Below are 121,896 nucleotides of genomic sequence, written 5' to 3'. Positions count from 1 at the left end.
TCGTTCTTTCTGTCGGCCATTTCCGAGTTGCTTTGAACCTCAATTTGAAAGCGAGACTAAGTGCAAATTTTTTTACCATGAAAATTAGTTTTCATTCATATGAGCATACAAAACTAATTTCTCATGAAAAGCTTTGTTCTTGGCCTTGCTTTCATAACGAGGTTTACAACAACTCGGAAAAGGCCTATTCTGACTCATCTGTGGTGGCCTGATAAAGGAAGAAAGATACATTCTTGGGCGTTCACGGTCTGTACCATGAAACTTAAAAACTATTCAATTCTCGTTGTTTTGTAGATAATGGCAAAGAAATGTACCAGACTTTGTGACAAATGTACGGAGGCTTTGTTTTGATCCATTCTTGTTTTCATCGTCGTTGTAGCTGGTTTGAGGGGTTTACACGGTTAAAAACCGATATTGGTCATTAACATCACACATTTTAGTATAACAGTATTTATTCAGTTTTATTTAAGAATGTCTTTGAAAAGGTATGGTATTTCTTTTTACATGTATAAAACTGTACACATAAATAGTGTTGGCTCTCGCTCCGTTTTTCCTGATAAATCCAAACAACTTGGGTCAGGGAGAACCCTAATAAATATTAAATATATTATTATTATTTACATCTAAGTTCAAATAAGTCGCGATTAATTGGGGAAATTATTTTCACTGCGAGAAAAATCGTTTCTAGAACGTATTTCCACAAAGTTTTCAACCTTTCAGCTATCTCAGGTAAGGTCAGTCCTTTGAGCCTCAAGATTAAAAAATATGTACCTACAGTTTTCCGTCCTTTTAAACATCAGTAAATAAATAAGTGTACAGCTTCCAGAACGAAGAAAATTATCTTCTTTTTCGCACTGACTACATAAGTTAATCTACTGACACAACCACCATTTATATCGGGTTTAACAGCTCCACTAGTTTCCAGGGTTTTACCAAGCTAAACCCTGTAAAACAAAATAAACCTTCAGTATTAATTCTCAGAGAGGAAAGGATCACTTTTGGGGTTTTAATTCAAGAACTCTACTAGAACTCATTTCGAATCACTTGAAATGTTGACTGTCTAATTACATTCACGAACGCGAAGGCACATACATCCCCTAATAAGGTCATTAACTTCTGCGCACGCCCGCAGCCTGTTTTGTCGGTCGCACAGCCACACCGCTCACTGAGAGTTCGTCCACAGACTTGGTACCAGTCCTTGGCGGGTTTTTTCGTGGCTTGAGCCTCGGAGTAGACTGGGCGGAATCGGAACCGCTGATTTCAGGTGGCCCGCGGTATCTCTTTTGAATGGTGTGTCCCTTGCCGTAATTAACTCCGTATTGATGGACGGTCGAGGGTGGAGTCACGTTTGTCCAAAAAGTTTGCAGTTCTCCTGAAAAAAAGTAAGAAAAAGATGCTTGTTGTAATGATAGATATAATAATGTCTAGTTATGAGTTACCGTAATTCCTTTAATTAACGCAGGATTTAGAATTCACCAAAATCGCACCAATATTGGCCGGTTAAAATTTTCGCGAGTACACGGCAAGCCCCTCAACGAGTATACCCTTCCCTCAAATCTAACACGCAGAAATCCCTCTCACCACCTCACTCCGTTTGAATGTAAGACGTACGGGTTAGCCGTTAGCTGTTTGAAAATGTTCCATTAGTGTGTAACGCAATCAATGTTGAAACGCAAAATTCCCGCGTCCAACAACAAATTTTATCAAGTCGTCGCTAAACAGCTACCATAGCCTGCAAGCAAGCTCTCCAATTGAGGTCTCACGCGAGACATGTATTTGAGGCGCGGGTTGCGAGCAACGCAAACCACGAGAGGATTCTCCCGCCTTCGTCCCAATCCTCTTGCGGCTCGCTTCGCTCGCCGCTCGCACTATGTCCTTTCACGATAAGCTACCATAATACTGACCTCCCAGGGAATTACTTGCTGCAGACGACCCTGTTTTCACAGCAGCTTTCTTCCCGTCCTGCTCAGCGCCTTGTGTGGCTATGGGTTTACTGAGGCTTGTTCCTCTCGATCGCCGAGGTACGAACGGTTTTCGTCCTTCCGTGTTTTGTCCTCCATAAAGCCTCTTTCTCTGTGCCAATGCGGCAGCTGCCTTTTGTCTGGCTGCCTCTTGTAGTTCTTCCTTGCGCGTGCGTCGAGGTTTTACTGAGGAGACAGAGTCAGGATCCTTAAGATCTATACGGCGTGTGACAATTTACACGATGATGATATTCTTTCTTTATTCGCATTGTAAGGAAATGAAATGACTTGCCAGGATATATTGTACATGCCGAATCATTATCTGTTTTTAAGAGTAGACTTAAAATTTACTTGAATATTTATTGAATCAGTAGCCATCGATTTTATCTAGTTCTAGAAATTTTAAAATATTTTTGTAAGTTTTTAGTTAGGGAAATTGTTTTTATACAGGGTTAACCTCACGATTTTCCTAAACAGGATGTTTTTGTATTCGTGTTGAATGTTATGTTATGTTATGTTATGTCATGTCATGTCATGTCATGTCATGTCATGTTATGTTTATGGCAATTTTTAAATTGTTCTTCTTTCATTGGGTATTTAAACTGTGGGCGTTCCAAATGTCTCCTCAGACCCGTTCTAACTATATAAATATACTCGGAAAACGGTTGACTCCTACGCTTAGCATGAGATTTAGAGGCTCCGGGTCTGGAGTCTGTCCCTGGGTTACATTCTCAGGCATAAAAAAAGACTCACCTCTCAAGACCTTTCCCTCGTCAAGAGAAGCAGACCGTAATCTTTTAGGCGTCCTTTGAGGCGCCTTTTTCACCTTACTCCTCACAACCCCTTTCCTTTTGTCCACTGGTGCCGAGTCCTCCGAAGACACGTCTCCACCTCTCTTGTCAATCATTGACAAATCACTCAGACTCCGAGAAGCCTTCGTCGACAGGCTCTTGTCAGCTTCGACTTTCTGACCTGCGACTGTTTGTTCATGTCCACGCATGTCTGTCACAGAGTTGGACTTCGCAGGAAACTCGTCACCAGGATCCAAGCTACTTCTGCTAAGACTCTTTTCCAGGCCGACTCGACGGCGAGCGGCAATTTCGGCAATTTTTCTCGTCCTGGCGAATACAGGGCTGGCTGGAGAGGCGGGCTTCACTTCTTCGTGTACTTCTTCAGTCACGGATGACACCGTTGGTGTGCTGCGTTCACTTTCACCATCGTCGGTTAAACTGTTAAGCTTTTTTGTTTTCTTCGGCGTAGGAAGCGGCGCCGGGGAACTAAAAATTTAAAAAAATACAGATTTCAGTTTGGATAAAGTAACATCAAGTCGTGTCAAACTCTTCTACACTTTGCATTGCACTCGCAATAGCTTCAAAGTTCAAAACCAAAGAAAAATTCTTAAACAGTCGAGAACGAAGAGTACCTTAAGGAATTGAATGGTTAAACGTAGGGATTTCACTCAGAACCACTTTGTACAACATGTTTTTCTCATGAAAAAAGACGATTCTGATTCACATTTCCTCAAGGAAACTTGTACGAAACACAAGAAATGTAATTCAGAGAATTTACAGCCTAATCCGTTACACGAGAATCTCACCTGGAATCCGCAATGAATACGTCATCTGACATGTGCGCCGAAGGTGTGGCACGTGACATCTTCACTGGTGAGTTCTGAAGTGACACCAGACGAGAGGGAGTCTCTTCACTCAAAGGGGACAGCTTGCTAAAGGTGACTAAAGCATAGAAGAAGAGAGAGAACAAATTAACCCAAGTTCTCAGGAATTCTGCAAAATGGTCTTGCACCGAGAGCAATTACCTCTCTTACGCTCTTTTCGACAGATTATAACCTTTATTCTCATGACCTATATTTTTGAAAAAGTACAAAACTGTAATGAGAAATTCGACGCTGGTCACCATTGGGGTTCCAAGGGTTAGTTGATCCAATGCTACTCCATAAACTGATTCCCTTAATAATTAGATGCTGGTTACGAAGGTTGAAGCGAATGGCAAACTGAATTGATCGAAAAATTATCGGTATATTTAACTGTTGGCCATCTAGGTTCTAAAACTGTTAAAAATGTCAGCCGCGGACAACAAAGCAAGCTTACATAATCTCTCTCGTGCCGTGGGCATCATCCGTCGATTTAATCCTGCTAGAAGTGAGGCCTGGAATAGAAATAAACTTTATTAGCACGATCGGGGACATAGTTGAAAGTCACTTGAATTTCCAGGATCCTATAGTTTCAATTCTATGAAAATGAGAAGTGATCATCGCAGTGAATTTTCCAATTTATGCAATTGGAGATTAGAAGCCTGAAAAAAAAAATTTCAGGCTTCAACGGGATCCCGTTGAAGCCTGAATTTTTTTTTTTTTCAGGCTTCTAATTTCCAATTGCATAAATTGGAAAATTCACTGCGATGATCACTTCTCACTTTCATCTACATCCGCAGTTCATATATGAATCATTTCATATACTTTACATAGTTTCAATTCTAGTTGCGTCGCCGAAAATTAGCCGCTCGGTAACTTCAGGAGTTTACATGTACTGGTGGCTGTGGCTTCTTTGCTAACAACTCGGCCCGTGAATAACAGGAAGTTAACGTGTACTTTGAAGACCCTGCCCTGGGGACCAAAGAGAACTCACTTTATAGTGCCAATAGGTGCAAAGGACCAGCAAGTTACGAGAACTTAAATAAATAGGGCTAAGGGCACCCCTTAACTAATGACAGCTTCCAGTGGTGATTTTTGTGAATTTTTCTTGGCATCGCACTTCGGGAATATGCAAAATAAGTGTCGTGCTTTGAAGTTTTCTGATTCAGTGAATTCCTCTGTATTAACCCCCTTTTCACTTCCAAAAAGGCTCAACCTCAAAAAAGCGGTCGAAATTTTTCTGAAATCATTTTTTTTTCTAAATATTGTACAGTCGAACCTGTACATAACGGCCCTGTATTAAGCGGCTACCCCCTATTAAGCCGCCAGTTTTTAAAGTCCCGATTGTTTGCTCATACAAACGCTGTATTTGTTACCTGTATTAGGCGGCCACTTCTATTAAGCGGCCGCGGCCACCCTGTAGCAGTCCTATGTTTGTCTTTCTTTGTTATTTTTACCTGTATTAAGCGGCCACCCTTGAATGGAAACTAAGCCATATGTTATTTTATGCGGTGTTTTATTGTGTTTAAAATGCGATCCAGCATCACTATATAAAAGAAATAACATGAACAAAGCTACTGTAAGCTGATACTCGGCCGTTTAATATAGTTAACGCTTTTCAGATGTCCGCAATGTGCTGAAGTATAGTACCATATCACGAACGCTGAAAAAAAGTTTGTTTTGAATATGCTTCACTCTTTAGCAAGAAATTCCTCTTTAATTAACTTGTTCTGCTGCCATGTGACATTGAACATTGAGCGTAACAACTATGAAATGACGGAATGAGATATTTTGTTGTGAACTGTAAGTCATAGAAACAGAGCACTGTATACTGTAGGAGATTAGAGGACAATTTATTGTATAGTACTTTTATACAATGTTACGTATATTCTACCGTTAAGTTTCAAGTTGGCACTGAACTTTGTTTAAAGTATTGATCACGTGAAAGACTGATGATTGTCCTATTGTTTCCTTGCATGAAGTGTTTTTGTATGATACGCCATTAAAATTGACATTAGACCACGCCCAGTGAGTATTTTTAGTGATCCTGTATTAAGCGGCCAGTTACTCAAGTCCCGAGGGTGGCCGTTATATACAGGTTCGACTGTAGCTTCATTTGAATGGTCACACTTCAAAAGTTTGTCCACAGCCTCCAAAGTTAGCAAAACTTGCTCCATTAAGGGATAAAGTGAACGCTGACGACAGAAAACTTTAGCTTGAAGGAAGTGACAAAATTTCTTATTAAAATAAAACGTGACGTTTCACCTTTTGGAGATTGCTGAGAGAAGCCTGTTTGTTTTCTTCTGAACCCACGGTGTTCTCACGCTGATCGAAGTCAGCTGACTGCTCCATGTAAACTTCATAAAGCGCGTCAAGTTCAGCGGAACACTGAACTCCTGAATCTAAAAAGGAAACCATTGAAATGTTTGTAAAAAAAATAAAAATCTTTCTTCCTCGCTCCTTCCAAAAAATAGAAAAACAATGCATTCTATTTATTCTCCAATATCATGGTTTGATTTAAGTAAACACATGTTACAAGAAAGATAAAAACAATAAAGCGTGCGAATTTAACCTGCAAGGGAATAATAATCGATTGGAGAAAAACTGCTCTCGCTGTTATATGTCTCAAGTTTATACTGTAGTTTCTCACGTATTCACAAGGTTCTGTGAAGACTGCTAGAGGAATTTTTATAGTCTTAAAAGGCAGCATACATTTGAACAGGGATTCAACAGTTCTCTATGAGTTCAGGCTTTCACAACATGCCAAAAAAAAAAAATAAATAAACGCAGATTAGACGCCACCATCTCTAGCGTCATCGTGTTTAACGAAACAAGGTGTGATTTGACATTTCCCGCGCTTTCCAATGAAGCAGGCCGAAAGAAAGACAAGCTCCATAGCTATCAAATTTAGTACCTTACCAGCTGCAATGACAGCAATAAGCTTGTACTTAATTTTACAACAATCGTCCTTTTTTTTTTAAGAGCGGTCTCAAATGCTCAGTATTGAGTGACAGACCAATACACGGTAAATAAATATATAAATAAATAAAAACTTGCAGACATACCGTTAATCACCGTTCGTTGCATTTGAATTATTTCATCGCACAATCTCTGCCTGGACTCAAACTTATTCATCTCCAAGTCCTTCTGCCGCAGCAAGTTCTCTCTGAGTAGAGAGTTTGACTGCAACTCCGCATTCGTAATTTCCAACTCGTGAACCTTGCACAGCAATCCCAAAATTTCTCGATTTTCCTCGCTGCTTATTTTCTTAGGTAAAAGTTCCTCCAAAGCTTCCACTTCCTTTCTTGTCTGTTGCAACTTTCCCTGCAGGTCAGCTTTGAGGTCTGAGGTGCGTTTCTCTTCTGCAATTAGTGTGCTAATTTCCTCGCGCGCAAAAACGACTTCCTCGGGTTCTACAATCCCTGCACTTTCATCGTTGCTTGATTCCGACTCTTTGTTCTTCTCAGTGTCCAAGTCTTTGCTTTCAACATCTTCTAAGCTATCCGATTTTGACAATGATGTGCTTTCTCGGTCATTTTTGCCGAGTTCATTTTCTTCTTGTGTCGCCGATAAATCATTAGTTTTCTCTTTTTCTTCGCCATCAGAATCTTCGGTCTTCTCAGAGCAGCTTTTGGTGGCTTTGCGTACACCTCTCCTGGCTTTTTCTTGTTCCCACCTTAAATAACAGAATTACATAGAGCAGTGTTGCAAAACCAAATCCAAACTAATCAATCTAACCAATCAGAACAGAGTTAAACAGCGCAATGAACCAATCAGAACTCCGAAGCACGTACATGTAACCGGCGCCAAGCGCGGGAAAATGAATGGAGCAAGTCAGGATTGATCTTGCTTTTGTTTCTCATTGGTTGAGAAAGTGGCGCAAGTTTTGACTAACCAATCACAGAGCATACAAAAGAAAACCGCTCTAAAATGAATAAAATAGTTACAAAGACAAAGTTTAACATCGCAAAAACGTTTTTTTGAGTAGACCGTCATAAACTTACTCATCAATCACTAGCATGTATCTATTCATATCCAGCGAAATCTGCATGGCTGTGTCCTCCAGTTCAATGAGTTTGCGCCTGAAACAAAAATAGTTTCATGTTAAGAATTCTTTCCGGTACCCGCGAGTCATCCATGAAAGGGGCGCCCGTTTAAAAGCAGCAGGGGTGAGCTTTGTACCTTTCAGAAGGGTTAACATGCGTGGTATGGTTCAGTACCACTAGGGTGCTTTAATGCAAGATATATCCTTACAAGGTTTTGAGTGTTCTGCTACAAGGAGAATACAATGTAGACGTACGACACAAAGAAACCTCTTTTCAGAAGGAATTGCTATCTCCAAGTGGTGAAAAAATGAATTCTAGCCACATCTATAAAATCATAGTCGGTTCCATTTTAAAAGTTCTTTACAAAGCTACAATGACTCCATGTACGTGTTATTTTATAAGCGGCGCTTCCCCGCCGGCCTCTCCAACCATCACTTTAATTTCGATACCAAATTTGAATCACTGAACAAGTCAGTGCAAAGAAAACCTTGACGATCGTAGGCTTTTTCACAAGGCCTCTTAGTAAAGTATCGCTTCTTAATTTAAGGGCGAGATGCTTTCCACCAATTCTTGCTCATCCTGTTGTAAACAGAGTTTTAAAAACTGATATCTTGGTCACTCACGCTAACTCAAAATTTAACCTTCGATAGCACAAACGTTTTGCTAACGCAAACAGTTTTGCGCTTTGCGTTTTGCATTTACCATCAAGTATGGTGTCACCAAAAAGAGTGTCTCATCCATCACTTTCGCACACATTTGAAAACGCAATTCTACTAAATCCGTATAAGTCCGCGTGGAGGCAAGTTGAAACGGAAAGAAAGCAGGACAATCTCCCGAGCGGCGCGTGCAGCGCGCGCGCGATTCTCCTCCTCCCTTCTTGTTGAATCCGTATTAGAATAGCAAGGGTGCGTGCAGCGCGCGCACGATTCCCCTTCTCCCTTCTCCATTCTAGCGCCTGTCACAGGCTAAATCCGTGTTAGAATAGCAAGCGCGCGTGTAGCGAGCGCGATTCCCCTCCTCCCTTCTCGCGACTGCCACAGGTCAAAATCTGTATCAGAATAGCGAGGGCGCGTGTAGCGCGCGCGATTCCCCTCCTCCCTTCTCGTTTCTAGCGCCTACTCACCTGATGTCCATCTGCTCTTTGAATGTGCCAACAAGCTGGTCTCGTAGTCTGTTCATTTCCTCTGGATTCTTATCTTTGTGCTTCTCTTTCGCTGGTGAGAGATCATGTGCAAACATTAAGTACTGCAACTTTACAACACAATCAATTACTTGGTTATAATTACTAGGGTATTCTTTATGAAAAGATGTGAGTAATTTTGAAATCTATCTCTGATTCCTCTGACTCAGCAAGTTTGTCTCAAGCATTTCTAGTTATTACAACACGTCATAGATATTGTCAGAACTTACTTGAGTTGCCATCAGAATCTGTGTCATGCTCAGAAATTTTCAGCTTTAAACGAAAGATTTCCTTTCTTAAATCAGCAATGATGTTGGTGTACTGTGCGATGTGGTACGACACACTAAACTGATTGGGCTTGATCTGGAGAGACAAAATAAAATAATCAATATAAATTTATGTAGTTACAATGTAAAAAGTAAGAGCAGAAAGACACCTTGGTGCAAGAATCCATTTAAATAAGTTCAAAAATAAAACGAATTGATTTCTTTGAAAACTTTCCGTCCAAATGCTCACGGTAAGGTGATCTTTGATCACTAACTTTTTATTAAGGGCAGTTCCCTTTTAACAGCGAAAATAAGTTCTTCACACTGGCTCTGGAAACTCACACACGGTCCCAAAAGTTTTGTGGTCTGATCGGTCCGAAAAACTTCGCGCGTTTTATAGTTATGTGGGAAAAGCAGATCTTAGCATTTTCCTTGGCTACTGAAATCCTAAAAGAAAATTGGAGGGAGCCATGCATTTTTCAGAGTTTCAATTTGAGGGGAAATGTCACCCACTTCTTTGTATTTTAATTCCTTTTTTTTTTTTTAATTTCGTTGCTTAATTATCAGTGAAAAATGTGTGGTTACCCTCTAATTTCCTTTCAAATGTCTCATGAAATTAGTTGAGAAATTGCGGAAATGTTTGGCAACCATTGGCCCAACATTAACAAAGTAGTCATTGAAATGATTAGCAATATCGTATTGGTCAGCTTGGTAGGCCTTTTCAGCGTTTTTGAATAGCCCTTGTTAAGATACACTGTAGCAGTAGTCCTTGTTAAGATTTGCTTTTCCTGCATAGCCTTTAACCTTCGCATTTGGAGGTACCATCCTTAAGGTATCACTTAGTGATCGTTCTTTCACATGTGCTCTTCCATTACAAATCTTAAATAACAAGACCTTCTCTTTTAGTGACCCTTTATTCATGATGTCAATTTTTATTTTCTACTAAACGTTTCTCCAAGGTAACTTTTCTCCTGGCATAATTTTGACTAATAACTTTTAAGTAATTAAAAAAAGGATGTCTCATCGCACTTTAATAGTAGGGTGGGTTGAAAGAGAAAACGGTTTCCAATACATTATTTTAAATGGAGAAATCATTCAAACAACTATTATTCAAAGACAGCGGTCACTTACATTAGTTTTGATATTCTTGGCTCTGTCAGCATACAAAAGAGTGTTGCGAGTTTCCTCAAATGAGCCACTTGCAGGGCTTGCATGGGCAATCATTACTGTTTTGCAGTTACCACCCAAAGAGTCCTATGCAACAACAAAAGCTGATATAAGAATACATGTTGAAAAAATCGTAAAAGCTCTATACCCCACTTGGGAGCCTGTTCACAGGCTAATAGATTACTAAAAACAAGAGCAACTGGCGGTATCAACATTTTGGATTTAACGATCCTGTGGACCTCAAGGTACACACATCCTTACCTTCAACAGTCTGGTCAGTTTGCTGTCCCTGTAATTAATATAATGGCCACGATTTTCACCTGAAACACAATAAAAAAGGTGACAAATTATTAGCTTTACTGCTACGAAAACAGGCAGTTGGCAGTGACAGTCATGTCCCATTAATTTTTCTTCCCACACCCCGGTGGGTGAGAAGGCTGCTGCTCATAAACAAGTAATTCCACACTTTCAGCCCCCACCCCCCCCCCCCCCTCACACACACATGCATCCACCCTTGTGGTTGCAGGAAATATTCAAAACAATCCAATGGGGTATATGGAAGTTCCAAGCAGGGGTGGGGGGGGGGGTACAAAATTTAAAAATTTTCAAGGAAAGTATGAAGCTAAACTGAAATTCCCTGAGGAATGCCTCTGTGGGGGGGTATGGATATCTTCATTGTAAAATTCACTCACTCAATGCATTGATGCAGTTTCCAAGTGCAAGCAAGGATCTGTTGATGTGGGCTCCTTCTATCATTCTTTTCCCGCGATTCTAGAGATAAAAAAAGTTTCAGCTGTGGTAAACTGTCTTGGTTCAACATTTACTTTGCTCGTTATTAGCTGCTTTCAGTTTAACAAAGTAATTAAAAAAAAAAAAAGAAACTGGCCAATAAAATCTGATACATGTAACAGCAGGAGATACCAGAACACAGTGTACAGGTGTGAAAACAGCACAACAATCCGGAGTAAGGGGGAGGAGCAATATCCCTGCCTTACACAGTTCTCGCATTATTGCAGAATCTAAAGGGGAGTTTCACGAAAGTTATAAAAATGGTGTAAAAAAGTTGCCAAAATTAAAAAGATTCCAGAACTTTTGTCAAGTGGCACAGCACTGTCAGAGGGAACAATGTTTGTATTAAGGTACTGCTGATAAGATTTACCATCTTGTTAACTGATCAGCATCTAACGTCACAATGCTCTCACCAATACAGAAAACAAAAGAACAAGGGAAGCCACCAGACTTGACAGTATCTTACATGTAACTGGTATTTTAGGAATAAATAGACATTAGTGGGGAGAATTTGCATGTTGATAACAGGCGAAATGACCTGAACAGAAGACCCCAGTCACATACCTTAGTCTGTGCAGCTCTCTCTGATCCAGCCAAATCAATCATGAAGAGCTTTCCAACTCTGAATTCCTCAATTGTGTTTTTCACACGACTCTTCTGAGTAACTGTCACCTATTGTAAAGATTAATTTTGTTGATTACTCTCACAAATAAAACAATAAATACTGGTCAATAAATAATGGCAACATGCTTGCAATCAAAATATATGTTAGAAGTGAACACTTTGGCACCCTGTGTGTAGTGAGTCATGGAAAATATACACAATTTTGTAAAATTATGTTATGAAAGGAACATTGCTTGATGATGACCATTTCTATTTATTTCTACCTTTTTCTAGGTACACTGTAATAATTGTTTTCTATAAGTTCCATCAATAACACCAACAATGTCTCAAATCTCTTTGCCTTTGTTAAAAGGTGCATCCCACGAAAGCACTAACTTAGTAACAATATAGTATACAGTTATCACCGAATTCACAGTTGTTATTGCCAGTGAAACTTCAATGAATTAACCATTCCTGAGATCACTAGTTAAACTTTCATAGACCTGATCTGAGGAAGGACATTAGATTTCTAAACGCTGGAACAGTCTCCACTTGCAGAATGCAGCTCACTGGCAGTTTATCAAAGCCAGACTTAAACTTCTCACCTGGAGAATGGCATGAGATCTTGAAGATGTTTTGTTGGCAGCTGTTGGTTCAGAGGTTCTTTGTTTATTTCCCATCACAAGCAAATCCATCACCTACACACAACAAGTTTCAAAAGAACAGTGTGATACAAAAGATTCAAAAGTAAGGAAAGGAATAATGGTAAATGAAAATAAGAAAAAAATATTATTATAAAAGGTTCCAGCCTACATGTAGTGTTCAGTGTTTAGCAGTAAGTTTGGTGTGTTCAGAGAGGGACAAAATACAGGGCTGACAGCACAACCACCTTATGTCAAATTTTAGGCCAATTTTTCATTTTGCTCAAAAGTATCTGAATTTTTTAATGTGGCCTTCAATTACAGTGTAGGTCTGAGAACATTGCTCTGTGTTGCTTTTCACCGATTTATGCTTAGTTTTTGAGAAAAACAAGGCTTAAAAATTGAGCCAGCAAAACAAACGCAAAGAAAGCAGCTTATAAAACAACAGATGTTTTGGAGTGAAAAACAAAAAAACCACAGAGCTATGTTTTTCTTGGGCTCTACCCAGAAATCCAAACCCTTACCCTTTTATAGGAACAGAAAAGATAACCCTTTCAAATACCTTCCACAGAAAATGATACCCTTTTTAATATCTTTAGTTGGTCTGTTTAAGATATGTTGATACCTAAATGGCAGTTTCCCTACTCTTTTCTATACTTCTGCTTGTGAAATCCCTCCCCTTTTATATAACTCCAGCCTGAATAAGGTATCCCTTCTGGGCAAATTGTCCCTGTACAGTTCATTAGAAGGAGTACCTTCTATCCCCCCCCCCCTCCCCACCCAGTTACCTGTAGATGTTAGACACATGACAAGAAAGATGGTACTCAAACTTCACAATGAACAATGATTAACTTTAGTCAATGCAGAGGTAAATTCAATACAGAATACGCAATGTCCTACCTCGCTAGTTTTCTTGGCTTGCACTTCAGAGATTCCAGAAACAACCACGCCTTTGCTGTCTTCTCGCAACTCAAGGAATCCAGAGGAAGGGTTTAACAAGTCACGAATCATTTCATTGTAGATCTGTCACAAGAAAACAAACATCAACAAACATTAAAATGATTTAAGGTACGCATGAAACATTTTCATAATTCACCCATAAATATCAGCCACTGTGATTGCAGAATAGTCAGTCCTCTGTCAGTCTGCAACTATTCTAACTCTTACTTTACTTTAACCAACTTGATTCAGCAAGTGTAGCAATTTCCCCTCGAGACCCTTTCCATTACATTCCAATGACAAAAAAAGTTGTTACTAAGACCTTTGGAGTGTTAGCTTATTTACCTACATATATGAGCTACATGTACATACGGTAGGTATGTGAAGCACTAACAAAAGGTATGGTTGCCCTATTTTGGTCTGAAATAGGGTATGGATTTTTAACCATTTTGGTCTAAAAGTCTGAAAAAGGGTATGAACTTTAGAGACCAGGTTTGGAAAAGCAGTACTGAAAATTAAATATTTTGCTCTGAAATAGGTCAGGTTTGGAGAACCAAGCTGCACACCCCACCAAAAACTCTGAGGAGTGCCACCTCCAGATGGAAGTTAAACCATGTGGCCTTTGCCGGTATGTTATGACTGTTTACTTACCTCTAAGTAAGACATTGACACTTTGTATTTCACGTCTTCCTTGGTTTTGTCCATCTCATAGAACAGATCATTCAAGGTGCGTGCCATTATACCAGGTTCTCTGTCTGTACCCAGCATGGTGAATGTCTTCCCAGCTCCTAAAAATGCAAACAGCATATTAGGGCCATAGAATGGTAAAATCCCAAGAATCGCACATGGATTTGAGACGAATCTATATGCAAAAACTCTCCAATTTGTTCCTCCCAAGATTTTGCCTTTCTTCCAAAAAAAAATTTATCACAAAGACCATTCTTCCATCCAGCTATTCAGTTGTATATTATGGTCATAAGAGAGATGTACATACCTCTTCATAACCAAGTTTGAGGTCTGTGCTGTAAGTTACCGACCGATCGAGCTTTTGCCCGTTCATGCTTGGGCCATAAATCAACAGTAAAAACGAGGATCTGTAACTTACATGACTTTTGTACAGTACGGACCGAGAAAATGAGGTTAGTAAGATATTTATTATATCTTTGAGGTTAAACTTTCAAATAGAGCTGGCCATAGTGTGAAATACGGCCTGCAAAATTGACCAATCATACCGCATGTACTAACTGAGAGAGATTATAATAACGTGTGTTATTACCAGTAGCACCATAAGCAAACACTGTCGCATTGTATCCAGTAATGACATTTTCTATCAGAGGTTTTGTCACTTTTGTGTATACATCAGCCTATGGAAATAAATAACAATTTGAGAGTTCTATCTCCAACCTCCGGAGAAATTGCCCCCTGCAACCAGGGAAGTTCTTAAGCCTGAAAGGCCCAAATACCAGAACAACCTCCCGCCCCCACCCCCAAGAGAGCTTGCTCGCAGGCTACCTGGAACAGACTTGGTTTTAGAGCAAAACTGATGAACAATTCATGTCTGGATTCGCTCTGACAAAGGGCTTATACTCGAAACGTCATCAGTCAGATCTCTTTACGATGGACAAATATTTACCTTTAGTTATCAACTCTGTTGATAAAACGAGATATTCATTTTTACTCCCCACCAATGCAGCCTGCCTAACTAAATCCTAACTGTTCACCACCTTAACTACCACATTATCTTTTTAACACACCCTCTCCCTATAAGTCCTCTTCAAGAAAGACATTATTCAATGGAAAGTTGTATGTGATATTATGACTTGGGCTTTATTTTTCTGAGCCTTTTAAATACAAATTTAAAACTGACGAGTACAAAAATATTGTTAAAAGTATGATATTTTTCTGTCTTAATTTTTGTACTCCTTTCAGTTCGTATTTCAGCTGCCAGGAAGTAAACTTGAATCTGCCTTTAAAATGAATTTAAAATCAGCAATTAACAGTTTTTACGCTCTAACTATCTAACTGACCTGGTTGGAGTTGGGACCAAATGCACAATCAAAGATGTACTGTTTTTCTCTGGATCTGTTTGCCCTTAGAACGTCATCTTGGTCTTCATTGGGATCCTTCAAAACTACCAGCTGAAATTTAGAAAACAGAAGTCAACATTAAACGAGAGGTTCTGCTCTAAAACGTTTAGTTCTTCCTTCATTTCACCGAGCTGAGCCAACTGTTACACCTCAGTGTTGATGGAGCACTGCAAGGTCATGGATTTGAATCCCATTCAAGACAATTTTTTCAGGCCTTTCTTTCTTAACTGCAGAATTTGCTTTAAATACACAACTGCAATGATCATTCACTCATTAATTCTATCACCTGCAGGTTCAGTGATAAATTTTTTATATATTTCATGATCACTTTCATTGTGGTAACTGTTCATTACTTCAACGCAAGTGAAATAGAATTGGGCAGTAATGTACAGGTCTGATGATCTGTAATGTGTGAAACTGGATACTGAGTACAGTTTCAAACATGCTTCTTCAAAGATGAAAATGTACATAACTTTTACGTGGTAAAGCTGTAAAAAGAGGTTATTTATACAATGTACATGTATTCATGGACATTGGGATAATTTTATGAGTCAGGTGGCTTTTTCCAACCCTTCAACCCTTTAAAGTGAGAAAAATTTCCATGACTTTCCAGGTTTTCCATTACTCGTTAACGAACCCTGTAACTATCCTCGTTGGCCACACTGCATCTCTATCAATTTTCGATATTAGTGGTCCCATACACTGCATAGCCACTTCAGCCAAATTCTATTCCGACTTTGCAGTTTTACTGTGTAACCGCAAAACACTTCAATCAAACCTTGAAATATCACAGGGGGAGGGGTTGTCCCATTCATTGCAAAGCGGCATACCCACTTCAGCCAAACCTTGGAATATCATGAGGGGGGTGGGGGGGTGGCGGGTGTCCTGAGCAACTGTGTGTCAATGTATCCATCTTTTTCAGGTGTATACTTTGATCTGGTGGGGTATTCTGCATTTTACTCTCATATATGTACTATTTTATAGCCATGCATCTGTCGACCAATGAAACTCTAAACATAAGCTTAACTCAAACGTAGTTTACTCAGGGTTTGCCTACAAGTAGCTATTGTATCAGTATGCATTTGGTCCCCTGGATGAAAATACTCCTTAAAAGACTGAAGACGAAGTCCTCGCAATTTAGCATCTACATGCAGATATTTTAATAGCTTACTCACATTCTCGTCCAGCACATGCACGATTTCTGTGCAGTTTTTGTCATCGACTTCTGCAGCATTCAACGGCCTCACTCGAACAGCAACCTTTGACAAAAAAGCATACAGAAATGGATGAACGATCAACAGCTTTGAATATTTACACAAAGCTCAAAAGGGCACAATAGAAACTGAAATGAAAAGACGTGTAAATACAAGAATCGACACCAGCCAAGTCTTACAATTACAGATCCATTTCAGAGGCCGGCTTTTTGCTCGATATTAACGTTTAAGCTTACTTACCATCAAGTTTTGAGTGTTGTCTTTTTCCTTGTCCTTATCTGGCATGATGACTTCGCAGTTTACTCAGCAGATACTTGTCCTGAATACTAAGAAACGGTTGCGATACGCTGGCATATTCGCCAGCTCAAAACTCCCGCTAAGTCTGCTCGAAGCAAAGCCTTCGCTCATCATTTTCGAATTGGAATACTCGTGTCTGCGCGCGAAATAAACGCACATTGTCCGAACTACGTAAAATTTCTACATTTTGAGAGAAGAAAGGAGCAACAAACGCAAATATTACACTAGAATACGACCTTCTGTTTTCCTCTGTAGATATTGTCTTCTCTTCCGATTTCTATAAAAACTCTTCACACATTCCACTCAACCAATCACAGGCCAGATATGTTTATTTTCACACCTTGTGTGACATCACACAGTATTGACTCGTAGTCAAGGCGACAAGCCAATAATATAGTAATCAATCGGTGCAGCTGAAACTTGCTACGTGTCAACAACGACCTGTCGTCGATTAACGAGTTAGTTTCGCGGATTGTAGCTGTGCGTGCACTAGATTGTTATTTTTTAATCATGAAACCGAAGCGACAGATAAAAAGCAAGACAATTAGTCATTTTAATTACCTCCTTTTAGCTGTGGCTTGGCGCATTTATGATTAATTAATTAGCTAAACTAGTAGTAATCGAAGATTATAGTGCGTCGACTTAGGCCCTTAGGCACCATACTGGGTTGCATTAATCATGTTACAGATGTTAAGATTACAGGAACCTGTAAGTATAGTTGCAAAACATTAGGTTATTGTCTGGGAACAATTGTCAACAGCCGTTAGAAACGTTTTATGCTACCAGTCCCAGGTGTTTATAGGGCATCCTACCAAGGATGCGGCGGATATTTCAGAAAGAAAAGGATCTTACCTTGTCTTGTACTTTTCGTTTTGTAATTTTCGCAGCGAAACCACGAGGAACAGTACGAAACGCGCGCGGGACGTCAAGATGCTATTGTGACGTTTTTATAATGAACGGTGAAAGAAAAGTTCCTCGGAGATGCATGACATGACCACACTGACCATTTTTGACACCTTTTGATATTTATTTTTTTAACAATCACATCCGATACACAACCTCTTTTCTCGATTTCTCGCGCTTAACAACATGCATGTGCACAGAGGTAGGTTCTAAGTACGAAAAGCGGTTTTCTCCACACTGAGAAAGGGTTATATACCCGAAACGCGCGCGCGCGTGTGTTTTTTTTTTTTTTCAAAACATAAGTCGGCCTAAGTCGACGCACTAAAATCTTCGATTACTACTAGTCTACGAAATATTTCGCGTGTGTGTGTGTGAATGTGTGTTTTTTCAAAACATTATTAACATTATTTACCGCTGAACATTTACAGCGTTAGGCACTGGGTACGAAACGCGCTGGGCATGATGGACTGTCATATTCATTATGCTATTGTGACGGTGAGATTTTGCACAGACATATTTTCTCGTTTTTTTGCGCTGAGGAACACGCGCGCTGGGCATGATGGACAGTATTGGGACGACTCGATTAGGAAGCGTCTCCTTCGTCGACGCAACAAGTTTGTTCTCAGTTCTTTGAGGTAATACTCCAGACGGATGTTCAGCTCGTCAGGCATATCATTCACTGTCCTGGTGTGTATAAATTATTTGCAATTATGTAACTCTGCCGTTTCCAGTTAACACCAATGTTCGTCCAGTTTCTCGCCTGTTGCGAACTTCCAGCTGAAGTCGTAACATGAAAAACCCAGAAGGGGGTCCAAAATGGACCACCTCTTATTGAAATATAATAAAACGTGTTGTTTTTTGTTTTGCTGCCTGTGTGTGTTTGATTGTGTACTTGCTTTTTAACCTAAATGTATTAATAAATTGAATAAGATACGCCTAAAATCCTGATTTCAAAGTTGTAATTTTTTGAGGAACCTGTAGCTCGTATAGCCCCAATGGTTTCTTCTACGGGCATCCTTGCCACATGTTTCTCTCCCTTTTGTTATTTATTTATCTTTTATATTTTAATACATATTTATCTTGTAATGATGTGCAAGAAAAATGGCAAAAAAATAAACTGGACTGAACTGAAAACAACTGATAATAAGAAATGGGTCATCGAGAGAAGACCGGAAGAACCAAGAAAAGAAAAAACCCTCAAAGTAGCGGCTCAGAAGAGAGGAGAAGTTCAGATACTTAAATGGAAATTGTACCTGATCTTGTGCCCCCAAAGTTGCAGCTTAAAGACTCCTGTAAATATGTCGTACGTGCCGAATTCCTAATGGTCGCCCACAGGCACCCCAGCTTTACGCTGCGAAGGTTGATCCACTTGATCTTAGTAGTCACGTAATAGCGAAAACAGAACATTTTTTGGAAATGCTACATGTGAAGTCTAGGATCACAGCTGAGAGAACAAAAAATTTTCATAAAATACGTTTGCTAACTTCATTTTGCTAGTTCAGTACGGTGGAGCGAGAACGTGCTTCCAGTCCAAGGCAAAACAGGTGCAGGAACACCGGAACTGTATTCCCTGAGACAACTGGAAACTGAGTGTAATGAAATGTTTTATATCTTGCGATCTAGACTGCAAAACAGTCGTATTTTTTGCGAACACGAGCGACGGTCAATATTCGAACGAAAGGTCTGGAGCGAGGCTCGCGCGCTTCACACGCGAGGATCACGCTTACAGCGGTTCGCGCCTTCCGAAAACGACTGTTTTGAAGTCTAGTTGCGATCGGGCTCTTCTTTCGTTTCACTAACATTCCTCTCTTTTCCTGTTGAGAGGGCGGGAAGGACCTGATCGCAGGCTAAACATGTTCTGGTTAAAATATTTGGAAAATGTAATTTTCGATCAGCGGAGCAACTGTCTTCATTTCACATCCGACTTCACTGCTGTGTGTACGTGTAGACCCAGAATTTCCAAGCACGATTCAACAGGAAGTCACTCGATTATCAAAACTCATTCATTATCAGGGAATGGCACAGCGAAGGAAAACTTCCATTGTAAAATGGCTCCACATCATAAATAATTACTTTGTGAAATATAAACATCTATATACGTGTAGATGTTATTTTAGTGTTCACACACTGGAGGTTTTCGATCACGATTCGCCTGCGATGATTCACCACCCTAACAATATAATTTGCTCGTCATTATTCAAACTCCCTCTCTCGCTCTTTCTTCCTCTAACTCTAATCTCTTTATCTCTCTGCTTTTTTGTTTTTCTCTTTTTTTTCCTTACTTAACTTATATAACTTATATTATGTTACCACTCCTATTTAATTCACTGTATGAACTTCCTTTTAACCATTACATTGTAATAAAGATAAAGATAAAGACCGCTGGTTTCAATTTGCTCCATGCTAAAAAGGCGCACGAAATTAATAGATTCGAAATAGATCCCTTTCTGCATGAATTTTTATTTTACAGTTAGTTAGTATTTATCCCACGGACTCATTTTCGGGTCGAATTTCCTCAGTTCACGGCCATTGCCTGACCATGAACAAATCGTAACGGTTTAATCAAGTACAAAGTATTAACAATGACTGTACGTATAGAACGAACCATCTCAATCCGATTTGAATTTTGCCCTTTGAAAACTGTTGTTCTCGAAGACAAAAGCTTTTCCCTGCTAACAGAGCTCTTTTTCCGTTGTATTCGCCGATCTGCTAGCAGGGAACGAAAGCTCAGACTTTCTTTTTTAACTGTTATCGTCATCACTTAGTAACATACACACACAAAAAAGAAAACTTTGAAACCTATAACGGGCGTTTTAAGTCACTTGGAAGGGGGTTTTGTTGTTGTTGTTGTTTTTTGTGTTTTTTTTTTTTTTGTGTTTTTTTTTTTTTTTTTTGCGAAAGCAATCGAAAGACAAGTTGCAAGACATCTAGTCATCTATAACAAGACCTGACCGACCGTAGTCCGCTTTTTTTGTGTGTGTGCGAACATCGTAGCTTCGCTACTTTTGATTTTTCGGTTGCTGAAATATGCAATAGTATGCATCCCTGAGAACTCCAGAAAACAACGATTACTAAAGCGAGTGAACTATTTTTCACTAAAAAAATTCAACACATCAGTGATAATCAGATGTTACTAAATTGCGATTGAGATCGATCATTCCGGGGCACCCAACAAGAGTATTTGAACCAAATACGTAAAAATTATGTCCATGTATTCCAAGATCGTCATATTCTGTTCTGTTCTGATTCTTAAGATGGTAATCTAACTCGCAGAGAAATTTACGGAAATTTGGGGAACCGCGAATACAACTTTTTAAAGAACAATTATGTGATTACCTTAAAATGTCAGTTATAAACCCCAACCCTCCTCCGCCCCCCCGCCCCCCCTCCCCAAGACCACTCATAGACCCCTCTACCTTTAAACAAAAGAATATTGCGGTTATTCAAAAAATTCGTGTTAATTTAACGTCGCGAACTTAGTAATAAGTGGAAAGTTTATTTCCGCTCCTTAATTTTTATCATTTCTTTCCCAATTTCTTGGGTAGGGGCAATTCAAGCAGCTTGTTTTTTTTACATATTTCAACCTTTGAATACACCGTCTAGTCTGTTTTAGGTTAAACCCTTGTTATCACAATTGTCTTTTTTAGTGTTCGCCGTGTTGATCAGTGTATCAGTGTAGTGGCCGGCTTGGAAATCATCAACATGTTTTACTTGATTCACAAAACACGCGACCACCGAACAATACAATGCAATGCAATGCAATGCATACATACAATACAATACAGTAACTTTATTTAAAGAGGGATGCGTACAAAATAACCTATTACAGTTTTCTGACTTACGGCCCTCCCGTCAGTTCCCTTTATTTGGAAATATAACCTCTTCTTCGAGCTAATTTTCTGAAAGGAGCACCGTCACAAAGATTTTGCTGTCCTTTTTTTGGCAAAACTGCTCTAATATTTGACAAAGAACCTTTTTCTAACATTGACTGAATTGCTCTTCAAAGAACCTTTTCTCTAATTATGACTAAATTGCTCTTAAAACACTAGAACAAAAATGTTAGGTGATTTCTCAGAGGAAGAACGAACTGCAATCGTTTCTTCAGCGATTTCTCCAAAATACAATGGCCAACCCATTTCCATCCTAGCAAACCTCAGCTGAAGGTAAGTGCAGTCGACTCCCGATAACTCGAACCTTCAAGGGAAATTGAAAAAGGTTCGAGTTATCAGGAGTTCGAGTTATCAAGGGTAAAATTATATAGAAAATGACCTGAAGGGAAAGGAAAACTGGTTCGAGTTCGAGTTAGCGAGAGTTCGAGTTATCGGGAGTCGACTGTAATACTATCTTCTGTTTACTAGTAGAAGGTTGTTGTTAACAAAACTTAACAAGACCATTATTTTAACGTTTCCATAGATACAAATATATCTTTTGGCTATTCAAAGTTACATCAAAGTATACAGTTTAAAGGTGCACTGTCACCACGCGATATTGCTGTATTAAGGTCAAAACTGCTCGATTATTTAGCAAAAAACCCGTTTTGTATCAGAAATAGCTCTTACAACACCGGGAGGAAAATATTAAGGTTTTTCTCCCGGGAAGAACAAATCATACTACTTCTCTAAAATACAAAGGAAGAACTTGAAAAAATTGGCCATTTTTTTCAAGTTGCAATCCACTTCCATCCTAGCCATCCGCAGCCAAACATAACTAAAACTAGTTTCTGTACACCAGTAGGGTTAAAGTTAACAAAACTGAACCGTTATTCTAACAATTCCATTGAAACAAATACGCTTTTTGGTTATTCATGGTGACACTAAAATAAAATGAACAGTTGATGGATAGTGTTTTTGTCGCGCTCTGATTGGTTACTCAAACTCTGGATAGTATTTGCTATTCACCCCTGGCAGTAGAGTCGCGTTTACGGCAACCGTGAGATTCGCGATTTTTTTCCTTGAAAAAATTAGTACACAGATGAGAATAGTGCAAATTAATTCTGGCTGTGATGCAAACGCAAAACTACTCAATTTTACTGAGAAACTGAAAACAGCGAGCGGCAAATATATAGGATAAACATGGTCACGTGGTCATTTCTGCCGTTTGCCGTAAGCGTAATTCTGGACGCCTCTATTTTCCTGGATTTTGGGCGAGATTTTTATTCACCGATTTGCCAGCGACAAAGTGAATCATTGGGGCTAGCTATCCACCACCATCGTCATGATCTTCCACATTCTCCTGAGTGGAGAGATGGACTGCGTACTTTCTCCTTCCTTCCAGGCTCATCTATCGTCTGCTGGTAATGCTGCCTCCGCCGGTGAATCCCCCAGCCAACGTTCTTAGTCCTCTATCGTTAAGATCCTCTCCCATGTCTCCCGCAGGCGACCTTGTTTCCTCTTTCCTTCTGGTACCCAGGTGAGAGCAATGCGTGGGTATGAGTGGTGGTTCATTCTAAGGTCATGGCCTAACCATGTCCGTCTTCTCCTGGCCACTTGATCGCTTATTGTCTCAATACCTGTTCTTCTACTAATCTCCTCGTTTGTAACCCGTACTGGCCAATAGATAAAGAGGGAGGGGGTGCTGGCTATCAACAGTTTTCTAAATACTAAACAAGTATTCACCTCAGTGTCGGTGAATGTATTTGTTTTCCCCTCTAATTCGCGTTAATTTCAAACATACCTTAGTAAATGCAAGGGTTACCATTTGTCAAATCTTAGGCCCCGTTCAGACTAGATGCCTTGGTGCAGTTGTCAGGCATAGGTAATAGTCTGAACATAGCTTATTTTTGTGGTGCCAAGGAAAATAACTCAGCGACATGCCCAAACACAGGCAATGCCTCAAAGGGTAGTACTTAGGCACCATTCCTTGGCACAGGCAGTGCTCTGAAGAGTATTTTGTCGGTTCCTGCGCTTTCTCCCCATGTCTCCCTGCAATACATTAAACAAAACGGTGGGCTCCAAATTCACGATTAAAACGCGGACGAGGAAATAATTGCCCCTTGGACACCAAAGAGTCTGAACAACATCCTTCTCAGGGCCCGGGCACAGGCACCAAGTCTGAACAGGGCCTTACATAATCTGCTTTGTTTTACATCTACATAAATTTCCACTTAGAAGACTTATTACTAATTTTACTGCTTTTTCCAATTGCTGTTCTCCGCTACATTCTTTCCAACGACGATGAAAAGTTGAACAGCTGGTAAAGACAACAGTTCTGTCAAGAATGCGATCACTTTTTCTTCATTTCCAATACACTGAGGGGATGAGAGTTTAGAGTCTAAATTGTAGTAACTGTCATTTATTTTCCTAACTGCAAACCAGTGAGGTCTTTTGAACGGCATTCCCAGTCCAATTAGGTTGACACTTGAAGGTTTATTCACCACAAATCCAAAAATCTGCTGGAGTTCTAAGCTTTCTATGGATCTGGAAAGGGAAAAGAGAAAAGGAAGGGAGTTTATCACTCGTTTTGCGACATTTACAAACAGTAATACTCTATGATACAAACACAAAATTTATTGGTGACAGAGAAGAACTAAAAGCCTGGGACTTACGAGGTCCACGCTTCCCATAGATTAAAATATGGCAATACAGTTTTGTCTGGAAGAAGGGTCTGTTGCTGAAGGACAGTGCCTACTTTTGTTACTACACATACGTTCTGCGGACTTCGAGATACTCGGGTTTCTTATGGGTGGTGCCTACTACTACAGGGATATTTTTTGCGTGGTATAAAACTATGCAGAGAAAGTGGAACTTAGCAAGTGCTCTTAGTATTTAAAAAGAAAATTGGGGGTAACCATTAATTTTTCAAAGATAACAAAGCTTCAATTTGATAAAAAAAAAGCCCTACATTGCTTTGTATTTTAGCACTTTTTAGAATTATTGTTTCTTAATTATCTCTAAAAAATGCATGGTTACCCCCAATTTTTTTTATGGATTCCAATAGCCCTTTCTAAGATCTGCTTTTCCTGTATAGTAATAAACTGTGCAAAAATACCTCTGTATTAGTAGGCACCGTCCTTAATTACCACTGAAAAAAAATGGTTAACCCAATGTTCTTTTTGGATTCCAATAACCCCTTCTAAGATCTGCTTTTCCCACAAAGCTAAAACCTGCTCATCATCTATTCTTCACATTACTGAAACCCTGTTGTCTTGACTCTTTCACCAAAATTGACCCCACAAAAAGTTACCATTTGTAGTTTTGAAATCTGAGAAGATATATGGTAATACTGAAAGGTCAAAAAGGCCATACACTGTATGGGATCCCTGTGCTTTGACCTCCACTGTAGATTTAGTTTGTCTTATAACTGATTAAAGAAGTGGAACAATTTTTGTTATCTACGGTAAAGCAAAATCTAATCAACATGACATTCACCTAACTGCCTGCTATGTTACAGGAGCCAAATAACCAGTCAGAGAGGAAACAGAAAGACATTACTCAGTGGCAAGTTTTATCACACAGCTGTGTAGTCTTACACTGGACAACCTCTTTGCATTTCCCAGGGTGCATTCCATGTATGTCGCACACCAAAGATATGCCATCAAAATCTAAGTTGTGCGCCAAACGTGCAGCCACCAAAGTGCCTATGCCAGGGAAATGTTACAACAACTGCCACACCAACCTCATCCCTCCCCACTGGGGAGAGAAATCCTGGATATTTTAAGATACCAACAGTTCATTACAACAGAAAAAGTTTTCAAAAGACAAGGTAATTTTTCTTCACTCCAACACCTATGAGTTAATCTACCTCTGTCTTAGTACATGTAATCGCATGAGAATGAGTAGAATTAAGTATTGATTTTCACGCACACAGTTGAACCTCCCGTAAGCGACCACCCATAATGTCAAGGATATGTGGTCGCTTACGGGAGGTGGTCACTTACCAGAGGTCAGACCACAGGGGGTCTAAATTTCGGGTAATTTACATATGGTAATTGCAGAGACCTAAGCCTTTTGCCAGTGCTTATCGAAACCCATAGTAATAACTTTTCTTAGCTACAAGTACATTAAGACTGGTCCATAATTATTCTAGGCAAAAAATCTGAGGGTCTATGGTGATTATTGTTTGTATCTCGCAAATTACTTAATACAGCGATTGAGACAATTATTGTGAAAGAAACTTGACTCTTTTATTACTCCAGGTGGCGCCGTCTAAATTTTTCAGGAAACGGAACATAAGCAAAAAGATAAGAACAATAAAAGATAAGAGAGTTTTTTTCCTGTGTTTACAACATAGGGAACAAAATTTTCTTAAAACAATTGAGGCACTTTATAAAACGGTCAGACCCAGCCGAGAGAAAAAACACTTACCCGTTAGCAAAACAAACAAGCAAACAATTCACCTGTTTCTTAGAGTACAAAACAGACAAAACAAGAAAAGTTGATTGCCATATACATGTAATTAAGAGACGTTTAAGTTTAATCCATGAGCAAACTAACAACAATTAAACCAAATGTTGAGCATCAATTAATTGATTCACCTGCTCTGTGAAGCTTTCCACTGCTTGAAAATTACAGAAACATTTAACAAAGATCAATAAAAATAGCAAATGGTTGGTCCAAAGAAGGAGCTTGCAGAGTAATTTCTCCCACTGAATTTGACCTGGTCCTTCCTCCCATCAAAAGGAATCTGTTATTATTGTTCGGTTAATGTTCATTGAAAGAAGCCGTAGCGAGGTTAAAGCACTTGGTCGGGGCCATGAATGATTTCAGTTTTTCAACCAAACAAATCCAATCAAGTTTTTTGCTTTTGATTAAAATAATCTTTTGCTGTTTCTTGCAAGAAATGAAAGTTCACCTTAATGAATTTCCTTTAGAGCTGTAGCACTTGATTTCCAAGTATTTCTGGTACAAACAATCCGGCTTAAAAAGTCAAACTCCAAAGAACCTGAAAGAACTTGTTGTTTCAAAATAAACAAACCAACTAAATGTAGAAATGGCGTGCTTAGCAATGTGCTCAGCCAATCAGGAACAATTGGTTTTGTCGCTCAACCAATCCGGTGTGAGTAATTTTGCCCTCGGTGAAAGGAAAGTTAAGAAAAAATTCCCTCTGTTTTGACCAATTCGCGTTCAGTAATCTTGCCCTCTATGTTATAACACCACTTTACGCCAAAGACCATAATACTGCGCCAGTGTGCCAGGCGATTTGGAAACCCACATTACCTTCATAAAATGCAGCCTGGTGTATTAATTTCCTCTGATTAGTTTTAATAGCTTTCAAAGACACCACTATTGGGTATGTACTTGATAAATACATTGTAATATTTACATGTAATTATTGATAATTTTATCACTTATTTGTCAAATGTGAGCTAAGGTCCATTATTAAAAAAATATATACCGGTATATTGAAAGTACGGAAATTAATATTACTCACGTTCTCTTATCAAACCAAACAGCTTCATACTCCTTCAGCTGTAGGGCAGCCATCAATACATTCACATCATAATTTCCCAGGCCAAGAACGTTTTTGTGAGGATTAACAAAGGAATCCGGGCTGAGACTGTAACTAATGGCATCCAGATCTGCTTTACTGTAAGCATTTCTGTCCTGGAAAAGATTATTTAGTGCATGAACTGCACATAACATTTGCCTCTGTCGTTCATGATAAATTTCCATAATGGAGGTGTAAGATCTTACATAACGTAGTTGGTTCTTGGAGGCAATACCTCTGTGCAGCAAAACAAAGTCACTCTCGCCTCAGACTCTTCTCTTCTAATAACTCGATTTTGGAGAAATTTCGTCTAAGTTCTTTGTTTTTAGGCTTTCAGAGCTCTGTTTTCCGACCAAGGTGTTCTTTAAAAAAGTTCGATTTCCAGTTATTTTACTATTCAAATTATTTAGTTCAAAAATAGTTAAATTCTACACATATCTTCCCGGCATTTTCAAACAAAAATTAGTGCTCTACAGTGTACCTTTGAGGGGTCTGGGGACAATAAAATCTCCACGCAAGCGTGGCGGCTGATGAAATTTGGTTATTTTAGGGGAAACGCACAAGTTGTTTATTGTTGTGATCTAGCTTGTGTTGCACCACATTTCCTCAGCAGCACATATTTTAATGCAATCGAACATATTTATCTGATGATCTTGCCAATTTTGCGCAGAACTTCGACTGTGGACCTTATGTTGAGTTGGAAAGGGAAAGAGTTACTTTAAGCTTATACCAAGTCAGAGGCATTGTTCCATTGAAAATGCCGGTATAAATAACGCTTTCCTCAGCCAAGTTATAAGAGAATCAAGGCATTAGGGCTCGATTTAAAACTTGGAGTGATCGAGTACAGGTGAGAAAAATACAATTTCGTCCAAAATATAACTTAATTGGAAGCAAAAATTTTCTAATAATTTTAAGGCCATATAAGGTGAACAATAATTGGTTTGAGCTTTGCTTCCATCAGTTGTGATATAGTTATAAGACTTAAGTTTATGACGTGCTTAGTTCAGAGAACCTTTTGCAGTTGGATATTCCCTCTCGATCTCCATTTTATTTTAATTCTCCAAGCTTTTGCTGGGATGTGGGATGGAGCTTTTGAGGTGAGATGCTGGACGATGAAAGATAATTTTTATTTAAGGGTTGGGATGCAAAATCGGAATAGCACCACATGGTGAAAAGGGTAGAGGGTTGAATCACACTAGCCTTCCCCACAAATGCTCTTTTTGCTTGTCACACAATCTTTCCTCCCCAACAAGAGGTAAGATTGCGTGACCACTAAAAGAACATCTTTGAGGGAGCTTAAGTTGCACCTGAGCTACAAGTGGCACAGAATGAAACAACTACGATTGTTATATACCTAGACTTTCACTTAACAAAGTGAGCACTGTGATTGGTTGATTCTTGGTCACTTGCCCCTGATTAAATACAAATGTATCCCGACCGGGATACAATTCCGCAGTTGTTACCCTCTCAGTTGTTTGTTTGTTTGGTTTGCTGTGATTTTATACCTGCCAACTTTTTCTAAGTCAAACGCGTGAGATTTTTGTCTCTTCATGACCGGGATTTCCGAAAACGTCCAAGCCACTTCCGAATATTTCTGACGATTTTCCGAAGACTTCCGAACGTTGCCGAGAATGTCCGAAGATATTCCGACGGCCTTTGAACACTTACGATTTCAACGGATTGTAGACATTTGAAAGCTTCTGAGATTGTTATAAAGAGCAAAGAAAAAATACGTAACAAATCTGAAATGAAATGTCCGGATTTGTGAGTCAGGCATGAGAAATTGTCCTTGATGCGTGAGATCGCTGTCTTTCGTCCGCAAGCGTGAGACTCACGCATAATGCATGAGAGTTGGCAGGTATATGATTTTTGAAGGGAAAGTCTAAATATATAATAAAGCACTTAATGTACGGTCCCTCGGGAAACTAGTTAGTTTTGTTTTTCCTCGAGTCCTGATGTTCGTTAAGGGAAACATCAGGACTCTCTGGAAAACAAAACTAACTGTTTCCCTCGGAATCATACATTAAGTGTATAGTATTGTTACTTCCCTCTGGATGAGAAGTGTGTCACTAGTGCTTATTTATACACCCAAGAAGACAATGCAGAGCAAAGTTTGCTGTCAAAAGAAATAATTTCTATGACATGTCCAAGGATGAGATCCTTGATTAATACATTGCCTTACTTTTTCCATGGATAACATTGAACTGTTTCTAGCAACCTCTTTTAAAAATACTAGTGGTTATTTACCTGGCCTATAACAAGCTAATACCACCTTGATGAACTTCTTGCAAATGACAATCTAGGATGACCTTCCTCCTAAATTATCTGTATCTATCCTTTTTCATACCCTTGCATGGTGAGAGAGTGTGATTGAAAGTACATGGCACAAATGCAGAAGCATGGTCTTTGAGAACATAATGTGTTCTCTGACACAAGTAACAGACTACTTGTGTATTTTTGTTCCTTATGTTTTATGTTTTTATTTTGTTGTTGTTGTTTTTAATCTGCAAACAAAAACTCACAGTTCTTCAGCAGATTTGATTCCACCCTTGAGATTTTGGCTGGCAAATTTTGAAGATTAAAAACTTGAGGAAACAAAGTTGTTTTCCTTTTTACAGTCTTCTTGCTTGTAATTTAACACCTCAAGGTTATTCCAAACCTTTGTAGGTTTTCCAAAGAAAACAATAAATGTTTGTGTGCTGTTTTTATAGAAACATTAGAAAACTATATATTGCTCCTATGAAATTGGAGCCAACACTTAGAGAAATTGGTATTGTCAAGCGGATAAATGATAGTGTAAATCATCCTTTGATTTATTGTGTTTGAGAGATTAAGCATCAAGACAAATGTCAGACTGTCATTTTCTTTTCTTTTTTTTTCTCGAAATAATTGAAGGGCTAAATGCATATTAACCATATTTGTCAAATTTTAGGTCAATCCTTCATTTTGCTTAAAAGTGCCTGAATGTTTGCATGTGGCTTTCAGTTTTGTTGGAGAACATTCAACATCTCCCCATGGTTTTTATTGCTGGATTACATTTAGTTTTCGAGGAAAATGAGCCAAAATATTGAGTCAGCTAAATTTGGCTTAAGACAGTTATGCACACTGTCCTTCAATTAAAGATATGTAACCATCCAAAATAATTATTGTGTTTCTCATTAATGTGAAACCGCTCACTTCTACCAAGAAACAGAAAAAGGCAAACAGCAAATATAGGAAAAATTTTCATGGGCACCTGGTTAATTTCTCCCATATTTTGCCATAACATTATACTTACTCTTTGCATTCTTCTTTATATACATGTACCACTAAAATTCTTGGATTTCTATACAGATCTTACCCTTAAAGAATGAGTGCCGCAGCAGAGACCATAAATGTAGAAGAAAAATTCTCTGGATCTTCATTGAATGGTAGCCAAGCTGGATCGCCAGACGGTGCAGACAACCTGTTTGCTCCAGACAGTGAGAGCGAGTTTTACCTAGAGGAAAATGGCACTTCAACTGGCTTAGAACACAATATTGACCCAAGGGTAAGAAGGCATACAATTTAGTATACTTTGCAAAAGTCTAAGACATTGATACAGGGTTTTTGAAATAGCTAAACCAGTTTTTTGTGTGCTGATTTTCTTTCCACTGTTGTAATGGTAATGGTAATGGTAATGCATTTATATACCGCATTTTCTATTCATATATATATTCAAATGCGGTTTACATCAGCATATGTCCATTAGTGACCTCATCCTACCCACCCAACCCATGAAATCATGAAACTGCACAAAGACCAGACCAGCACACCGGGAACTCCATGCCCTACTCTTTGCGATTAGTGTCTGGGTTCTTTAACGTCCCACAGGGTTATGAACATTGAAGTGTTGTGAGACGGGGCCTACGTTTATCGTCCTTATCCGAGAAGACTAGAAAGTCTACAAAGGCAGCACTTTCTCCTCAGTTTTTTAAAGACCCTGAGTGTTGGTGCGGCCGGGGTTTGAACCCATGGCCTCCTGCACGGTAGTCCGATGCTCAATCAACTGAGCTAATCGGTCAGCCATCATTTGAGTAATACAACGAGTTACAGTAAGTTAAAGTTGGGACTTACAGTCACAATGGTAGATCTCACTTATTGATTCTTTCATTCACAGTTCAAATATTTGAATTTCACATATTCATTTCCATTTGTACGTGAGATGAATGCCATAAGATTAAGTTAATATTAATATGGTGTTTATAAAGTGAAGGGCTGGAGGGCATAACCATCCATTTCGGATTGTTTTTTGTTCTAGCTCAGATTCATGAGAGGTTTCCATAAGGCCTTGAATTCCTTTTGGAAACGCTGCTCCAATGTTTTATCCATGGCTTTGCACTTTGTTTGCAATAAAAAGCTGATTATGAGCAAGATGTTCATGTTCATCACAAAATGGAGTCCTAAGCAGTGGATAAAACATTGGAGCAACATTTCCTGAAGGAATTCAAGGCCACATGCAAAACCTCCAGTGACTGAGCTAAACTAACAAAAGCAATCTGAAAAGCACTATAGGTTGATTATGCCTCCAGCCCTTTAATAATTACAAAAAGCATACAACCAATGTCTTTGCTAACACTACTGGACTCATTTTTTTGTTTTGTTTTGATTTAGGTTGCCCTGATCAGTCCCACTGATGATCAGTTTGATATTTTACTTCATAAATTAAAGGAGAGATTAGATGAAGGCCACGGAGAGACTATCTATGAAGTTGGAGTAGGAGGTGAAGATAATTTGATCTTCATATCAGTGCTATTTAAGGACAGTGCCTACTTTTAGTACTGTGCATACGTTCTGCGCAGCTCGAGATACTCGGGTTTCCTATATTGGTGGTGCCTACTTATACAGGGATAGTTTTGCGCGGTTAAAAACTATGTGGAGAAAGCAGCACTTAGCAAGAGCTTTCAGTATCCAAAAAGAAAATTGGGGGGAACCATGCATTTTTCAGAGATACATGTTATAAAGCTTCAATTTGGAAAAAAAGTGCAATACATTGCTTTGTATTTTACTGCTTTTTTGAATAATCGTTGCTTACTTATTTCTAAAAGATGAATGGTTACCCCCAATTTTCTTTCTGGATTTCAAAAGCCCTTGCCAAGATCTGCTTTTCCCGCATAGTCATAAACCGCGCAAAAATACTTCAGTATCAGTAAGCACTGTCCTTAACCCCTTTAAGCCCTAACAGTGATCAGTATCAAATTTCTCCTTGTAACATCAACATTGTTATTCAACCCTTGAGGTCAGGAGAATAAAGGATATGATCACCCAAGCAGGGTTGGAAACTTAAATTTCTCAGCACTCGCCAACGTTCAGATTGTACTCACCCAGATACATTTTCACTTGCCAAACACTCCCACCACCCCCTTGGTGTTTTAGTTTATCTCATCCTTGTCACTGCAAAAACAGGCATTTTTGACCACATTCCTATTTTATTTAATATTTCGAAAACTATTTACAGGAGAGTAGAAAGTTATACATCATTTTAATCAGCAATGATAAGGCTTTACAGGGAAAAAAAGTTTGCCTCCAAAGAAGCTCACAATGTTTCAAAAAAAATATATAATTATCATAAATCAGCATCATTTATGCGAACAATTTTCACAAAATACATAAAATATGACCAAGAGGTCTGGTTGCAAAGAAAAGTTAAAAAAGAAAATGTTCCTTGATGTATTGGCTACAATTCCTCCAAATCTGGTGGAGAAAGAACAAAAGCAAAATAAATTACAAATTTTTATTGATAGCCATCTAATCGAATAAAAATCTACGTTTCCATAGCAACGGAATGCATTTTTAGACTTTAGCGTCACACACACGCTACATCGTATCTTATTACCCTGATGCCCAAAACGAAAATTCTAACCAAAATTACCGAGCTATTGACTCCCAAATGTTAACTCAGTGTAAAACTAAGATCTTCTGATGAAGAAAGCAAGAATTCAAGCGTAGCGAGCGGCTACAAATCATATTTTCCCGCAATTCAAGAACATATGTTCTATTGCGTGTGAACTGCATGGCGTCGTATGTAAAAGTTTTGTGCTCGCTTACCTTTCATTTTTCGCCTTCATTGGTGAGAAGGCGATCTAATTCGCTTTCCTTACCACTTGACATGCCTTCTTGGACCTCCTTCGTAGTCAAAATCTGTGTCTTCTGCTGGGCTGATTTCGTCAACATACGCTCACTTCGAAGACGACGCCATCACACTTGCAGTTAATTATGCAAATAAAAATTCGGTACGCAAAATTTATTCAACCAATCGCAATGAAACCCAGCCAGTGATTGGATAATTTCATAGACTTCCTATTTGCCAAATATGGCATCAACCGGATGAAACGCAAATTTTCTACGAATTTTCGCGCTATTGGTCGTAGACGGCCAATAGATTACAGGGCGTGACAAGGATGAGAAAATTATTGCAAGCACTGTTTTAGCTTACTATTAGGTTACAGGTAATTTAGTTTTTCCAGAATCATTTCTTCGGCATCTCAGCGTCTGTTTCATAGTCTGACACCGCCCTGATCGTCATTTCTTTTCATTGAAGACAACTTCCTCCTTTTCCTCCTCTTCTTCTCGATCTCGTCTTCTCGTAATCTCTAGCATCTGCCTTTTGAGGAGTTTCTTTCACATTACCTTTTCGTTATGAGTTTTAGATACTCCGGGAAATATATCCACGTTTTCAAATCGAAAACATGCGAGGGAAAACACTAGACCAGGAGAGTCGCCCTGCACTAAACAGTCGCCAATTCATAATTCAGTCCATTTCTATCGCCATCAGATTTTGTTCTCAGCAGCGTGGTTTGTTTATGACCAGCGGTATCAAGACTACTAGTGGGGTACTTCATGTAATATTACTTGAAAAGAAGCCATTTCTTTATTTACAAAGCAGAAAGTTTGCGTGTATGTGCCAGGTTTCTAAAGCTTTCAGAATGTGAAAAAGTACTTACATTTAGATTAGATTTTGTCAAAAACTTTCAGTTACAGTTTTATTTTCCTGAAGATGAAAATTCTACTCGCCAAACCGGGCGAGTAACCTGCGATTTCCACTCGCCTGACGGGCTTGACACTCACATTGGCGAGTGGGCGAGGGCTAATTTCCAACCCTGCCCAAGGTCAATTTTCTTGATATTTTAATAACTTCTACCCTGTACTTTTGTAAGACAAGATGGCCATAATGGCATTTTCGCGGGATGCTTAATGTGGCCTCATTTATTCCCATTGTATGCTTCAAAGATTTATAAAACTATCCTAGCTAACGGAATAGTTGAGTCACAAAGATAGCGTGATGTTAGCATTGTTTCCGTGTTCCCTTGTGTTACAAGGGAATCATTACATTTCAAGGGTTGTAGTAATTCAGGCGATTTTGAATATCAATGTCTTGTTTTATCATATCTTTAGTACAATTCATACACTGTACATTGCCTATCCCAACATTCTGCACGCTGTTTTTGATAGATGGTACTGCAAGCGGTCTCAGTGCTGATGATCTTAAAGCCTCTGTAGATTCTTTAAAGCTGTTAGCTGAGTCCTGTGATGCTGACATTGTTCTACTGAGAGAGAAACCCGCAGAGGAAGGCAATGTTGCAGAGTATCTAGTGCGTAACCGTGCAGATGATAATGATTTTATGGAAGTGAGGTGAGATTCTTTAAGGGCGATTTAGACGGTACGATTTTGTCTACGATTTGTCGCATGCGATTTCTAGAGCGCGCGCTGTTTGCGTCATGTCAAAATCGTACACAACTCTCGCCACTCAACATTGCCGTTACCTACGAGTGTCGTAGGATTTTAAAACATGTTTTAAAATCCTACGACATTTTTTGTGTTGTGTGCGTCTGTTGTAAGGATGTTGTAGGTTGATTTACACAACGCGATTCGTGTTGTAGGCATGGCGTAAGCGTGTCGCATGCGACAAATCGTGGGCAAAATCGTACCGTCTAAATCGCCCTTAAGGCACCCATATGGTTATTAAGTCATCTTGCATCTCAAAAGTAGTCATAGTTACCTTGTCACAGAAGGTTAAGGTATCTACTGCACAACTGAATGCCACGGAAAACACTTCAGAGAGGAAGAGTAGCACAATCAGGGGTTTTTATAAAATTTGAAGTAAACAGATGGTTGTTGTAGAGTAGCCGGCTGTGACAATTGGGGTCATAAGGGCTCTTCTTCTAGTGGGGTGCAGAAAATTTTGAGATCTAGAAGCACGGAAATGCTATTTCCAGCATTCTGGGAACCAAATTGAGTACAATGGTTAAGACAGATTTCTTACAAATCACTTGTTCATGATCTCCATTTAACGTGTCGGACAGCAAATAATGATAAGTGTTGATCTCGTTGTTCTTAACATTGTTTAAATGCTTGGCATGTTATGTGCAATCTTCCAATAGATAAAAATGAGACAAACTGTTTATTGGCAATTGACTTCGCTTGCCATTTCAGGAAAAAACAGGTCGGAATTGGGAGATAGAATGGCAATAGTAGGCGGCGCTGATATAGAAAGTAGACGGCGGAATTCGCCAGTTGCCGGCTTCTAATGAAACCCCTGCACAATCTGAACGTAACTGAAATTTTAGCACAGACAGGAAGTACAATATAATATGTTTTTATAATAAATGATTTATTATTTAATTAACTAAATTTAAAATAATAATGTTGACTGACGTTTCAATGGCTCCATGTCACCATTTTCAAAGCCGTGTGGGTCCGATTATTTGAGCACTTATAAAAGTGGATTTACACAACTTTGAAAATGATGACATGGAGTCATTGAAATGTCAGTCGACTTTATTATGGCTGGTTTTTTTCGAAAACCTCCGTGATTAGAACTAAGTGCTACATTTTAACACTCTACCGGCACATGAATATAGCAAAACCTGTAATTTAAAGTTGGGCAGCGTTGCATTCACAACTCAGATACAATTCATAAGATGTACACTTTTGTATCAAAAATTTCAAAGGAAAGCAGATGGGAAGTACCAAAAACTTAAATACTGGGTTATTTGCCTCTTCCTTAATCAGGGTTGCAGTAGTTGGTAATGTGGATGCTGGTAAGAGTACATTACTTGGAGTGCTGACCCACGGAGAACTGGACAATGGGAGGGGAATGGCCAGACAGAGACTGTTCCGTCACAAACATGAGATGGAATCTGGCAGAACCAGCAGTGTGGGAAATGATATTCTTGGGTTTGACAGCAGGGGAGATGTTGTGAACAAGCCTGACACTCACGGTAAAACAATTTGTTGAACATTTTTTAGAGAGACCTCTGCTCTTCAAAAAGTTTGGTTCAGTTTGTTTGATCAAGGCACAAAATACAGTTCAGTTTGTTTCATAGAGGCAAAAAGATATATATATATATATAACTGTACAGAATCAAATCATACTGCCCTACAGATACTATAGAGTTTGCATTTTTAATTTGTTTGTTTTAATGAAGCTCATTGTGTATCTGTTTGTATGTTGAAGGATTTATAAAAGGGAGAGTATGTGGGATTTCTCAACAAAATATAGAAACATTCTTCCAACTTGCCTAAGTTTGCAGATTTTTTGTGCCAAGTGCTGGTTCATTTTCATCTTTTCTACCAAAGATAATTTACCAAGAATTTTGCCTTTTTTGTTGCCACCAGTTAAATCCTTAGAAATTCAGCCAAAAATTTATAGGGAGCCACATTTAGCACCCAAAGTCTGTTGTGCATGCTTAAAATGAGCAACTTTGGAGCACTTTTCCAATTTTTGGCCATAATCCTGTTATGTGCTCTTTTCACAGCAGATAATTCAGTTACTTTGAAGTCATTCCAGCGACCTGTATTGATATGTTGAGAATTGCATGCCAGTTCCATTTTGTTCAAGGAATAATGTAGGTCATGGCTGCAGTGTACAAACAAGAAAATAATCAGTTGTTTTCATCTGAAGTCTGTGGTGATTTAAAGCCATTTAGCAGGCTGTATTTTACAAGAATAATTAGAGTCATTTCACAGTTTTTTTTTATTAATGACAGCATATTAAAATGCCCCAGTGCACCAATGGTTTTACCGAGATATGACTTGATGCATAACATTATTTTTTGTGTTGGCAATTTTACATAAGTATACAATGTTTGTTATCTTGCAATTTTATTTTATTTGTGTAGGTGGTGGGCTGGACTGGTCACGGATATGCCAAAAGTCTTCAAAGGTACATGGCAGTTTCTACCAGAAACTCAAAGGGGAGTTGAAACTTGTAACACATGTTCACAGCATGCGAGTATTCATTTTTCTAAGTTCTGCATAATTTTGGAAACTCTACCATTTTAAACAGATCAGAGTATGGACTTAAGTGCAGAAACTGCATCACAACGATAAAGCATTTTGACTCTTTATATAAGTTAGTTTGTTATTCATTTTCCAAAATGGTACAAGTGAGATTAAATATTTGTACACTTTTGCAAAATAAAAGATATGGGAGTTACATGTTTCAACCCTTACAAGTTTCTGTTTCTACTTGAAGCTTTAAAAGACAGGAACAATTATGTAAAAAAAATATAGTTTGAATTAGTGAGGTTTAAGTTACTTTACAAAAATGGATGTACGTGATCAAAGTATGTCACTAAATGTGAAATTGGTAGCTGCATCTTAACTTTCCCCTAGAACACAACTACTACTGGCAAGAGTTCAGACTGCCAGCCTTGCTTCCTCTGGTGTTCTCTAGGAATACTCTCAAAGAGTTTACACTGTCATTAGCTCTCTTCAAATCTCAACCGAGTTTGGGTGTCTTTATTGCTTATCCTTTTATGTTATAGTAACTGTAAGCTGTTACTGTAGGCCTACTCATACTCTTGGTCACTTAAAGCAAGTGCTTTCACCATCTTCACCTAAGACAATAATTATTTAACTTTTGTCTCCCAAGATGGTGTAAGTTTTTTTTAATATATAAATGCTTTATTCGGACAAAAAAACTCTTTACAATACAATATTTTACTTACAACTTATACAACTCTCGATATAACACTACTGAACAAAACTTAACAATGCTTCTATAAAGATGGTATTCGTTATCAAGGTTCAAATTTGATCCAAAATCCCTTGCAAGTAGTTGCCAACTTCATCGTCATTGGACCCATTTCCTCTCATGGAGAATCCATTTCCTCCAATTTTCTCTCTCTCACTATCTCTGTATTGATGGATTTTTTAATTTACAGTTTTATGTTTGTCTATTTACCTGTTTGTTTATATATCTATTAATTTATTTGTTTATTTTCTTTTCCATTGCAGGTTATCACATTCATTGATCTGGCTGGACACGAGAAATACCTAAAAACAACTATTTTTGGTATGACAGGGCATGTTCCAGACTTTGCCATGCTGATGGTGAGTGGAAATGTGGAAATCATACATTTTTAACTGAAGTGACTACTGTTTTGAGCAGTGTTTAAGCTGGATGATGATGATGATGATGATGATGATGTTCTTTTGTTTTGTACTCTAGATTGGATCAAATGCTGGAATTATAGGCATGACAAAGGGTAAGATCTGATTAACCTGAGTGTTGTTTAATGTCTTGAATAATGCTACTGAATGGTTTATGCTGTGGTAAGTTTATTGTGTTGTACAAGGTGGTCCTTAGACGTTTGAACCTCAATTGTCACCATTTAAATCAAAGCTACTGATGTAAGCAGTACTGTCCTGTGGTACTGTTTATTGTACTGTGAAAGGTGGTTCTAACATTCGACTCTGTAAACAAAATTCAGTGAAAGTGTGACTATTCAATCGTTATATAAAGTAGGTAAAATCTTCAAGTGTCAGTTTCAAATCAGGTGTTTGTTGCTGTTAAGTTTCTTACAAAATGGACTCTCTTTTCTTTTCTTTCTTATTATGCATTTTAAACTCTTTTGTTCCTTCAGAACACCTTGGGCTGGCTCTTGCCCTCAATGTTCCAGTGTTTGTGGTGGTTACCAAGATTGATATGTGTCCACCCAATGTTCTCCAAGACACCATGAAACTTTTGAGCAGGATTCTAAAATCTCCTGGTTGCCGTAAAATCCCTGTTATCGTACAAAACCCAGATGATGTGGTGGTATCAGCAACAAACTTTGTTTCTGAAAGGTGAGTTCTTCGATCTGCGTAAAAGTAGGCTTTAACCTGGTCAATGCTGTGCGACAATTGGCAAAATGTTGATCGAGGTTCCATAGCTCTGTCTGCTCTGTCTCTGTCTGTTATTTCATACCACCCAACCAGGGTCGTTTCATTACAAATTTTACACACTACAAAATCATTTTTCGACAATTTGAAGTTAAATCTAGCCTGCGAACGCAGATGCCTTGTCCGTCTTTTGTTTCACTCGCCGGAAAAGACGTCTGTTCTCGCAGGCTAACTTCATTCTAACACTGGCCAAACCTTAACCTTAATTACGTACCTCTAAACTCCGATTACATTGCGAATTTCAGCCTGGACTGAAATTGCTGCTCAGTCATGGGTCTGAAATCGAGATTTTGTTGTGATTTCATGACGAATTTCAGCCGAGGTACAATTGAAATTACATGGGGGAAACACATTCAAGGTGAATTGCTTTCATTGAAATCAGAATGATATCGCATACCTAAGTTCACTTTGCCCCTGAAATTTGATTACATTAACATAACATGAGATGTTTCAACCCGTTTAACAGGGCAGTTCCATCCCAGGTTGGAATTTTCACCTCGAGCTGAATTTCGGCCTAAACTCTAACCGTCAACAATTAAAGGATTTTCAGCACTCACAAATGCTCTGTTTTGCTTTCAAATCGAAATTCCTGCAGATAAGCTCTATTTTGGTCTAATAGTCTTACCTAAAACCCTTCAACTGTAGTGAAACAAGGAGTAATTCCCTCCCTCCACTATATAAAGGCCTTCAACTAGTCATTAACCCACGATGGAAATTCAAGCTACATCTAAGATACCACACCCATTTCCAAGATGACTGCGAAGGCTTGTGACATTGACCACAAAATATGGAAATGAGTTGCCGCAAATTTTTATTACCTGAACTTGGTTTCCTCCACTCTCTCGGCTCCGGTATTCTTTCCTACGAAAGAGACCATTCGCGAGATAGCACGGGCTCATTTTCTCAAACACTGGCTGGTAATCGTGTTTATCGACCACGAGGACTACCAGTATACTGTCAAGGAGGAGATGAAAACAGATTGATAGCCAAGGAAAGAGCCTTCTAAGAGCTTGAAATGGCATGGCATCTGCTTTCGTATCCTACAGGGCAGAAAGACACTTCTTCAGTTACTTGTTTTCCCATTGACAGAACTCCTTGACGAGCATGTCTTTCATAAATCTGACTTCAGAATCACGCATGCATGGAGTTGCCTTCGGAGACAACAGGCCGATATTTTTTTGTAGATAAGGGGGCTTCCATTCCCCCGCGCGCGTGCAAACAACCCTGGCTGTCTGGAACATAGGAGCAGGGATGGCGATGGCGCAGTGATGAGAGCACTCTCTTCTCACCAATGTGGCCCAGGTTCGATTTCCGGACTCGGCGTCATATGTGGGTTGCGTTTGTTGTTGGTCCTCGTCCCTGCTCCGAGCGGTTTTTCTCCGGGTACTACGGTTTTCTCCTCCTCAAAAACGAACATTTCCAATTTCCAATTCGATCTGGAGAATTTCCCCAATTAGTGCTCTGTGCTAAATATATTGACACTTAAATAAAGTGATTCACAGTCACTACAACGCATCCATCATACACTTATGAGCGTTTTTCTACCTTTTTTCGTAGGGTGTGTCCAATATTCCAGATCTCCAATGTGACGGGTGAAAACCTAGACCTGCTGAAGATGTTTCTTAATCTGCTTTCAATTCGTGCTCATTTCAAGAAGGATGAACCATCCGAGTTTCAGATCGATGACACCTATTCAGTTCCGGTGAATATTCTTCTCCCCTGCTCTTCCAAACTGGTTTAACCTGCTACCAGACACAGTAAGATTAAACATGGGCCTGGTCGCTAGCCTCCCTCGCTCTTTTGGCTTGTAACGCGAAGAGGAAAGATTGCGTGACGAGCCAAAAGAGCGTCTGCGGTACCTGGTCGCAGGTTAAACTGGTTCAACTATGGCAACTTACCTTTTTGTAGCAAGTTAACGCGAACTCAAAAACTTGGTGTTAATTTGAGTCACGTTACTTTCTTTGAGCGTTAATTTTTTTAAAGTAGAGCATTATATTCCGCACCGTCCACTGTCATTGTTTATTCCAAAAACTTTATTCCTCTCAAAGATCGTAGTTTCACTCTTGTTGTCAGAATTGTCTTTCTAAGCATTCGTTTCAGTGTGTTTGGGACGAAATTGCTTTGGATTCATCTGCTTGATTGAATACGAGCCCTTCCCGGTCTCGATAATTTCCTTGTTTTGTAAATTTAGCCTTCTTGTTTGCGTTAATGTCCTTTATTTCAGACCAATTTTTCTCTCAGTTTGTTTTCATTTAAGTTGCGTTTATGGCACCAATTGCCTAAGATAAGGTAATCTTTCAGGTAGATTTGGCCAGATAGTAGGACCACCTCTGCTTCTTAAGTTGGGTTCCTAGAGTGTACTGTTAAGCATTCTTATTATCAAACTATTAACAGCACACTGCACAGGAGAGTATGTAAGAAGAGTTCAAAGAACGCACGTGTTGAAAAACCTCGACTTTAACGCAGAATCCCCCGAAACAACTGAAAACAAGAATGACATTTTTTCTGTCTCCTAGACTGTACAAGTGTGATAAGTATTACTTTAGAAATAGTTTTAGTTGTTACACCATCCCACAAGCTATTCTTTAAACCCCACCGTGTCTAAATAATAGTTAAGGTATGGTATGTTATGTTACCATTCACAGGGTGTCGGTACAGTGGTATCGGGCACGTGTCTCCGGGGAACCATACGACTCAATGACACCTTGCTACTCGGCCCAGATCCTCTCGGACAATTTCAGCCAATCACAGTCAAGACAATCCATCGAAAGAGAATGCCAGTGAAAGAGCTTCGAGCGGGGCAGACAGCTTCATTTGCTTTGAAAAAGGTTTGTTTAGAACTTACGTTAAACTTGCATCCTGTACGCTTCCGTACCAAGCAAAACTGTTAAATGTCCTCCCCTCACCTCTTCACGAACATTTCTCTAAGGTAGATGTGTTGTAGTTCAAAATGAATTTCAGGTTAAAATGATTTGAACCTAGTTTGATTTTTATTCTCCTTTGTCTCCTAATCATTATCATATTTTGGAAACAAAGAAGGTAAAATTCAAACTAGGTTGAAGTCATTTTAACCCGAAATTCATTTTAAACTACCCTGCGCAAATTCATTTCTTAGCTATATTTCGCGCTTACCCACGAGTTGTTTCATCTACAATGTCTTCGCCTGCTACTCAAGTCAGTTCGCCCGCGAAATTCTATTCACGTATTTTATTTACATGCAAAATAATAGAAATGTCATCTATCTAGTGTGTGATTTCCACACTATTTCTCAGATCATCGAATGAGTCCTCTTTATTTCTGCAGAAGAAGAAGAGAGAATTTTCCTCTTCCAGTTCCTTATATTCGCGTGAGGGAAATAAGAAATGGCTTTAAAAATAAAACATCCACTCAGCTTACCAAAGTAGAAGGTTCTTAGACCATGGCATTCATTTAAGTGTCGAAGTATTATATTAGTTAACGTTTGCTAAAAATCCCAACTGATGGGAGACAGACCACTTGGCTGTTTACATGGCATGGCCTTGGATTTGAAAATGCGGCTAACCTACCGTGAAACAAATCCAAGTGGTCAAAGAAAAGCTTGAACCGGTGAACCCGGGTTACAAGTCCGGCGCGCTAACCACTTGGCCATCATACAAACCCATATAGCAGAGATACACTAGTATCGACACTTTTTGTTTCAGATCAAACGATCACAGATCCGAAAGGGAATGGTAATGGTGGACAAACAAGTCAAGCCGCAAGCATGCTGGGAATTCGATGCAGAAGTGTTAGTGCTTCACCACCCGACAACAATCAGCACTAAATACCAGGCTATGGGTCAGTGTGTGTAATACTCGTACTTTATCCTCAAAAATGTTCGCACCTTTTCTTTCGGCCAGTAAACTTTTGGATGTTTTTCCAGCGCATTTCACGGGATTTCAGCGGACAATTTTCTTGATGATGAGCAAGTTAGTCATTGTTACACTAGTAAATTAAAGTCGATTATGGTAGTCGTAGCAATAGTGGATTTTACATACACTAATTGCAATACGCGATTGCTGAGTCCTTCTTTATCAAGTAACAAAGCTTCCAGCCTTTGTTCGTAAGTACTTTTTTGATGATAAATGTGATAATGTACAATTAATTAAATTCAATTCAAACTTCACGTTAACCCAGGATTCGCTTAATTGAACAACTGGGCCCTGATTTGGATTTAATTACTAATCAATAAAAATTATTCGAAAGATTTTTGTTCCTCAGTTTTGATCTTTTTCATTAGCTTAAAGTTAGGTTTCAAATTGAAATGAAATGAAAACCTCGGTTAATTTCTAATCGTGGATTAGTCGGAGATTGGCGTTAATGGGCCTTTGTACAGCTGGATCCTGATCAACAGGTTTTTCCTACCGACTGATGACGTATGTGTTTGCTTTCAGTGCATTGTGGGAGTATGCGACAAACAGCGACAATAATCCACATGGATAAAGACCATTTAAGAACAGGAGACAAAGCTATGGTGCGCTTCCGCTTTATAAAACAACCTGAGTTCGTCAAACCGGAAACGCGGATGATCTTCAGAGAAGGCAGAACCAAAGCTGTGGGAACAATACAGCAGATAGACCCCACGGCGCATCCTCCGCCACTTGTTGGCGGGAAAATCAAGCATCGCGGGCCCGGCAGAGGCGCCGCACTATCACGTGACAAGGGCAAGGATACAACAAGTGCGCAAGCGTCAATTAGCACAGAAAGAACAGGGAAAAAATGAATTGAAAATGCGCCCGTTTATTGATAGTCAGTGTGTGGTTTTCTGTGGCTTATGTTTAACATTTTTATCCTTTTATTTTAATTCGTTCTTTCGTAAATATTTTAAAGAATTTTATCTTGACTAAAGTTTTCGATTCACATTTTTAAATATTTCTGAGTCATTGGAGAGATTAAGGTTGCGTTCGATTGACCGTATTCCGGAATAAGAATAAGAGGAATAGCTGTTATATTTCTCTTTTTACGTAAATTTGGGAAGACATTTCTGCAAACGTTCGCTGAAAGAGCGATTTTGTATTCCAGTAACCCCAAAAACCTCTTATGAGGGATTTCTTGTCATGACTGTATATATTCCTATTTCGGAATGGGGTCAATCGAACGCATCCTAAGAATCGCATTTACGGCAAACTTGAGATTCACGTTTGTGCTTTCTTGAAAAGATGAGTTCATAGAAGAGAATGGTTGAAAATAATTCTGGGCCCAGTTGTTCAAAGCCCGACTAAGCTCATCCTGGATTCTTCAAAAAGATTTTTGTCCCTCAGTTTTGACTCAGACATTTCTTTAGCATTAGCTTAAAATTAGCTTTTAAAAACATCTTTTAACGAGTGAGATGAAATCCTCGGTTAACTTTTAATCGTGGATAAGTGTTAATCGGCTTTCGAACAACCAGGGCCTGGGGCCCGTTTCTCGAAAGTCCCGGTAACTTACCGGGCCCGATAAGTGTCTTTGGTGATAAATGTTTCGTAACAGAAGTCAATTTTTGTTAGCTTTGAATACTAAATTTTAAAATCTTATAATTCTACGAAAACATTGGCCAAGTACCATATCTGTAATCGCTATGTAATCGACGGAAAGACATTTAAAAATATACTTATCGGGCCCGGTAAGTTACCGGGATTTTCGAGAAACGGGCCCCTGGTCTTTGATGCTAACGCAAACTACTCAATTTTACTGAGAAACTGAAAACAGCGAGCGGCAAACTACTGAATATATAGGATAAACATGGTCACGTGGTCATTTCTGCGATTTGCTGTAAACTTGATTCTAAATCTCTCCAATATAAAGAATTCATTCCCTGAAGTGAGATAACTTGCAAGAAGTTACAATGCATTAAAAGTTCAGTTTAATTTAACAAAGTCTTAAGTTTGAATTGACACAGAAAAAAATAAAAGATCCATGCAATCTCTGTGTCACTGTGCTCGGAGCTATATTGTTTTGTTTTTTTTTTTTATGCGCCTTTCTTCCCGTGCTCACCAATGATGATTTTTTTACTTTGCGATCATTTTTGCCAAGGGTATTTTATGAGCCGTGAACTGCCGTTGCTTGCCTGAAATGTGAAGGGACTCTTTTCCCCTTATTGAAAATATTTTAAAATGGCCATATCCGACATGAGCCTCAACCCTAGCGTGTAAACAAGCTCTGGACGGGATATGCAGTGAAAAGAGACCCCATTGACTGTCCACTCACCCTGTCACTGTCCTGGAGCCTCCCTCACAAGTTACTGCGAACCTCGATTCCTAAACGAAGAATTCAGTTTTGAATCTTACAGCCGCTGGATGACGATCCACGCGTTTAAAGATTCCTTCTTTCAGTTATTATCGTCATTAATGTAAAGGAGCTCGGTGATCTGTTTTCTTTGAAACGAAGACGATGACAAAGCCCTAGCCAGGGCCGAGTTCGCCTAGCTGATGGACAATTTTTTTTAACCGATGAGATGCACCACTCAGATGCAACACGATCATTTCACTAATCTCCTTGTTAACGCAACCTTCTCCACTTACCCAAAAGAGTTGGATGCCTAAAATCAAGTGATTCCTGTTGGGGGTAGCCTCCCACGCAGACGTCCTTCAGGGGTTCGTTACGCGTCTCCCCGACGAACCCCTAAGGACGTCTGCGTGGGAGGCTAATTAGGGGTTGCAGGAACAAGGAATATCTGGAAAAATAATTCTGTGGTCAGGGTAATGGGGTAACTATCATAGAAATGTAGGAAAACGGGATAATCCCAAATTCTGGAGATACAAATCGAAAATGATTTTCATGCCTAATGAGTTGTCATTATTTTAATAATTTTCAAACTTCATTAACAGCATGGCGGGTTAAATCTTTCAGTGGGTTTATTACACAGGACCATCCCAAACTTAATCCACTCCTGGCCCCTCTGCACCGTAGGTTGCGTGATAGAGAGAGGAGGGCCCAGAACTGGACTAAACTAACCTATGACCAGGTCTTGAACCAAAATGAGAAGATAGTGGAGTAAAACATCAAACATCTTGCCATGGTGTACTGCCAATTACAACTTCTATAAAACAAACGTGAACAGAAACTCCAATACCTTAACGAAACCAAAATCTGAGCCCTGCTCTGAATGACAACAGCTAAAATGAGACCAAGATGCTTTCAATAAAACAATCCCTTGATTATTCCTGTGAATCACAACAGAAAATCAACTCAACGGCCCTAGCTACGGTTATAGAAAGAGAAAACAGTAGATTTCGCAAAAAAAGCTAACCCACCCAAAGCATTCTTTACCACTCACAATCGCTAAGTCGTGACAAGAATGCAAGGTCTTCAAGAATCTTTGGCTCTGATCTCTTAACTAATAGACGGATTAATTCTACAATCGTCTTGGAGCAACTCGTTTCTTTCTGTTCGCCACTCAACCATTCAGACAACAGCCTTTCTAAGTTTCTTTCAATCTGTTGAGCCTCATAGTACTCATCTATATCACGCTGTACAGAGGCACGCGTAGGTTTAGTGTTTCTGGCAGCGTCCTTAAACCTCAGTCTATGTTCTTCAAGCAAGTTGACACACCACTCGTTTGGAAGGAGGGCGTCTGGAAAGAAACCGCAAAGCCAGACGAAGAAATAGTCTGTTATTGGGGGAATGGTCTCTCCAACCTCCTTTTGTAGGAGTGTTGTCATTTCTTTTGTTGTTTCTGGCAAAGTTCTAACACTGAGATCCAAAAACATGTGCCCTTCATCGTCTGGGAAGCAGTAAAAAGGATCAGGTTTGTTCACGACCACACTCCCGCAAGTTGCATGGAAAGTTAGAGTTGAATCGATTTCAACCATCACATTATTATAGTATGAAGACTCGATCACCATGCTTTTGCCGGAGTGTGGTAAATTTATCGTTACAGTCCGCTCGAATGTGTAACAGGGATCCGCTGGTGGTGGTAGCGGCTCCTCGTCACGCACAAAGGATTCGTGGTTCCTTACCCAAGTGAAGAGTTTAGCCGCCACGGGACCGTTTCTTTGCCAAACATCTAGGACTTTGTCATAATTGAGGAATCTTTTTGCGGCTGCAAGATGCTTACAGCTTCGTATGAGATCCTTTAGTCTGCACTTGTAATTGTTGAAATCTGCGTCAGAATTAGCGATATCGGCAACCTTGTCTATGTAACACTCAGTGAAACACTCGGCTTTTTTCCGCAAAACGTTTGTATGAAGCTCACTCTTCGTGGCTTTGCTCACTTGAGAAAATCTTTGGCAAGTTAGAGAAATGTTGTAAAAAGATCTGGGGTCATCTACCCAAGAAAAAATTCTGAGGAGACAATCGTCTGGTAACGACAAAATCGACGCCATGTTTCCTTTATACCGTGACACCGCAGGCCCAGCATGCAGTGCATATAGAGTCTCCCTCGCAGCCGCTCGGGCCGGAGTCACGCAACGCTCCCCGTCCCCAGCGTTGGGTGACTCTGGCCCGAGCGGCTGCGAAGGAGACTAGTATTTTGTAAGATTGTACATTTGCAAGCAATACATATATGCTTACATGCTAGCCTTGCCTGGCATTTATTTAAATATTCAATTAGCAGGTTTTTATTTTTATATTTGTACGCTAACCATCACCTAGTAATGACCAGTTATTTTGTTCCTTAATTTTTTTAGTCCTTTTTTTTTTCTGACAAAAAAATTCCCTGGAGATGCTCATCATTTTCCAATAGAATTTGCGGGAAGTTTCTAAACCAGAAAATGTTGTTATCCAAGGAAGAAGCCTGTTCGTAGACCTTCGTTGGCTTGCCAAGGAAGGAGACTGGGGACTAAGAAACGCGCAATATTTCCCACAATCCCCAAAGGGAGAAGCGTTGGTAAGTTCAAAAGACCACAAAACGTGAGGAAAACTAGTGTCAAAAAATGCCGGGGAAAGTTGCCCTGAATCCCCTTCCCCCGGGCACAAAACAGCCTGGTTTGGCCCAGTCACTGTTATACAGTGGCAGTAGATTCCAGGGACACCAAAAAAGTAAAGGGAATCGTTACGATGTCGAAGTTGTTTTAAAGGTAGGTTCGCGTGAGTTGAGTCAACACTCGATGAAAATTCCCGCCGGTTTGTATTTTGGCGGTTGTCTTTTCTTGTTAATTTTAAGTAGCTTATTGCGATGCCCTTTCGTATATATGGCTTAATTTTAGCATGTAGAAGAAGAGAAGGGGTTCCTCTGTGGATATCTGAAAATCAAAGGCCTAACAGATGTAAGTTGGATTTTATTGTGTTTAATTGTAAGCTGTATTGGAACATTTTTTTTATGACAGGTCGGAAGAAGAAGGAAGCTTACTATACTACGTTGGATTTTATACACGTCTCAACTCGTTTGCAGCGTTCGCAAAATGGTTTTATTTTTTAGACTCTCGATAGACTAAGTCACGTATGTTTAGATGTGTGTACAAACGGTCCATTGTTCTTTCAGGTGATTCATGATTTTCCCAGACGTCTGTTGTAATGAACTTCTGATTTTATTGTGCCATATATACTCATTATTTTCCTTAGCTCGAGTCCCCTTCGCGTTGCAGCGAATACACTTACTAAAACTCTATTCTTAATCACTTTTAATGGGTTATTTCATACTTTGTTGTATTTAAAACAATGCACATGGCCTGGAAGTCTGACTGCATCAGTGTGAAAGTTTCAAAATCAGTGAAGGCTGTTTTGAATGTGACATTTTCTTGTAGAAAGAAAGTGAGAAAAACATTTTCAACAGAAATGACTTGAAGACATCTCGTTCTATAAAAAATGCGTAAACCACTATTAAAGGTTGCGATGGTAAATCTGAGATTCAATCAAAGGGCTGAGACCTCTGGTTAAAAATCACTGCCTGAGCCTTTACTTTTCCTATCCAATTCAAATCAAAGTCCTTGAATGAATGTAATCGCTGGACTCATGTTTGTTCAAATGACTTACTGGAGGGAATTTTACATTCTAAAGTTAGTTCAGATTGACAATATTAATATTAAGAGCTTGACATGCTGACACTGTACTATCAGCTTAAAACCTGGAGTGGCCAGGTTCAGGGAGGAACATTTTTTTTTTCAAGGTTAGGGAATTTTTTCATCAATATAGGGAACGTCTAAATCCAAACCCAAAGTCTGTGAAAAGTCAGGGAGTTTGATTTTGGCTAACCACTGGGTTTGCAAACAAGTTTCCTTGTTGGCAAAGGTAAGGTCGTTCCAAAAATTATCTGTAAAGGAGATGATTTCTGTGACTTCGTCGCTGGCTGGCTTTATTGCCTTAGGATTTGTCTTTGGTAGTCAATGAAAATTGGTTTGTGGTCAGTGAATAGTCAAGCAAAAGTCAGGATTTTTTTTTATTCTGGTGAGTGTCGACCCTGAAACAACTGACCCTAACAGTCCGTGGGCTTATATTCAGGAGAGCTCATTATCAGGGGGATTTTAGGGTCAGAGATTTCGAAGTCTAAAATTTTACTGAATTTTACTGTATGCTTTGTTTGAAACATGTACCAAATAAGGGGCCTTACGAAAGCGTTATGGCAATGCCAATAAAAACATCAGTTAGACAAATATTCATGTTATCTGATCTATTTGTAATTATTCCAACTTATTCAACTTGTCTAAAGTGAACAAGTTATCCAGGAATAGCACTGACGGCCTGAAAGAGAAAAAATTCACCACTGGGTGCACGCCTTAAAACTTGGAATTTGTTCATGTCATTGTCTTTTTTTTTTTTTTTTTTTTTTTTTTTTAATGCGTTATAGAAATTCAATATTACGCAGCAGTCTGAAAGACGTATGCTTACAAATTAATACAGCTACATGATGTCTATAGGGCGACATGCGTAACCTATATGCCTTGATAATTATTATAAGTATATACCACACAAGTGAATAGTACTTTTTCTACAATAAGATTATTATTATTATTATTATTATTATTATTATTATTATTATTATTATTATTATTATTATTATTATTATTATTGTTATTATTATTAGTGTTATTACTATATAGTGCTACCCTCTTTAAATAAAGGACTTACTTATTCACTGTACACTTTTGTTTTTCATTTTCAGGAATATCCTAACTTAACCACTTTCTTCGACGGAGAGATTATTGGAGAAAAACATCCCTTTTTAACAAGGAAATGGGTAAGGCCGAAATAGAATATTATTATCATAATGGTCTGGATAGTAGCAGATATATGGTTATCCTAAGGAACCACACGACAATTTTTAAATTTAAAAACATGTTTCGACAGAAACTTCTGTCATCTTCAGTTTAAATTATAAAGCACAGAGTAGAAGAAGCCATTCACGTTCAATGGGAAAAACCTACACTCAATCATCAACTTTATCATGTTAACTTAAAACTTTCTCTGTAATATTCAGTACATTGTCATTTTTCCTTTGTGCTTATAGTTAATTAGCATTTTGGTTTGCACTATATATTCAACTCTGTGCTTTGTAATTTAAACTGAAGATGACAGAAGTTTCTGTCGAAACATGTTTTTTAATTTAAAAAGTGTCGTGTGGTTCCTTAGGATAATGATTATCACAATGCTTTTAATATTAAAGAAATAAAAAACGCGCCGAGTGCATTGTTGAGTTTTATAAGCACGCGGAAATTTTTAAGAACACGAGAGAAGTGCAGAGAGGCACTCGCCGCTCTCTGCACTTCTCAAGTGTTCTTAAAAATTCCCAAGTGCTTATATAACTCAACAATGCATGAGGAACAAGTTTTTTATTTCTTTTATAAAATATAAACAATCGCAACTACTCAGACATGTGCGAATTTTAATGAATCAACATCAAGTTTATCCTTACACGAGATAAAGTGTAATTTAATAGCGCACGCTCTTGCCGATCACGACAGGGCACGCGACAGGGCAATCAAGTAAAAAGTCAAACTGTTTAGTTTTCCGTCACGTCGTAAGCAAGTTCAAGAAGTTAACTCCAAGTCAAGTTTAAGTTTTAAGGTGTTGAGAGACAAGTTGAAGTTAATTAAAAGTCTAGGAACATCAGTACAAGAGACTGTTCTTTGCGAATCGCTGGAGTGACAGTGCATTCCGTCTCTGAATTTCTCAGATTTTTCACAGGCAAAAAATCTGACGTGTGCTCTATGCATATGTACAATTGTTGTACATATGCGTAGAGCACACGTATACATATTGCATTGTGGAGTTATACAGAACTCAGTTTGACCGATCACAGTGCTTGCTTGACCCTGGCTATGTTATAAAAGGACATACATGTAGTGGTAGAATGTCATTGTAATGAAGGTCTTTCAAGGCTACTCTTCCTACATGTATGCTGAAGCCTGATTGTATTACTAACAGTTATTCTATGTTTTTATCTAAGATAGAGTTATAGTGACTTTAAATAATTTAAAGTCATTATTACATTGTTACATTTCTTTGAAAGATGATTTTGTGTTTCCAGTTTTTGACCTTGGTGATTCTCATCTAAGGGCCTCAAAGTAATATTGAAAATAAACTTAATCTTCCCAGAAGTTTTAAAATGTACTTTTTCTTTCTGTTGTTAGGATGCTGATGAAGAAGTTGATAGAAAACACTGGGTAATATGCTATTTCTGTTTTTAACAGTACTACTTCAGTAGCCATGAACCCTTTTCTACTGATTGCATCTAATCTAAGGGGGTTGACATTTACATGCAGTTTGTAAATACATGCAATGCTAAATTTGCTTGAAATAGACTGAAGAAAGTGCGTAAAAACTAATCCCAAAAGGGCTAATTTTCACCTTCAGCATTTTTGCCACCAAATATCGTGCCTAAAATTTGTGTCCACCTGTTGAGCATTCTTTTAAGCCTTGCTTGTTGTAAAATTCTTACGGGTACTGTTTAGCTAAATTATACCTGAGCTTAATTAAAAGTGTTTGGACTGTTGTTTTTTTGGGGTAGAAAAATTTGGCGGGTGTTTTTTCCATGCATGAGTTTATTTGTCAAAACAGTTTTGTGATTAATTAAAGTATGTTATATCAGCCATGTCTCACAAGTGTACCATTTCTGAGGTTATGAATTTTTGGTTAATCAATACTGAAATATGGCCATGGTAAAGAGACTCCAGCTGATGTTTTGAGTGTTAGTCCTTTGTCAGAACAAATAAAGGAATTGTGGGTTGTATATATGGGGTGTTGTTTATATGCAGTGAAGTTTATTTATTTACCTTAGTTTACATGAAGTAGTTACAAGAATTAAATGATCATAATTTAATCAAGTAAAATTCCACCCAGATTAACTATTAATAGTAAGAGCTAATTTAGCTGGGTAACTTATCTGACAAATTGAAGCAATGGAGTTACACTACAGTATTGGTGGGAGCATGGTAACATGGAAAACAAGAAAAAAAATAGTGGAATGAAAAGCTTCTGTTGATTCTTTGGGGATTGAGAGTGTCAGTAGGCCATTTTCATAATGGCGTCATTTGACTACAACTACCAGAATTCATTTCCTTTTCCTTTTCAAATTCAAATTTTGTAATCCCAGTGGAGAGCAAAGAACAATGGCTCTAATTAGCATGAGAAAACAAAAAACTGAAGGATTCTGGTAGTTGTTGTCAAATGACGCCATAGTGAAAATGTCCTATTTGGAAGATGAATTTTTGTTTTTTACTTTTGCTGCATTTTGAGGAGTTTCTCTGAATAATTGAGTAGTTGTAAGATTTATTGTAATCTAGCTCCTGCTTGATGTCTTAAGTTTGAATATTTTGTTCTGTATTTGTATTCTTTTATCTTATTCTCTTGTCTGCTCTATTAGCAAGCATGGCAAGTCATGTTTATTAATATGTACTTTTTTCTTTGTGCAATAGGGCAAATTCCTGGCATTTTACCAGTTTGCAAAAACGTTTAACTCAGATACTTTTGACTACAGCCAACTCGACAATTTAGACTTTGTTTTCATGAGATGGAAGGTAATTCTTTTTGTTTGTTTGTTTGTTTGTTTATTTATTAGAATCACTCATTAAAAATGAAATGAAATGAAATTTTGATGTATTGTTTATTGTTATTATTATCATTATTATTTATTTATTAATTTTTGCTGGTGATTTTTTTTAGCTGTTTAGCTGTGTTTAGCTATTTCTTGTTATGTCTTGCTTCTTGTTGACCGTGATGATTTTTAGAATTGGTGTAAACAGTATTTAGCTCTGGCGATGAGCACTTTTTTTTGCTCATAGAGTAAACTTCGAAACAAAATATTGAATAAAAAAGAAAATGAAAGGCTGAGTGCATAACCTTCTTATAATGTCAATATTTTAGGCCATTTTTTTGTTTCGGTTCCAAAGTGTCTGAAGTCTTCCATGTGGTCTTCACTTTTGTCAGACAACATCGCTGTTACTTTTGTTGTTGTTATTTGTTTATTTATTGTTTTTGCTGGATTACACTGAGCTTTCAGGGAAAATAAGGCCAAGATAGTGAGTCAGGGAAATTTTAAATAAGACAATTGTGCACTCAGAGTTTCATTTTTTTTTATTTGTGGCAAAAGGCTAGCTTGAAGCTGCCTAAGATGTCCAAATTGTGCCAAAAAATATCTGCATTTTTTTTGTCCATTGCTTTATGTTGGAAAGAAAAAGGTCCTCCAATAAGTCCAGAATACTGGTATCACTGATAGCAGACTTGAGCTTGTTAATGCTAGCTGAGTCATTTTCTTTTGAACTTGGATGGTAAATCGTTCCAGTCAGTTTCTTGGCCTGAATCTGTACTTGAATTCATTGCAGAATGCCTTTTTGAACAGTCCTCAGCGGCTGGAAAATACTATTATATCAAAAGGCTCTGCAGAGAAGGTCCAAGTCCTCATCTCCACAATTTTTTTGCTTTTTTTTATTCACAGGAGCACTTCTTAGTCCCAGATCACACCATCACAGACATAACTGGGGCATCATTTGCAGGATTTTATTATGTTTGTCTTCAGAAATCTGCTGCCACCATTGAAGGATACTATTATCACCGAAGTTCAGAATGGTATGTTGTAATTTTGGTTGTTATGTCCATTGTTGCGATTCTTATGTGACTATTTAGTTCCGCAGTCATACATGTACAGTGTAGTCAATTTATGTGGAAAGCTTTGACCATAAATTGAATTTGAAGGAAGTTAAATAAGTGAACACTGACTACTCGAATACCACTGTCTTCTTTCTTTTAATGTTTGCAACAGTTGAATCAAGGTTATTGCGAACCATCAAAGAAGATAAATCTCGATTATTAAGAGTTGATTCTTAGATGGTGATGATGATGGTGCAACTAGAAATTAAATATAATACAGCAGTGAGTGAAATGAAAATGACCGAAAGTTAAGAACTAAGGGCGAACTTACAGATGTTATCCTCGGATCAATAAATTAAAATGAGCTCGTTTGTTTGTTAGTTTGTTTGTTTATTCGAAAAAATGTACCAACCTTACTTGAATAGAACTGATTTACAATATTAAAAGCAAGTTTGATTACACAAAAAACACAAAATGCATATTTGAATCTAACAGTAAGTTTTTGTTGATGGGGTGTAACATTCTAAAATTTATAAAAAATTATTATTTTCTCTCTTGTTACTTTCTTTGATTTGACAAAAGAAGGACAGTAAAATTAATTTCCAGTGGCTACAATGTACCTGTACAGGTCTGTGGTTGGAACAATTGTTGTAAATGTGTTTGTTATGGCTTCCAGGGATATAGCTAAGAAAAACCCCAACAAGCTCATTAAGAAACCCATCCGCCACCTCTTTTGGACTGTGCTCCTTTAAAATTAACCTCAAGTGTGTTGTGTTGAAATTTCAGCCATTGATAAGGTCTCTTTTAGATGGTGAAATTCGCCGGTAGCTGGCTCTTAGCAGCATGCCTGGGTTTTATTAATGGGCAGCTACTGGTGGCACATAAGCATCTACTTGTACTCAGTTTGTGGAGGAAGAAAAACCTGAGTACCCAGATAAAAACCCTCAGAGTAGGGACAAGAAACCAACAACAAACGCAAGCCACATATGACGCAGAGTCTGGGAATCGAACCTGGGCCACATTGGCAGGAGGCGAGTGCTCTCACCACCATGCCATCCCTTCTCCCCCCCCCCCCCCCCCCCTTCTAGCTACCATGTCCCCTTCCACTCCAATAATACAAGACAAACAACAAAAAGACATGTTTTCTACCATTGTATTTGTTGTGGCTTTCTGTAAAGGTGCGGTGCACTGTTGCAGTGATATGCAATTAAAAACGATACTGTATTTTATATACACATGTAAACTTTACCAAACGTTAGTGAGATATCTTGTTCCTTTGTTTCCTAGGTTTCAGTCATTAAATCTCGTCCACGTTCCTGATCACAGTCAACCCATCTATGAATTCAGATGATAGTGATCAAGATCTCGCTGGCATACATTTTTACACTTACTCTTCAACTGAGCTTTGCAATTAGTTCGACTGCATGTTTACCGTGCAGACTCAATGGAGGTTAACCAAAAGATAAGTTATTCTTGAGATTTTACTTTTTGATTGTTAGGCTCAGAGTAACAAGTGTTACTTTGAAAAGAAAGATTCAGAATGATTTTTTTGTGACTCAAATTCCTTTAATTTATGTTTCATATAGAAATTAAGAGATTGTTTTATACAGTGAATCAAATGAGAGATGACGTTATTGATTTGAACTGCCTTCAAAATGGATTCTCTTTTTATGGTTTTATTGCAATACCAAGAGAGTTCAAAATTAAGACAACAAAAGTATAAGACATCCTTTGTCACAAAACACCCAAAAAAATAAGCAATGGATATTTCACAATATACTGTGTAAGATGACTTTTGACACACACACACACACACCACAAGGAAGTACTGTTTCATACCTGTAGTTTTAATGGTCATACTTAAGGATTTTATTGTCACACTCAAAAAATAGAACCACCTTTTACAGCATAGGAAATAGGACCACAAGAAAGTACTGCTCAACTGCTTTCATTAAAATGGTCACATTTAAAGATTTGATCCACAAACTCAAAAGTTTGAACCATCTTGTAGAAGAAAATAAACTGTCCTACAGGAAATTACTGTTCAGCAGCTTTAAGTTAAATGGTTGCACATGTACTTTGGATTCATTTGTCGCCTGCAGACTAAAGCATTAGAACCACAGCGTTAATGTCAAGAAAGGGAGTGACACAGTTGAATAGGTCAAACTTTTTAAAGTCCAACAGTTATCAGCATCTAAATTCTCCTTGCCACATCACTACTTGATGAAACATGCATGTTATGAGAATAAAGACAATGTTTAAAAATATATGAAGAACGGTGAGGAGAACGTAGATGTTGATACCAAGGCTTATTAGCGGCAAGTTACAGATCAAGGCCCAGTTGTTCAAAGCATGGTTAAGCTAACCCTGCGGTGATTTGAGCTTTGAAAGTGTTTTGAAAAGGTTTTTACCCTTCAGTTTTGACATGGACTTAACCCTTTAAGCCCTAACAGTGATCAGCATCAAATTTCTCCTTGTAATATCAATGCTTATTCAACCCTGAGGTCATGAGAATTAAGGATATTTACCCAAGGCGAATTTTCTTGATATTTTAATAACTTCTCCCCAGTACTTTTATGAGAAAAGTATGGAGGCAAGACAGGAGAATTTGGTCTTTGATATTAGGGGTTAAAGGGTTAAAAGCAGCTTTCAAAAAAACATTTTCGGTAAGCGCAATAAAAACATCGGTTAAAGTTTAAACCCTGTGGCAATGTGAACTTTGAAAGTGTTGCCAAAAAGGTTTTTACCCTTCACTTTTGACACAAACTTTAGCTTAAAATCAGCTTTCAAAAAATATTTTCAGTAAGCAAGATGAAAGCATTGTTTAAAGTTTAAATAGGATTAGAGTTAATTATCTTTTGAACAACTTGGCCCTGGCTTATGCGCCAAATGCAAGCATTCGGTTTAAAGACTTAAGAGTTTTTCCGTCAAAATAATTATTAATCTCATACAAATTGGGGTCTTGCCTGTAGGTGGGCACTAAAGGTATCTCAGTCAATATAGATGCATCTAGATACAGAACCATGTTAGTCTTTGAATCTTCTGTTTTTTACACTTGAGTTTTTGCTATCAAAGTATAAATTTTTGAAATAATGTTATTGTATTGAAAGGGAATTTGTTATATTGTCCAGGATTGTATGAATTGAATTCAACAACAAAATTGAGTATGCAACTGGTAAAAAAAACTGTAGTTATTAAAACTGAATGAGCATAGTAGTTCCCACTGGTGAATTCATTATGAGAACCTTGCTAGGTTGTTGGTCCCATCAATGTAGGGCCCTTTAAGGCAACCTTTCACTGAAAATAGGTCAGAATTTTATCACACAAACAGTTCTAACCAAAAGTTGCATAACAAAATGATGCTTAATAGCTTTAAAAAAGTATTGCTCATTAATGACTACTTGATGATTTCATTCACAGACTCAAAAGAACCACCTCCCACAGCACAATAGTCCCCACCACAAAAAAGTATTGTTCTATAGCTTTCATTTGAATGGTTGAATACAAAACAGTATCAACCAATAGCTTTATAACAAAGTGTTGCTTCGTAGCATTCATTAATTGAACTGAAATTAAATTTCAATTGTCGTACTTGATGATTTCATTCACAGACTCAAAAGCTAGAACCACCCGGTATACTATAACAACAATACCACTGACAAATAATTAAGGCGAAATCGTGCAGAGTGTCACCTGATGTTTGCATAACTCTTAAGTTAAAGCCAGAAATGAAATCAATAATTTTGTTAAAAGTGTGATTAATTACACTGTCGGGTATTTTTAAGATTATCGCTAGGTTCTCATTAGAAGCAGTCTTACCTATGGGGGTGGGGAAGTATTAGATGGGGTAGCAAAAAACTGAAGAGAAATTCCAACACAAAGATTATAGCCATTATCAGTGTTATGTGCTTTGCAGAGAACAGTGACTATCTTTCGACATGCTAGACAAACAGCTGAAAGACCATTTTTTTAATCATCAAGTCGGAAAATTTTCTTATTATTGGCAAAAGAAATGACAAACCAACTACAACTACTGACCTAAAATGGCTGATATATGTCTTAGCCAGTTTAGCTATTTAACCACTTTCAATCAGCTCTGTTCTGTAACTTCCGGTAGAATTTGGTCGTTTTATTTGTAAGGTATTAAATTTTCAAAACCGTTGATTTATCAATCTCAAATTCACTTCTTGATATTCCCCCAACATGAGCCTGAAGGTAAATAAACCCAGATTCATTGCCCAAAGTAGAGTTAACCATAAATAAATTGGTTGTGCTTACACTTAAGACTTAGGCCTGGTTGAATTGCATGTCGAAAGATGCATGTAATATTGAAAATGGCAAAGTAAGGGGTACAATATTGTGAAAGGGGTGTTGTTTTAGTAATATTTGGTATGAATAAAGGTAGGGGGTTGCGCCTTTGGGCAGAGACTCCTCGTATGAAACTTTATTTGGTACCCAATTTTAACGGTAGATTACTTACCGGTATTTGTAAAACTTAACTTATTCTGAAAGTATATACGTAATTTAACTAACTTGTGGTAGTGATTTATAACCTGATGACAATGAACAGGGTAATACGGTTCTGAACATACATAAGAAATTAAGTCTATTAGCATCCAATGTTGTGGACTTGTGGTCAAGTTTTGGTACGCTGTAATCAGTAACAAAATCAGTATCTGCGTCGCCATTACCATCCCTTTAGAAATGAATAAATTACATGGTAGTCGTATTTTGTGGTACTCAGTGGATGGTGATTCTCTTGACCTGTCAATAATTATGTGAACATACATGAGAAATTAAGTCTGTTAGCATCCAATGTTGTGGTCAAGTTTTAGTATGCTGTAATCAGTTACAAAATCAGTATCTGTGTCGCCACTACCATTCCTTTAAAAATGAATAAATTACATGGTAGTTGCATTTTTGTGGTACTCAGTGAATGATGATTCTCTCTGTCAGTTATATTGATTGATGAGTCTGTGATGCCCATGTCAGAGTCAAATAATTTGTTTTCTGGCATATTTACTTAATCAACTCCTTCAAGTGGCTGGTATATCGGATGATTACGTTCAACAAGACTGAAAGGTCATCCAAACAATAGTTGGCCAAGATGGAAAGCATCAAGGGCAACTGTGAAATTTTTAGGACAATCTTCAAGCTGAGGGCATTATCATCTGGTATTCCAGCAAGCTGAAAAGGGTTCATTTTATTTTATAAGCATGCTTGCTTCACTGGAGAAAAGACTGAACAGCCAGTGATGACCACAGCTTGATTGCAGTCAAAAAAGCTTCCTACATAATTTCTTCAACTGTGATTGGATTACAACAACTAAGACCTAAAACAGCAATGTTTCTTCTTTTTTTTCTTGTTGATAAAAATCAGGCGATGGTTATCGTCTGATAACCATTCATATTCTGTACCATGTGATGTGTTTTGTCCAATAAGAACAGAGATTAATTGGTGGTTATAATAATTTATTATATTCTGACAATTACAGGGTTTGGTTGTTGACACAAGAAGCAAGGGGCTTATAAGGTCCAGGCCTCCTCTAGCTTACAGTAAAATATGGCAACAAATAAATCAACTTTGTTTTAACCAGTGTGTATGACTGTTCAATTTGGAATTTTGGAAATGTTGGTTTTTGAGGACAGGAGAAAACCCTCTCAGAGCAAGGACCAGAACCAACAACAAACTCAACCCATGTATGATGCAAAGTCTGGGAATTGATCCCACCACTGCACCATCTCCTGCTCCAAAGTAACATGAGTGTTCTACCAAAAATTAGTAATTATTTGCAACCACCCTCTGCCAAGGAGGTGTGCTCTGGTTTCTTTTAGTGACAGGAAGGTGCAAAGATCCTTCTTGGGTTTGAAATTAGTGACCACGAATTTTGTTTGTTTGTTCAGTTTGTTGTTATTTTTGTTTTGTTTTTTTAGGTTTGAAATTTTTTGGTGAGCTTTTTATGGGGGAAAAAAGAGGGACTGGAATCTATGTTGTACCAAGAGGTCCATATTTATCACTTTTTTTGTCCAGGTTTCCATGCACTGCAGATATTTTACGTTCATCATTGAGGCATGTTGCCTTTTTGGTTGAATGCTACATTCTAACGATTTTGCGTAGGACCACAACATCTGCAGTGTATGCAAAACTAGATAAGTTTGGAGCATTTTTACAATGTTTTGGCCTAAGACATTACACATCCCCTTTCCACAAGTAGCCCTACGATGTTGTTTGCAACAAAATGTGTGCATTCAAACTGGGAAACGTGACTGAATGAAATGAATGAATGAATAACTCCTGACTGACTAGGGACAGTTAAGCCCTTAGCTAAAAATAATAGGTAATTTGCTGAGGCAAAAACAAAAACTTAAGTAACAACTTACATACAATAACCAATCAATAAAATGTATGCTATCTCAAATCAGAAAAACCTAATTTTCCTTATTGAGTTGCAAGCTGTGTAGGACACTGACCAGAAGCTGTTCGTTGTAGTGTCAACCCTGGGAATAGAAGTCAATTTATTCCTTTTAAATTCATTGTGTTAACCCTAAGAGTGAATTAAATTACCAAAATATTCAGGTGCATAATTATTCAAATGTTTGAAAACAATAACAAGAATATCCTGAATTCTCCAATCTGTTAAGTCATAAATAACATGATCCACTAGGGTGTTACAGTTAGACTTTCAGTCATTATATACTGAAAGAGCCCTTTCATGAAGCCTGTCCAATTTCCTACTATCAGACTTATGACAGTAGTGATAAATCAATGAGCAATAATTAATAATTAATTATTAAAATAGAACATCAAAACTGAATTATTATTAGAATTATTATGTATGAAGTCTCTTGGATTTAAAATAGAACAGAACTCAATACAGTCATATCATAGTTTGAATGTATAACTTTATTGCATCAATTTATCACATTAATCTTCACAGCAACCTGAAAAATATTAATATTTTACAGATTACCTCCTTCATAGGCATAATAAATTACTGGAAGTTACATAGTATTTTAAGTGTATGTCATGATGCGGAAGTATTATATATCTATAATATATATTATATATCAAAATTCAGTTTGAAAACGAGGCCAAGGGGGTACAAACAAGGAAATTAAATAATCATGTTTATTCATTTCGGTAGTTTGTGTTCTCTGGACTTTGATATCAAGTTGAATTTTAATATTTAAAAAGCAGCCTATTAGGATCTATGTACCACTTCAATCACAGATTGAATCTAATTTCTTTTGCATTTTATGGTGCTACACAACTCACACATTGAAAAAATAATATTGCAACACTGTTAAATATGCTGTCTGGTATAATTTACATTAATTCTATTGACTGCTCCTTTCAGCTACTTTACAACAACTACCAAGTTCATGAGTGCAAGCTGATGACTCTAACTTGACATTTTAAATGCTAGATTTTAACAAACAACTGTAAAAAAAATTCTACCTTATAATTAAATTACTGGTACCAGAGAAACTTCTCATGGTTGCTGACTTGCAATAAATATCATATGTTAATTTTGTAAAATCAAGGTTGTTTTCGAAGAGTATTACGTTTTTATGAGCCCAAAGTTCAGAAATTGGGAACCCTGGCATTTCATGTGGGTCTCGCAGATCAGGTCCGATAACACCCTGGCTATATCAAAGCAAAAATCAAGAAGATAACTTCAAACAAAAGATCAAGCACTTTAACTACAGTAGGATCATGCATGCCAACTCAAACTACATGGGAAAGTAAAAAAACCACTTAAGCAAACAAAAGTTTCTGTTATTGCAGCAAATAAATTATTTAAATTAAGGCATGGAAAATAATATATTTAGGCTTTCAGTTCTAGTTAGTGGGGTCATGATCTGTAGCAAATTAAAAACTTTACCAGCTGGGTTTCATTTTGTGATAAAAAAAAAAAAACATATCTTGCCCATAATCATGGGTTTTTACTGCAAAAAAAAAATTCAAGCAGCAGATAAAACATTGGGGCAATGTTTCCTGAAGGAACTGAACGTCCATTAACATCCAAAAAATCCAGTGAACTGTGAGCTAAGACAATAAAAAGTATCTGAAAAGCACTTGTAGATCAATCATGCCCTGAGCCCTTTACTGATTCTATAATAGTCAACACTGCTATTCATTACCTGAGGCATTACACTTAAAGCAAAGAACAAGCTGAATAGTACATCAAAAGCACAATTAAGGGAGGTCTGTTAGGTCTGGTATGTTGAGATAACTTGCATGCCTTAAACAAATGTGTATCTGTCCACATGTAATGACTCATGGACTTGGGCGGGGTACTACCCTATGTAAGCTTAAATATAGATCTGTATGTCACCTAAGGGTTCGGGTTTTCAACCCTTTTGGTCTGAAAACAGGTTTATATTTGAACCATTTTTAAGTCTGAAAATGAGAATGGATTTTACAGAAACATTTATGGATTCTACAGACCAGGTCTGAAAGTGAGTTTAAATTTTAGCAGCCACTGGTCTGAAAAGGGGTACCACGCAAGAATTACATGTTTTGGTCTGAAATATGTTCATGGTTTGGAGAACCGAGCTGCACCCCCCCACCCAAAGATAGAGAGGAGTACCTACCCCCCACCGCTCCCACCTCCTGAACTACTGTAATTTTACAAAAATGAACTGATAGTTCATCTCCTTACTCCTTAAGTTATATAATTATACATGTTTCTCATGAAATCTCAAGTGTCGAGTCTCAATGACCTTGAAATACACCAAACTATCTGTCTTCTAACATAATAGCACCACTGAGATGTAGCACCACTTATATAATTACCTATTCATAAATTACTTTTTTAATTAAGTATGTTAAATTATTTATTACTAAACTAATAGTATATTATACCTGGTTCATAACTGAGCCAATCTCTTGTTCATTCATAATAACATGTTATGAATAAACATCGGGCTTTTACTAAACAAAAGTATTTTTTGTGGTATGGTCAGCATAAGAAATAATGCCTCAGGGTTTTCGGTACACTCTACACGTCTAATCATATTCCGCTCCAATTGTGATGCTGAGGTTTCCTGGTAAAATTTTGGTTGAGTGATACCACTGGTTCGTGTCCACAACTACTGTAAGATAATAACAATAATAATTATTGAAAGAAGACATTTATAAACTTGAATTGACATTTCATAGCAACATGGTATCTTTGGCAAGAATGGTATCCTTGGCAAGAAAAATCAGTTTTCCAGGCCAAAATTGGCTTTAATATCAAAATTTCAACAAAGATGGTGTAAAAATATTTATTAAGTTGTCATTAAGTTGTGGATCTTTTTCTGTGCTTTAGCCCCTGGAACGGGGACTTCCACATAAAAGTGATGGGGGTGATCTTTGGGAAATTTTGAAAAGAACCCCTAAAAGGTACCAGAATTCTGTTTGTGGTCATGGTCTGAACAATTTTTTACCCCTAGGAGGTAGCAATGCACAACTCTAAAACAATACACTAATCACTGACAGTTGACTGACATTTACTTCCCCTCATATGTTTTGGCTTAATGTCCTAAAAGTACCACCATACCTCTTAAGGAGATCATTTTAGATAATTTATACAGTTCAAGAGAATATCAATACTCCCCCCATGGAAGGTTTTTTTGTTTTGCTCTCCCCATCCCCCAGGAAATTCCAGTTGAGCTTCATACTTTGCTTAGAAGATTTTGACTTTTAAGACCCACCTCCCCCTAGGAAGTGCACATTTTAGCACCCTAAGGGGTACCAAACCACAAATTTTAACCCCTAAAAGGTACAACGATCACCTCCATCACTTTTATATAAGAGTTCCTCCCCCACCCCCACCCCCAACAGCTTCTCTTTAGCTTCTCTTTCACCCCTTCACTTGGTAATTATTTGTTTTAATAAATTTATCATAAGATTACAATACAATGTACAACTTATATTTACATTGAAAACTCTTTAAATTTGCAGACATAAGTGTGTGCACCCCATCAACCCCAGTGGGGATACTCAATGACATTAGTGTTGTCCAGACTGTAAGCTGCAAATGCAGCCAACTTGTCAAACCCAAAGTTTTCCTTTGACTCTGCAGTCCTGTCAATTAAGCATCATATTTAAAACTTGATCAACACTTACTGACTTCTCCTTTGTTTATTGTGGTTGTGATGGAATGACAGACATGCTCACACTCTGGAGGCGGGATCAAGGTCCACGTCTTTTGACCTGACAGCTGTGCCTGCCATGACGGACGGTCTACATTATCAATCTATAGAAAGACAATGCACTATTGAATAACTGCACCTGAAACCACTGACCTTCCTTGGCAATAATATAACGAATAATACCTTAGTTTTAATTACCTACCCCTCTATAGTGATCTTATTCATAACATGCTTTATAGTGACGCGGTAAGATTGTCAGCACATGTTTGCCAGTCAAGATAACAGTATCTTGAAAGGATCAGTTCACAGGTTCTTGAAGAAACAATTGACTGAGATGGTGGTGTGATCTGAGCAAAATATCTCTATCCAACATTGAAATCCATGCAGGTCGCCAACAAGAACCATAACATTGATGTCAACCCTGAGTGACACGCCGGTGCTTCCTGAGGGTGAGACACCATAATTATGGACCACCTGCATATTCACTCAAAGGAGAAATTATCTCCCAACATGACAGAATCTTATAGACTATTAAATTCTATAGACCTTCCAGAGAGTAGAGATATGATAATTAATATGGAGAATTAAGCACCTAACTATTAAGAACCTCTCCAAAAACCAGGGTTCACACTTCAAGTCACTGTATTTCAGGTCAACAATTGAGTGCAGTAACATCATTTTGACACATGCAGGTCAGAACAGTTTGATGTGAGCCACACATCAAACTGCCATCTGGCCGTTTAGACATCATCTGATCATTTAGCATACAAACGACTTAACAGTCATGATACTTGATAAATATAATATATATTATTCTTGTCAACAGAAGTAGGATAAAATTGGAGGGGGGACTCCCATATCAAAGTGATGGGGGTGATTTTCATACCTTTTAGGAGTTAAAATTCATGGTTTGGTAGTCCAGCTCTTAGGGTGCTAAAATCTAAAAATGACTTCCGCCAGAGGTATGGTGATACTTTTAGGGTATTGAGCCAAAAAAATATAAGGGGAAGTAAATGTCTGTCAACTGATTTGGTGCTTCTTAACGGCAAAAAATTGTTCGGACCACACCCACAAAACAGAATTCTGGTACCTTTTAGGGGTTAATCTTTTCAAAATTTCAGACAATCACCCTGGCGTCACTTTTATATGGGAGTCCCCCCCCCCCCAGGATAAAGTACTCATTATTCTTACAATAATCTTGGTAAGGTCAGGCTGGATTGGAACATAGTCAGCTTACACCATGGTGTGCCCTTGCATCTAGTTATTAGTCCCGGGGGGGGGGGGGTACTCCCTTATATGGGCTATATAGGTATGTGCGGGTATGGGTATGGTTTTTCAGCCGCTTTGGTCATAAATAGGGTATCGATTTAGCCATTTTGCCGCCATTTTGGTAATAAATAGGATATCAATTTTTGCACTCTAGTCTTGAATTCATTTTTTTTTGAAGAAGAAGAAGAAGAAGCTACTAGCTCATCATGATATTTACAGCAACTGTGTACGTGTCGCAACGGCTTGTCATGCGCTGCGGTCACGCGCTGGACTCCAGGGGTTTTTGAACTGGTCATAAATGGGGTATCAAATTATTGGTCAGGTCATAAATAGGGTAGGGAAAATCGCAGATTTTGGTCATGAATAGGGTAAGGGTTTTGGGAAGTGAGCCGCACACCCCTATCCATTTCTTTTGGGAGTACCCCCCCCCCCCCGGGTTATTAGTTCTCATGCAGCGCAGTATGCAAAATTCCCAGCTACTGACAGGTTTTGATTAGACTGGCTGTTTATCGCAACTTACATGTATATGAGCACCAGGTCCCGGCCCACCCATAAAAATCCAGTCTTGCTCACTTGTCTCTGACTGCTTTGGCAAAAAATATGGTACTTGGTAATGAGTGCGCAGTTCTTGTCTAATCATAGGATCACAGTTACTCCTGAAAAGAATGTGAGTGGAAACAGGTTACATACAATATATGATAGTCAGTTCTGAGTAAATTGATTAGAAGCTTACAAAATGGACAAAACTGAACCCAAGTGTTTACACTGCTGGAAATTTAAAGGGACAAGATCATCATCCTACAAAAGCCAAAATACAATTTATTCAACGCATTGATGGAAACACTTCAGTTCTTGCGTGCTACTAGAGCACAGAAACATTCTGTTATCAATTATTTTAAGCTGCAAATGGCTAAAAGCTTAAGGATGGAAACGAATTTGCATCTTGAAAAAATTGACCAATCTTTTTAAGTTAATTCTTTCCATGTACCATGTATTGACTGGAGACATCACAAAACAAACTGATTATAGCTTCCTTCTGTTGCTCTAAGAGCAATTTTAAACAAGAAAAAGGTTCTTTGTCAAATATTTGAGCAGTTTTTACCAAAATACAACAAAATCTCCATGGCAGTGGCCCTTTAAAATAGCATGTGCAGGCTGGAATGAGTCCCGACCATGCCACTGTATTTCTGTTTTTGGGCCACTGGGTGCTCTGCTGCCCTCGTATTACTTAAATAACAGAGTTCTGAACTGGACAGCACATGTTTTTATATGTCTCTGCAAAATAATCATGAGTCAATTGACAATACAATGTTTGAGCTTTTTCTGACTTAATTGAAATTTTTGTAGATTGATTTTCAAGGACACATCACTAGCTGTTTAATATTGCTCCAACAAATTTTAACACCATACAAACTCTTATGTTATGCTTCTGTGACCTGTGCTCAAACAACAGATGTGTATTCCCTTTGTGAAAAGAAAGTTGGTTTGATCTTTTTTGCAAATAATAATTAACAATTATCCTGCAAAATCCCACAGAATATCATCTGATAGGGGGAGATCAGGGGATGTTCCACTAGATTGATTGTTTTATTATTCAACAAATTGATAACAAAGCACAGTTTTATGGAAGAAAACCTGGAGACCATCTTTATTTTGCCATTTTTCTCAGCAACACAAAATTACGATATTTGTTGTCAAGGGTTTTTGTTGACATAACGGACAACCAGTGTATCAGTGGACCATGACTATTTTTTGGAAGTGTTACATAATGTGTGTTGAATAATAAGATGTGATGAAGTTTTGACTCATAGTTGCAATCAACCATTAATCTTTTGGCACAATTGCAAATGGTTTTAAATAAATAATAAAAGACTTTCTTGCAGAAAACGTCGCAGGGCAGCGTGGACTAGATAAGCTGGGTAATTTTACTTAAAATTTTGAATGACTTAAAAAAGATAGTAGTGAAATATAGGGGGGAATGAACAAAACGAAAAATATGTATTAAAATATCTAACGGTTAAAAACAAAGTCTTAGCTAGGTTACAGATATTAATAACTTGAAATGTCTTGATTTATTCTTTTCACTAAATTTAAATGGAGAAGAAATCGCGAACAATCAATGCAACGAAAGGTTTATTTATTTCAATTCCTTTCATCACGTTCATTTCAAACTTAACACCAGCTGTGTTCTTGGACAGCTGTACATTTATTTTCGATAGGAAATCAAACAAGGTTGAAATTTGACTTTTAAATTTCGGTTCCATTCGTAATTGATGGCAACTAACTTCGAATAAATACAAGAAAACACATTGACTCAACAGCAAGGAAATGAACTGAACAATTAAGATTTCATCTTACGCCATACATGTGTTCAGCTGGTTAATTTTTGTTGTCCTTTTTCCACGTTTTTGTTTTCAAATATAAAAGCTGAAGGAGTTGAACTTACCAGCCAAAATACCACGGCTCCTCTTTCCATTCTGATCTTCCTTTGGACATATTCATTGCTTGCTCAAAGGAAGTAAACTCCGTATTATAGGGGAAGAATTGGCACTCGTCTTCATTCACGCGATACGCGTCTTTGTTCTTCTCGAAGAGCTCCTTGAAAAAAGTGAAATTAAACCTCTCAGTAGCCGACCAGTTCTTTGCCGCGTCAATAACTACAACTGGTCTACCAGAGTAGGCATATTTTGAAACAAAATCCTCCTGCGATAAGTCGGATACCCGTGGAATCTCCTTTAATCCCTCACACACAAGAGAACAATTGGTTGGCTTTCGCGTCACTTCGATGAATATCTCGTTCACATTCATAAGACAGGGCTCTTCTCTGATTTTCAACTGTTCAATGACGTCAAAGTAGTAGCAAGCCACGGCCAAAACAACAGGTAAGATAAGGAATATCCAGAGCCGTTTTGATCTCGTTTTGTAAGGAGCCGAAGAGTCCCTAACTTCACGGAGGAACTCCGAACGAATGCTCTCGAGAGCTTCACCGCGTTTCAGTGATTTTTCTCGAAGGTCAGAAAACAGCATTGCAAGTTCATCGACGCTCTTTGAAGAAGCCATCATTAACGACTGAAACCAGCGAGTACCTTCCAGCAGTGTTTAGGCTACAATGATACTTGTAAGCAATGTTATAAAAACACGTCCAGTGAAACTTCATAAATATTTACGACAGCTTCCTTGTTTCCAGGGCCCTGTCACAGCAAGAGACCATTGCAGGGGGCGGGGAAGCCGGGAGAAGTGGGTGGGACGGGGGAGGGGGGGAATGGGTCGATCGATAGGTCGAGTTTATATCACGAACTTTTCTCTCCCCCAAAAGCAAAAAAAAAAAGGGAAACTTAACTATCATTTGTCAAAAATTTAAGACCCGGTAATTCTTCTTCAAACATACCCTGAAGCAGAAAGGCCGTGGCAAAGGCCGTGGCTTTCGAAATATTGGGAAAATATATTCACCGACTGCGCGTGCAGCCTTGCTGTTATTTAGATTATTTGTTCTGCTATTCACGGTTGCTGATTAGATCCTTTACTACAGGATCCTGTACTTTTATTTTGCCGCAGTGGTTCGTTCCAAACACAGTTACCGTTTTTTACTGGATTTTAAAGGAACAAAGCTGTTTCTCTAAAGCTTCTTAATTATTCATGAAAAGATAGCAAAGAACATCACCACTATATTGTAAAGGAAGTTTTCCATCTGTGATCTTTACGAAGTTAAATGTGGTGAGATTTTGCTTTAAATTTTGCCCAGATTGAATAACAATTGGAATATCGGGAAGCTTCATTCAACACTGACTCGAGAAGGACCTTGAAGTACACTGTTTGTTTTTTGTTTGTTAAGTTTTGTTTTCTTGTAAGAAATAAATACTCTCGCTCGTGTTGGATAACATTAATTTGTTCTCGCAGAAAAATGCATGAAATTAATACCTTTTCGCAGACCTCAACCACAAAGAAAACAGATACGCTCACTTTATTCTCTGTATTTCTTTTCAGTACAAGTAAGCAGTAGTCATTTACCGGTTGTTTGCGAGGGAACAAATGGATTCTGCTGTCGCGTGACGAAACATAACTGGCTTTGCTATGAACTTTTCTACGCCGGAAGCGGCCCACACGTCAGGTTGTCCAAAAAAAAAGCACAAAAGCGTTCGCGACAATGCGGAAAGGAAATACCCAATAAATTGCAATAAAAGCTCAGAATCCATATTGCCATCTCAAGTCTTTGCTGTACGGTCGAGCTTTTATTTATTATTATTTTGTTTTTCTGATGCAAGTAAATTTTATGCAACAATGGAAACCACCTTTTAAAGCTTTTAGCGATGACAATAGACACTACAGGTAGATGCGTTATTAGGTCTAATATATTGAAGCTGTACTTCTGTTATCTGTAAAGGAAACAGGACTGCCTTAGGGTTCACAACTAGACACCAGTGTGAAAGATATTGAGAACTGACATTTAGTATGGAAAATATTAGAAAAAACACGTTGTTGTTGTACTTCACTTCCACGCCGCTAATTTACAATGGTTATAAACTGATCAGGGACTGATAACTCAAGTCTAATGATTCAAAAGATAAGGCGCGCATTGGTTTGCTTTTGACGATAAGGATAAGACGAGGCCTTTTAATTTAATGCTAGGCAAAGCCGGCGGCCTCTGGTTAAGCTGAATCCGTTTTCAGAGTAACCTGATGATATCAGGCTTTCGCCCAACCTCGTTCCCAGGGCTTTTCCCTTTGAAATTGGGAGGGGCGGGGCGGGGCGCCCCTCCCAATTTCCAATGACAATGCAGTCTGCGACGACAGCCCAGCTGAAACCACGACTTCAGATCTATCTCAGTAAACTACAGTTTTACAGCGAGATATAGAAGGTAAATCACACTTATTTTCGCAATGTCCACCAGTCTGGTTCCCATTATTATGCTCTGAGATTTAGTCGATATTCCTTAATATGGAAAAAAAAAAAAAAAAAAAAGGGAACACAGAGTAACAATTCGGAGAAGGACTGGGGAGGGTTAATCTAAAGCAGCACCTTCTGGAAATCCGCAGGCATTAAAAACCATCAAAATAGAAGTTTTCGAGACACAAAGAGGGAAAATACATTTTGTTTCTCTTGGTCTCTTATCGTCATTTCCTGATGCAATGTCATTATCCTATGAAAAGCCAATGTGTACTTTCTTAACAATTTTGCATTATTTCAGTATAAAATTGTAGAGACTTCGCAAGCCCCAGTACCTGAAAATACTGATGACAATCTAACGTTGCATCACTTAGAACCAATGATACAACAAAAAATAAATGACATCGGAAAGTTTTCGACGACCTCTGAGAAATTTGGCTCTTCCGCAAATAAGCTACCAGTTGGTCAGAAGTATCACTTGATTAAAAGTCATTTTGTGCCATCGATTAACTACAAGTTTCCAACGCGATTTCTTCATTAGCGCCGAAGAGGGTTTCAGTCACGATACCTCAGTGAGTCCTCGTGGATGGTCTACAGCCCTTCAGTAGATGGAGTATTCTGTAAATTTACATTGTGCTTTGATGACACCTATGCATTGCAGGAAAGACAAGGGCACTTTCATAAAATGGCATAAGATTTAGGAAAATTAGGCAAAGAGACATCAGCAAATGAAGTACCATCACGACGCAATGATCGCTGCCGAATCCTTCCTTAATTCGGTTGAAAACCCGGAGCAAAACGTGAAAAACCGAATAGATGACGAAAATCAAGGGTTACAACAACAAATTACACAAATGGGTAAGTGAAAAATAACAGTACGTATTGTTTCTTATTTCTTTCAGATACTCCTCAAAACCGAAGGAAGAAAGGTCAAATACAGCAGCCAAAGCTCTTTAGGAGTGCGATGATGATCTCTTTCAAATATATATGCGCTCCTCAAGATATGTGCCACAATCCCTGCAACGACCTGTGAATGCGAAAGAAGTACGAGTTGTTTAAGGCGGATGCATACATATAACAGGGAATGCATGGGCCATGAAAGGCTGTCGTCCCTCGCACTAATGCACATTCATTATCAAGTTAAAATTGTTTTTGATGAGGTGGTAAATTTGTTTGCCACCAAACACCCACGGAAGCTGGAACTCGGGATAATTCTGAGGGATTAGTTCCGCAGTATTTTGATGTATCATTTTACATCGTAAAATTAGTCCTTTATAACTTAATTCAAACAATTGTATTTGAGAAATGTAATATTCAGTTCCTACCGTGTACTTTGCCGTTACAATTTCTCATGTATTGCTACTTTCCTAAATAAACGGATCAGACAATAAAAAATACATTTCGGTATTTTGGTCCACTTTGGCCTCGTTAGCCCCCCCCCCCCCCCCCCCCCCCCCACATAAAATCCTGGTTACGGGCCTGTGTTACATTTTAAAAAAGCTACATGACGCATCGGGAATAAAAGGAGCACTTATATTAGTTCAGTTTGTTAAACATTACACTGTCAGCTGGTTTTCGAAACTTCGTAAATGAGTGTTTCTAACTTCGGATAGCCACGGTGAAAATGGAGTGCAACTTCAAAAAAAGTTGGGCTAACATTTCTAAGTTGCTTCTCTTCTATGTTAGACAAATCATTTAAGACTCCCAAGTTTAAATAAATATCTTCCTTTTCGTGTTTTTGAACATTCTCTGCAGGTTACAGGGATTGTACTAAATTTATCTTTAGCAACTTTTCACCATCAAAATCCCCATGGTATGAATACTACTTTAACATCTTTTTTATAATTGGTCCACGAGATGGTCTCATTGGAGCTTAAGAAGATACTTTCTAAGATAATACATCATTCTCATTCATTCACCAGGCTTGAAATATACCATCACATTTATTTCATATACCACACGTTTGACATTCAAATCCTAGCAGTATGCAGGATACTTGTCCCATGAACCTAGTTTAATGGCCTGTCTTCTGTAGCTCAGTGGTAGAGCATCCGAACTAGTAATCGGAAGGTCTTAGGTTCGACTCCTGATAGGTGCACACGGATTTCTTTTTTCCGAGTATGCCTGTGTCACTGTGTCTGTGTCGCATCATTTTCATTCATTTACCAGGCTTGAAATATACCATCACAATTATTTCAGATATATAATAGTAGCTAAATAACTTCCCCATGTCAAGCATTAACAACCTCGTTCCCAGGGTCTCTCCTCCTCCCGTCCCAAGGAGCGGAGAGGGGGCGGGAAGAGGAGAGACGCTGGGAACAAGTTTACAGAGCCGATCCTCTGGAAGGTAGCTAGCGACCTAACAGTGGCGACGAGAAAACATGAATTCACAGTTCCGGGAAGTTTTACTATGGTGTAGTTATTCAGTAGCAGGTTCGGCTGTCGTTGAGTTGGGGTCTTTAATTTCGGTTTGTTAAATTGACACGTTCGTTGTTTCACCGCCATACCGAGTACGTATAGTTCATTTCACCTTGCAAAGAGCCTCTCTTTTGCGTTCTTCTTTGTGGATTCCTGAGAGTGGTTCTGTTTGGAGTTTTCGCCCATCTACACTTACAAATTTTAAATTTCATTTAACGTTCCAGCTATTTTTATCTTTTTTTTTTAATCTATCATAATAACACAATAAAAAAATCATAAATGTATACCTCCAGTAGAAAGAGTCTAAGTAACTCGCTAATGTTTTGAAGTTATGATCGAATAACTACGAATTAAGTAACTATTACACGAAGAGAACTCTGCGTAACTATATTCCTAATGTTACATGTCCCAACTTGGACACCTTGGAAACCAGGTGCCACGCTAGTAAGTGCATGTGCAAAGTGTCACGTTAGCATCGGTTCATACAGCGACGTGTCACGTTAATAAAAGTACATAAGCGAGTATTATATTAGCAAAGGTACAGTAAGCGGTGTCACGTTAGCAGAAGTACATTAGGGAAGTGTCACGCTAGTTTATAAAGGGTACATAAGTGAGGTGTCGCGTTGACGATAGTCAACAAAAATGACACAAAAGACAGTGCAACTGCTTCGAAGAGAATCAGTCATATTCGGCTCCAATCGTGATGCTAAGTTCTCCAGTAGGGACAATCTTTGTGGAGTGGAACCATTGGTTGGTGTCGAGCACAACTGAAAAAGTAAATAAATAAACAAGCATTAACTATCTTACGTAACTTTCACAACATGCTTCGTCGGGAAATCTCAAAAGGATAACTTAGGTCATTCTTTTCATTCTCATAAATTGCCCGAAAGCTAACATGCTCTCTTCCCCTGCCCCTCCTTCTAACCCCCTTCTTAGGGATGATGTCTCTTTTATTTAGTAATACTGGTAACCCTCTGACAGAACAGATCGCCTAGGAGGCGAAACGAGTCTTCATCTGTCTACCTGAAGGTTCTGGGTGCCCTCTCCCCTTCAATGTTTCTCTCATCCTTCTCTTCCCACTCTAAAATCCACAAAACTGACAATTCTTACTTCCTTATACTGTATGTCATTTTGTCCAATCTTACTTGTAGTGTCTAACCGACAAAAGTCCATATCTTCCTATCTGGCAGCTGCGTCACCTTCTCCTCTCCCCCTTCTTTACTTTCGATACCGCCAGTAATTATGACTTACTGAATTTTTCCTAGTAGTACGCCGTTACATGTAGTACCTGGCAGACGTGTTCACACCTAGGAGGCGAAATAAGAGCCCATATCTGACCTAACACCTACGCTATCCCTCCCACTCTCTCCCCTCTTTCCCCTCTCCCCCCTCCCCCGCGCCAACAGACGCACACACCCCTCCCCCTGCTGCTCCCCCAAGAATTCTCTCTTGGCTCCTCTTATTCCCTTCCACAAGATCACTGACTTACTGATATCTCCCTTGGTGACTGTTACTTGAAGTTCCTGGCAGACATGTTCACACTCAGGAGGCGGAACGAGAGTCCATATCTTCTGACCTGATATCTGCGCCTGCCATGATGGACGCTGTACCAAGTCAAGCTGTAAACGTATAGACAGAACGTCGCTTAGTCGTAGTGAGGTGAGCACATGCGCAGTGAGATTGTGTTGACTCAACCGAAGGTGACATCAGTTGAACTCAGTTCTGCTCTTGTTATAACCTGAGTATCAAGCCTTCCTAAAGTTAGAGGGAGGAGGCAGAAAGGGAAGGCTTCCTTTCACTCGCCACCCCCCTCCCCCCCACCTCACCCCATCCGAAAAACCTGACACTCAGGCTACTGTGTCATTGTTGTTATTATCATTAATATATTCGTTGGTTCTTTTGTGTTCTACTGGAGGATAGCCGTTTTCAGTTAGCTTGCGTGAACACTTCTTTTTTTTTTTTTTTGGCGACAAACTTCTGAAATCAGAGATATAGTGGGACATACTGTTCTATAAACGTCAGCAAGAGTCTATCACGTGATGTGCTCCTATCATCAGTTGTGTCGTGATAAAAACAAAGAAATACGACTGTATGTTTAGTTTTGGTTATTTGTACACGTCAAGAAACCTAAATTATCTGAAAATAAGATCAGCCTGGAAAGACAAAGAAAGAGGCCCTTAACACAAGTTATTTAATCCCGTGATGACGTTCATTTTTATTTTAATGTCAGTCATTCTTCATTCTTAGCTTCAGCACTAGGAGGATGTTTTCTCCCCGGAATAAAAACAGCTATTACAACACGTGGTAAAACTCACGTGTATTGGCGCGCCAGGCCCAGGCCCTCCCATAAATATCCAGTCCTGGTCTCCAGTCTCTGCTTCATCTGGTATAAAGGCAGGTCTGGTGTAGTATTTACGCAGCTTTTGGCGAATAATAGGATCGCAGTTGCTCCTGGAAAAAAGAGAAAAGCAAGAAAGAACACTGTTAGCACCCTAAAGAGGCAAGTTTATATTACTAGGCAGATTGACTGTCTTGTAAGTGTTCACCCGCCCCCCATTAAAACATTAAAGGACGATGTCTGCAACGTAATTGATCAGCGATGATTGTCAAAACTGTCTTCTACGCAGTTATTAACTACGTTTTAGTATGTGCAGTAAGTAATTCCATTGAGCCAACCTATGAATACTTTTTTAACTAGTCTGCCGGTTTCAGGACAAGAATAGGATTCAGGATTTTAATTTATATTATATAACTAGTATTGTATCTTCTAGTGTTTCAATACGGGACGCGACTAGGTTTAGGATTTGGATTTAGGATTATGATCAATAATTAGGATTTATGGCCCTGTCATTTTAAAATAGTGTAAGATGCTATAATAATTATTTTATATTATTATATAATTAGTTTAGCATTTTATATTATTTTAATATGATTTTAGGATTCAGATCTCCATACTAATAGATAAGTGTCCCCAATTAGCCGGTATTGCAGCAAGCTAGAATGACTGACACATTAATAAAGTTGTTATTATTGTAATTAAAACAATTACAAACTTACTGAGAGGTGCTACACTACCACCCTTAAAAAGGAAAATGACCTAGTAACTTTTAAGGAGCAGTCAAAGACGACCGCTTTTGGGTGATTGTCAACGCAGTGGTCGACTGAGAACTGGTTCGACCCAAGCGAAGGCATATATAGTTTATTTAACGTGTCTGGGTACGGTTTAGCTGTGGTGTCAGTGCGTCTTACGGGTAACGTCAACAGAAAAGCGACAGCTAAGTTGACAAGTACAACCACGTAATAAATATGGAAAGCAAAGTAGTTACAGCGAGCGATATCAACAAAAAGAAGTGTAAATACTCTACTGATAATCTAGTAAACAAATACATTCAATTATACTATTCCTACTGGCCTTAAAAAATGTGAAGATTGATATAAAATCCATTTATAAATTTACAAACTGTAATAAGAAGTTTTATGGAAACGGACAACGCTTTTTATTTAGGAAGACATGTTTCAGTGGTTACTGCTGCTAAAAACTGTTGTGAGTTTACTTAAAATTTTAGCTTGTATGCTATCAAGATCTTTTGAAAATAGGAGGCTGCTGAAATTGCTAAAATAATTTCACCTATGAGGCGGCTTATGTCGTCATTTACACAGGGCTTTTCTATACAATTTATAGATTTCGCTAAGACGACCCTGATTGAAGATGGATGGTCACGTCTGAGGGATTCTAAGCACAGAAACGGGCACAAATGAGACTCCTTGAGACGTACTGCTGACATGGTTGCTTTTACAAGAGTGGTCGGATAACTAGGTTAATTTAACGGGGAAGAGCCACCCAGTGGATCTGTTTATAAACCATTATTATTATTATTATTATTATTATTATTATTATTATTATTATTATTATTATTATTATTATTATTATTATTATTATTATTATTATTAAACTGCAGTATTATCTATTATGATAACGCTCATAGAGCGGTTTTTAATTGAGTATCGAAAGTAATTTCGCATTTGCGTTGGTTTTGCATTATTACGCTCTGTGATTGGTTAACAAAACTCGCGCCACTTTCTCAACCAATGAGAATCCAAACCTAAACCAATCGTGTTTTCGCCCCACGAGTTTTCCCGCGCTTGGCGCCAGTTACATGTATTTGCTTCGAATTCTGATTGGCTCGTTGTGTTGTTTACATCTGTTGCGGTTGGCCAGAGTAATTACTTTGGTTTTGGTTTTACGACACTCAATTGAAAACCACTCTATTATAACCATTTCGAATTTATCACTTTTTTACACCAATAATTAGTTGCTAGAAGCAAGCAAGTCATGGGTCTCGGTTTAACCACTATGTAAAGCAAGGGAGACAGTGAACCAAAGGGAAGCGGGAGCCAAAACCAATTCCGAAATGGATCGTGCGTGTTTGCTTCAATTTATAGACTTTGCCAATAAATCAATAAAAAAACATGCTCAAAAACACATTCCTACAGTGTTGCTGTGTCATGTATGGTCTCACCGGGCCTGAAAACCAACACGGCATAAAATTTTCCGAAAGGAGAGCAAGTTATGGTATTACCCTGGGTGTTACATGGTTGTCATTTATGTCCCACCATATTGATCTCCGGAAGGAGAATCAACAGAAAGACCTGTAAATTTCTGGGTTTTGTTTTATTAGGTAAATTTAAGACTAAATGTCTGGAAACTTCTCCTCATACCGATGCAACAGTATTCGAGAAACACTGATTTTGCATTCAGGTACCTCTAAAACTTCTCACGAAGGTTGATTTTGCTAATAATTGTATTATATGTATTCATGATTATGGTTAAACACTGATACTCTCATTTGCAACTCTTCGTATATAACATGAATTAAAAGAAAATCACAACACTTTGAACAAGGACGCAAATTCTCTCACAGCATGTCTTGGAACTTTTAAAGTGTCTTGCTATTTTTTTTTTTTTATTATTATTTTTAGGTTTGAAATGCTGTACCGGCTTTCCCAGTATCCAGCTGGGAATATTGATTCTAATTACATGTGACAAAATGTCCAGTGATATCTCATATATGATGCTATATTCCACAACAGTATATGTATTGCTTTGAAAAAGTCATCTTAGTGGCAACATTAATTATATTAAAAGAAGTGTTTTTTTTTTCTTTTTTAATAAGCTGGTTGGTTTCGATTAATTAGTGTTGTACATGCGGTGATAAACTCTTGTATGAACCAGCTCTGCAAGCTGCGTCTCGTCATGTACCGTTCATTCTTGCATTAATAAATAAAAGCTATTGTTGTTGAGGCGCAGAGTCCCCCCACCCAAAGAAAAAAAGGAAACATTACATGTATGCCTGTTCAGTTGGCTTCAGCAATTTCGATATATCAAATTCGTACTCGACTGCAAGGCTTAGTGGAATAAGACAACAGCGATTACATTGGGTCTCAGATATGAATAATTAATTAATTATTATTTTTTTATTATTTCCCGAAGCCTCGTAGCCAAACAAGAATTTTGATGCATCGAAATTGATCTCCCCTTTCTATGACACTGGTCAGCTTGAATATATTACAATTTGATAATTAACTTGGGTGAATGAAATCTCATGGCCATTGAAACGAAAGCTTCTGAACAGTTACAATACACTGGCAAAGTGATTTTCCTGTATCTTGACTGTGCAGAATATCCGGTGAGGGCCCTTGTGTAGTATTTTTAGGTGCCACTTTTCGTTTCTACATACCGATTATTTTAAGGGGCTATTTCATCTATTTTGAGTCTTATTTTTAAAAAGCAAAAAACGATATTGTAATCCAAAAGGAACCCTGAAATAGCTCAGTGTTGTTTAAAATCATTCTACTGTTTTTTTTTTCTTTTTGTTGTTGTTTTTTTTTTTTTTTGCTAGGATTGTCAGGATTGAAAGGTTTACTGAAAAACTTCAGTATAATAATTAAAATTAATAGTGTCCGACGTTTCAGTGATACTATCATCATTATCAAGGCAAATTACTTTTTCTTCCGGGTTTTAATATAAATGAACGTGCAAACTGACTCCACCGCGCTTTGTTATTTGCATAACCACAAAAGAAACTAAATCTATACTATATTGTTTTTACTCATTTGTATTCAAACCACGAAGAAACAGTCAGTTTGCCTTGATAATGACGGTAGTATCATCGAAACATCGGTCAGCATGAGTTTTAAAAAAGTAGCCAATTTTTTTTTTCAAGCCTCCCTCTTTTGTCTTTGGAAAAAATGATAAAAGCATATTAGGGTTTGATAACCTTATGAGAAAATCCCTTCACAATTCTGTTTTGATGTTTCAGGAGGATCTCGGGAACAGGAAAAGAGCTTAGTTTTGAATGAAAGCTGGGACTTAAAATCCCCATGCATGAAACAGCCCTTGTAACTTCACCTGTTTTTCCCTAGGGTGAGAGAGTGTACGGATAATACAGCAATACAGTCAACTCTCGCCTAGCGGACACGTCGATAATACGGACAGCAGCTAATTCCCCGGGAAAAATAGAGTACGGACGTTTGCCTGAAATAAATACCACTCATTACGGACTCTCGCTATTAAGGGAGTTGACTGTGGAGTTAACAATTCAAGACTTCCTTACCAGCCAATATACCATGGTTTTCCTCTCCACTCGGCCCTTTTTTTCGACATCTCTAATGCTTCAGCCAGGGAATCAAAACCAGACTTGTAAGAAAAAAACACGCAGCCTTCATCAAGGTTCTCCTCGGCGGCTTCCATATTGCTGGCATAAAGACGCTTGAAAAACTTGAAACTGAACTTGCCAATCGCAGACCAGTTCTTTGCAGCGTCCGTAATAACCACGGGACGAGCGCTGTACGCGTATGTGGCAATGAAGTCTTCTTTCGACAGATTTGAAACCCGGGGTACCTCGTTCACGCCTTCGCACATTTGGGAACAGTTGCTGGGTTTACGTATTATATCGTTTAGAAGCACTAATTCGGGATCAATAAGGCACCTCGTAGAGCTGTCCGTGTCCTTAAATGAGAGACCCAAGAGAATGACGATTGTGGGCAAAGCTATGAACCAAATGACCTTGTTCCAGCTAAAGCTGAATGTGGTTGTTTTTGCTCGAGGTGCGATGTAGACCTCTCGTAAGAACTCCCATCGGACATTCTCTACGTTTTCGCCAGCCTTAATAGACTTTTCTCGAAGATTTGAGAAAAGGGAGGTCAATTCATCGACTTTGTTCGAGGTCTTGAACTTCATGGCCGGTTCAGTCGCGCTTTCGTGGGACTAACCTCGCTTCTCTCTTACTGCTTAGAAGAAATACGGACGTAAATGAAATATTGGTAATCGAGTAATTACTAAAACGCAGGTGATATTGAGTTCTCTACCTAAAATATTTAAGTCCCTATCAGTGACGTAATTTCTCTTTTAATTGTTTTTTTCTGTGTGAATGTCATGGACAATTTAGAGGTTATTACCAGGCTGCATTAATAAGCTTTCTAAAGGAATAATTTGGATGATTAATAAATCAATATATCTTCACATGTAAGGTTTGTGATATTTGTTTTTCTTTGATTTTTATTACCAGTACAAAGAAATATACCGTCGCGGGTTTTGTTAATATGATTTCTTAACAACAAAAGATTAAACCGGTAAACTAAATTGTGAGCCAATATAATGTGAAAAATAAAAAAAAGACTTAAGGATCAACAGGTGAATTACTTCGACAAAAGTTGCCGACAAATCATGATAATAAATTATATAGCATGTCAAGATAAAATAGTTCTTTTCCCGGAGAAAGCATACAATTCTTGAGCCCTAAAATAACTTGAGAAATTTTTAGCTCTGATATTACTACCTAATATCATATTTACTAACCCAGCAAGACATGGTGTAACAATACTAATTCTATTTATAAACTACAGGAAACATGGGTAGGCTTACGTGCGAGTAGGATGCAGTCAGACTGATATCTGTGTTTGTTTGCGCAGTACATTACGAAAACGCGAATAGTTTAATAAATATCTGATACCTTTTTTTCTTTTTTCTTTTTTTACAACCGCCACCGTGGCAAGTACTTGTAACGCAATAATGGGTGTCAGCATTTGGAATCAAAGGCATCCATTCTTCTTGGACGATATACAGGAATGGCTCAGTTTTTACTGAAATACTTAGATGATAAAGTACACCTTTTCCTGAAATATTTGATGAAAAATGGAAGAAAATGCAAGGAACCATAACATAGTATTGGATAGTCATCCCTTTGTTTCTACTTTAGTACTTACTTAATACCCTCTTTGTCTTTTGCTAATGACCTTATCATAACAAGAACTGCATTCTTGTTTTGCATGCACGCAGCAATCTTTAAAATTTGTCAAGGATTTCACTTGTATTCAAAGACTAACATCCAGTTGCCGGAATTGATATGATAACCTACGAACGTCGTTTACATATAAATAGCAAATTTGTCAAGGATGTCCCTTGAATACGAAGACTCAACAACTTCCTGCTTAAAGATGACGTATCACGGGCATTTTGACCTTTTGTGGTGAAAATGGTGGGACCACACCTTCACTTAGTTACAAAATAATACACTAAGAAAAGGAAACCAACTGAATTATTGTCAAGAAGGGAACAGCTCATGACCTTCTCTAGTGCATTTTTCAGATTTTGGAAACGCAAACGCGAGAACTTGCAAGAAGTTAGCTTAACCGTTTTTTTTTCTCAAGTTGCAGTCCATCAGTCTAAAACAGTTCATGCATGGCCAGAGACACTCATCGATAGTCTTAGTGCACTAGGGTGACAACCTACAACAAATTTGAGCAATACTTGTAGGTTTTTGTTGGTTAAAAATAAATTTGTCGAGTTTTTAATATAACGCCAGATTCCCGTGATACTTCCTGGCTCAAAAAATATTCTTATCGCTTTCAAGTTTGCAGTACTGCAACTATATCTGGGTCGACGACTTTGACTAAACTGAATTCTGTAAAGATACAGCCTTCAAGGTCCAACTCAATTCTAGCTAGAAATTCTGATGTTCAAAACAATATTGCACAACACTATTCCGACCAGATTACCTGAACTCACACGAAAAACAAATTAACAGACAGACAGACCCAAGCCATCCTCTTAATTTTTTTTAGTATATAAAGTCTATATATTTTTTTGTTTCGTTTTGTTTTAAGATACTCGAACTTACAACATTTGAAAGTTGGTTTATTGGAGTTTGCACCGAAAGGATTACATTTCTTTTGACCCAAAATGGATAGACGATGTGTATAGAATTTTTACAATTTTAAATGGCCCTACCCCAGTCACTTGGAAGCGCGGAAATTGGGACGAGACGAGAACAAAAAAACCTTCTCATACCGGCCAATTTCCGCGCGTCAAAACACGAGAAACGTACAAACGCCGCGGAAATGCTTGCTGTGCAGGGTAGTAAGAAAACGAGATTGCAAGTTGACGAAAGTTCAAATGGAGACCAACACAACCAGAGGAGAAAGTCAGCGCCCATCAGTCCTGATCCAACGTAGTTAAGCCTCCCACCGCGCAGTCGCGTCTCTTTACACTCGTGCCCTGAAGAGATGTTTTTCCAAAGGCAGAAGGCAGAGGTCAAATTAGGATGTGAATATTTTATGATTGATTGTGATATTGTTTTGATCTATTGTAAACATTATCGTGGGTTTATTATTATTATTTATGATTTTAACTTGCAAAGATCCAGATGAGGCCAGGGCTTCTTTTTTACTGACTTTTACAAATAAAGTGTGTATATGTGTACACAGGAGCTTAAGCTCCTGGTGTACAAGAATATCTCGACTAGGCCAAGACATCGGTAACATAAAAGGAATATTCGTCCTTGACTGGCGTCTACAAGGGCCTATCACGAGAAGAGAAGGAAAAGGAAAAAAAAGAACGAAAGCGAAAGCAAAACATACAATTTAAAACAAAACCAAAAGCAAACAACAAGGGAAAAGAAGAAAGAAAGAAAGAAAGAAAGAAAGAAAGAAAGAAAGAAAGAAAGAAAGAAAGAAAGAAAGAAAGAAAGAAAGAAAACCCGCCAAGACAGTGTCGAAAATTTGGATCCCCTAAAAGATGGGAAGAAGGAGCTGGTTCCGTCAATCCCCACCCCCACCCCCACCCCGAATAGCCTGATACTCGGGCATTCCTCTTCTCTTCGACCAATCTGAGTGATTTCCAAATCGGTCATCCCACCCCACTGATAAGGATTCAGGATTGGATAATTTGATCTCAGATTCCATTTACTTTGCTACCACCGTTACTGCTTAAAAATGAGAGAAGCACAATTCTCATTTCCTTTGAGAATAATCCATCTTTTTGCCCAAAATTAAAATAAAGAAATTATTTTGCAGAGGTATCTGCCCAGCCCCACCCTCGCTGAAATAGTCGGTTTACCAAATAAGGTAATGCATTTCTGCTGTAGCTCGGTGCTCGGCGAAGGAACCTGTCAAGTGCGATTTAGCTGAAGAAATTGATCATGGCGGAGTCCGAAAACCACCACTTGGTAAGCCATTCAATACAGTTTCTCACTGAGATATTCTTTCCATAGATCAGCTCTCCAAGTTTCAGACACTAGATAGGTGTATTAATATTTCACTAGTTTGTTTGGTTTGGAGAGGAAGTGAGCAGCACACGAAGCTTCAATTCGCGCCTCATGCAAGACATACAAGCGCTAAACTAACTTTTTACACGTTTTTGACATTTTGAGGGATATTTCGTTCAAATGAATGCTGTTTCAAACGATAGGTAACTATCTCGCTCAGTTCAATTTAATTCATCAATCACGCATAACCAGAGCTTTGTTATCGTTCTGTGGAACAAGGCCTCCAACCGCCATTTTGATTTTGAGCCCAGCCTAAACATAAAGTTTGTGACGTGTGGTTTTCGTGAATGGCGGAGTTGAGATTGTCAAAACTGGTCAAATTTTTAGAGACACCTAACAAAGTATTGAATTTTTCAATTTAGTGTTTTTTCCTCCAGTGCTTGGCGCTGTTTGGTTGAATTTTACCCTCGTCAATTCCACCACGAGTCGAACGCTTTTGTCGATTTCATGGATGTCACGATTTATTTTCGGATGAATATTAAGCCTATATAGCATTAGATATTTGTTCTCTGTTCAGGCCAGTACACACTATATCATTCCATCATAGAAATAATCAAAACAATTCGTGTATCGAAAGGACATTCGTTTTCGTTTACCGTTTTCGTGCGGCATTGAAAAACGGAATTCGATCTTCCATTTTCGTTTTTTATCTCCTACGACGTTGGAAAACGGAATTCCATTGCTATTTTGATACGCAGTGGCTATTCGTACGGCACCCGTACGGCGACTTGTATTTGCTATTCGTACGGGAGTCCGAAGATTTCATAGGATTTCTCTGTAATTCCTGATTCTCGCTTATCCAAATTATTATATTTACCTTTAGAAGGAATAAGCAAATCCAGTGAGTGCCCTTTCTTTGAGCGAGATAAGTTTGCGTACTCTCTGTTCACTATTAAAGCGAACGAGCCACTCGCGACACTTCAAAGTTTTTCCGAGCTACTAACATAAACTCGCACATGTCACGCAACCTCTTCTTCACAGATCAACTGGCTACAATCCCGGGGGGGGTACTCCCCTATATGAGCTATACGGGGACGTGCCGCTTGATAGGGTATGGTTTTTGGCGTCTCTGTCCTGAACAGGGTATATAATTTCAAGCCAGTCTGTCCTGGACCCGTCCTAGACAGGGTATGGTTGCAAGACTGTCGTCTTGTATTTGGCAATCCGAAATCAGAGACGTTAGACAGTGTATTTATTTTAGTGAACAATGCTTCACGTCAATTGAGTTTCCACTTAAGGTTCACCGCTGTTAATGCGAAATTTTGGGATTTTTCGCCATCACTTCTAGGAAGTGTATTATTTTATCTGTTGTGATTGGTATTCGCGTTTCAATGCGTGGAACATCACGTCCGGTAAGTGACAGTGGGCCTTTAAATGTTATTACTATTGCCAATAAACACTTGTGTAAGACAAGAGATAGATGTTGTCCTTTGTCCTAAATAGGGTCTGAAAATAGAGGGCGCTGTCCTACACAGGGTAGGTATTTAAGGTTATTTTCGTCCTAAACAGGGTCAGGGTTTCAAACCCCCAGCGGCACCCCTATACCTAAACATGGGCCAAGTGCCCCCCCCGGGGCTACAATTAGTACGCTGTAGCTTAAAAATGTGCGAAAAGAATTTCTTATACCTTATAAATAGTTATAATACACTGGCTTGGATCGGGGGGTAAGTGACAACTTGGTAATTCAATGAATTTGAACTCACGTTGGTAATCCCGTACGAATTATTCGCATTTTTGCTATTCATACGGGAATTCTTCTTCCTTCTCTAGTAGGTGCAGTTTCAGTCATTGCAGTGAAAATTTATACCTGTGTCAGAAGGAGAGGTGTGTTCTGTTATCTTCAACATAATTTCTGTACGGAAATGCGAGTGTCCAATAGGTAAATTCTTTCCATTAAGTGAAACTCCCATTTCGCGGCTTTCTGGCCGTACGAATAGCATCACGCAGGTTGGGACGGAACTGCTTAATCAGTATACCACCGGTCAGGATCAGTTGTCTGAATTTCTCAACCAGGTTAGCGATTCTTAAATTTAATGATAATTTTTACTGATACTCATAGGAATCCCAAATGAATAGCAAATACCAGTCGCTGTACGGTCTCTTCTAATCGCGTGACGTGTGCGTGAATATAGCGCAAAACAATTCCAAGTGTCGCGAGTGGCTCGTTCGCTTAGTGAGCAGAGAGTACGCAAACTTATCTCGCTCAAAGAAAGGGCACTCACTGGATTCGCTTATTCCTTCTAAAGGTAAATATAATAATTTGGATAAGCGAGAATCAGGAATTACAGAGAAATCCTATAAAATCTTCGGACTCCCGTACAAATAGCAAATACAAGTCGCCGTACGGGTGCCGTACGAATAGCCACTGCGATTTTGATAAGCCTGTGCGACTTCCCATCTGTGTTTTATCCTTTTATAATTCAGCTCGCATGAGTATCAGTGTCTTTGAGAGCAAATATGGTTTTTCTTTAGGCCTGTGCTCTCTCTCTTACGGGTTATAAATTGTTCAGACCACTCCCACAAAACAAAATTATGGGGGTTCTTTTCAAAATTTCCGATGATCACCCCTGTCACTTCACCTCTGTGCTGTCCCTCTGTATTTTGTAGCGGGTTTGGAGGATTTCTCTATGATGAGTTCTGTTTCTCCTCTTTTTAGATCTCTCCATTTTGAAGGAGCTCAAAATGGAAAGCAAAAACACTGAAGAATAATCAGCCACTGAAAAAGAGGACATGGAGGTTTTACAGTGCAACGACTTCAACCAGGGCAAGCCAAGGTTTTTTTAACCAATCAGAAGCTGTTTTGTTAACAAAGAATTTCAACTGTGTGGTTTTGAAAGCCGATCAGATTCATTCCTAAATTTAACTTGGTGTTGGGAACAGACGCGACAGATCCTACAAAAATACATGTATCCTGAAGCGACTATGACCAAACTTCGGGATTTACTCACCGCTCGAAATTTATAAACAATTTGAAAACAAGAAATGGCCTTTATTCCAACCAACAAACCTCATAAAAATACGCAAGCCGAAAAAATGTGGATCTAAAGGGAAATCCGCAACAAATATATCCGACTTCACATCTGTTTGTAGAGCTTCGCTACTATGCGGTAAACATGGCTGATAAAATTCTCGGTCAACTTTTCCCAGCGACCGAACATTCTCCCATTTCAAGTTAAACAGACGTTTGAACGCAACAACTTGAATTGTGTATTCACATGTAAACTGCAAACTCAACATTTCAACTTAACATAATGCAGTATAAATGATGTGGTCTTGTATTTACGCTAGTGAAAGAATGTCAACATTAGCTCGCTTGTAACACGCGATAATATAGGGCAATTCCCAGTCTGCATCTTCCTTCAATGGAATTTTGTTGGCTTATGCTTTTTCAAGGTTGAGTAAGTCCTTATAAAGTGCACTCCTGTCTACATAGATGTAGTTCTGTTTCTTCAGTCGAGGCCGCATCACTATGAAGAAGCTATTTGCAGCTCTTTCTCTAGCTGCTTTATAACTGTACACACAGTCGGAAAATCAAATTACGCGGCCGCTTCAAAATCATTATCGATGAAATTTTGAATCTGCCGTGTATGTTCCCACAGTCAAAAAATACAAGTTAATTTTAGGATTGAATTTGATTGGCTTTAAAAACCACAAAGACGAAATTCTTTGTGAACGAATTGGCTTCTGATTGGTTAAAAAACCTGGTTGAAGTTGTTGCACTGTAAAAGTGGTTTCCTTTCCTTTAATCTTTCTTTCTCAGCACAATTGAGCTAATTGAATTAGTCTTATTCCCTAACCTGGTAACAGGTTTGCCCATCCCCCCACCCCCTAGTCTCGCCAGAAATCCAAATGTTATTGTCTGGTCAGAGGTAGCCCAAGCTCAGTGACTGGCAACAAGAACCTGATGTTCATTCAGATAAACTTTGTATGGAAAATTCACTTTGGAGCTACAGCCATAAATCTGAAAATGAACTTTGCACTGTTGTTGATCTTCCCATGCATTTGGTTTTTTTTTTGGCTGATGCCGCCAAGTACCCTTTTTAGCTTCACTGTAATTTCCGGAGGACTTCTGAAATACAGTCCATAAATATCTCCAATAGTAAGAGTTTTACTGAAATCCACAGTGAAAACTCTTTTGCCTAGCTTTTGCATGTCAGTTGAATTTGCCATAATTTTAAAATTATTTTAATTTTTTTGCAATTGTGTGGAGCCTTTAGAGTGCTATCTTCTTGAAAAGGAAAAAAAGTTTTTCTCAGCCCTGACCAGGATTCAAACTCTCAACCACCAGATTGCCACTTTTGACTGAGTAACGCCTTGAGGTCTGGGGTGGGTGACCGACACAAAGAAAAAAATAAGAAGAAGAAATGGGTGTTACTAGAAGCGGTGCAACCCCTTTCATGACCTCACTTAAAAATTGAGTATTACTAGGAGTATTGTTGTATTCCTAAATGACAATGTCATGTTTATCTGTAATACAGGGGTCTTCAGAGGTTCTGCCAGACTCTAGGCAATGATATTGGTGATGTCTACAGGTGTGAAAGTCAGTCAATGTAATCCAAGTAAGCCTTGGAGCTTTATGCGGTGTTTAACAAAATGGTAAGTCTTTTCACTGGGCCAGAGTGGTGTTAAGTTATGAAATTTATTTGGAGTTAGTAAGGTAAATCCTCTCTACGTTCTTAAGTTGGCCAAATGGCCGGCGTCTATGAATTTACTCAGTTAGGTCAAGATACTGGTTCAGAGCAATTGGTTGTCCTGGGAGTAAGCAAAAGCATGATGGAAGAAATCAGCTAACTATTTCAGGGCCATAGCATGAGGCAAGACAAGACACTTTTCTTGAATGCACAAGTTTTTGGAGGGGCTTTTGAAATTTTGCATTTATTATGTTGAATAGACACTCCATGCTAAAGAGCGTTTTCATTCACGTGACTACCGGCCATATTGGTTTATGGAAAAAAAAGAGTTCAATTCCCATGGGTTTAGTTTGGGACACCAACATGGCCGCCGTGACGTCATGTGAAAACATTCTATTGGTTGTTTTATGTGGTATTCAGTAGAATTATTTGCTTAACCCAGTCGTGTGAGCATGGTATATCAAAGGTGCCAATGACTATCACAATGGTTGAAATGGCTTGTCTAAGTACAATAAATATGTCATGGTAACAAGGTCCTAATTAGGGGATAAGTCACAAGTTTGACTTCTTTCTGGAAGTTGTCTGCAATGATGATATTTGACTAAGTGAAACCAGGAGTTCAGGGGTAGATGACTGACCTGAAAAATACAAAAAATGGAAACAAAACACAAGAAAAAAAGAAATAAAAAGAAAAAGAGGTACATGTATCACCAGAAGCAGTGCATCTTGTAATTCACATACACTTCAAATAATAATAATTTATTTTCTTTAAATACAGGCACAATGAGTGGCTCTCTGTTGTACTAAGTTTTGGGCAGCAACAGTGATTAGTTAGAGGCTGGAAAATCTCAGCATTTTTGGCCTTCGTTATCGTCATTCCTATGGTAAGATTTTTAATGATTTGCATTGTTGTTGTTATGCATGATACAATGTCGTAATCGTCCAAGTTAAATTTTTTAGTTAGTGGCCATTTGACAACCAACTCTTTTGTTTTAGTTGCCAAAGGAAATTTTTAGTCGCCAGAATATATTGATAATAATAATTATTAACTATGCAGTTCTTTCTCATACTGTATAGCGAGTTTTTAGCAAAATTTGACCACATTCTTGGCATTCCTCTGTTCTGCAAGTTCTGCAACGAATGAATGAATGGTATGTGAGCCCGGAAGGCCCTGGTGTTGAGTTCAAGGTTCATACTCGCGTGAATAGAAGATGAATTAAATTTTGCAAAGCACATGAAACAACAGGTAGCTCACCGTTTTTCGCGGTGCTGACAGTGCGAAATTAAAGGAAGAGGATAGAGGTGCTTAAAGCTTACATACAGTTGCACATCGAATCTACGATGCTGTATTTATCAAGTAGAATTTGAAAAACTTGGAAAACCCAGTCGAAAACTGCTGCATGCTCAAGAATCTATTTTTAACGGAACGAAATGTACAACGCGCGTGCAGCGTTGTCATTTTTGTTGAATTTAAGGACGGTGCCTACTATTGTTACTGCGCATACGTTCTGCGCATCGCAAGATTCAATTTTTCAGAAAGTCCGGGGTCGTAAACTCAATAAGTGAAAAAAAAAAAACGTGAAAATTTTTTTCACGACGTGTCAGAATTCTCTCATTCATTCTGTAGAGAATAATTTGACAATCATTTTAGGGTAAGAATGGAGATTTTTCGTTGAATCTGAGCAAAGTTATAGGTTTTTTTCGTTTTTTCTACAAAGTGCGGTTTCTTTTAAGAATTAAAAATAATTTAATTTATAAAAAATTTAATTAAAAATAATTTAATTTGTCAGTTCTCACGCGAAAGCGGAACGTGCCATGTCACGCATCATTGACGTCGTAAACAACATTATGCAAATTTCTGGTGAAACGAACACTTTAAGATCTTGTCAGCTTTCATAGAGGTTTCAAAGGGGAAAATGTTTCATTTTCGAAATTTACAACTGGAAATTTATGAGAAAGCAAAAGGACGCGGTCGATAAATAATTCTTATTTAGCAAGAGCTTGTCATAAGTCATTATTTTTACTTGAGGATTGCGTGGACTGAACTCCAAAGGAAAAATTTCACGCATTTATGTCGGGCATGAAATGTAATGCGATACTTTGTTGAACAGATTTCCCTTTATGAGATCGGCTTGCCCTACAGTAATTTTGTAATTTTAATTCCCCGAAAAACTTCACTCGCCCATCAAGCAAGTGATGGTTAGAATCCACTAGCCCAATCGCAAAATCCAGTAGCCCCGGACTATCGGACACGAATTTGCATGACGTAGCTGCACATGGCGTGCTTCTATGAACTTTGAATAAAAAAACACGTGATTTTTTTAATCGGCGCATCAGAATAATCTTATTCAATCTGTAGAGAATAATTTGACAATCATTTTTATAGTACAAGAATGGTTATTTTTCGTTACATAATCGGGCAAAGATATAATTTCTTTTAGCTTTCAAGGAAGTTTCCGTAGCCATCTAAATTTCAATTACTATGTGTCATCTGCATTCACGAGTTGGCTCTCAGGAGCCTTTGATTGACAATGGTTTTGATTCAATGCTCGGCAAATTCGAAACGTGGTAAAATAAAAAAAATTCTCAAAGCTTTTAAAAAACGCATCCGAATTTGTTCGCTCGTGTAATGATTTCGAAATGGTTTTCAATGGATTTTAGGATTCGTTGAAATGTGTTATCTATGTTTCAAAATGCATTCCAAACGTTCTGCAATGATTTTGAAATGGTTTTCAGTGAATAATTTGTTTCGTTGAAATGCATTGTCAACGTTCCAAAACGCGTTGACAACGTTTTCAAAATGCATTCTCAATGTTTGAATGGAAAATGGTTCAATGGTCGTTTCCATTAAGGGTCGTTTTCGCAAATAGGGTCACACATTTGGAATTTACACTAGTCTGTCTGGGTAGTTTAAACATAAGCAGATTGAAGGATTTCCAGTGATAAAAGAGTCTTTTTGTTGATAATGCTTGTTCTCTTAATACAGGTTTCTCGGAATGACCACTTCACCAAACTTTCTGTCATGCCCAGTTCTTGGTGGAAACATATTAATCCAAAGAGATCTTGTTAGTCTTGGGTGATCCATTCCAAAGTGTACTTCCAAATGGTAAGTTTTGTGGATTTACATACGTGCCTTCTCCTAATGCTGCAGCACTGTATTTTAATGTGTAAAACAGATCTTTTAAAAACTAGTACTGAGAAAGGAATCCGTTCAATGTGTTGACTGCGAATTACAAGCACCCTCCATTTGAAGAAATGAAACCCAATTTAAGTCTCCATTTTGTGTTTTTTTTTTTATATTATCACTGTTGGTAAACTTTGCCTTGGTGGCATAGAAAATGTGTCTTAACATTAACATGGTCCTGAAACAACACTTGGGACCCATTAATCAATATTTCGCTGGTTCAAATTTTCTTTTCATCAAAGTTCCGTTAACCTTTGCAAATTTTTTTCAAAACGTTTTTGGAAAAAAAGATCATGAAATATCGTTCAAAATTTTATTGAAAATTTGTGAGAACAAGGGACAAATTTTGACATTTTTCACTTTCATTACTTTTGCATAGTACTGTATGTGATTGAAATTCAATGTGATATGTGGAGCGTGTTTATTGTGAGGTAAATAGTTTTGCTTTAATAGAGTCAGATTGAGTGTTCAGTTTGGGTTTCTTGTCCTTGGTGAAGAGCATTTATTAGATTAGACAATCCAGACTTCTGTGGCTTTTTTTTAGAGTGGTAAACTGTTCATGCTGATCATTAATCATCTGATTGTGTATGTCTCATAAGTGTCAGCGTGTATAGCATACATAATCTGCATCACACAGATCACATTTAAACTTGAAGATAATACATTGTTGATTAATGAGAGGTAGTATGGAACTTTGAAATTACTTAGCTTTAGCTCTAAGCAAACGAACTGCGTCATCTAGTCAAGGAGATGTTCATGAATCTTAGTGCCTATGCGGTAACTCGCAGTGTTTTCCAATAATTTTGTTTTGCTGATAGTGTTTCCCACTCATGATGATAATAATTATAATAAATAATAAAAGCTTTTTTTCTGTGTCAATATAAAGCGGTTTCCCACTAAGTAAGGACACCTACCTAAGAATATAAAAATAAAGATATGCATTACAAAACCTATATCATAAAAAAAACCTAACAAAATATAAACATGCTCAATCACAAAAGAAAATCTAAGTTTGCACAGTACACAATTTTTGCAGTCATTTGTATAAGTAAGTGCAGCTAGATTTTGTTTCCTAATCAACTTCTTAAAACAAAAGTATCTACAGAGTGCTGTTCCCTCACTTTCGGTCCCAAATATCTTAATGAGTGTTTCCCAAAACCTGTGGTGTTAACTATAGGAATTACAAATTCCTTTGCTCTTAAATTGTAATTAGTGTTGTTATAAGAAAACAATCCATTATATAATCCGGGCATAGGCCCTTTTTTTACTTTAAACATCAGTATTGCATGCTGGCTTGCAATCTTCTATTCTGCAAAGTTGGTAATTTAGCCCTTCCCAAGAGTGTCTCATAAGATGAATCACTATCATGATAAATAGCCCTGAGACCTCTCTCCTGTACCGGCTTGAGCTTTCTAGAATCACTAGCTTGTGCTCTTTAGGGTAGATCTTTTCTTCTTTTAGAGAGTTGTGCCCTTCTCTGATATCTTTGTTACACTTTACGTTTGGCTTTTCTGGGCACTGTTTCTCCTCCAGCAACCAGTCAGGCCCTGGTTGCCACCCCTCTGTCTTCATTGTGGTTTTTCCAGCTTGTGTACTCAGGGTTCCCGATAGATTTTTAAGTAGGAAGTGATCACTGATAAAGTAGGGGGCTCTTCAGCAAAGCCAGAGGTGTCAAAGCAAACCAGCTAAGGTCCCAGAACATGCCTAGAATGTATGCCTATACCTGTATAAAGCGTTATCTGAAATTGAGAAGCACAATAAAGTTACTAGCCTTATCTTTTTTGATGTTTGCATGTTCTATTTATCTCAGGGTCAGGATAAAAGTCAGAATCACATTCACTATCTTCCTTTATTATTTAGGATTTATTATTTTTACTACAAAATTTATGGCATACAAAAACAGAAGCCATGAGATGAAATGCAAGAGTCTAAGACCCCATATTAAAGCAGATCGCCAATGGTACTAAGATGAAAATAATGATGCAAATTAAAATGTGGTAGCAATAAATATCAAATATTATAATAATAAAAACACTAAGAGAATGAACTAATCCATAAAAAACAAATGAATTTACACTTATTGCCTCACAAATGGAAAGGGGAAGGGAGTTCCATGTTCCCACAATTCTATGAAAATAAGTGTATTTAAGAACATCTGTTCTTTGCATATCTCTTCTTTAGAGGTAACTTATCATTGTGTCTAAATGAATAGGTCCTACATCAATATCAATTATATTCTGTGAAGAGCCATGTATAAAAAAGTAACATCTGCTAACAATCGCCTTTTTCCATTGATAAGATAGACCTGAGATAGACCCAATGCCAATATACAGTAACATCACTTTCATCAGGCATGGATTATTCCACAGTAACAGGGTGTTGGTCAAAAAAAGAATGCTCTAGAGTACTCTCTGTCTGACAAGCTGTTGCAAGAGGAACTTTAGGAGTGAGTTTCCTTCTGGTTTTCTTCTCATTCCACAGACGAACAGCTGATTTAATCATCCATTATATTAAGGAGAATAAAGGTCAGGGCCATTGATTGAGATTAGCATCAAACTATTCAGCATGTCAACCTTTATTCTGAGCCTTGTCTTCAACCTTTTTAAACAGAACAGCCCTCTCTCTCGGCAGACATTTGACATAGGCAAAGAACTTGCTATCTGCTATCTGTGGTAGTAATTTAAACTGAAGTCCTTGTTTCAAGATAATCAACCTTTGCATACACCACTCTATTGACGGTACAAGATGTTGATTGTCCATGAGCTGTCTTCATCTTGGGCTTGCGTTCCTCTGGAACTTTCTTCTTCCAGTTTGCAAGATCATATTTGAATTTTCTCCACTCGTCTTTCAATTGGGTTGCCTTCACAGTAGATTCTGAATAAAAGTGGTCTGCCATTGTTTTCACATCAATCTCACCATAGTCAGAAAAACTGACACCTCCAACATCTGGAACTAGCAATGGATCAAAGACTTGAAATGCACTGACAATAGGCAAGGATTCCTGAAATCTGTCATTCATGTTAGATACTAAGCATGTGATGTACTTGGATAACAGGTCAGACAGCTGCTTCTCTGTTCCCTGGTTTATCCCAAGTGGTCTAAGCTTTGACAACTTCTGTATCACTGATGGCTTAGGTGAATCTTCACAACGTGAAGCATTTGGTTGGTTGCTTGTGTTCTGTTGCACGGCAAAGATGAGTTGAAGTCTTCCATTAACAGGGTCCAAATCAGCTTTAACATTCGTGAGTGGAGTCATCTCCTTCTTAATTTTATTCAACCTGTCAATTGAATAGTCAACAAATAATTTTCAACACAATCCAGTTTGTCAATGTTTGGGCAACCAGCCGAGCATGTTCATCAAGGAACCAAGTTTTGTTGTGGCCACAATTTCTTTTGCAAGTCAATAGGCTGTTTTCTGTGCTGTGGTGATAGCTTCTTCATGATGTGTAAGCACTCTTGCCATGGCTCGTTTGAGATCTGTCTGCATGGCCAATAACGCATTTCTGTGGTCACTGCTCTCAGCGTGTCTTGTTAGCAACGAATTTCTGAAGTTCGTGCATCCAGTAGTAAAAGGGAAGTGTTTCCCAGAGCAGATACACAGTTCACATAACAACCCCTTCTCACTGTTGTGTTTCAACCAACTGTAATCGTTCAACCGGTGTTGACAGTGACAGTGTTATGGAATCCAAATGTACATAGATGGTAGACAACTTAATGACCTTACATGTATCTTAGGTCCTTATCATAATGACCTTGTCTTAGGTGCTTAAACAGTAACAGGTTTTGTGTGAGTGAATTGTGTGTTCTTTCTTGTAATTGACTTTGTATTGTAGTTATTGTTTCTATTTTATTTACTAGTTTTATGTCTCTTTTCCCTTCGTAGTTGTTAAATTTGTATTCTTGAATATTTAATAATCAATAAAAATAAATAAAAAAGTGCAGGTACCGCAGAATTTGTAGGAATCTAGTTCCGGACATCACAGAAGCAAAGGAAAGAGAACTTACAATACAATATTTATTTTGCCATATACAGGTGGAAAAAAATGAAGAAAATTGATGTAAGAAAATAAATGGTGAGAAAACCTGAAAGAAACCACGAGGCTTATGGCAAGTCAGGCTTCCTCACTTAAAATAACTAATCTTATGTTAGAATGATCCGTACTCCAGTAAGCCATAATGCTTGGTTTAGTAACCAATCCCATATCTAGATAACTAAGCGAGGCTTTCATTTCATTTACCATGAATGGATACCATACAGGACATTATGCTCAGGCTAAGTTGCAGTGAGGGGAGTGTACTGTCGTGGCCTCCCACTTGCCTCCCTCCTTTGAGATTGCCTCTTTCCGGTAGATTGTTTTTTCCTGGCGCCTTTTGAGAAAGTGTCCAAAGCGCAGGTCTTATATCGGGCCACTCATTTGGTGACAATGCTGCAGAAGAAATCTTGACGCTTGGAAAACGAGGCCAAGAGGCGACGGGAGCGAAAACGTGCCCTCTTCCCTCGATACCTACAAGCGTGCTTGCAAATGATTGAAAACCAAAATAATAAAAAACAATTGTTTCTAAATTTTTTTAACATTTTTATTTGTTGTCCTGTCCAGGAAAAAAAGGGGGGATTCCCTCTTCCTCACTTCTTGCTGCTCCTCAGTTGTGGTGGCATTGACTGCAATCACACACCTCCACCTGCTGTTCGCAGCGATGGGACCTAGCATGGATGTTTCGTCAACCGACATTTCTCTTGCTCCCCTCTTTCCACTCTCAGAGCTATCGCGAGACCGCTCCTGATGCACATCTCTGCCCACCTTGGCAATAGCATCAGGTCCTTCGTTGGCTAGGGCAGTTGGTCGTCCCACAGGCCCTTGGCAATGATCGGGTAGAATTGCAGGTAGTCCCCATCCGATCTGACCATCACTACCAAGGCGTAACCCTGCCTGCATGTCACGTCAGCAGTGCGGGTCTGGCAATGGTGAAAACGATCTCGCCAGAGGGCTTGGTATGCAAAGGGTTAATATCGTCTGGACTGTTCACATAGAAGGACCAGTCACTGAGGCTGTATTTATTATCCTCCCCTTGCAATACTGCTCACATCTTGGAAACAGCTCTTTGATGTGTTGGCTTGACTAAGTCTCCAGCTGTGTTGTCAAGTAACGATGCATTGCATCTTTGTAAGCCTTTTCCATTTTCTCAAAGACTAATTATCTGACAAACACGCCTTAAACTCGATGAAGGTTGCAGTTAAAAGGCCATCAAGTGGACAACCCCTTACCATACCTGCCTTGACTCTTGACTCCTTGACCCTAGATTTTGCTAGTGGTGGAATCATTACACACACTGTATGCTGTACCTATACTTAAGATGTACGAGAGACCAAAAATGCTGTAGACTGGAAAGAAACTGTATAGCCGAAGACTTATACATTTTCCTCAAAAAACCTTGCATACTATTTTAGCCCAAATTTTGAACCTGGTTCGAACCATCTTTTTAAAAGTAAATTGTTCCACCCTCCCAGTTCACTGGAAGTTTTAGTTATACGAAAGTAAGGCCACCAAAATGTAACACGAGCATTAGTAGGGACCTTAAGCAGCGACGACGAAGCGGACGACGACGACGACGGATTGTACCGCGTAGAGACTGGGACAGAGTAGCTCGTTCACGGCAAGGAAAAGGCGGGAAAATAAAAACTTAAGCTTTGCTCGACGTACAAAGTGAACGTAAACAAAAGCTCTGCAGTTTTTTGGTAAAATGGTTAATTTTCATGAGCTTCAAGAGCTTTTTCTCCTAAGTCACGCTCATGGCATTTTGGATGACGAAGAGCTGCTGATTTTGTATGAGGAGTATTGGCCAAAAAATCCCGACTTTTGCTATGAGAATTACAAAAGGTTTTCTCTTGATGATATGAACGATGCAGAGTGATTGGCCGAGTTCAGGTTCAGAAAACACGATCTTTCACTTCTTGCCGAGGTCCTTCAAATACCAGACAGTTTTACTTGTTACCAAAGAACTGTAGCAAGTGGAATGGAAGGACTTTGTGTTCTTCTTAGGAGGTTGTCTTATCCCTGCAGATTCAGTGATATTATTCCACGATTCGGCAGACCAGTACCAGTCCTCAGTATGGTCAGCAATCAAGTACTTGATTATATATATGACACTCACGGCCACAGAATCACTCAGTGGAATCACCAAATTCTCTCTCAGCCCTTGCTGCAACTGTATAGCGACACTATTGCTGCCCATGGTTCTGCCCTAGACAACTGTTTTGGCTTTGTTGATGGGACTGTTCGTTCAATTTGCAAACCTGGAGAACATCAAAGAGTGGTCTATAACGGGCACAAAAGAGTACATGCTCTGAAATTTCAGTGTGTTGCCCTTCCCAATGGTCTGATAGGTCATTTATATGGACCAGAAGGTATGAAAATTGTTACCTTGGATTTCTTCTGCTTTGATGATTAGTTTTAATTTTTTTTTTAATTTTCAGAAGGAAAAAGACACAATGCAGGCATGCTGGCAGATTCAAGACTCCTTAATGACCTCCAAGCATTTGCAAACTCCCCTTTTGGAAATCCATACTGCATTTATGGTGATCTGGCATACCCTTTAAGGATACACCTTCAAGCCCCTTTTAGGAATAGAGTCTTAACCCCTCAAATGATGGATTTCAATCGTTCGATGAGTAGTGTCAGAGAATCAGTAGAATGGCTATTTAATGATGTCACAAACTACTTTAAGTTTCTGGACTTAAAAAAATTTGAAAATTGGTCTCAGTAGTGTGGGTAAAATGTATGTAGTCAGTGCTCTCCTAAGAAATGCCCTTACATGCCTCTATGGAAATCAGACCTCCATTTTTTTTCAACTGGATCCTCCTTCACTTGAATACTACTTTTCCTAATTACTCCACATCTTTTGATATTACTTTTAAAATTGGGTCATGGCAGCCGGAAGCTGCATATGCTCTCCAGTACCTAGAGACATCACCTGGGATTTGTGTAAGTTGAAAAACTAAGAGGATAATGTGATAAAACAGCCTAAGTATGAAGGAAGCTAAACTGACATTTTCAAAAGTGGAGAGCACAGGGCAAAGACCTGTGAATCAGAAAACCACCCATGGTAAGGGGGAGGGGTGTGAATGATTTTTCCCCTTACTAAAATTATAGCTAGTTGCACTAGCAACAAAAGATCAGAATAGAAACACAACAACGTGGATGCAGAACAAATATTAATCTGTTCTGTTGTTATGTCACTGAGATGCTAGTTCTACTTAGACTTGAGGCTGAAAACATAAGCAGAAAAAAAATATCCAGATGTAAACAAGTGAAGCACAATTTAATATACCACATAAAGTAGCAAGTTTCCTGCAGCACAAAAAATATGCAGAGAAAAGTAGTTTAAAACTTTTGAAAACTTGAAATTCTATATTTGCCCACACACTTAAGTAAAAAAGTTTAACAAAATATGGGTTTCGCAAAGGGGAGGGGCCAGTGTCTTTTTAATCAGTCTAAAACTAAGACACATGAACATGTAAGTTATTTCTCTTACTATGAGTTAGTACAACACATTAATTAAACACAACGTTTTCAAAATGTTGACATTTGTGTCAGTCACTTTGTGCAAATAGACTTTTCTCCAACTAAAAGTTTATACAACATATTAATTAAACACAACGTTTCCAGATGCTGACATTTGTGTCAATCACTTTGTGCAAGGAGACTTTTCCAATAAAGCCACCAGTGACTGATTCTGTTGTTGTAACATCTTCTTCATTTCTAACTGCTGCTTGTGCATTTGACTCTGTTGGTCCACCAACATCTGCTGCTCAGTTTTCTTGAAATCCATTTCTTCCCTCCTGAGCTGACTTTCCAACTCGAATTTCTCTTTGAGATATTCAACAGCATCTCAGCTTCTTCTCTTTCCTTTTTTACTGGGTTTTCCTTCCTCTGAATCTGCATTTCTTTTTTGAGTTTTACCAAGGCGTTCCATGGCTTGGCGCCTAATCTTTTCAGCACTCACCTTCTCTCTTTGTTCCTTTAAGGTTTGGGTACCACTTTGCTCATTTCTATCCCTGCCAGCTGCCTTTTCCTTCTCAAGAATCTCTTCAATTGCTGCATCTAGTGGAGTCTCTTCACAATCTATGCCAGATGCTTTTTCTTCTTCCCTAATTTTTCCCTTGTACTTGGTCTGCAATAAAGTAAGTCTGTCTCTGACTGATCTCTTTGACACTTTGAATGATGGATTTTCCAGACTGTCGAGGTTGACTGCTATATTTGACCAAACCTCTCCCCTCTCTTTACAATTTTTTGGATGCTTGAAGGGCTCCTGTAATAGGACTTCTCCACAAAGTGTCAAGTCATGTTCCACAGTCCATTTCATGGAGTTGTTCCTAAAGAAGAGAGTTGTGACTTTAGAAGAGAAAAACCTTAATACCCTTGGGCAACAACAATACGCATCCATCACGATGAAACGACCCAGATTAGGGCTAATTAGGCTTCAAACAACTCTGCTTGAAAATATTTTTATTACTCCTCAATCATTCTGACACTCCATGAGACTATAACCATCTATGAATAACAATGTTTCTTTCTAAAATTTTAAAATTAGAATAAATACTAGCAATCATTATTTTAATTTAAGATTATGGATTTTTTAGAGCAGGTCAGCAATCCACGGGTCTGTTACTAAACCTCTTGGAATTAATTTTAAAAGTAAACAATAATATCTGCTAGTTGTCTCTGGCATTAATCCTAGTTTTAAGCAACCTCGGGCACATTATTCTCACAAATTGAGCAATGAATAAAGTTGAATTTCAGAAATCGGTTAATAAATCTATCAATCTGCAAATGTTTTTGGAGCCGTTGAGATAGGGTTTTGCAGATCAGAGTTCTCGCTCACGCACATGAAGGTTAGATAATCAAGGAATATTTGGTCAATGAAAGACTGAAAATAGCGATAAACCGATGGGTAAAATCCACTTTAAATTCAATTTACAGAACCTAATGTACAGGCTAACAAAAGATTATAAACCTTACCCTGCGGCGGGAGTTTGAGACACCATCACACCTTCCTAAATGAACGAGAAAACATAGGATGTTTACTTCAATTTAGAACCCATAAACGACATAAACGTTCGCACAAGGAATTTAAATCCATAATTACATGGTTTTTACAAGATAAAACATGTAAAAGAAGAAGAAATATTTAAAAGAATACTTATGTACGACACAGAATGTCACAGCAAGCTTTTCCACGTTCTCGACGTTGGGTAGATGACGAGTGACGTCAGCGAGGGCAAAATCGGACATGCGTAGAAACATGTTTTCGTTTAAAATGACTTCCGGTTCGTCCTCGTCCTCGTCTTTCATCGTCGTTGCTTAAGGTCCCTAGTCCCCTAAATCTAAAAGCAACAAGGGTATTTATTTTTTGCTGGAAATTATGTGGTAGCTGGCCCTTGAGATAGTTACAGTCTGCTGTAACACAGTTCATGACAGGGAATGTCCTACGTGTGGAGATACAGTTAACCCTTTCACTCCCACACGAGATCATCAGAGAACTGCTCTAATTACCAAAGGGGTCTGAGGTATCATGTTTACTTTTGAGAGGGAAATCATGGCTCACAAAAACTGAAAATTACTCAAAAACCAAGACAAAGTTTATTCTATAAAGACAGATCTTTCTATTCATAGTAAATTCAATGGAATAGGAGTATAAATAAACGTACAAATTGAACCACAACTTCAGCCTCTTGCTGGGTTGATCTTTGTCAATACTCTTCTCCTGATGAAAGCTAATGAGAAAATGTTCTCTTTCTTAATCGTTTTAAACTACATGTATCAACATTTAGAAACATATTCACAAAAGGTGTTCAAAAGAAAGTAAACGTGTAAAAAATTGTTCAAGCATTGTATTATGTGCTGATTTATTGCAATGCGGCCCATTTGAACTTGAAGTGCGCACCGCTCATAATAGGTTGGCCAAGGGGTGATTCTTGAAGCAGGCTAAACATAGCCTCAGTCCACACAATTCGCATCCCATGCGACAGGAAGTTCTCTTATCGTTTTTCAAACATCACTTCCACCGTGCTTTGGTCATAGGCACTGGCCAGTGATTTAAATGAACCGCTCCATCCTTCACATTGTGTTTCCGCGATGAAAAATCACCAATTAGTGTTTTGATCAGCTCAAGGCCAAACTGCAGCTGAGTAAAGTTAGGGAAGTTGTTCACTTCCAGAATTAACATATGCGCATTCACAGCACACACATCCACACAAAACCACAGAAGGTATCGCCACCACTTCTTTGCTCACCTGGAACACTCATAATACTGACGTATTTGGTCGCTATGATCAACTCCCCCCATGTACTTGTTGTGAAGTTGAACAACGGGAACAGTGGGCACTTGAATAATATTCCCATCCTTCTGCTTTCGAGACATGGTGTCATTTCCTCGCACTTCACATTGTGTCCTCAAGATAGATACTAGTTTTTTGTCCTTCCAGACAGTTGCAACAACACCTCCTTTGCGACAAAAAAGTGACCCTCCTCGGCGAAGGGCTTTTACCTTGGCCTTGTTTGGCTTGAGATTGGCCGCAAAGTGAGTTCGATTCGAACGAGTTGTACCACAGAGATACAAATTATTTCTCAGCAGATCTTCGGCTAGCTGAACTGAAGTGAAAAAGTTGTCACAGAAAATATGATGATTTTTTCCATGTAGATCACGAACAAGGTCACAAACAACATGATGACCAAGGCCATGTTCAGGTTGGTGTCCTTCTTTGCCAGTGTAAATTTACATCACGTAAGTGAAACGGTTTGTTGTATCCGTCCGAACCCAGACTTTAACTCATCTTTTCAAAAGCTTCATTGGCATGTATTGTTTTAATCCTAATCTCCCCTTGTACTTTAGCATACCTTCGTTGATTGAAACAAATTTTGAAGGCTTGTATTCATCGCGAAATGTGTGAGAGATAACCTCTAACAATGGCCGCACTTTGAACAATTTGTCATACTCGTGGTGTCCTCGTGGCAATTCATTCTCACAATTGTTCAGATGAAGATATTGCTGAATCTTCTCCAATCGATTTCTTGGCATGACTTTCTGTACTGATGGAACACCGAGAGATGAATCTTGCGACTAATAAAGCCGTGTTTCAGGCAAGGATTTGGTTCCAAAGAGCATGTTGATAGCAACAAATGGATGCATTTGTTCGCATGTTGTTGCATACCAGCTTGAATCTTGCTTTGTTTGGATCAACTGCTCGGCGTTTCGGTTCATCTCTGTGACTAGAATTTTGAACAAGTTCTCCAGAAACCTGAGCAGAAAGAAGTCTAGGGCTGTTCCATCTTCGGGAATGTGTGAAGTTGCACCAGTTCGTTAAGTCAATTCCTGCACTTGCACGGGTGAGTCATCCGTAGACCAAACTTCTTTGACAATTTCTTCACTGTGGCTGCTACTGCTTTCCTCACTGTCAGTCAAATCGACTGAAATATCCGACTCATCACTGGATTGTCTAGTTCGTTGCTCTCTTCCTCTCCTCACCTCTTCAGTTTCAAAGCCTATAAGTTCTTCTTCTTCGCTGTCGAATGCCATAATTCATTATTTTCCAAAGCTTGAGGTTGCTTATTTCTATCGCAGATTGTGAGAAATGTTTGTATGGAGACCAACCTCGCGTTTGCTATCACAAGAAAGCTAAGAATGTCTCCAATAGGTTGAAAAACAATGGAGGGTGTTGTTGTCTTTTCTTTCACAAGTTCTGATTGGTTTAAATAGCAGTGGTTGCAGAGTGCGATATGACACTCTTGGGAAAATTAGCCAGTCACACAAGAGTGCCATATGGCACTCTTTGAGTGAAAGGGTTAAACATTATAATGTTGAATAAGGTTCCATGACTTGTAAAATTCAAGATTCAGTCTGCTGTAACCCTGTTTATAACCGACACTTTTATGTTACTTGCCTCTCATGCACAAATGTGTTGTCAACATTAGCCATCTGATGGTCTAGCACTGGATGATTTTTGAATTCTTTCACCATCCTTTCAATGGCAATTGCTTGAGGATGTTGTAGAAGAGAGGAACTTCCAGGTGTGGAAATACGGTTGAAAAGCATACAGTACTCTTATCCAATGGTTGCATGACTTGTTTAATTGTGGATACAGCCTCTTGAAGCACAGTCCAAGACAAAAATACCACTTGTCTCTCATGTACAAATGTGAGGCTCAGTAGCATTCTGATAGACAAGTATTCAAGTATTGAATGATGATTGAATGCTACCTAAACCTTCTCAACTGCCGCTGCCATGGGATCTTGAAGAAAATGTGGTTAACCATTAAAATCCATGTTCAATAAAGTTCTAACAACACTCATCTAATGGCTGCATGATCTGTAACAGTTCATGAGAGACATTTTCATGTTTCTTGGTCTCATTTACATGTGTGGTTCAGAGTAGCAGTCTTTTGGACTAGCAGTGGATGCTTTTTGAATTCTTTTGCCTTCTATCCCCATCGCAATTGCTTGGGGATGGTGAAAAAGAGATGAAATTGCAACTGTGACAGTAAAATTAAACATTAAAAATTTATAGTGTTTGTTTCTTCAACACTCTTATCCATGGCTTCATGATGTATAAAACTCGCGATGCAGTCTGCTGTAACACAGCTCATGACAATTACATTTCTATGCACCTTGCTTGCCCTCACATTCAAATGTTTTCCTCAGAGTAGCCGTCTGATGGAGTAGCGCTGTGTGCTTTCCTTCCCTCTGAACCCTTAGGATTCTAAGGGGTCACTTATTTTTTTTCGTAAAATATTGATGCAAACAATTTAAATGGCTTTCACTGTATGAATATAGTCCCTAGCATGTACAAAATATATATTGTTAGAAATGTCATGAAAAACTTTCTTTTGATAACGATCTCTGTTACTTATGACATCATATGTGATGACGTCATTTGACCAAATATGGAAAAAGTATCCGAAAAAAGGTAAAACACTTAAAAGTACACATTTTATCTCCTGTTTTCTTTTCTATTTATGAATAAAATGTATCTCACCAAAGGATATGTTCCATTTGGAGCCTAAACAATAAAAGAATTATCAATTACACGCATGAAAAAAAGTATTGATTTTGGTTTTTTAAAGCAAAACTGAAAGGATCATTATTATAAAAAATATGAATTTAAATTATAAAATTTATCACTAATTCTGTTCTTAAGAACAACACTATGTTCTGGAAGGGTAATAAATGTTCCAAGTGTTAAATTTTGTGAGTTGCGACGCAGTTCTTCTGGCCTTCCTGACCTAGTCCTGGGTCTTCCACGAGGTTCTGTCAGTCTTCTTGGTCCTTGCCTGCTTTCGTCGTTGAAGTAGTAGTCCTCCATTGTGTGATACCTCATGAAACATGGATGGGGACACATGCGGACACCAGACTGCAGAACTATACTGGGTATCAACCCGTTGGATGTGCACTTTGGAGGCCAATCTATTGCTGTGTGTACTCGGATAGTGGAAGTAGTCCCGGTTGAAGCGGAAATGAGGGATAGGAGCTGCTGGTTCTGGGTCTCGTTCCGTCAACCGAAACGTCCTCCCATTCACTAGCTGTTCTGCAACAGCCTTTCTGAACGTAAGCATTTTGGGAGCATTTCTAAAGGACTTAGCCATTAGAATTTGTGCATTTGAAATGCTAAGCTCCAAACGGTAAAAAAAAGATATTTTATACTACCACACAGATCCTTTCATCAGTTGGCATATGTCGCTACCCTCTGATCTCACAGGTCAACACCCCCCATGTTCTGATTATAATCAGAAATGACTGATGGCTGAGAGACAGCTGTCTTCTGCCATTTGTTTCTCACTTTCACAGATCTTTCCACCTCTATGTTGCTTGTTGGACTAACTGGAGTGGTTACCAGCATGTAGACCATTTTGCTATTTTTCCAGCCCACACATGTAATTGTGTTTTTCTGTCGATGAACACTTTCTCCTCTCTTCAATGCATTGACTTGTTCATTGTGAACATTTGTTATGTCCTTTGGAAGCCCTTTTCTGTTTGACCGCACTGTTCCACAGGCAAGTGTGCCTCACCCCTCAAGGTCCTCGAAAAATGGTACTGATGCATAATAATTGTCCATGTAGAGTTTATAGCCTTTGTCAAGAAATATTGATAATGATAATGATAATGGTTTATTAACAGATCCACTGGGTGGTTCTTTCCTGTTAAATTACATTAATTACAATTATTACAAAATTAATTTAAATTAAGTTATTTACAAACTATACAGTAGAAACAGGATTAAGAGAAACCAATGATGCCATTAGGCCCATAAATGCTTTTCTTCCAAGATCTGTTTGCACCACTCCATTTTCTTTGTCAGTATACACTTTGCTGACAAGTCCATAGCTGGAACTTGCCTCTGCAAGAGTGAAAGACTTGATTTCAAAGCGGCCTGGCTTGATGGGAATGAACTGGCGAAAGTAAATCTTACCCTTAAATTTTAAGAGAGTTTCATCAATGGATAAATTTCTCTGTGGGCTGTAAACCTCTACAAATCTTGGCAGTAGGAGATCTAGTAATTTTCTTACCTTGAAAAGCTTATCATAGCCACATGCATTTTTGTCTTTCATCTCTTCACGTTTGTCGACAAAGTGAAGGTATCTCATTATTTGGAAATACCTCTCTCTTGCCATCACAGCTGAAAAAAAAACACAGAGTTTTCAAAACAGCTTCCATACTCCAGTAAAGGCGCAGTGATGGTTTCTTCACAATACTCATAATCAGTGTCAGACCAATCCAATCCTTGAACTGATCCACTGTCAGTGCATACCAGATGGATCGTTCCTCAGGCCCTCTCTTCTGTGCGGCATATAAATTGGTCTGGTCAACGATATGATTCCACACCACATCGGTAAAATATAACTGAAAAAATCCACTGCTTTCATGTCTTCCTCAAACTCAATTCCTGGACCTGTAGGTCGATGGAAAGCCAAGTCGGGGTGAAGATTTTTGTTTCTACTCCACTCGCTGTCGTTTGGCTCACCACGGTGCAGAGGAATTGTCCCATTTGCTTCTTCTTCTTCCGCAACCAACTCAAACTCGTCTGCTAAATCTTCATCAGACTCTCTGTGTTCCATAACATTCGCAAGAGGTAAATCATCTTCGTCCATAAACTCAATTTCCACTGAATTCTGAACAAAAACATCATTTTGATTGAAAGCGGCCGCCATATTTAAAGACCTAACACGTGTCACACGCGTCTCGAAAAAAATTATTATTTTATTGCGAAATTGACCGAAAAACTGCTATTTTTTACATTACTTTCAAAGATTTACATTCTGTCCGCCATTTTGAAAAATATCTAGGCCCAGTTTCCTTTAGATCCACAGTTACAAGCAGAGCTTGGGGGCTACTAATTTTCCACGCACATATGCGCCGCTAGGGCTCTAAGGGTTAATGGCAATTGCCTCTGGATATTGAAGAACAGAGGAAATAGTAGGTGTGGACATACTGTTAACAGTTATAATCTATGTTGAATAAGGTTCTTGCAATATAGCAATACTCTAATCGAATGGTTGCTGGCTTCCAAAATTTGAGATATGTAGCTTGTGCTGTGACACAGCTCATGACATTTTTATATTCACTTGGTCTCTGTCATTTATAGATGTGTGGCTGAGAATAGCCCTCTGATTTACTCGCACTGGATAATTTTTGAATTTCTTCACCTTCCTTTTCAACAGCTGCTGCTTGTGGATAGGAAAATATCTAGGAAAATATCTAAACAAAGAAACAATACAATGATTGCTTCACTCAGTTGCAGGAGTGCTCGATGCAAAAACATGCAGAGCGAAATATAAATTTAAGATAGAAAATGTAACACAGTTACTCGAGTTTCACGCACTGAGCGATCATCAGACTGTGCCGTTGGAGTTTGTAGAGTTATAATTTAAGGAGGGCGGTTGGAGCGATCTTGCTTCTGATTGGCTGCGTAGAATTTGTTTTCATGCCTGCATTTTGTAATTAACTCAAATCGTTTATTGAGGAGGGTAGATTTGTCAGCAGATAGGATGCAGAGCTTCTCAGATAAGCACAAATTGCAGCGCGAGGGATGTCCGTGATATGGATTTGCTCGTTTGACAATGGACGATTTGATTGTGTAACCGGTGCCATTATCCTTCTGGTCCCAGATGTATTTGGAGAGAACAGTGTCATGTAAATGTTTGCGGTGGTTGAAGGAAAGCTTGTGGTTGTTATATCGTGTTTTGAAAGTATGCTCCGTCATTCCTATATAAATCTTATTATCGCCGGATGAGGTCTACCGTTTTTTAGTTTTATATACATTTTTGACCTTATCGATGCAACGATCCTTGCCATTTTCATTATAGATCCTTGTAAGATCCGGCGTCTCGTGAAAAATGGCCACTGTCGTTCGGACTCCAGGATATCTAAGTTCTTGGAGGAAACGGTCACTGACGATCTTGGTGTCTCTGGCGTCCCAAGCAAGACGGAGGGTGTTGGGTTCCCTGTTGGAACTCTCCTCATCAACAAACGCGAAGAGATCTTCTTCGCATTTCTTCGTGGTTTCCGTGGTCTCCGTGGGTTGTACAGGGACCGCTTTCGCCTGCAGCGTGCGAACACGGTCCGCCACCTTCTTTTCCATTCCCTTTATACCAGTTAGAGGTTTCAGCTTAGGATCGATGTTTAGACTATTGCGGATTTTCGCTAAGGTTACCATTTCAGTGGAATCAATTAAAGGTTTGAAAACCTTCTTGATTCTCTCCTTCTCCTTCCAGGTGAGTGCTCTCACCTGGGGCATTTTAGGCTCACGGTCACTGCCACTGTCGCTGTCGTTGTATTCACCAACACTTTCACCTTGATCCACGTCGGGATCTTTCTCCAAGGCGTCGCGTTGTTGTGCGCAGGCCCCGGAGGATGTAGGAGGCGAAGGTTGGCAGACATCTGCGAACAGCTCGGGTGATGTTGGCTGTTGGATGGAGGACGTAGAAGGACTGCTGAGATTAGCGGCTGGTTGGCTAACATCTGATGTTGGAGGATGGACTGAGGATGTATCAGGTGATGTACTGCTGGGGTTAGCGGCTGGTTGGCCAACACCGTCATCTTGATCCGTGGAGGGATCCTTCTCACAGGGTTCGCGATGGTGGGCGCCGGCCCCGGAGGATTTAGGAGATGAGGGTTGGCCAGCATCTGCCCACGGCGCAATGATGTCAGCTACTTTTGCCCCAATGTGCGTCAGGTCATCACGTAAGTAACTAACCTCCGCTGCTTGAGAGGAAAATATCTAAAAATTTACAGAGGAAAGCCGCCATCATCTGCTTCTTGGGCAAGGGAGTTCCGTGGCACAAAGGCCACATCGCCACCATACTGATAGCACCTGGCACGACAGTTTAGTATGCCACAGAACAAACTCCTTGGAAGCGGGAATTGCAGCACGGATTCCCCCAGGATGTACAAGTCTCTCCAATTGCTCCAAACGACAACCAGCCTGCATCGTCCCCAGATACAGGGATCGTTGCGGTTGTCCAGTTCCGATGTGTCGATGTGCAACCATCCCCACCTTTTTGGGTCCTCCTGCTCTTTTTTCTTCTTCTCCCGCTGCATCGAAATAACTGGCATTGGAAAATCCAGCGACCAGTGGCGGTAGCGATAGCAGTGGAGTGCCCGGCCGAAAATGTGGCAATGCATAGAAGGACCAGTCACTGAGGCTGTATTTATTATCCTCCCCTTGCAATACTGCCCACGTCTTAGAGACAGCTCTTTGATGTGTTGGCTTGACTAAGTCTCCAACTGTGTTGTCGAGGAACAATGCATTGCATCTTTGTAAGCCTTTTCCATTTTCTCAAAGACTAATTCAGTGGTAAACACGCCTTAAACTCGATGAAGGTTGCAGTTAAAAGTCCATCAAGTGGACAACCCCTTACCATACCTGCCTTGACTCAGATTTTGCTAGTGGTTGAATCATTACACATGCTGTATGCTGTACCTATACTTAAGAAGTGCAAGAGACCAAAAATGCTGTAGACTGGAAAGAAACTGTATAGCCAAAGACTTTTACAATTTCCTCAAAAAACCTTGCATTCTATTTTAGCCCAAATTTTGAATCTGGTTTGAGCCATCTTTTTTAAGTAAATTGTTCCACCCTCCCAGTTCCCTGCAAGTTTAAGTCATACGAAAGTAAGGCCACTAAAATGTTACAAGAGCATTAGTCCCCTAAATCTAAAACCAACAAGGGTGGTTTTTTTTGCTGGAAACTATGTGGTAGCTGGCCTTTGAGATAGTTACAGTCTGCTGTAACACAGTTCATGACAGAGAATGTCCTACTTGTGGAGATACCGTTAACACTTTCACTCCCACCAGAGGTCATCAGAGAACTGCTCTAATTGCCCAAGGGGTCTGAGGTATCATGTTTACTTTTAAGAGGGAAATCATCATGGCTCACAACAACTGAAAATTACTCAGAAACCAAGCAATTTCAGGTTTAACAATATGGACAAAGTTTATTCTACAAAGACAGATCTTTCTATTAATAGGAAATTCAATGTAATAGTAGTATATATAAACGTACAAATTGAACCACAACTTCAGTCTCTTGCTGATTTGATCTTTGTCAATACTCTTCTCCTGATGAAAGCTAATGAGAGAATGTTCTCTTTCTTAATCATTTTAAACTACATGTATCAACATTTAGAAACATATTCACAAAAGGTGTTCAATAGTAAGTAAACGCATAAAAAATTGTTCAAGCATTGTATTATGTGCTGATTTATTGCAATGCGGCCCATTTCAACTTGAAATGCGAATTTCAAATTTGTGCCATGCTCATGATAGGTTGGCCAAGGGGTCATTCTTGAAGCAGGCTAAACATAGTCTCAGTCCACACAATTCGCATCCCATGTGACAGAAAGTTCTCTTATTGTTTTTCAAACATCGTTTTCACCGTGCTTTGGTCATAGGCACTGGCCAGTGATTCAAATGAACTGCTCCATCCTGCACATTGTGTTTCTGCGATGAGAAATCACCAATGATTGTTTTGATCTGCTTAAGGCGAAACTGCAGCTGAGTAAAGTAAGGGAAGTTGTTCGCTTCCAGAATTAATATATGCGCATTCACAGCACACACATCCACACAAAACCACAGAAGGTATCGCCACCACTTCTTTGCTCGCCTGGAACACTCATAATACTGACGCATTTGGTCGCTACCATCAACTTCCCCCATGTACTTGTTGTAGAGTTGAACAGCGGGAACTGTGGGCACTTGAATAATATTCCCGTCCTTCTGCTTTCGAGACACAGTGTCATTTCCTCGCACTTCACATTGTGTCCTCAAGAAAGATACTAGTTTTTGTCCTTCCAGACAGTTGCAACAACATCTCCTTTGCGGCGAGAAAGTGACTCTCCTCGGCGAAGGGCTTTACCTTGGCCTTGTTTGGCTTGAGATTGGCCACAAAGTGAGTTCGATTCGAACGAGTTGTACCACAGAGATACAAATTATTTCTCAGCAGATTTTCGGCTAGCTGAACTGAAGTGAAAAAGTTATCGCAGCAAATGTGATGATTTTTTCATGTAGAACACGAACAAGGTCACAAATAACACGATGACCAAGGCCGTGTTCAGGTCGGTGTCCTTCTTTGTCCTTGTAAATTTGCATCGCACAAATGAAACCCTTTGTTGCATCCGCTCGGGCCCAGACTTTAACTCCCCTTTTCACAGGCTTCATTGGCATGTATTGTTTAAATCCTAATCCCCCCTTGTACTTTACCATACCTTTCATTGATTAAAACAAATTTTAAAGGCTTGTATTCGTCGCGAAATGTGTGAGAGATAACCTCTAACATTGGCCGCACTTTTAACAATTTGTCATACTCGCAGTGACCTCTTGGCAATTCAGTCTCACGATTGTTCAGATGAAGACATTGCCGAATTTTCTTGAATCAATTTCTTGGATGGAACACCAAGAAATGAATCTTGCGACCAATAAAGCCGTGTTTCAGGCAAGGTTTTGATTCCAAAGAGCATGTTGATAGCAACAAATGCATGCATTTGTTGGCACGTTGTTGCATACGAGCTTGGGTCTGGCTTCGTTTGGATCGACTGCTTGGCATTTCGGTTCATCTCTGTGACTAGAATTTCGAACAAGTTCTCCGGAAACATGAGCAGAAAGAAGTCTAGGGCTGTTCCTTCTTGGGGAATCTGTGAAGTTGCACCAGATTATTAAAGAATGCCTGAACTTGCACGGGTGAGTCATCAGTAGACCAAACTTCTTCGACAATTTCTTCACTGTCGCTGCTACTGCTTTCCTCACTGTCGGTCAAATCAACTGAAATATCCCACCCATCACTGGATTGTCCGGTTTGTTGCTCTTTTCCTCTCCTCACCTCCTCATTTTCAAAACCTATAAATTCTTCTTCGCTGTCGGACGCCATAATTCATTATTTTCCAAAGCTTGAGGTTGTTTCAGAACTTCTCGCTTGCGATAGAGAGAACTTCTGTACGTTGCCGGTTCGACAATCTTGGACTGTATACTTTTGTTTTAAAATGACTTTATTCTTTACACTTCGACGTTACACATTCTGCGATCTAACAATTCTGACTAAGTTAAGATTACAATTCTGTGTTTAATACTTACGGATATCCACACCCAGACACGTGAATTTGGTGTTGTGGTTACAAAGTTTGATATCATAGTAAAGTTTGGTACATCACGTTCCACAAAGTTCGCGGTTACTAACTTCCTATTTCGTGGGCACATTTGACAATCTCAGAGACAATCCTTACATTAGTTTTACATGCGGTTTTACCTCCAATTACACTATTAAATAATCAAAGTTCGGCTTTCTTAGTTGCGGGACCGCAACGTTTCCTGACATTAAACGAACTTCCTTAAAACTAGCGAAATAATAGATTACTTGACCAACTGTTGAAGGTCACTAAAATATAACTCAAATAAACGTATCAAGGTAATTACTATACAAACGCTTCTTTCCCAACACTCTCCCCCCTTTGACTTGTCTACGAGTCAAGCATTAAATTAGCTTTCCAACGCGCATCTAACGCTGCGGCGCGTGTGGGGTTTCGCCTTTGGACTACCGTACTTTCCCTTTGACAATGACCCGAATGTTTGCACCCCTAACTACCTCATCTTTACCCTTGATTAAACTCTCTATCACTGCCATCTTCCAGTCTCCGCGCTTCTTATTCTCCTCGTAAACTGTCACTACATCACCTACTCGCACAGCTTTCGAACTCTCACTTACCTTGTTTCGATGGAACTCACGCAAATCTGTCAAATACTCAAGCCTCCATCGATTCCAAAAGTGCGTCAATCGCACACTCAAATAATGAAATCTTGGAGTGTATTTGCTTTCACCTTCTTCCTCGTCTTAAACGACCATGTCTGGCATTGTCTTCATTCTTCTTGCGAACAGTAAGTGGGACGGAGTTAAAACCTCTTCACTTGTTTCATCATACTCATACGTGAGTGGTCGAGAATTTAAAGTCCCTTGCACTTCGACTAACACAGTAAACAATTCATCAAAGGTCAACCTTGCATTACCTAACACCTTCCGTAAACATCGTTTTACACATCCGACCATTCTTTCGAAAAACCCTCCCCACCAAGGGGCTCTCTCTAGATTAAACTGCCATTCTATCATCTTGTTGGACAACTCACTGACAATCTCTGGACGGTTGTAAAGCTTCTTTAGCGCTTTACTGGTGGCCTTGAAGGTCTTCGCATTGTCAGAGACAATCAGTGCTGGTGTTCCTCGACCGGCAGCAAATCGCCTCAAAGCTCGAGTGAATGCTTCTGCTGACAGATCTTCTTCAAGTTCTAAATTCAATGCTCTCGTCACGCAACATGAAAATAGCGCAATGTAGGCCTTCGTCATATTCCCAGTCTGTGTCTTAACGTAAAATGGCCCCGCGAAATCAACACCTACCTTTGAAAACAGGGCTGCCTCTGTAACGCGAAATTTTGGCAACGCTGCGCTACACGGTGCGCCATACGCCTTCCCTTCTAGTTTTTTGCAGACAACAAATTTATTGAGGACCTTCTTCACGCGTTACCGACCTTTAGGAACCCAAAACTTTGACCTCAACTCCGCGAGGGTCTCTCTCACTCCGCCGTGAAGCACTCTTTCGTGACATTCTTCTATCGTCTCATTCGTGTAAATGTGGTCTTTTGGGAGGATAATTGGTCTCTGTGCATCCGGCTCCAAATCCGAATTTCCTAACCTTCCCACACATCTTAATACTCCACCAATTTCTTCCAAACCTAAGACCTTTTTCAAACTCAAAAAATCCTTCTGGCGCTTCAAATCTAATTGCACCGCCTTGATCCATTTGTTTTCGGCGACGATCAATTCTTCTTTAGACAACTCACCTTCTGTTTTCGTGCTTCCTGGCTTTGAATTTTGAATGAAACGCAACACCCAGGCAGTCACTCGTAATAACTTTCTCAACCTACCTTGCTGATCGATGTCCACTACTTTTGCAATGGAGGGTGGACTTTGTGTGTCTACAATCATCACGGTTGCTGTCTTTTTTAACTCTTCTTGGCTTTCTGGTGTACAAGTGACGACTTGGTTTGTGGGCCAACAGCTCTCTTCTTTGCACAGCCATGGAGGTCCTTTCCAGCGCAGCTCATCATCTTTCAGCTTTGAACTGAACGATCGTCTTGATCCAATGTCAGCTGGGTTTTCTTCTCCTGGGCAATGTCTCCACTCTTCGTTTGAAAGCCTAAGAATCTCATTCACTCGGTGTCTAACAAACTGTTTCCACTCCCCCCTGTTGTGAATCCAGCATATTGCCGTCTTGCTGTCTAACCAATATCTAGTGCCGGTCAGACTCACCTGTGCTTCTAAGGCTTTCTTTACCGTGCTCATTAATTGGGCCAAAATTCTTGCTGACATAAGTTCCAGACGGGGAATAGTCACTGCCTTCAACGGTGCCACTCTGGACCTTGATGTCAACAATCTCGTGTAAACCCCATCATGTGCGCGACAGACAAAGTATACAACAGCACAGTACGCTCTATTACTCGCATCTCCGAAACCATGCAAGTAACACTCAAGCACCTCCTGTTTGGGGCCATCATATATGCACCTACTGACTGAGATCCCCCTGACCTTAGACAAATCCGCAATCCATTTGCACCATTTCTTTTCGCTTTTGCTTTCGAGTTTGTCATCCCAGCCTGGATTATCGCGGCACAGCTCTTGAAACAACATCTTTATGCAGACAATGACTGGACCAATAATCCCAAGGGGGTCAAACATGCTGGCTTTAATGCTGAGCAAACTTCCCTTAGTCGGTTGAATCTCTTGCACTTTCTCTACGATCTTCTCAAAACTAAAACAGATGAGATCACTTTCACAATCCCATGGGATCGCAGATTGTTAGAAACGTTTTTATGGAGACCAACCTTGTGTTTGGTATCACAAGGAAGCTAAGAATGTCTCCTATAGGGTGAAAAACAATGGAGGATGTTATTGACTTTTCTTTCACAAGTTTTGATTGGTTAAAGTAGTGGTGGTTGCAGAGTGCCATATGGCACTCCTCTGAGTGAAAGGGTTAAACATTATAATGTTGAATAAGGTTCCATGACTTGTAAAATTCGAGATTCAGTCTGCTGTAACCCTGTTTATGACCGACACTTTTATGTTACTTGCCTCTCTCATGCACAAATGTGTTGTTAACATTAGCCATCTGATGGTCTAGCACTGGATGATTTTTGAATTCTTTCACCATCCTTTCAATGGGAATTGCTTGAGGATGTTGTAGAAGAGAGGAAATTCCAGGTGTGGAAATACGGTTGAACACCATACAGTACTCTTATCCAATGGTTGCATGACTTGTTTAATTGTGGATACAGTCTCTTGAAGCACAGTCCAAGACAAAAATACTACTTGGTCTCTCATGTACAAATGTGAGGCTCAGTAGCATTCTGATAGACAAGTATTGAATGATGATTGAATGCTACCTAAACCTTCTCAACTGCCGCTGCCATGGGATCTTGACGAAAATGTGGTTAACCATTAAAATCCATGTTCAATAAAGTTCTAACAACACTCATCTAATGGCTGCATGATCTGTAACAGTTCATGAGAGACATTTTCATGTTTCTTGGTCTCATTTACATGTGTGGTTCAGAGTAGCAGTCTTTTGGACTAGCAGTGGATGCTTTTTGAATTCTTTTGCCTTCTATCTCCTTCGCAATTGTTTGCGGATGTTAAAAAAGTGACGAAATTGCAACTGTGACAGTAAAATTAAACATGAAAAATATATAGAGTACGTTTCTTCAACACTCTTATCCATGGTTTCATGATGTATAAAATTCGAGATTTCTATGTTACTTGCTCGCTCCCACATTCAAATGTATGCCTCAGAGTAGCTGTCTGATGGAGTAGCGCTGTGTGCTTTCCTTCTCTCTTAATGGCAATTGACTCTGGATATTGAAGAACAGAGGAAATAGTAGGTGTGGATGTACTGTTAACCGTTATAATCTATGTTGAATGAGATTCTTGCAATATAGCAATAGTGTAATTGAATGGTCGCTTCCAAAATTTGAGATAGGTAGCGGTGCTGTGACACAGCTCATGACATTTTTATATTCACTTTGTCTCTGTCATTTACAGATATGTGGCTGAGAATAGCCACCTGATTCACTAGCACTGGATAATTTTTGAATTTCTTCACCTTCCTTTTCAATAGCTGCTGCTTGTGGATGGGAAAATATCTCTGTCATGAAGTGTTACGGCAACCTCACTTTCAAAAATTTACAGAGGAATGCCACCATCATCTGCTCCTTGGGTGAGAGAGTTCTGTGGCACAAAGGCTGCTTCACCACCATGTTGATGGCGCCTTGCAAGACGGTGTGATATGCCTAGAAACAAACTCCTTGGAAGCGGGAATTGCAGCGCAGATTCCCCCAGGATGCGCAAGTCCCTGCAATCACTCCAAACAAAAAGCAAACTTTATTATCCCAGAAACGGGGATCGTTGCCATTGTCCAGTTCCCATGTGTCTATGGAACCAACGGGAGGGCGACAACCATTGTGGCCTTGAGTCAGGTGGTATCCACGGTGTGGTGGAATACATCTTTCAATGGCCCGTTACCGCGGTGATGCTACAGCTTGACCGGACTGGGCATGCCTCGCCTCAACGTCACAGCGACAGTGGTGCGAATGTGGTGCGCATTGCAATTGCTTTTGGTCGATGACATGAGAGCCGCGAGGGAAGGGTACAAGGATTTTCTCTTACTGGTTTGGACAGCCAGCGGTGCTCCAAGATACTCCATCACCTGTGCTGTATCTTTTACCGCATCCTCGCCACCATGAACAAAGAAGGGGAACGCTCCACCTATCTTTTTCACACCATCGTCCAACGAAAGGAAGGTGTTGATGCAAGGCCACACTGTGGGACTTAATGAAGTGGACTGCAATGCGCTCAAGGAGTCCGGCGACATGGCAGCGAGGCCGATAAAAGCAATTCGCTGCAAAGCAATTCAGCTAACACCCGAGGATATCTAAGCCATTCATCGTCTGCAAGGCTCAATGGCTCAATAGGCCGCTCCCATCGTCAGTGGCGGTGCAGGGAATGGGAGTTGCATCGCCCCGAATGTGAAATGGGCATGTTTATTGGTCTCATGAAAAATTGTGCTTCAGAGTAGCAGTCTTATGGACGAGGAATTTATGATTCTTTAATTCTGTTGACTTCCCTTTCAATGGGAATTTCTTGGAGATGTTGAAGGAGAGGAGTAATTGCGTGCGTATCAACTATACACAGCTCATGACAGACATGTTTTTGTCAGTCTGTTTCTCTCATTTACATATATATGGTTAAGAATAGTCATCTGATAGACCAGCACTGGATGATTTTGTAATGCCTTTGCCTCCCATTTCAGTGGTTGTTACTTGGGGAGGTATTCAAATGTGGTGAAACATTATTTACATTGAATAAGGTTGTTAAAATACTCGCATTCAATAGTTTCAGAACTTGTAAGTACAATATAGAGTCTGCTCTAACTCAGTTTATGTGAAATACGTTGTGCGTAGCATCTCTTGCACGCTTATAGATGACGATTGAGACTTGCCTTCTGGGTGAAATGCTTATTGCAGGAAGAGCTCTTGTGCAGTTTGTCATTTAGTGTAAATGCATTGATGAGTCCTAAGGTTGTACAGACCGGGTAAGGTCTTGCCACAAATGTCACAGTGGTTGTTTTGGTGAGGTTTTTTGTGGGATGTTTTTCTTGTCCATTTGCAAAGTGAAATGAATCGTGTTAGCATCTGAAAACGCTAGAAAACAGCGTATCATTTCAAGACTTGCTGTTTCTGCCCATTGTTTTTTTCTCTGAACATCTACCATAGACTCTTGTAATTCCTGTAAACAATAAATTGAGCTTGGTGAGAATGATGGCATAAGAATTAAAAAACATTGCTAAGGTCCTGTTCTCAGCAAAGACAAAACCCCTGACAAAGGACGTGCTAAGTTGTTATGCAAAATTCAGTTCAGTTTAGGAGAAGAATTAACGTGATAAACTGGGTAACGTTAACTGTGCTTGAGACAGAAACTTGAATGTTTTATTGTGACAATATTCTTGAAGAAACTATGTTTGAGAAAGAAATTCTGTAGTCTACCTGCATCTGGTGAGCAAAACACACTAGTAGCTTCAGCATTTGACATCTAAAGAGTGGTAAATTCTCTGAATACCAAACTGTAACTGTGTCAGATGCAGAGTGCCAGTCCTAGCATGGAAATGGAAATTCTTTGACCTTAGCGGGAATCAAACCCATGACTCATGGTCACTAGTTGCTTTACTGACTAAGGCTAATACTAAGTGGGAAATTCATGGGTTTACTGTAGAGTTTTTCTCTGACCTTTCATTTAGTTGGTCTCTCGTACTCAAATCTAGCGATTAGATCAGGAGTCTTATTGACTAACACTTGATGATTATTGGTTCCTTACCTCTGCGTTCTGTTTCCAAGGCAACTGCATGAGGAAATTGCATAGCAGGCTGATCAACTAGCCCAAATAGGTTATTGAATTTCGTCCCCTTGTCTTCTGTTTTAACATCAGTTGCTTCTGGATATTGAAGAGAGGAAATTGAAAGTGACAGTGTGATAATTGTTTTTTTTAAAAAGAAAGCAAATACTTATTGAGTTGCAGATTATCATCTACTTCTACGTTAATGACATTGTCTACGTCTTGCAAAGCAGAAAAATCGCCTTTGAAATTGCACGTGATTCATCGATTCCACTTTCTTTTCTATCTCACTCTTTTTTTTAAATTTCTTCCAGGTTCCTTCTTGATTCATCCAGTTTTCTTTTTTTTCTTCCCCTTTTCTTCTATTTTCTGTCTTATTTTACCTTTTTTTTATAAAATCGTTTTCAAATCTTTGATGTTTTTTTCTAAACTTTTTTCACCATGTCCTCTTCAATTACACTCTGATCTTCCTTGGTGTCCTGTCTTTGAATGGCATTGTCCTCTAATATATAATAAATGCACTCTTCCTTGTAAGGAGTGCAAACAATTTGCTTTGATGTCTGCATTTTCCTTTTGGTAAGTAATTTATGGTAAATGATCACTTGGTTCTGTCAAATGCTAGAAATTTGGAAAAGAATTGGACAAATTCTCTTTGAACATTTTTAACAAAACGTCATTTAAAAACGAACTTGATCAAAGATTTCTGGACTTTAATTTTTAATCCATTTTAAGAATCATTTCATTATGAATTCACATACTGAAGTAAAAAAGGAACTTAATTTTAGGCTTATTCATATACAGTTGGGAGTTTGGTTACATTTTATCTTGTTTTTCAGATACACTAGAAAATCCATTTACTATTTTTGTTTCATCTTCACATCTAGTCCAGTTACTTATGGCAGTTTAAGTGGTCATTGCAAAATTGCCCATTTCAAGCCACGTTCTCTATAACTAATTTCGCTGTCTTGCTTATACCTCTTTTCAGAGACGTCACAGTTTACCATTTTCTTTCTTTAGTTAAGTCGATTTTGCATACCAAAATTTTCACTGGCAAATCGTAAATGCAAAAGCTATGAAATTCGTATTTGTGTTTAATAGGTATAGGATCCTAATGCAATATGTTTACCACATAAAACGTGCTCAAAACGGTAGGAAAACGAAGGTTTAGGAGGTCTGGCACATGTTATACCACAGATCTGAGGTATGGATGTTATACCTCAGACCTGAGGTATGGATGTTATACCGTAGATCTAAGGAATGGATGTTATACCTCAGACCTGAGGTATGATGTTATACCACAGATCTGAGGTATAGATGTTATACCTCAGACCTGAGGTATGGATGATATACCACAGATCTAAGGTATGGATGTTACACCACAGATCTAAGGTATGGATGTTATACCACAGATCTGAGGTATGGATGTTATACCACAGATCTGAGGTATGGATGTGATACCTCGGATCTAAGGTATGGATGTTATACCACAGATCTAAGGTATGGATGTTATACCACAGATCTACAGAGGTATGGATGTTATACCACAGATCTACAGAGGTATGGATGTTACACCACAAATCTGCAGAGGTATTGATGTTATACCACAGATCTGAGGTATGGATGTTATACGCTCTTATACCTCAGATCAAAGGTATGCATGAAGGCTAACTAGACTTCGTAAGACAAAAACACTAAAAAGAACACTATTGAGCAACATGTGTAGTCTTGTATTCCTGGGCCGTGATACAAATGGTATAATCATAAGATAATAAAACTACATTTTACCACAATTGAAGCTAATCTCGCAAGTAGCGTTTGTAAACACATCACTGGTGTTCTAAATGCATGTCATGCACTTGCCACACCACTGTTCAAGTGCCCTTAGCGTAATTATAATTAGAAAACTATCAACATACAAGTATTGAATGAAAAGTATAACTTACTTAAAACATGCTAAAAAGTTATTATTCTATTGGGATTAACATCAATTAATACCAGAAATTTCGTGATACACAAACTAAAAAACTAATGATGATATTCACTGAATCAGTTTAAAATCGATTGAAACTCAACAAATAAGAACCATACAAAAGAATTTTCACCTCTGTTCAATTAGCAACTTCTGAACTTGTAAAAAAATAAAATTATCAACTCAAGAGGTCAAGATCAACAGCCTAATTAGAAATAATAATACCGTATATGAGTTCAAATTTCTGGCATATTAATGAAGGCATTTTCAATATTACGTGACGCCCTCTTCAATCTCTTTCGTCTTCCAAGTTGCCCTCATTTTCCTTGTCAACTTGCACTTTGTATGGCTTGATATTTCGCAGTACTCTTTCTCTCAACAGCTGCTCCGCTTCTAAAAAGATGCAGCGTCTTCCAAGTTTTACTGCGGCTTTTATCGCAGAGCCTTTAAAAATACGTTATCCAGATTGTCAGTATTTAACATGTATGAATATCAAAATATATACAAAATGTAATGAAAGGCAGTTGATCATGACGTGCGCACATCGTCTGTTTTTAACAGTCGTGAGTCACTGAATTGAAGGTCTGGGAGCATAACCGACTTATGTCGAATTTGAGCGCGGCTTTTGATTTCGCACGGATTTGTCCGAATTTTGGCTCTCCCTGGTTTGGAAAACATTTCGCGGTTTTACAATCGTGGACAAAACTCCTTGAGAAAACCAAACACGAACAGAACAAAAACCACTTGCTTACTTCTCCCTCCCACCCCCTCCCCCTATGCAATGAGAACCGAACACAGACAGCCAAAAAACCACCCCCTTACTGTTTCTCCCTTCATAATTCTACCACAGTTACTTCTCCCTCCCCCCCTCCCCCTTATGCAATGTTGATGTGGGAAGTGATGCTTGCCAGGAAACTGTTTGTGACCCAAAAGACAACATTGAGTCAGGGGGAGGGGGAGGGGGATTTGGTAGTATGCTTGTCTACAAGTGAACGCGCTTGGAAGGCCAATTTTTTTATAGGTTTTGTCCACGTCAGACTCATTTTCCAAATTATCGGTAGGCTAAAAGTTTCCACTGTCCACGAGCTGTGTTTAGTCGCACCAGTTGTTGTTTCTATAAGTAACGTTTGAGATGATATCATGGTTTGCTTTTGCGGGTTGTAACAAGCCCAAAACAGATCAAGGCAGTCGGGATAAACAGCTTGCGTATCGTACTGGCTAGTTGGTTTCCCTTTTGTTTGGTGAAGTTTGTAAACGCACGACATCTATGGATCTTTTGAAAAGTTATGAAATTGACGAATGCAGTTCACAGGAACTGGTGGAAATGTTGTCCAAAGAATCCCTCCTTGGTAGTGATGACTGTGCCGTGGCGAATTTTTCAATTCGATTATCAAATCCCGCGGGAGCATCAGAGACAAATCCCGCCATGTGCAAGGTGTTTTGCAAGCCTTAGTTGTGGTTTGCCAGGCTTGAAATTCGGTATGTAACGATTAACTTGACAATTTCAAGG

At 38.8% G+C, this 121,896-nt stretch overlaps 8 protein-coding genes, 2 long non-coding RNA genes and 1 pseudogene across 14 annotated transcripts in view; 5 read left to right on the top strand and 6 right to left on the bottom strand.

Annotated features, from left to right (window-relative positions):
- Positions 1-434: 434 nt before the first annotated feature.
- Positions 435-17,213, bottom strand: LOC146487983 (kinesin-like protein KIF19). Its single transcript, XM_085125070.1, has 21 exons — positions 16,785-17,213; positions 16,506-16,589; positions 15,271-15,381; positions 14,520-14,607; positions 13,895-14,031; positions 13,205-13,327; positions 12,269-12,361; positions 11,625-11,732; positions 10,964-11,042; positions 10,533-10,591; positions 10,236-10,358; positions 9,069-9,201; positions 8,782-8,872; positions 7,617-7,694; positions 6,678-7,288; positions 5,878-6,014; positions 4,070-4,127; positions 3,559-3,694; positions 2,715-3,238; positions 1,905-2,147; positions 435-1,372 (listed from the first exon to the last, which is right to left on the bottom strand). The coding sequence occupies exons 1-21, from the start codon at positions 16,827-16,829 to the stop codon at positions 1,110-1,112; spliced, it is 3,324 nt and encodes a 1,107-aa protein (XP_084981196.1). The 5' UTR covers positions 16,830-17,213; the 3' UTR covers positions 435-1,109.
- A 3,503-nt stretch (positions 17,214-20,716) lies between these two features.
- On the top strand, positions 20,717-23,459 carry LOC146487982 (uncharacterized). Its single transcript, XR_014867603.1, has 2 exons — positions 20,717-21,368; positions 21,411-23,459. It is a non-coding gene; the product is annotated as an uncharacterized LOC146487982 (long non-coding RNA).
- On the bottom strand, positions 21,515-27,398 carry LOC146487981 (josephin-1-like). The gene is made up of 2 exons (XM_085125051.1): positions 27,114-27,398; positions 21,515-24,160 (listed from the first exon to the last, which is right to left on the bottom strand). The coding sequence occupies exons 1-2, from the start codon at positions 27,353-27,355 to the stop codon at positions 23,869-23,871; spliced, it is 534 nt and encodes a 177-aa protein (XP_084981177.1). The 5' UTR covers positions 27,356-27,398; the 3' UTR covers positions 21,515-23,868.
- Positions 27,399-27,672: 274 nt separating this feature from the next.
- LOC146487980 (GTP-binding protein 1-like) lies at positions 27,673-45,292 on the top strand. The gene is made up of 13 exons (XM_085125043.1): positions 27,673-28,017; positions 30,504-30,699; positions 31,803-31,911; positions 34,641-34,821; positions 36,202-36,410; positions 37,311-37,354; positions 38,431-38,526; positions 38,645-38,681; positions 39,060-39,261; positions 40,915-41,059; positions 42,003-42,185; positions 43,038-43,173; positions 43,770-45,292. The coding sequence occupies exons 2-13, from the start codon at positions 30,520-30,522 to the stop codon at positions 44,096-44,098; spliced, it is 1,851 nt and encodes a 616-aa protein (XP_084981169.1). The 5' UTR covers positions 27,673-28,017; positions 30,504-30,519; the 3' UTR covers positions 44,099-45,292.
- Positions 45,293-48,180: 2,888 nt separating this feature from the next.
- LOC146487979 (glucose-induced degradation protein 4 homolog) lies at positions 48,181-59,232 on the top strand. 2 transcript variants are annotated; one of them, XR_014867597.1, is made up of 8 exons: positions 48,181-48,371; positions 48,501-48,560; positions 50,393-50,467; positions 51,861-51,893; positions 53,145-53,246; positions 54,164-54,294; positions 55,603-56,950; positions 57,088-59,232. XR_014867597.1 is itself a non-coding variant. In XM_085125032.1 (7 exons), the coding sequence occupies exons 1-7, from the start codon at positions 48,228-48,230 to the stop codon at positions 55,664-55,666; spliced, it is 609 nt and encodes a 202-aa protein (XP_084981158.1). In that variant the 5' UTR covers positions 48,181-48,227; the 3' UTR covers positions 55,667-59,232. The 2 variants fall into 2 exon arrangements, 1 of the variants encoding a protein (XP_084981158.1); XM_085125032.1 differs by having other exon boundaries at positions 55,603-59,232.
- A 1,968-nt stretch (positions 59,233-61,200) lies between these two features.
- Positions 61,201-68,883, bottom strand: LOC146487978 (bifunctional arginine demethylase and lysyl-hydroxylase JMJD6-like). Of its 2 annotated transcripts, XR_014867592.1 has the most exons (5): positions 68,173-68,883; positions 66,247-66,382; positions 64,432-64,561; positions 63,003-63,413; positions 61,201-62,874 (listed from the first exon to the last, which is right to left on the bottom strand). XR_014867592.1 is itself a non-coding variant. In XM_085125020.1 (4 exons), the coding sequence occupies exons 1-4, from the start codon at positions 68,787-68,789 to the stop codon at positions 63,328-63,330; spliced, it is 969 nt and encodes a 322-aa protein (XP_084981146.1). In that variant the 5' UTR covers positions 68,790-68,883; the 3' UTR covers positions 61,201-63,327. The 2 variants fall into 2 exon arrangements, 1 of the variants encoding a protein (XP_084981146.1); XM_085125020.1 differs by having other exon boundaries at positions 61,201-63,413.
- Positions 68,884-72,332: 3,449 nt separating this feature from the next.
- LOC146487977 (bifunctional arginine demethylase and lysyl-hydroxylase JMJD6-like) lies at positions 72,333-80,356 on the bottom strand. 2 transcript variants are annotated; one of them, XR_014867587.1, is made up of 5 exons: positions 79,643-80,356; positions 75,344-75,479; positions 74,518-74,647; positions 72,799-73,795; positions 72,333-72,482 (listed from the first exon to the last, which is right to left on the bottom strand). XR_014867587.1 is itself a non-coding variant. In XM_085125007.1 (4 exons), exons 1-4 carry the CDS (start codon positions 80,266-80,268, stop codon positions 73,707-73,709), a joined length of 981 nt encoding a protein of 326 aa, XP_084981133.1. In that variant the 5' UTR covers positions 80,269-80,356; the 3' UTR covers positions 72,535-73,706. The 2 variants fall into 2 exon arrangements, 1 of the variants encoding a protein (XP_084981133.1); XM_085125007.1 differs by lacking the exon at positions 72,333-72,482 and having other exon boundaries at positions 72,535-73,795.
- A 3,098-nt stretch (positions 80,357-83,454) lies between these two features.
- On the top strand, positions 83,455-118,778 carry LOC146487974 (uncharacterized). The gene is made up of 5 exons (XR_014867584.1): positions 83,455-83,533; positions 88,111-88,228; positions 89,042-89,147; positions 91,250-91,369; positions 116,148-118,778. It is a non-coding gene; the product is annotated as an uncharacterized LOC146487974 (long non-coding RNA).
- Positions 91,394-105,440, bottom strand: LOC146487975 (uncharacterized). The gene is made up of 2 exons (XM_085124976.1): positions 105,046-105,440; positions 91,394-96,907 (listed from the first exon to the last, which is right to left on the bottom strand). The coding sequence occupies exon 2, from the start codon at positions 94,701-94,703 to the stop codon at positions 94,128-94,130; it is 576 nt and encodes a 191-aa protein (XP_084981102.1). The 5' UTR covers positions 94,704-96,907; positions 105,046-105,440; the 3' UTR covers positions 91,394-94,127.
- Positions 96,900-99,295, top strand: LOC146487976 (uncharacterized; annotated as a pseudogene).
- Positions 118,779-120,135: 1,357 nt separating the features above from the next.
- The window catches only part of LOC146487972 (uncharacterized), a 13,271-nt gene continuing 11,510 nt past the window's right edge, over positions 120,136-121,896 (bottom strand). For both annotated transcript variants that reach the window (XM_085124964.1, XM_085124956.1), the window contains one exon: positions 120,136-120,830. In XM_085124964.1, coding sequence (XP_084981090.1) covers positions 120,676-120,830 — 155 coding nt within the window. In that variant the 3' untranslated portion in view covers positions 120,136-120,675. The remainder of the gene's footprint in view (positions 120,831-121,896) is intronic.

Source organism: Pavona decussata, unplaced genomic scaffold (assembly GCF_977016875.1).
Source record: "Pavona decussata unplaced genomic scaffold, jaPavDecu1.1 SCAFFOLD_12, whole genome shotgun sequence".
In the NCBI taxonomy this organism is placed as follows: Eukaryota; Metazoa; Cnidaria; class Anthozoa; order Scleractinia; family Agariciidae; genus Pavona; species Pavona decussata.
This window is presented reverse-complemented; position numbering and strand designations above follow the sequence as displayed.

What these genes read in the sequence shown, in the direction of transcription:
- LOC146487983 (XM_085125070.1), bottom strand. Translation starts at nt 16,829, where the DNA reads ATGCCAGATAAGGACAAGGAAAAAGACAACACTCAAAACTTGATG. An exon ending in GATCTCATGCCATTCTCCAG is followed by an intron (nt 11,733 to 12,268) that starts GTGAGAAGTTTA and finishes TCTTTACAATAG; the next exon opens with GTGACAGTTACTCAGAAGAG. An exon ending in AACTGACCAGACTGTTGAAG is followed by an intron (nt 10,359 to 10,532) that starts GTAAGGATGTGT and finishes GTTGTTGCATAG; the next exon opens with GACTCTTTGGGTGGTAACTG.
- LOC146487981 (XM_085125051.1), bottom strand. Translation starts at nt 27,355, where the DNA reads ATGGAAATTTATCATGAACGACAGAGGCAAATGTTATGTGCAGTTCAT. An exon ending in GTTTGGTTTGATAAGAGAAC is followed by an intron (nt 24,161 to 27,113) that starts GTGAGTAATATT and finishes TTCCCTTTCCAG; the next exon opens with ATCCATAGAAAGCTTAGAAC.
- LOC146487980 (XM_085125043.1), top strand. Translation starts at nt 30,520, where the DNA reads ATGAGTGCCGCAGCAGAGACCATAAATGTAGAAGAAAAATTCTCTGGA. An exon ending in ACAAACTTTGTTTCTGAAAG is followed by an intron (nt 39,262 to 40,914) that starts GTGAGTTCTTCG and finishes CTTTTTTCGTAG; the next exon opens with GGTGTGTCCAATATTCCAGA. An exon ending in ATGACACCTATTCAGTTCCG is followed by an intron (nt 41,060 to 42,002) that starts GTGAATATTCTT and finishes TACCATTCACAG; the next exon opens with GGTGTCGGTACAGTGGTATC.
- LOC146487979 (XM_085125032.1), top strand. Translation starts at nt 48,228, where the DNA reads ATGCCGGGGAAAGTTGCCCTGAATCCCCTTCCCCCGGGCACAAAACAG. An exon ending in AAATCAAAGGCCTAACAGAT is followed by an intron (nt 48,561 to 50,392) that starts GTAAGTTGGATT and finishes TTTCATTTTCAG; the next exon opens with GAATATCCTAACTTAACCAC. An exon ending in TATCACCGAAGTTCAGAATG is followed by an intron (nt 54,295 to 55,602) that starts GTATGTTGTAAT and finishes TTTGTTTCCTAG; the next exon opens with GTTTCAGTCATTAAATCTCG.
- LOC146487978 (XM_085125020.1), bottom strand. Translation starts at nt 68,789, where the DNA reads ATGATGGCTTCTTCAAAGAGCGTCGATGAACTTGCAATGCTGTTTTCT. An exon ending in GAGCCGTGGTATTTTGGCTG is followed by an intron (nt 66,383 to 68,172) that starts GTAAGTTCAACT and finishes CATTCTTTTCAG; the next exon opens with GAGTAACTGTGATCCTATGA. An exon ending in AATAAACAAAGGAGAAGTCA is followed by an intron (nt 63,414 to 64,431) that starts GTAAGTGTTGAT and finishes ATTATCTTACAG; the next exon opens with TAGTTGTGGACACGAACCAG.
- LOC146487977 (XM_085125007.1), bottom strand. Translation starts at nt 80,268, where the DNA reads ATGAAGTTCAAGACCTCGAACAAAGTCGATGAATTGACCTCCCTTTTC. An exon ending in AAACCATGGTATATTGGCTG is followed by an intron (nt 75,480 to 79,642) that starts GTAAGGAAGTCT and finishes TCTTTTTTCCAG; the next exon opens with GAGCAACTGCGATCCTATTA. An exon ending in GGCCTGGCGCGCCAATACAC is followed by an intron (nt 74,648 to 75,343) that starts GTGAGTTTTACC and finishes ATACGTTTACAG; the next exon opens with CTTGACTTGGTACAGCGTCC.
- LOC146487975 (XM_085124976.1), bottom strand. Translation starts at nt 94,703, where the DNA reads ATGACTCCACTCACGAATGTTAAAGCTGATTTGGACCCTGTTAATGGA.